This window comes from Lygodium microphyllum, chromosome 20 (genome assembly GCF_053477565.2).
Source record: "Lygodium microphyllum isolate KBCC chromosome 20, Lygodium_microphyllum_v1.1.10, whole genome shotgun sequence".
Lineage (NCBI taxonomy): Eukaryota > Viridiplantae > Streptophyta > Polypodiopsida > Schizaeales > Lygodiaceae > Lygodium > Lygodium microphyllum.
Genome location: NC_141154.1, coordinates 114,933,767 through 115,077,945, shown reverse-complemented (window position 1 = coordinate 115,077,945; position 144,179 = coordinate 114,933,767). Strand labels below are relative to the sequence as shown.

At 40.2% G+C, this 144,179-nt stretch overlaps 1 protein-coding gene across 7 annotated transcripts; it reads right to left on the bottom strand.

Moving 5' to 3' along the window:
- Positions 1-35,353: 35,353 nt before the first annotated feature.
- Positions 35,354-95,141, bottom strand: LOC148019281 (ethylene-responsive transcription factor-like protein At4g13040). Of its 7 annotated transcripts, none has more exons than XM_087660879.1 (8): positions 94,682-95,141; positions 93,804-93,937; positions 93,620-93,692; positions 93,294-93,439; positions 50,905-50,980; positions 37,275-37,458; positions 36,958-37,079; positions 35,354-36,862 (listed from the first exon to the last, which is right to left on the bottom strand). In XM_087660879.1, the coding sequence occupies exons 3-8, from the start codon at positions 93,657-93,659 to the stop codon at positions 36,786-36,788; spliced, it is 645 nt and encodes a 214-aa protein (XP_087517005.1). In that variant the 5' UTR covers positions 93,660-93,692; positions 93,804-93,937; positions 94,682-95,141; the 3' UTR covers positions 35,354-36,785. The 7 variants fall into 7 exon arrangements, with proteins under 7 accessions (XP_087517005.1, XP_087517007.1, XP_087517001.1 ...); XM_087660881.1 differs by having other exon boundaries at positions 35,356-36,862; positions 50,905-50,965; positions 93,620-93,717; positions 94,682-95,138; XM_087660875.1 differs by having other exon boundaries at positions 35,357-36,862; positions 93,620-93,717; positions 94,682-95,137.
- Positions 95,142-144,179: the final 49,038 nt, after the last annotated feature.

Genomic DNA, 144,179 nt, shown 5'->3' with positions numbered 1-144,179 from the left:
ATAGGTAGGCTTTCAATCTTGATAGAGATCGCTATTTTTCACTTTCCCTATAGTGAGTAGGAATGTCCTCCAAATGGGTTGAGTTTAGTGTTGGTAGGCTGCAATTGGGGTTGACCAATGAGGATCCAATGATTGTGTGTAAGGATATTATAGTCATTCCCTCATTATTGAGTGCATCAAAGACATGTGTCTTCTGGGAAATCACTAATATGTGCAGGTAGGCAGGTGCCATTGTTTCCTCACCCTCTTCCTCAATCTTAGTGATGGTGGCTATTCTTACATTTAAAGGGGGTTATAGCATTGGAGGCTCATGTGGGCAAGTGCGTTGGTATTGGTTGATTACTATACTCCTGGACATCATGCAAAGTGGTACTGATGGTGGGACCCTATTCTTTGGCGGCAACTGAGATGTGTGATTTTTTGGGACTCACCGACTATCCTAGAAACGTACTTATAATCCTCCTCTTCATCTGAGAATGGTAAATTGATGGTGGCTAGCACATGCATCCAATCCCGCTTGTCCTTAGGGCAAGGGATATACTTTGTTAGTGGCCCATAGGATTTGTTGACTTACGAGTCTCCTTTCAACATAGCAGAGGTGGCATCTAGGCGGACTAGAGTGGTCTTCCAAGTGTCCATCTCAATTCTTACAACCTCCGATCTATTTCCTAAGAATATGAGACCATTGCCCCAATCTTCTATCACTCATGCATTTTGCATCCAAAGTAGGCCTAGCAAGATGTCATAGTCCACTCCGTTCATGACTATGAAGTTCACTAAGAATTGGACTCCCGCTATCCTCAAGGGCTAGTCTTTTAGCACTCCAAACAGACTGACCTTCATTTTGTTAGCCAACGTGACATTAAACCTTGGGGTCTCCATAGGTGGGTTACCACAAGCCTGTAGGACTCCATGACTGAGTACACTAACTTTTGCCCCTATGTCTACAATTTTCTTTCTTGTAGCATCTCATAATGTGTTTACAGGCAAGACTACATGCATCTCCGTGCCTTCCCAAAAAGCATTTGCATGCAAAGACATAGGCACTGAGTTCAAGGTTAATCTTGGTATGTACGATACTGCATCATGGTTAGGCAAGTCGGTCATGCCAAGCTTGTCATGTCGTTCTACCCATTGCTTCAACCCTTGCCATAGCATCGGCAACTACCTAAGTAGCTCTCCCAAAGGTAGGGTCACAAGGGCTAATATCGACGTCATGAGCAAGTTGCCAACTACCTGCTTTTTGTTAGCCTCTACACTCTTTTCCAATGATCTTGGGTAGTCTACCTACTTGTGGCGCCTAAGCTCTATCTATGCGGTGTTACTTACATGGGGTGCGGATGCATCTCTTAATTTGAAACGGGTAGGCAAGATTGGTGTGCTCATACTAGAGAGCTCATCATTCTCATCTTCCATGATGGATTCTGCATCTTTTAGGTGCACTTTGGCTTCTCTCATCCACTCCTTGACCTTATAGACCACTTCTAATGAGTGCCTTGGATCAAGATATTCCCCAACCTTGGCATTTCCCTTTTCTATTGTCTTAGGAGCAAATGTATCTAGTTATGTGTCCGTGACTTGCTTCCCCTCTAGTAACGTGGTGCAGTATCTATCTTAAGCATAATCCCTATCTCATCCTATTTTTTCCTTCTTCTACAGCTTCTCTTTCCTATTGAAGCTACATCGAGGTTGCTAGGTCCTGGTAATGAGATACTAGCCTGCTTTACCTGTGCTCGAATCATGACATTCAGTGGAATTGGTGTGGCTTCACCATCAAGTGTTTCAACTCCAAACAATACCAATGGTACAAACAACACAATAACCAACCTAGTGGATGGTTTCTGCCTAGGGCACTCGACATTCAAGTATGTGATTCCACACTCATGGCATCTCGGGTCAACAGCCTTGTCTCAATTAGCTTGCTCCCTTTTAGCACATCTAGATGAGATGTGTCATGGGTGACTGCAAGTCTAGCATGCGATGGATTCTTGGTTCTATCATCCTAGATGTCTACCTCTTCCCCTCCCCAATGTCATCATTGGCACTAATCTAAAATCCATCAAGATGGAATTACCCTTATTGACATATGAGACGTAAGGATTTAGGTATGCTTTGTCCTTGTTTGGCTCCTCTACGTAATGTATTGGAGCATCACTCATCGGTGGATGGGTCACAATGGGTCCAGGTGGTCTAGGTATCCCTGTGGGGTTGATGTCCATCCTACGAATAGATGGCTTTGAATCATTGGGTGCTGGAGGAGCTAGTGGAGCTCCCTTTCCGTAATGTGGCGGTCTACTCCATAGGTAGTAAGGCTGATTTTATGGTTGGGGGTATGGCAACCACCTTGGTAATCGAAAATGCATTGCATCATGGCCAAACCTACTACAATTGGCACAAGGTTTAGATCTAGGATCTATGCACTTGGTCAGAAGGTGGTTTTCTCTACAATGTACACATAGCACATGAGGTCATGCATGGGCCTTCTCATCATCTTGATTTTATGCACTTTTTATGTTACTTGGTGGGAAGCATCATTAGCTATCAGGTCATGGTCATTTTGCCTTGGTTTTGGTGGTATTTTGGCTGTTTACAGCAGAAAACAATAAGTAGTTTTGTACTGTCTACACCATTTTGGACTACAATATGGCATCTTCTTCCACTTACAGTGCTATCTTCAACATCGTAAACTTGATGGTACAAATTATGCCTATTGAAAGAGCCAAGTTTGGCAGGTATTGGTGCAAAAATCTCGGATCAAGCCACTAAGGATGCATGGTGAGCAGCCTGAAACTATGACTGATGACAAATGGGATGAGCTTGATGAGTTATGCAAGTCCACCTTCATCTTATCTCTCACAGAACAAGTGCATTACAATGTGGTTCAGGAAGCACAGAGTGCTTGGGAGCTTTGGGATAAAATCAAGAACCTCTATGACAAGAAAAGTCGAGCAAGTCAGATCTATTGGCTGAAGTAACTTATGGACCTACGCATGAAGGAGAATATGACAATTTCTGCACATTTGAGCCAGTTCCATGCTATTCTCAAGAACTTGACTTCGCATGGCATTACCTTTAATGATGAGGTTACTCCATTGTTTTTGCTTGGGTCTCTGAGTGAGTCATGGGTGTATTCCGCACTTCCTTATGTACTCCTACTACTATTTTGAACTTGCCTGATAGAGAGTGCTCTTCTACAGGAAGAGATCAACCGTAAGAACTTGGATGCCTCTCATGTTGCATGCTTTGACTGTTAGAGACAGAGATGGTAATGGAAAGAATGACCATGGGTATGGACGTGGCAGAGCCTTGCAGAAGTCTAGGTCTAAGTCACATGGTAAGTCATGCAGTAAGTCTCGTGGAAGAAATGCTAATGTGACATGTCATCATTGCGGCAAGAACGGTCACATACGCCCATAGTGTCATGAGTTGCACAATGAGAAGCGCAAAGAGAAGGGAAAAGACAAAATACAAGAAAAGTCCTCTAATGGTAGCATGGTACCTATGAAATCTAGTGTGAAAATAGAGGAAATCAATGTCATGCAGACTGATGACTCCGATGGGGAGTAGATACTTGCAACTAGTTCTTGTGATGCTATGTCATTGACTGAGGCTCACTCTATGTATGCACAGTGCTAGCTTTTTTATTCTAGTGCTTCATTTCATGTTACACCATGCCGTGAATGGTTTCACTCATACCCCACTGTCTCTGGTCCAGTTCGCTTGGGTGATGACAAGTCACTTGCTATTGTTGGCATTCAAGATGTACGACTGCAGTTCTCTACTGGCAGTACTTTTCTGTTACACAATGTATGTCATGTACCTACACTCACACACAGTCTTATGTCTACAAGAGAGCAGCTTGATGATGCTAGATTTCATGTTTCATTTAGGAATTCTACCTGGAAGATCACCCATGGTAGACTTGTGCTTGCTAGAGGTACCAAGGCTAGCAGCCTCTATCCTCTTGTAGTTGATGGGTCCTTTGTTGATCATGTCTTGTCAGTTAGTTCCATCCCATATGTATCTATTTGGCATGCCCGTTTGGGCCATATGTCCTTGAAGGGAATGAAAATGCTTTTTGGTTTGCAGTACTTTTACCACCCCCCTTGACTATGCATGTTTTGATTTATGTGAGCATTGTCTTTATGGTAGACAGACTAGGAATGCGCATAAGAAGTCTTGTAGGACACACATGAGTGAGCCCTTGGCATTGGTGCATTCGGATGTTTGTGGGCCCATGCCCTGTCAATCTATGGGTGGTGCAAAGCATTTTGTGACATTCATTGACGATTTTTCACATAATGTCTGAGCATTTTTAAGCTTAAGTCAGATGTCTTGGCTGTGTTTCAAAGATGGCTTGCATTGGTTGAGAACCAAACTAGGCATAGGCTGAAATGCCTTAGGACTGACAATGAGGGAGAATATGTGTCACATGCCTTTGAGCAGCTATGTGATGAGAGGGGTACTAAGCGTCAGTTGACCGCCCCCTGTATCCCACCCCTAAATGGTTTTGCTGAGTGGATAAATAGAACCATTTAGGAGCATGTACGCAGTATGCTTAGCCATGCAAGCCTACCACATAGAGATTTTGGGCCAGCTAGTACAACTATGCATGTCATCAATAGATCACCTTCCAATGGTTTGGATTTCCAGGTTGTAGAGGAGGTATGGACTGGGAAACCTCTATCTTATATGTGCATCTACATGTCTTTGGATGTGAGGCATTCTACCATGTGCCCAAGGGCAAGCGGACTAAGTTAGATCCTAAGAGTGTCAAATTCATTTTCCTTGACTATGGAGATGTAGGCAAGATGGGTTACCCCGCCTCTGGGTTCCATACGCGTGGAAAGTCATCCACAGCCATGATGTAGTCTTCCATGAATACAAGATGCATAGGCAGCCCTGAGAAGGTGGTACAGATATCCAGGGTTATATTCCAGGAGGAGCCATCTGCTCTTGCTTGCATAGCCAGTTAGACACAGCCTGCAGTAGTAGTTGGTACACATGGCCCCACGGTGTTAGATAGGATGATAAACATGTAGCAAAACCTGCAGCGAAGCGTTGATCTACTAGAGCTAGATGTCAACCTGATCAAATTGATCCCTCGATGCACTATGTCTTGGTTACAGATGTAGGAGAGCCTCTCACCTATGATAAGGCTATGCGCAAGGGTGATAGTCACTCTTAGGAGAGGCTATGCAGTCTGAGATGGACTCCCTGCATAAGAATATGACTTGGGATTTGGTTGCATTGCCTAACAGCAAGAAGGTTTTACCATGCAAATGGGTGTACAACCTGAAAAGTACCCCTGGTATCCCAAGCCGACTTATAAGGCAAGACTTGCATCTAAGGGTTTTAAATAGGAGCATGGAGTTGACTTTGACAAAGTCTTTTTTCCTGTGGTCAAGATGAGCACCCTATGCTTGGTTTTGGCCTTAGTCACGCAGCTTGACGATATGTATTAGATGGATGTCAAGACTACATTCTTGCATGGGGATTTGCATGATGAGATATTCATAGAGCAACCTAAGGGCTTTGCAGAACCGGGCAAGGATCACCTAGTGTGCAAGTTGAAGAAAAGTCTTTATGGCTTGAAGCAGACACCTAGGGAATGGTATCATAAGTTTGATGCCTTTATGCAGTCACAAGGCTACAATAGGAGTGCTATGGATCCATGTCTTTACATGAAGAAAGCCCGTGATGGCTCATTGCTTATTTTGGTACTTTATGTGGATGATATGATGATAGTAAGGAAAGCTTATGATGAGTTGGATGCTCTTAAATCTCAGTTGAAGAAGAACTTTGAGATAAAGGATTTGTGACAGGCCTCTCACATTCTTGGTATGCCTATCAAGCACGACAAGCATCAAGGACTACTCTACATCTCATAGAGGGAGTACATTCACAAAGTCCTTGAGTGTTTTTGCATGCAGGATATGAAGCCTATTGGCTATCCATTACCTTCTTATGTGAAGGTCTCACAGGCCGATTGTATCCAAACAACAGATGAGTAGAGGGCCGAGGTTGCCAAGATCCCTTATGCATCAATCGTGGGCAGTTTTATGTATGCCATGATAGCCACTCGTCCAGATATTGCCTTTGTAATTGGTGTTATGGTGCTATATGGCTACACCTAGTAAGAAACATTGGGATGTCGTGAAGGGTATCATGAGATGCACAGCAGATATATGTATTTGCTATGGCAGCCAGGATACATGAGTTGTGGGGTACACAAACTCCGATTATGTAGGATATCCATTTAGTAGGAAGTCCACTTCTTCTAACTATGCATTCACCTATGCTTGAGGTATTGTCTCTTGGATGTCTAGGGTTCAGAAGTGTATGGCTCTCTCTACCATTGAGGCCAAGTATATTGCAGCCACTGAGGCTTGCAAGGAGACCATATGGTTGGGCCATTTGGTTCATGACCTTGGGATTGATTCTATACCTATGCTGCATTCAAATTCTATGAGTGCTATTCAGCTAGCCAAGAATCCAGTCTTCCATGCAAAGACCCACACACACACATTGAGGTGAGGTATCACTTCATACGTGGGGTCGTGGAGGACAAGTCTATTGACCTTGTCTCAAGATCTCCACTGACGAAAATCCTGCAGATCTACTCAAGAAAAGCCTCACTACTGCGCACTTTGCCTTTCTCAAGAAATTGATGGGCGTTGTACGAGATGACATTTTTCCTTATCTTATTGTATATGTGTACATTGTACTGTATTTTCTTTTTTCTTTTCACTCCTCATTGGGCCAAATTCGTCTTTAAGTGGGAGGTTGTTGGGGGTAAAGGCACCTCTGCCTAGCCGCCCATGTATTACTATATTGACAGTACTTGCCATTGCACACTATAGGTGGCAGGCGCTCGTCACCGTCACTTTATTCTTTATTCTTTTAGTGACAGTTTGAATAAAGGAAGGCCCAATCACACATTGTGACTATTGGAGTTTCCATTTGGTTGCTCTCTCTTTCTTGCTCTTGCTCTCCCCCCATAGCTCTTCCAAGCAAGCTTTGATCTTTTTCACCTTTCATATCGTTGACTAGTCTACCATGATGCTTCATCCCAAGTCAAGATCATCATTTTCTAAGTAGGCGTTGGTTCTTGACATATCACTAACTTCTTGAGCAATTAGGGCCTCGATCAAATTGATCAAGTGTCAGGTGGAGTTGTGTCCCTAATCGTGCCTATTGTTGTTGCTCCCCAATTGGCTTGATGATTCAAGTCTCTCAGTCTTCGATGGTTGGGGTCATTGGCCACTATTCAATGTCTAGGGTCTCCTCCTATTAGTGGGTTCATTTGTCTTATCTTATCTTGGGTGAGTTCCTTGTTATTTAAAGCAATCCTCAATGTTACGAGCACTCAAATCCTATTGATGTGCTCTTCAAGATGCACTGTGCGAAATTGGATTTTCGGCTTTCTTTTTTCTGTGTACATTAAATGTTTAATTGATGAAATGTGCAAATCCAATGAAAACAATATAGTGCAACATACACTTTTCTGATTCTTTCATGTGTTTAACAACCACTCTAGCTGGTCTATTCTGGTCTCTATAGCATCCTAAACATGTAGTCTAAGGGGTAGTAGGTTTGGTCGATTAGGCCAAGTCTCTATCAGGATACAAGGATGAGGATCAATGGTTGTAGTAATTTTTTGGACAATCAGATCTTAGCTCTTGAGTTAATTAGCTTTATTGTCCCTTTCATCCACCTTTGGGAATCCTATGGCTAGGGCTTGGCCTTTACAAGATCCAGTGAGGTTAGAGTTTGTCAAAATTTGATATTTTGTTTTTCATTCATTTTGCACGTTTTTTTGTTCGATTCCTAGAATCGACTATCCGATTTTGGTTATCCAATTCTGGAATGTCTAATTCTAACAATCCGATTCTGGGCTGCCAATTTTGGGCTATCCGATTCTGATTGTTGGATTCTAGGCTGTCTAATTCTGGCTATCCGATTCTGGAGTGTCCCATTCTGGGAATCGAATTACCTGACTGCGACGATGAAAACGCATGCAAATTCAATGAAAATTTGATGTATCACACTCAATGCTTGCTCCTATTCTCTAGCAAGCTCCAAAATCAAACAACAAGGTGTCAACAATCAAAACAACTCACCTATAGTCTCTGAATGTGCCCCGTCATAGGAATCAAAGCTCTCCTTGCCTTGTTTTTTCCTTGTTTGGAGCTGCAATTACAGTAGACACCATGCTATGTTTTTCTCTTTCTTTCTTTTTTCCTTATCTAAATGCATTCAAATCATAAGTAACAACGTATACTACTCCAATCTACTTCCTGAAATCCAAAAAACCAAAAAAATTACTTGCAAAAAGGAAATCGTATATCTCTTCAACTCCCTTGCTCCCTACCTATCTCAAGCAGTGGTTCCAGACAAACCCTACTTCAATGCTCAATTCAAAGTGCGCAAGCACTCAAAGCTTGAATTCGTTGGTTTTGACAATGGAAATAAAATGTTGGGAACTCACAGTTGACCACACTGAGACCCACAGACCGCTTATTGCTTCAACCATTTCAAGCCAAGTACAATGGGTACATCTCACATAGCCATACACGCTCTCACACCTATGAGTGTAGTGAGCTTGCCTCCATGCTTGATCGAGTTGCCTCCTCCCTCAAGAACTCCAGTAGCTCCATAATCCAAGGTGCAGGCTCAAGCAAGCTCGATCCTCAAGCTCCGAGCTCCATGCTTCATTGCCCCACACGAGACAAGAGAAGAGAAGAGAAGAAGAAAAAGAGAGGAGAAGATTGAGAACTTCTCCACCATGGTCCCTCACCCTTATGCACTCACTCCCTCTCTCAAGCACAAGCTCAAGCAAGCAAGAACAAGAACAAGAAGAGAAGAGGAGAGCTAGTTTTGGCCACACACAAGAATGAGCTTCTTCATTCACTTTTTACCTTTTATACAAATCCCTAGCCCTAATCCCCTTTGGGCACCCATCCTTTTTTACATGAATGGTCATCTTAGCCTAGGTCCTCTTTTCCTATTTCCTTCATATTTGCATTGTGCCTTCCACGTGCCTTCACCCATACCCGTCTACATTTGTAAATTATACAGGAGGGAGCCTAGCGCTCTTTTACAAGGATTTAGAATGTACTTTTATATTTAAAATACGCAATTTCCTCTTTTGCACTTGACTTGAATTTTTAAGTTTGTCCTTATGCTCTTGGCCTTTTCTCCCCCCATTCTTCAAGTGGGGCCATCTTTTTCTACTTTGCCTTGTGTCTTTTAACTTTTATTTTTGCTTTCTTTGCACTGGGGTTAACAAAGATTAAAATTAGAAATTTAGAAAGTAGCAAGGAAATTATACATCTAGCAACAAAAACAATGATGAGAGAAGTGAATAGTTGTTTGTTATGCAAAACTTTATGAATATTATGACTATTGATGATTCATAAAAGAATGATGTATAGTATGTAGACTTAGGGGCCTCTAGCCATATGGCTTCTCATGGAGAGTGGTTTAGAAAGATGTGTAGTCCATAGTCTTCACGCTATATGGAGACAATAAATGATACAACTCATCCCATTACTCATGTTGAAAATGTTAATTTGAGTATGCAGGATGGTAAAACTAAGTACTTGATTGATGTGTTGCATGTACCAAATATTTAAAAGAACTTGGTCTCTATTGGTTAGATGGTAGAATAGGGATTGTAGGGTCAGTTCACATACTATTGTTGTTATATAGAAGATCTAAAAAATGATTGCATATTGATTTATATAAGAAAAACATATTGGTAGATTGCTTAATCTTTATGTAATCTACCTAAAATGGATACTATTTATTTTCAGAAGCTTCAGGTGTTGTGGCTAATATTGAAATTTGGCATAAGAGAATTGGTCATGTGAATGTACAGCGGATAAAAGACGTGCAATCAAAATAGATTGTGGATTACTTGCCCAAGTTTAGGATTGATGGGATGCATAAAGCATATGAAGCATGTCAATTTAGAAAGCAAGCAAGACATGTATTTTCACATGAAAAAGCATACATGTAATAAGCCACTTGAATTTATATATTCTAATGTGTGGAATCTTATAAAGACTGTAACTTTGAGTGGTTGGCAAGTATTATGCTTCCTTCATTGATGATCATACTCACAAAGTATGGGTTTACTTTATGTGTAAGAGAAGTGAGATGTTCACTCACTTTAAAAGCTTTAAGGGTTTGGTTGAGAAGACAATGTTACATAAGACAAGTGAGATGTTCACTCACTTTAAAAGCTTTAAGGGTTTGGTTGAGAAGGAGACATTGTTTCATATTAAATGCCTAGGATAAGATGGAGGGGGAGAATATCTCTCCAATGAGTTTTTGATTTTTTACAGCAAAATGGTATACAGAGACAATATACATGTAGATATACTCTGTAGTAAAATGAAGTTACCGAGTAGAAAAACATGTACATTGCAGAGGTGGCTCATGCATTGGTATCACAAAGAAACTTGCCTCATTACTATTAGACTAAAGTAATTACTACTGCTATATACATGTTGAAGAGGACACCCACTTTTGTTGTACATGGTATGACGACACCCAAATCTATCCCATGTGAAAGTATTTGGATGTATTTTTAATATGCATGTTCCTAATGAATTGCCTAGCAAATTGGATCCCAAAGTAGAAAAATGTGTATTTGTGGGATATTTGCTTGAGTAGAAGGGATATAGATGTGATAACCTATTACACATGAGTTGAGAACTAGTAGGGATGTTATTTTTTATGAAATGAGTAGCATGTATAATAATGTGCAGAATGCACTTGGGACTGATGAGCATGGGAGTATGGCTATGCAAAAGATAATTCAGCACTCATAGACATTGATTGGACCGCAAGAGTCACCTAGTTATGATTCTATTTGATAGACCTTGGAGCGGTAGATTGAGATCACACATTACGCCACCAAGTACATCACAAATGTCAAGAAAATGTAAAGACAAAGTTGGGGATTCACATATTATGACAGATGTATCATCATGTTTCTCACATATTGATGTTCATTCAAATAGCTCTGAACAAAGCTTGCATGAGGAGTTTGGGATTCCTCTATTAAAACACTTGGTGCAAAAGACACAATAGGATGCTAAAGCACTTGGTAGTGATCTAGGTCCACATAGTTTGAGTAGAGTAAGAAAACCAATGCAATGATTAGCATATGATAGCTATGTAGCTCATCACTATGCATGCATGGCCAAGGTTGTGCAGAAGAACCCACTTATTTTGAGGATGCAGTGGGTAATGAGTATTGGAATCATGTTATGCATGAAGAAATGACTACAATTAAGAATTATGACACATGGTCGATGCCTTTACCTGAAGGCAAGAAAGATGTTAGTTGCAAATGGGTTTACAAGGTCAAGTATAAGTCAAATGGACCTTTTGAGTGCTATAAGGCATGATTGGTGGCCAAATAATATGCACAAACTCATGGTATCAATATTGAGGAGACTTTTACGTAAGTGGCTAAAGTGGTTGTTGTAAGGCTCACACAACACTGGCTACATCAAAGGGTTGGATCATGCATCAAATGGATGTAAAGAATGCCTTCTTGCAAGGGGAGTTACAGGAGGAAGTGAGGGTTTATGGTTGTCACAAAGGCAATATGTATGGGATATGTTGAAAAAGTATGGTATGGCTAATTCAAGCCTATTTTAATACCTTTGGATGTTAATGCTAAGCTTAGTGTAGATAAGGGTGATCTGATTAAGTATGTCACTATGTATTGGAAGATTGTAGGTAGCCTTATCTATTTGATTATCACTAGGCCAAACCTAGACTACATAGTTGGTTTGAAAAGTTAGTTTATGAAACTTCCATAGAAGCCACATTTGGATCCAATGCGGCGCACATTACACTATGTGAAGTCCACATTGGATTATGTCTTGTTTTATAGTATAGGTGTATCATTGGACTTGCATGGTTACACAAATGCAAATTGAGTTGGTAACATTTTAGATAGGGGATCTACATATGGTTTTATGCTTTGCTTTGGAAGTGCTACTATTACTTGGAGTAGTTTTTAAAAAAATGATAGTTGCCTTGTCTAGTACAGAGGTAGAGTATAGAGGTGCTACAATTGTAACATGTGAGGTAGCTTGGTTACATAAAGCTACTTAGTGATTTGGGGATGCAAGTGGACAAGAAGGTTATCCCCTACTATAATAACATTAGTAGCCTTCAATTGGTTAGAAACTTAGTGTATCATGCACAAACCAAACACATAGAGGTTCATTACCATTCTGTTCAGGAGTAGGTTCTAGCATGTGATATTAACTTGGTTCATGTTAGTAAAGAGGCCCCACAGAGAGGATCAAGCTGCTAACATTTTCACTAAGGCCTTGGGAGTTGAGAAGCTTCAATGCTTCAAGACTATGTTTGAGTTCATGAGCTCATGCTAAGCTCGAGGAGGAGTGTTGAGATGTCAAGCTCTACATGAGCCGACATCCACTACGCCTTGGTGATATGGCAAGATATTATTCACTGACTTATTAGGTGACCAACATGAGGATATGCTAGTGATTCTATAGTTGAACTACACCCCTCTAGTCCATCCTTGGTTATGGCACATTCATTGTGTCATCTCTTCTTTCCTTAATGGGTTCACACTTAGTGATCACATGTACATATGTCGTGGTACTTTCATATTATTATTTTATCATGTTGTAGACTTAGTTCTCATGTGCGGAAGAAGAAGAAAGAAAAAACAAGATTTTAGACCTATTACTCTATGTGCTCAAGTCTCCATTGCTTTTATATGTGCACTCTTGGTCTCTTCACATCTCTTCCCTCTTTTCCATTTTCAACCTTGCATGCAAAGTCATGACCTATTGACGAGAGGTATCAACTACCAAGGAAGGGCCACTCATAATATTAGTTGAATAATGTGCAATCAAAACCATCACCAAACCATACGGTATAGTGATATTATGACTTTATTTTCAATCTTTGCGACTTCTCACAAATTAGACTTGAAGAATTCTAAACCATTAAATATAGGAAGTCTTGAATAAAATAGTCTGAGGATCATAACATGACACTTTCCCAGGTTGATAGGGACTATAGCCATCCTTCACAGAAGTTACCATGCGAACGCAAGTCATGGGCCATAAGTCAAAATTGATCAAATGTATTTAAAACTTAGCAAAGCAAATAAGTGTCAAAGATTTAAGCTTTAAAGCTTTAGAAGAATAAGAAGAATAAGAGAAAAACCATTATGACAAGCCGCCCCCCCCCCCCCCCCCTTTCTTTTATCAAAAAAAAATGGTGCATGATGATCCCAATTTTGGAGTTCCTGATTGCTAAAGAAAAAATTTGAATTCTCCTCTTGTATTATAGCAGTTAACTCTAGCAATCTCCTCCTCTTCTCAGTTCAAGGAGAGACTTGGATTAAAGCAACATTATCTGAGAGCCATGTGAATCAATCATGGCATCTCAAGCAACCTCTATGGACCTCAAAGATCAAATCACCAGCATCAAATTGCATCTTAAAATCTTCTAGATTGCTGATTTGCCAAGATACCCTCAATAAAGAGCTCTTCTTCTTAGCCACAAGCCTTCTTCTTCAATTTAGCTATAAATACAAGGCATGAGGAGCCATTGGAGAGCAGTCCGAGCAAGAGAGGAGAGGCCCTTCTCAGAAGTATATTGCAAGAGGAAGTGGGGCAAGAGAAGTGTGAGGATGGGAATTCTCATCATGAAGACAAGTAGGATACTTTGCAAGCTCTTGGAATCAAATCCTCCATCCCTTCTACCCTACTTCCCTATGGAATCAAGACTCTTCTCGATTTTTCCTAAACTCCTAGTGATCAACAACCCTATCAATAAAATTCCCATCAATCCAATTGCGATGACCCCAAGCTCTCTTGCCAAAAATCGCCTCTACAATCTCGCGATTAAAGACCATGGCCCCATTAAGAAAGTTATGAAGGACGCAGAGGTAAGAGCTACCAATAACGCTGCAGACACAATCACTACAAATGGAATGATGAGTACTAGGGTTACAAACAAAGCTGTGAATACTATATTTTTATAATAAAGGTAGCTAGTAGGCCATCATCCCATGAATCGGCAACAAAAGCTGCATTCGTAAAATAGGATGTTTTTCATCTTTTAAAGAAATTCTTAACCGTAAATTCAAAGAGGTAACTTGGGTTTGTGCAAGACGAACCAAAGCAAGTACAAGGAAGATATTGTGTCCCTAAAAGACTTAATATTTTTTATTTATGTTGATCTAATCAAACCTATGATGGATAATCACGGACACTAATTCTTAGTATATAAAAGACCTTGAGATGGAATTGTCGAAGAATAATTTTTGTAATTAAACTAACCAAGATTTTTTTTATCACGAGCAAGGATCCACAAAACTCCAAGGGAGTTATTCTTAAAAATAGAATTGTTGTTTAGTCCAAACTAGATCCGAAGGAAGGGAAAATCCAATAAGACTATTGGAAGGTATTACCACTTACACTAAGTTTTTTCCTTGATATTATTATTTTTTTAAAGAAAATATTATCTTGGAAATTTAAAAAAATTGTATAATGCATTCAAATTAAAATGTTTGTGATTGCAAGTTGGGTACTAATCTTTCCTAAAATCATCAGGCTAAGAGATGGATGACTGAGTACAGATAGCCGACTAAGGCAGTATTCCGATGAGCACAGAATGCTGACCAAGGCAGTGTTCTTGATTGCGCTAGACCTCCCCAAGGCCAGTGTAAATAAAACCTACTCCAAGGGGTTTTCTCTTTTTTTTTCGTGTTAGTGAGTATCGACCAATCATGACGCAAAAAGTCTTGTCGTAGAGAATTCTAGTCATCAAGAGGAGGTGAGAATACTAGGGTACCCTGGTCATAAACTCCTTAGGCTCTTACAAATTGTCAACTATCCTTCAAATTTCAAATAATAACTTGGAAGTTCCAATACTAGTTAAGGAAGTGAACTTGGAAAGAATAATATCTTTAGGTTGATATCATTCTAGTTAGAACACAAAACATTGTAAAAAGTTATTTTTCTTAAAGAAATCTATTGAGAAGGGATTGCTTTACTCTATTTTTGTGTCATGAATTAAAGGCATGTAATGAATTTGTATCATGAGATAATTTAAAGAAGCTATTTTTACATGTTGAACCTAAAGTGGTAGGTAGTTAGGTAATTCAAAATACTCTCGAGAGAGAAGTGAGAGGATAGACCCCCAACGGATCGAGACCTATGGTTGGATGGTCTTGGTAAGTCAAGAGATTTCTCAAGAAGGAATAAAAATTGCATTTTTGATGGACCATTAGAAATTAGAAAGCGTGATTTGCATCATTTTAGAACCATGGTCAAAAGGGATCAAAGTGTCAAACTTCCCTTTGTTTCCCATCCTCTTTGAACCTAGTGCAACATAAGCCTGTTTAAGTCAACAATTTCTATAAGGGATGGAATCTTGAATGCCTGATAATAGTCAACCATTAGTAGTTGATTTGACCAAAAAGACTTGGGTCAATCCTCGTGGGAACAACCAGAACTTCCACTACAGGGGGTAGACTCAAGTGAGCCTAGTTAGCAAACTCTAAGGGTTTTCATCAAAATCCCAGACGGCGCTTTCTAGGACATCTCTTGATGGGCTACTAAGAACGTACCGCTATAAGGAAAGCTTAGGTAGGCACGTTACAGTTGGTATCAGAGCACACATTGATATAAGGCACGATGCAAGTAAATAAAACTAGTTATAATTATAGCATAAAATATATTTCCCTTAAGTATGTTGAAAATCTTCTCTTGTTAATATATGTTCTTGATTTCTGGCAGAAAAACAAACCTTATGAATGATTCTTGATTTTCCAAGTTATGTTTATGTCAACAATGCACTCCTCTAGTTTTAGCTAGAGAAACCAAATGGTGCAAATATTAGATCAGATATATAATCCCTCGCCCTTATATTACCAAAGACATGGATATTAAGCAGAGGGTATTATTATATTGATGCAAACCATTTTGCTTACCTCTAGAATAATTTAAAGAGGCTAAGATGGATGGAAACCATTAAGGTTGCCAAGATTTATCCCTTCTATGAGGCCAAAGTAAACTCAAACATGTTCATTAGAGGGCAACATGTCAAATTAAACTAGTAAATCTATGAGGACGTTACAAAGGTTATACCGACTGATCATGTCATGGTTGTAGGACGCTCCAATTGTTGCAACTACAAGAAAGATGGATTACCTGATCTTCCCCTAAAATATAGATTTCTGGATATCTATTCCTAGAATCCGAATTACTATGCGATGGATGTATCGTAATGCCATGCCTAGATTGTGGTAGAAAAACCTTTTCCAAGAATAATATGAGCTCCCAAACTACTCGAATAATGTATTCCCTTCCTATTGACATAAAGAATTATTTTTGTCCATCCATTTGTCTCCTTGATAATCAAAAATAGTGGAAAGATATTATCTTTTTTATGTGATTTTTTTTACTTAAAATTAAAACTCTCTCTTGAAGTGTGAACCATGATCATTATCACAAGGACAAGTAGTACATAATTTCCTTCCTAAATTAATGAGATAGATTAAGCAAGTAAACATCTTTTTTTTAAATATGGTTGGAGAGAAATTTGATCACAAAATTTCATAATTTCCCAAAACATCACCCCAAATCTTAATATTATAGAAGCTCAAGAGAAGAAATTTCTTCTCAAGCAGTACAAGCCACCGAAGTTTGATGGTAAAGGGAGGGACATTCCAACTGAAGCAAAAACATGGATAGAATCTATGGAAGACTATGTTACTACTACAAGGACTACACTGTCAAATCAAGCCATGATCGTCAAACTAAAACTCACAGGAGATACCTATCTTTGGTGGAAACAGTGGTGCAAGAACCAAAGAATGTCTGAAAGCACTATCACTTGAGACAAGATTAAGGACGGTGTGCATGGGAGATATCGTCTACCCACATATCAAGCCCAAAAGATAAACGAGTTCTTCAACCTAAAGCAGTTAAGCCTAAGCCCAGAAGCTTACTATTTCAAATTTGTAACATTTCTAAAATATGCACCTACGATGGATGTTTCACATCCAATATCCAAATTTTGCAATGGTCTAAATCTGCCCATGAATACGTGTCTTGAATCAATGAGACCATCTGATTTACAGGATGCATTGATTTGAGTAGCTCCAATAGTTTAGGATATCAAACAAAGGCCAAGAAATGTAAAAAATTGGAATAGAAATAGTCAAAATAAGGAAAACTTCCAAGGTTATGCAAAAAGAGCCCAAGGGCAGTACCAACCAAACAAGACGAAGAAAGTCAAATCAAATGCAGTGGAAAACTTTATACCCACAGGAAGGAGCAATGAGAGACCAAGGTGCTTCTATTTAAAGGAACCATGACATTTCAAGAGGCAGTGTCAATTTCACGGGCAAAGCCAAGATGCCAGGGGAAAGGTTGCTAGGATAAACCTAAAGGAGGTCAGTAGTAATGATAAAGATCCCACAACAGAATCCGATATGAAAAGAGCCAGAGAACACACCACTCTCAATAAGAAGCATTCAAATTTCCAATTCTTAGTAATTCAAATACCAATAAATTATCAAGGTAAAACCCTTTCAAATTTTAATCGACTGTGAAAGTACCCACTCTTTCGTATCACCAAAATGTGTGAAAACTTGCTAGGCATAAACACTACTCTTGCACCTAGATTGCTTGTCGAGTTAGCAAATGGCAAACAAGTTCTATCAACACAATAAACTAGCAAGGTTGAATTTAGCTTGGGTGGCAATTCTTCCAAAATGAACTTTTGAATTATGAACCTTAGGGCTTATGAATGTCTGCTATGTATGGATTGGTTAATTCCAAATAATGCCCATATCCATTGCGGAAAGGGCCAAATCACATTCCAAAACTCAAAGCGAGAACAAATAACCACCCAGGGAGAAGCAGGGAACCCTAAGGTTCAGCTAGCTAAAGCTTCCCGAATAGTAAAAGGGCTAAAGAAAGGATTATACGTCTATCTAATTAAACTCAACAAGGCCAAGCAAGATAGTGAAGCCAAGGATCAACCATCTTGGCCAAAATAATATGCAGATGTTTCTCCAGAAGACCTGATAGACCTTCCACCAACAATGGAAGTAGATCTCAAAATTCAGCTCATTCCAGGCGATGTCCCTGTCGCCAAACAGCCCTATTGAATGTCAATTCTTGAAGTCATTGAGCTAAAGGAACAACTCAATCAACTATTAGACTAGGGATACATCTGGCCAAGTAATTCACCATGGGGATCCGCGATACTATTTCAGAAAAAGAAATATGGAATACTCCACCTTTGTATTCATTACAGTGGATTAAACCAAGTGACAATGAAAAAGAAATACCCAATCCCCAGGATAAACAAGTTGCTTGACCGACTCTAGGAAGTAAAGGTCTTTTCAAATATCAATCTCAAATCAAGATATTATCAAATAAGAATTAGGGAGGAAGATATCCCTAAAACTGCTTTTAACACAAGGTATGGTCAGTATGAGTTTATTGTGATGTCATTTGGATTAACAAATGCTCCTTCCACCTTCAACAAGTTGATGCAAGACATTTTCTGACCCTACCTTGACGACTTTGTCCTTGTCTTCTTTGATAATATCTTAACATATCCCAAGAATGAAGAAGACCATGGACCACAGCTACAAATAGTTCTTGAAACAATGAGAGCCCACAAATTGTATGCTAAAAAGAAGATATGTGCCTTCTTCAATAAGCAGATTGAATATTTAGGATTCATAGTATCGGCAAATGGCATTTTAGTGGATCCTACCAAGGTCCAAGATGTACACGAAGTAGATTGAATATTTAGAATTTATAATATCGAAAAATGGCATTTCAATGGACCCTGCCAAGGTCCAAGATGTACAAGATTGGCCACTCCCAACAACGGTCAAGGAAGTGCAAAGCTTTCTAAGGCTAATAGGTTGGTATAGAGTCTTCATTAAAGACTATCCCTCAATTGCCACGCCTCTCACCAACCTTCTCAAAAAGCACGTCACCATTACATGGACGTCTACCAAACAATCTAGCTTTGAGAAGCTTAAGCAAAGTTTGGGAACCACCCCTATCTTAAGGCTACCTTACCTAAACAAAGAGTTTGAAGTCATAACTGACGCAAGCTCTCTTACTTTGGTTTGCATGCTTATGTAAGAAGGACATCCAATAGCCTACGCTTCTAGAAAATTAAAGATCCACGAAAGAAATTATACCACACATGATCTAGAATTACTTGCTATAATTCATGCCTTTAAATTATGGAGGCATTACTTGCTTGGTAATAGGTTTTCTCTAGTCCACTGATCATAAAATCCTAAAGTGGAATTTTACTCAACCGAATCTCAATATGAGACAATGTTGATGGATTGAGACCTTGCAAGAATTTGACTTTGAAATCAAGTATAGACTAGGCAAGGAGAATGTAATTGCAAATGCCCTAAGCTGTAAATCATTTCTTAATGCTCTAATCCTAAAGGAACCCTCTAGGGTTGGAACTCTTGCTACAAAGATTTTGATTCCTAGTAACCCTCTCATAGAAATGGCTAAAGAAGAGGCAGTAAAGTATCCAAGCTATCAAAGATTGTTAAGAAAAATTTCTGCCAAGGATTCAAATCCAAAACTCAAGACTAAGTATCAAGATTTTTCCATAAACGAGGAGCTTGCCTATTTCAGTCAAGACTACGTATTCCTACAAGTCAGGAACTCAAAAAGAAAATACTCTAGGAAGCTCACAATTCTCCATTTTCAGGTCATCCTGGTAATATTAAGACTCTTAATACAATCAGAAGAAGCTTCTATTGGGAAAGACTCAAGGGTGATGTACTCAAGTATGTCACCGAGTGCCTAAACTACTAATGAATTAAGGCCAAGCATGTCAAGTTGGATTACCCCCTATACAAGGAAAATATAATTCCATAATGGTAGTCATTGATATGCTAACAAAATTTACCCACCTTATTCCTGTAAAAACCAATTACAAGGCTTATAATATTGCCAGGCTTTTCATTAAGGAAATTTTTAGGTTACATGGATTACCCCAAATAATTATCAGTGACCACGATTCTCTCTTCACCTCAAACTTTTGGAAGAGTCTATTCGAAGCTCTAGGAACCCAGCTCTACTTTAGTACTACTTGCCATCCCTAAACCGATGGTCAAACAGATTGAGTCAACCAAGTTATTGAAGACATACTGAGAGCTTATTATAATAGGGAACCAAAATAGTGGATCCAATACCTACCCTTAGTTGAATTCACCTACAATGCATCATACCATCAAAGTATTCAAATGACTCCTTTTCATGCACTATATGGGCAAGATTGTCTCACACCATTAAATTTTTCCGATCCTCCCCTACGAGTAGAAGCATCTAGGCAAATGCTCGAAGAAATGGGTCAACAAGTGAAGACTATAAGGCAAGATATTCAAGCCGCCAAGGATCAATAGAAGGCATATGCTGACCAATGAAGGCAAGAATGCATTTTCAAAGAAGGTGAAGAAAAGTTCCTTATCTTTGGGGAAATTCAAGAAGCTAAGTACCAGGTATTGTGGGCCATGTAAGGTGCTAAAGTGTCTAGGACCAAGTGCCTACAAGCTACAACTCCCTAATAACTTGAAAGTACGTAATGTATTTCATATCAATCTATCGAAAGCATATGTTCCTAACCCAAACCATGTACTTAACGACCAACAAATTGTGATGCCAAGTCAAGCAGTCCTCGAACTTCAACCAGAAAAGATACTTGACATGCGGGAGAATACTCTAAGAAGAAAAACCGTTAGAGAGTATCTCGTCCAGTGGAAAGACTACCTTGAAGAGGATGCCACTTGATTTGACCAAAATTCACCATGTAACCGATATCCCCAGTTTCATTCGAGATGAGGATATCGCGATTCCTCTAAGGGGAAGAGGATATGATATTCTGAATTTATTCTCAATCTTCCCAATTTCTCACAAATTGGACTTCAAGAATTCTAAACCATTAAATAGAGGAAGTCTCAAGCAAAATAGTGCGAGCATCATAACACGACACTTTCCCGGGTTGATAAGGACTATAGCCATCCTTTATGGAAGTTACCACGCGAATGCGAGTCATGGGCCATAAGTCAAAATTGATCAAGCGCATTTAAAGCTTAGCAAATCAACAAGTCTCAAAGCTTTAAGCTTTTTAAAGCTTTAGAAGAATAAGAATAAGAAGAGGAAAATGATGATGACAGTCGCCGTCCCCCCTTTTTTTATCCAAAAAAAACAGTGCATGATGATTCCAATTTTGGAGTTTCTGATTGTTGAAGAAAAAGCTTGAATTCTCCTCTTTTATTATAGCCGTTAACTCTAGCAATCTCCCCCTCTTCTCAGTTCGATGAGAGGCTTGGATTAAACCAAGATCATCCAAGATCCAAGGGAATCAGTCATGGCATCTTTGGCAGCCTCTCTGGATATCAAAGATCGAATCACTAGCATCACATTGCATCTTGAAAGCTTCTAGATTGCTAATTTGCTAAGATACCATTCTTCAATTTAGCTATAAATACCAGGCATGACAAGCCATTGGGAAGCAATCCAAACAAGAGAGGAGATGCCCTTCTCAAAAGTATAGAGCAAGAGGGAGTGGGGCAAGAGAACCGCGAGGATGGGAATTCTCATCACTAAGATAAGGAGGATACTATGCGAGCTCTTGGAATCAAATCCTCCATAATTCCTTCTACCCTACTTCCCTATGGAATCAAGACTCTTCTCAATTTTTCCTAAACTCTTAGTGATCACCAACCGCCATCAATCCAATTGCGATGACCCCAAGCTCTCTTACTAAAAATCCTCTTTACGATCTCGTAATTAAAGACCATGGCCTCGAAAGAAGAAAGTTATGAAGGACACGGGGACAAGAGCTACCAATAACGTTGTAGACACAATCACTACAAACGGAATGACAAGTACTGGGGCTACAAACGAAGCTGCAAATGCCATCAACCAAGCACTCGTCATAGATTCCCATGTACTATATTTTTATGATAAAGGCAACTAGCATCCATTATTCCATGAATTGGCAACAAAAGTTGCATTCGTAAAATAGGATTTTTTTTCATCTTTTAAGGGAATTCTTAATGGCAAATTTCAAGAGATAACTTGGGTTTGTACAAGATGAACCAAAGTGAGAACAAGGAAGATATTGTGTCCCTAAAAGTTTTTTTTTACATTGATCTAACCAAACCTCTTATGGATAATCACGAATGCTAATTCTCAGTATATAAAAGACCTTGAGATGGAATTGTCGAAGAATAATTTTCGTAATTAAACTAACAAATATTTTTTTTTATCATGAGCAAGGATCCACAAAACTCTAAGTCAACCATTAGTAGTTAATTTGACCAAAAAGACTCAAGTCAATCCTCGTGGGAATGGTCGGAACTTCCACTACGAGGTAGACTCAAGTGAGCCTAGTTACCAAAATCGAGGGTTTTCATCAAAATCCTGGATGGCACTTTCTACAACATCTCTTAATGGGCTACTAAGAATGTACCGCTAAGGAAAGCTTAGGCAGGCACGTTAGAAGTATTATAATAAAGATCAATCAATATCAAATATAATGGTGCATTCAAAGTAGAATTTTCTTTGAGTAGGATTGTATGAGTGGTAGCTCTTCATCCCATAGGAGCTCTCCATAGCTGATAAAAATGCCCTTAGTAGCATGATCATCCAATTGCTTCTGTTGATTTGAAGATATGGGGCTATAAGAAAGGCATCCAACGATACAACATTGAGTGCAATTGGGTGCATCAATAGCGATAAGTTATTGAGAAATCTAAGTGTGTTAATGGCTATGAAAAGCATTGATACCCTTGGAGCATCAACATGTCACACATGTCTTTCGGTGATTTTTTCTACATCTAAAATGGTAAAGTTGTCACATTGTTTGATTATAAAATGAAGTGTTGTTTTCTCATGGATTAAATAAGATGGAATTATATAACTGCTGAGATTTTCTTGTCTATTCTAAATATTCTTTATTTTTATGCAATAAATATTCAAAAATAATAAAAATATTTTCAAAAATCATATAAATATATGAAAATATAAATAAATTAAAAATTAAAAATCATTAAATGTAAAATACATTAGTTTATATGATTATGATAGTATACATTATGAAAAATACCATTTTATTGCAAGAAAATGACGATTCAAACTAGGGGGATAGCCATGGTGCCATTAGTCACGTCTAAGTTAAGAAGGGATGCTATAAATCAATTCTTATATGCTAAAATGATTCATTTTCTAATGCATTATCATATTTAGGTTTGATAAGTGATATGTGTTTACCTAAGATGGTATGAGATAGAGGGCTCAATTCATCATGTAGATTTGCATACATACAAAAGAGAAAGGAATCCTTTCTATATACACACGCTTATTTTCCATAGATATTAGTTGTGCACATGTTAAGTTAATATCCATGCGTTTAAAGTGTTTCCTTGCATACATCATTGCATGACTATTGATTTCACTATGACAACTGAATATGTGAAGAGATACCAAACTATGATAGATTGGAGAATCTAGTTGAATAAAAGTGAGCTTGAGTGGATAAGAAGTGTTACAATCAATGAAAAATATACAAAAGCCAGCAATAACCAATGCGAACTAGTTAAGATCACTTATTTTAAGATGCCACAATACTTTGTCATAAGGAGCATAAGTGTACATTCATGTGGTGTATAGACATCGTGATGTGGGAAAAACTTGTACTTGGAGATCGAGACTAGGTACTTATTAGGGATTGAACTATAAACAAATTGTTCTAGATAGTATGAGGTTCTGTGGTCCTTTTTCTAGACATTCGTGGTTGCAAGGCTCTGGGGGGTTGGTATGTGAGGTCCAATAGTGTACAGAGTATAAGAGAGCTACTATCGGGCCCATTTTAGGTCCCGATAGGTAGTGCCTTGCCAAGAGTCCACTAGGATTCCTAATAGGGTCTAAACCCTGGTTGTAGAGTGTTTGTCTCTTAGTTCAGAAGGAAAGAGAGAGTTGCTTAGGCAAGAATAAGAGTGAAGGCTATAAATCTATCATATCAAGTAAGAGGAATATAACAAACGATTAAGGAGATGTGAAAAGATATTTTGCAAGTAATCTCTCGATCATACTAGTCTCACATCTCTTAAAGTTAGGGGTTTTACAATCCCTCATAGTAAGAAAAACCCCAATGCAGATAAGAGCATAAGTCTACTCCTAACACTAGTAGATAGCAGGGTAGTTTACTCCTTTAAGGACTAGTCTTAGTAGTGGATTAACTCAACTTCGTGGTGCCACTTAAATCCTATTCTCACATCTATAATGATGGCATAGTAGCCACCCTTGCTACTTGCTCAAGTGGTTCAAATTGTAGCAAGCATAATGGTGCTACCCATTCTAGGGTATCCGTTGCCTATATTTAATGGATGTCCAAATGAGGATGTGAAATCGCATATTAATGACCTCTAGAACTTCTCTAGAAGATTATGTTTAATTCCTAAGTGAATGAAGAAGCACATCATATGATGTGCTTCAATATGACATTAAAAGGGAATGTAACCCAATGGTACTATCGCCTTGTGGCCAATTTGAGTGCCAATATTGCAATGGTTTTATGCCACTTTTTATAGGGAATTCTCCACTAAAAAGGGTGGGAAATACTAGCTATGTCCTTAATGAGATTCTCTCAGAGCTTGATGAGAGTAAAAGCATATGCTCAAAAGTTACGTTGTTAGACGAGCGGTGATCGAGGACAAGTCTCACTCATAGCCCAATAGCGAAATGTTAAGGAGTGTTGGTTAGGAAATTGACCTTGTCAATGTTCAACACAAAATGAAAAATTTTCACAAATACAATTCTAGCAACACACAAACACAGGCAAACAACTATGCCTCTTGTAGCTAAAATCAAACACAAAGTAGAGCAATTGACAATCATGCAAACCAAATACTTGAGTCCAGAAGAACAAAACACAAACACTTTGTACCTCTTTGGGTTATTACAATTCTTCAAGCCTTCAACTTTCAAGTTCGCGTAAGCTCAATAAACACACACAAATGTCCATACACTTGTATGTATGGGACCCTTCTCTCCATCACACAAGAGAACATATTGGACTTCAAGGGAAGGGCACAGTCCTAAGCCTTCACAACACCCTTTTATATAGGTTTTTGCTCAACATGTTGTGTAGGATTTTTGAAAATCTTCCATGCTTTCCATAGAGCTCAAAGGCTTTAATCAATATAAACTGAAAAGCCTTAATAAAGGCTTAAAACAGAAAAGGATTTTTACGAAGCTTTTTCTTCGTTTGGGAATCGCCACCTTCGCTCCATTCGAGTCGAAAAGCTGTCGATCTTTGGTTCATGACGTCCGCAAGGAAGGAGAGAACCATAAACGCCTGCAGGCAAGAGTGATGCAATCCGTGTTATCCATCAACGATGCTGCTTCTTATTAGAATAGAAATGGCAGCCTTCGTCAAAACCTGTGCTTCCGTTCTTCTTCCACTCGGCACTTAAAAATTAGATCCACCTGTGCGGCCCTGATGCCTCCAGCCTTGTTCACACTGGGTTGTGTGTCTCTCAAAACACCACTAGCTATAGTATACTCTCTAGAGGATCACCTGTGGTCTTTATTGTTCTATCCAACATCAGCACAACCACCATGATCATAACCATCAAACTACTACAACCATCGTTGCTGGATATCTCCATTACTCAATAATATGAGGATGAGGACTCTTCTCATCAATGTCCACCTCAAAACAAACCAATCACCTTTGCTTCCATATATTTGTCTCTAGATGATGATCTTCAAGGTTCCAAATAACAAACTAGTACATTCTCCCAACATGCAATACATAAGCTTGTTGTTGACAAACCTCATATTAGTCAAGATACGACAACTATCTTGCCCACCAATTTACTTGCTTATCGTTACAACAATAGTAATGCTATTGTAATATTACAATAAGAGATCAAATTCATACTTGAATGGACTCTCTTCAATTCCTTGACTCCTTTAAAGCTCCCCAAGAATATGTCGATAGCCCCTCTCATAACCACAAATAACTTGATGCTTCCCACATCAAAAACATGAGACTCCCACCTAAAATATTGCTACAAAGCTACTCATGAGCAATATCATCTTGTTATCCTTTCTCCCCTCGAACCATGTTGATCAAACCCTTCCAGAAAACAAGATGCCTAGACCCCCCATATAAACACTGAAAGCATCTTCCATCTTTTCAATCACGGTGAGGTGACCACCATGTGAAAAACAAGAGAGAAATAAGATTACAAGTCAACTTAATCGTGACCATGAGACTCTCAATCACTAATACATTCAAGTGCAACATCAGATCCACCTGAAAACCCTCCTTAATTATGTGTAATCCTCTCCTTGAGTCTTCAAAAATTGTTTTCTTCATATGTACCTAATTTTTTTCGTGCAACATGTCCTAAAAAACATGCTTTAAAAAATGTATCTCGTGCTAAACCACTCATGATTTGAGAAAAGATGCAACTTTTGATCTATGGGATGCAAACAAACAAGCAACGCTGCCTTGAATGGACATGTAAAAAAATGGACGCACTAGAAAAATACTGCCTAGCTTAACTACAAGTACCCATGCATCATGCAAAATGCAAACACAATTCCTTTATTAGAATAAATCCTTAACCTCGCCTCTCATCACTCAGCAAGAAAAAAATATTCTACTACACTCCACCCACCCAAAATCTTACACTCACTCAATAAAATAACGGTCCTCAAGATGTTGACAAAGAACAATAACCTATCTCACAACTGGCAGCGTCCATCATGACCCTCGACTCACCCAACCACCTTTTCCACTCATCTAGAGATTCCTATTTGAGTGATGAATGTTCCAACCCTCATGCGTGCTAGAAATAGTGTGTGCTCAATGAAAGGTGCTCTCTCAAGAGTGCCTACAATTAAGATTTACTGCATATAGCTGCAATAGACCTCATGCCATGCTAGTTCTCAACGATGGTGTAAAACGTGCATCAACCCAACCTATGGCATGGAAGTAATTGAAAATTTTAGGAGACAACCCCCGAGTGCAATGTATTGGACAAGTGCAATGTGAAGTGCTCATGAACCCAAAATCCTCTTGATGTGCAAGAGACTCAATAAGAAATCATACATGTCTCAAGATGTTCAACAACTTCTAAAAAACTCTAGCTCCAACTTGTCTAACAAACTCCAATCTCGAGTTTTCTCACTCAAAAAACCAAACATAATGACAAAAGAAATTCGTAAGCTAAACAAACACAAAAAATCCAACTTCAAAATGACAAAACAAATAGTCACACAAACAACTAAGCTAACAAAAATACAACCTATCTATAGTTTTTCTAGGGATTTTCAATTTTGATGAAAATGCTTGATGACAACGCGAGATCTTTCGACTCTTAGATATAACTATCCCATCGCCTCCTACTATATCAAATTGTAGTTTGTCTTGAGAGGATTGGACTTTATAATCCAGCTTTACTTGAATAATACCAGTTTAATTATATTGACTCATCTCTAACTATAGTAGAGGGGATAGAGTCTAAAATTCAAGCTGCTTATGTGAGCAAGCCCTCGCAATTCTTGGAGTGGTCATAGATGTAGTGTTAACTAGCTATAATCCATTACCACCATTACAAGTAGCTCTATCGGTCACAATCAGGGGCCTTAAATCAAGGGTTTTTGCAAATAGTTGCCTCGAGGATGGCAAATGTTATCCTGATGATGCCTATGACATCTATGAGAAGTGGGAAAACTCTCATTGTGAACCAAGGGATTGTATACAAAGAATGAAACCTAATGTAAGGGTAGCTCTTGAGGCCATTGCTTATGAGTCTTCTATGTCTAATATCATAGAAGAAGCAAAATACATGCTAAAGCATTATGCATACATGATGGTCACATAGCAATAGCACTAGATCATAGTAGACGTAAATGTTCTTAAACATTAATAGAATTTGATTGGAACTAGAAAGCATTATGATGTAGGCCCATTGAGATTCAACATGTGGTGATCGGCATCTTCCATGCAATTGTCCACATATAAAGTGTGATATATGTGGAAAATCGGGGCTTTTAGCCAACACATGCTCCAGTAGAATAAGTTCACTCCAATAAGGTAGTCAATAACTTGGGCTAGTGGATCATTATGCAAATTATGGAAACACTCAAGGGAAGGGCCCTTAGCAGGTTGTGCAAAGGGTTAAAGCCACTCTTGAGGAGATGTCACCTGGTAGAGGTGCTTCCAATTGGTGAGAATGTTGCTTCTAATGGTGTTAGAGCAATTACTAGGTGTTCAAAAGTGAAAGAAGATCAAAAGGCTAACCCTAGTAAAAGCAAAGCTAATCCTAAAATTAGTAGTGTTGACAAGAAATTTGTGGATGTAAGAACCCATATAAGCCCTCTTAAACCTAATGGTGACCTTGAGGAGCCTATGTTTAAGGGTGATCACAAATCAAAAGCTAAGGAGTTTGTGATTAAGGCTAATCACTAATCAAAAGCTAAGGAGGCTAATAAGGCCATAACAAAACCAAAAGAGAGGATGGTTTGGAAAGGAAAGAAAGCTATAAAATGCTCTAAGTCAAGTCAAGCTAAATATCAATTTGCTACAATTAATTTTCAATTGTTACCAAATGTCCATAAGGAATTTAAGAAAGCCCTACAAATGAGCTATATTATGGAGCTTGTAGGTGTCAATCAAGCGGGTAGTAAATGGTGGGAGGATGTTGAGAAGCAATACCCTAGGATGCAAGTTTATGTCAATGGCATTATGATTAAATAGTGAATTGGTAGACATAGACTCATCCATGAATGTAATGAGCATGGATTTATTGGAGAGGCTAGGTCAGCTATTCAAAAATATGTTATCACTATTTTGAATATAGCTAATAACATTCTAATATAACCAAAATGAATGGTAACTCAAGTGCATGTAATGGTAGCTCACATTGCATTATTGATTTTCATGCAGTTTGATTTTTTAGTAGGCCAACCTTTCAATTGTTTCTTAGACAGTAATGGAACTTACACTCTGATTGTTTGGTGGACATCCCACTCGATCGATTAATCTTTAGGCATGGCTTAAAGAGTAAAATTTTAGATGCTTGTCTTGAGTGCCCATTGAATGAAACAACATTACCTCCCACTATAGAATGGGAGAGGCACTTGAGGGGACCTTTGTGATAAAAACCTCTAGTTCTAATGAATCTAATGAGGGAAAGTGTATCGTGTGTCTAAATGAGTCGATAGGGGGCAAAAGGCTGGATTCGTGATACCAATGTAGTAGAGTTAAATCTTGGGACTCCTAATGATCCTCGCCTATTTAAACTCACCACCATATTATTTGATTATAAGCGCAAGGACTATATGGAACTCCTATTGGAGTTTAGAGACATAGTTGCATGCAGTTGTGATGGATCCCCCCTATTATTCCTATTCAAATAAGGAAGCAACTCTATTATATAGAAGGTCAAATGAATGCCTTTTGAGCTAAGAGAGCTCACATTTGTGCTTAGGAAGAAAAGGAATAACTAAATCCACATGTATGTGAATTTTAAGGAGAGGAACAAGTAAAAAGTTACGGGCCACTATCATTTTCCCTTTCTCGGTCAAATTCTAGATTAGTTGGCAAGGCAAGAGGTATATTCTTTTATGGTCTGTTTCACGAACTATGACCAAATGTCCATAGTTAAAAAAGACAAGCTCAAATTGACGTTCATTATAGTATTTAGCACCTTTGTGTGCCATTTCATAGATTTTGATTTATATAATGCACCCTGATCCTAACAAGGGTGACCAATAAGACTTTTGTAGATATCTCCCCTAGGGAGTTATTTTTATAGATGATTGGGGGCCTGCAACAATCCACAAGTGATAAATAGCTCATTGTTTTGTGTAAGTGCTTTGTGCATTATTGTAGGTATTGTATAGCATTAAACCCTCTAAAGTGTGTATTTGATGTGTCTTATGGGTTATTGTTGGGTCATGTTGTGAGTGCAACTAGATTACTACTGATCCTTAAAAGATAGCTATCATTGTAGTTGTGAGCCCATCCATTAGCACTAGAGAGGTTCATAGCTTTGTCTCATCTGTGGAATATTATCATAGGTTCATTAATGCATCGATTGAGCATTCATTGCCTTCGATAATCTTTTATTGCACAATTATGTTTTTTAGTGGATTGAACTATGTAAGGTGGCATTTTGAGGATGTTAAGATGGAATTATCTAAAACACCAATGTTGAAAGCTGCTAAGAGAGGGGTGAATTTTTTCATGACTTTATGGATGTAACAATGCATAGCATCAATTTTTCTTAATGTGTGTCCCAAATTTGGATAGCACAACTATAATAACCTATTGCTTTTGCAAGCCAAAAGCTAGGTGCTTCAGAGCTTCATTATAGTTATTTAGAGAATGTCTACTTGGCTATGGTATTTGCCACTAAGAAGCTCAGGCATTATATCATGTATGAGAAGATAGTACTTTTCACAAAGCCATGGGGGTTACATCTATTGTTAAATAAGCTGTGATTCCCAAACCACCTAGCCAAGTGGTTAATATCTTTGTAGAAGTTTGATTATGAGATTCACAACAAGCCACCAAAATTGTAGGGGATTGTTAAATGTTTAGTAGATTTTATGGAGCCCTAAGGAAGAGTGGGCTGATATCAGTGATTGTGAGGATCTATGCAAGATTGATGCAGTCTCAATCCCATCATAGTATGCTTCTATTACATATTATTTATCCATAAGAAACCTGGCAAAGAATCTTTCTTAAGACTAAAAAGAGGAAGATTAAGCAACAAAAGCACTTCACTTTTCCTTGATATTGAGTGTCTATACAGAAGGGATGTGGATGAAATTTATAGTTAATGTGTGACGCCTATGGAGATGCTGTTCACTTTAGAAGAATGCTATGATTCAACATTTGGTGGTTATTTTGATGGATGGCATAGCGCCCATAAGGCTTTATGTGATGGTTATTGGTGGCAGACAAATGTCCAAGATACCTTTGAATATGTAAAGTGATAGGATATTTGCCAAAGACACAACACTAGGAAAAATAGTAAGTGGTTGCTTAACCCCATTTTGATGATATTACCCTTTGAAAAATGGGGCATTTATTTCATTGGACCCATGCAACCTTCATCCACAACATAGAAATGGTATATTATTACTTTACAAAGTTGTGTGAAGTCTATGTCACAGTGCGGGATAACGCCAATAAAACTACTAATTTCATTCTTGAGTAGATTATATGCTATTTTGGTCCACCCAAAGAGTTTGTATCTAATCATGGGAAGCACTTTCTAAATAATATTATAGAAGCTCTCAAAATCAAGCAATATAAAACTACACCTTATAGCCTTCAAGTGAATGGGTAGGTAGAGAGAACCAATAACTAGTGGAGATTCGGCCTAAGATTGCATCAAAAGGCAATCATGATTGAGATAAAAAGCTTTATGTGGTTGTTTGGGCATATAAAATAACTTTTAAATGAGCAACATGCCACATCCCATTCAAATTTTTTTACAAGAAGGAATGTGCCTTTCCTTTGGAGATTGAGCTGACTATGGCGAGGTTTGCATCGAATCATTCTTTAAGCGAGGAAAATGCATTGCAATAATGACTGATATTGATAGCACATCTTGATGAGATTACAATGTAGGTCTTGTTGTATCATGAGGTAGAGAAGAAGCATATGAAAGTGCTTTATGATATTGGAGCTAAGAAATATGCATTTTTCAAGGGTTAATTGATTCTCTACTATGATGCTTGCTAGGAATGATTTCTAGGCAAATTAACCCAAGTGGAATGATTCTTACAATATTGTATATATAGGGGAAAATGTCTCTACATCCTTTTTAGAAAATTTGCAAGGGATCGAGCTTAAGAACAAAGTAAATTTTAATAAACTTAAACCCTATTATGTATGGAGGGCTTATATGAAGGTTGGTGCCTTTGTAGGTGTCTCATGATCCAACATAAACTTGTAGAGAGTATGGATGCTATCAAATGGGACAATTATTCCATATCTTGATTATTGCATCTAGAGCAACATGATCACCAATGCAAAATTATTTGGTGAAGGGTTATCATCTCACTGAGTGGTTAGACAACTCCTTTATGTGGGATATTAAGGTCTATTACCACCATTGTCATAGGGTCCTTTCGAGCATCTCTATTGAGTTCAACAAGGAAGAATGTATTGTGCCTATTACACACCCTCTCTCTGGTTTAGATTTTGATTATCATAAGTATAAATAGGTTAATACATATAGTGTGGTGCATCAATGAAGAGTTGGTTTTACTATTGTATTTTGATGGAGCTTCTAGAGGACTAGGTAGGCATGAAAGTGTTGGGGTTACCATCAAAGACTCTGATCGTCAATTCATCATGAAAATGAGAGTTTATCTGGGTGTTGCTTTTACTAACAACGTGGCAGAATACAAGGCCCTATTAACGAGGCTAAATTTTTCCAAACATGGTGGTATTCACCAGTTGGGCTAGTGGAAGGTGACTCATAACTAGTGATGAATCTATTGAATGGGATCTACAATGTGCAAGATTCCATTTTGCATATGTACCATCATGTTGCTCTCGGCATACTTGAGACATTTGAGCTAGTGACTTGTCAGCTAATTCCTCTTTAGTAGAATCAATTTGTGAATTCCTTGGCTACATTGAAGATATACTTTTTAACTATGGCCCCAAGGGCCTTTTGAGATCATTTGATGGCATCATTAGCTGGGGGCTACTATGGGGATTACTAGCTAAAATGTCATCCTTTAGTCAATAATGGTTAGTATGGGTAATGAGTTAGGTAGCAATAGATCATCTTCTTATTATTTTGTGGTTGAAGAGGATTGTGCAATGTCATATCCATCGAACACCCCTTGCCATCTATGCAAAGGGGCTTGCCAATAATCTGATGCATCTAGTTTAGGGGCTCAATGGCCCGTCCCTTTGTCTAGGAATTGTACTTTAGGTGAGTCTTGTAGGGGTCAAAGGAATGTTTTCAGCATTGTATTGTTGAGTGTTGTGATTTCCATATATATTTCATTAAGCTAATAGCATCATTTCATTTCCTTCTTTTCGTGTGGGTGCTTTTAACCTATGGGTTGTTAGCTAGTTTTGTTATGCAAGTTAATTGATTTGCAATCAAGGAGTACGAGATGTAATGTGGATTCTTCTTAATGTAAGATGTCTCTATCACCTTGTCCTTGGTCCATCTATTTTTTTATGTTTGAGAGAAGGAGTAGAGATTATATGCAATTTATTATGTGGATCTAAAGTTAGGACTTAGGTTAGAGATTGAGTGGCCTTCCTGAGTGGAATGCCTTCATTATTTTCTTCTTTCTTAAGGGTGGTCATAAGTCGAACATGAATATCATTCTAGCTCCTTAATAGGCAATAGGTGGTAGCCTTTCTTATGTGAGGTAGCTAGCCTAGGTGTGAATTCTTAGTCAGGTTTCTATCATGATAATGTGGGTTAGGGGCCGGATTCTGAGTGTGGCCATAGGCTAAAATCAATTAAGAGTCCATCATGAAGAAAATAAAAATACAAGCACTAAAAGATACTCGTCATCTCGCAAGGGATTGGTAGGTTCATTGATTCAAGTCAAGCCTGGGGCTTATATCCTATCCTCATTGGGATAAGATCTAGCCATGGAGCATAAGGCAAAAAAAGAAGAAAATGAAAAATCTATATGTTGCCTTGCAAGGTTTTGGTAGATTCTTGGATGCGAAACTGGCCCCGAGCTAATGGCTTGATCTCCTAGGGACATGATAGCAAAATAAATGGCTAACAAACCATCCCCACTCAAAAACCAAAAAAGAGAAAATATATATTATGATGTTGGACTCAAAAATTAATAAAGGAAAATAAATGGGCTTAGTGTGTAACCCTTTGCACTAAATGGCCCTATGTGATAGGGAGCTAGCTTGGGTTTCTCCTAGTGTTATGATGCCTTATATGAGATTGGGTTGTCTCCTAGGTGCATGTTTGGATAGTCTAGAATGTCCTCTAAGTCAACTTAGGGTCACCATATAATGAGGACAGTTGTGAATTGCTATCCTTTTGGAAAGAACTCTCATTGTTGGTCTCAATCTTGGCTATTAGATCTATGGTTGTGGGGCTAAGTACTTAATCTTTTTCATTGTTTATAGCCCTATATTTTCTTGTCAATGTATTTTCACTCTTCATTTTGTTTTGGTAGGATATGATCGTGGATTTGACACACTAGGTCAGCCTATCCCATGGTTGCAAATGAGAGGAAATTTTAAAGTTGCATTGTGTGGGATTTCAAAGTGTTTTCGATAGATTCACAAGCCATTTAAAGCAATAAATACATATTTGAGGCTCAAATGTGGTCCATTTTGCAAGGTGGTCAATGCACAATACACGATGCATTTAAAGGCTGAAGTTAAGGTGGAGCACAAAGTCAACTTTGTGAGTGGTGGAGTACTAGCCATGAGTTTTTCATCAAATCTACACATTTGGGGTTGAATCTCATGTTAAAAAGCCTTAGTTGATGAGGAGAATGGTTCTAGGTAGCCAAGGGAAATTTTTGATTAATTTTTAAGTGTGAATGCCCAAATTTGAAGGGGCATAGACCAATATATAAAGGGGCATTATGAAAAATTGTGATGAGGGAAGAGAAGAAAAGGAATCAAGAAATGAGCGCTATCATGTTGCAATTGTCTTAATCATGCCGCACAAAACATGTACTACTTTTCACTTATGATATAAAAGAAATGGAGCCTCCTTATCATCCTATGATGAAGATTCGAGAAATCAGCATTTTATTCTCTCTCTCTCCACAAACTAGTCTTTCTCTCTTCTCCATAGCCATAAGCAATTGTTTATACAAGAGAAGGGGAATGGAAAATTGAGAGCGAGAGATGAGTGATAGGTGGAAAGAAAGCATTGAAGCATGAGGTGCAATGGATGCCCTCCAAGTACATTAGCATGTTGTGGGAGGTATTAATGGCCTTAGAGCAACATCGTCACAAGCGGGTTTTAGCAATTTTGGGTTTTACATCCAAAATGGTAATTTTGATGCAATCCTATTATTTTATGAGTTTTGTTGGTTTGTTCTAAGTATTGTGTATTTTTCGTGCAATAAATAGTATTTTAAAAAAAGATTATTCAACAACACAAGGATAGCTCTATGTCGTCTGTCCAATCTAAGTTAATAAGGAATGCAAAAATAAGTTTACTCGCTAAAATGATTCATTTTTAATACATTAGCATATTTAGGTCGAAAATGTGATGTGTGTTTATGTAAGGTAGTACAGGGCAGAGAGCTCAATGCCTTATGTATGTGGAACAATGAAGCATTGCGTAGATTTGGATACATATGATAGAGAAAGTACTACTTGCTACACACGTTGATTTTCCATAAATCTTAGTTGTGTACATGACATACACGTGTAATTGTCAATGAATCATGAGTAGAAGAAAGGAATTTTGGAAATGGAAATATGCGATACAAAATCTTCCATACAATATGCTATACTTCCTGGGTAATGCATTTTCCCTTTTCATGCAATCTCTTAAACCAGCAACCCCGTGTGTGATGTCCCACCTTGTTGCATGACTTGCAAAAGGGTTCTTGTGTGGTGGATCAACCAGATGAAGCTGAACGAATTGATTATTCAACGTTCGGTTTTATGAGGTGTCGGGTAAACTTGCCATGGCAATTGTTAAAAGAGGCCAGCCATAGAGAGGTTTAACGATGGGTTTTTCAACCTAGGAGGCTGACTATGAAGGGAATGTCCTTGTAGGATACTAGGACTCAATGCAGGATTGGTTAGGTTGCCGTGAGGGTAGCAAGGAGGCAAGTAAAAAGCATGGTTGGGGGGGCCAACTTCCAAGGCTACATCGCGTACCTTCATCAAAGGCTAAGTACTAAGGCGGGAGCCAGTAAATGCCTTGTCTAGTTTGCAAGTGCGTGTAGTTTTGTGCAAGCTACGCTACGCTATATATAGTTAATGCCCTCCCTGCCAGTACCCCAGTTGCCATCAAATTTGTCGCTCCGATAATGCAAGCGCCGCCATTGGACTATGCGACAGACAATGAGACCCAAGAACCCGCAACATGTCGAGAAAGCAAATCATCCCTGGGAAGAATGTCTGTAAGCTGTATATGATACTAAACCTGCTGATGAAGAATCGCTCTCTGACGAGCAATGTGACTCCACACTCCTGAAGCAAAACCAAAACTGAACGCATTTGCTCTCGTACAAAAAGGTCGGTCTGCCATCTCCTGGGAAAGTTCCAAGCTCTCTGAATAAATTAAATTGACTCCAGATGAATTAGCATTACCATTGCGTTGGAGATGGTGAATTATTACAGGCTTCTGAAGCTTGAAATAAGCACCATCACCCGTTGCACTGTTCTGTGGTCAAGGAAGCATAGAGTAGAATATACATGAGCTCTTTCATGAATTTCTAAACAAGTTAGTGCAGATTGAAACAAACCCGTGTACGCAAGACCAGCTTATCATTACAAGCACAGGGAGCACTCACTGTACACAGTGCTTCCAGTTTGGATCCATCTTTCTATGCACCAATTTTATGGGCACAAGCATGATGCTTACAACCCCAACACCAAATATGTTGAACGATTGATGGATAGAGAGCAGATCACATAATAATAATAATGCTGCTGCCGATGGTTTCAAAGCAGCTGGCACCTGATTGTTAAGGAGATGGTGTACTGTTCTCAAACCCTACTGCCTGTTTTCTTCTTAATCCAGCATCGATCTTCTTTTGCCTTTCTGCAATGACAAAAGATCGATCACAAATGTTATAGACAGCACAAAAGTCGCCTTGCTTTTGTAACAGTCAACATGAGTAAAAGAAGAGCTTGTACTTTTGTTAGCAATTGCATTTCTTGTCAAAGTAAGGAAGTCTTCCCACTGTATTCCTTGCAGCTCCTGCTTCTCCTCCTCAGAAAGCGCAAAGTTGGGCTCCCTCCCACACATATATGCCGCCCTTCATCAACAACATATCTCAGACAATTAGCACAAAAGATGCTTACTTAAGCTCATTAGATGTTGCATTGCTTCACAATTAGGCAAAGAACAAATCATTATGGCATCACTATCACACACGTTTCCTCGATGCTTCATGAACTTACAAATGCTACACTTCCTCACACACAATATTAGAAAATATAAAATACTTTACCGGTCATATAGATGAGCAGCCTCTTCCATTGAGGCAACTGTGCCTAAATGTATTTGTTTTTTATCAACCTTGATTGCAGCTTGCCACTTCATATTCTTGAAGTACACACCACGCAGCATACAAGATTCCTGGCTGTCAAGCTGTCTTCGTCTTTGTCGCTTTCTTCTTTTAAGCTCCCGTTCTGCTGAAGACCAATTTGAATAATCATACAGGGTAGAAACTAAAAGTAATTGTGTGTGTGTTAAAAGTTCAGAAACTGCAGAAGTAGAATCCTAAAGAACCAAAGAAAGTATTAACTTCACTTAAAATTTTCCTTGGATGTTGGGTGCTGGAGGTTATTTAATGCAGGGTGGGTGGTGACACGAGCACAGTAGGACAAAGAAGTTGTTTTAACCAGTCAATATATTGAAGTCACAATTTCAACACAAGATTCAGCTGCTTTGGAAACTATCCATCCTGCACGCTTGATCTGTGGGAACATTTGTGCAGTATTTAACAGTGAGAAAATGCTGTGTATCTCTCAATAGAAGCAACAAGACCAACCATTGCGAATGGTCTATCATGCAAGAGAGGCTTACTAATCGATGACGAGTTACAGACTTGATACATCAAAGCCACAAAAAGTCAATTAGTGACTACAACAGAGAATCAACACTTAGATTGCGTAAGATCATTTGTGGTGCAAGATATTGAAGCTCACAAAGTAGCCTTAATCATGTCTAATTTGAAAACAGACATCCTTCATGTAACTCTGACATGTCATACTGTAAAGATTGAAGCAAATAATAAGCTGCTTAAGACTTCTGGATGACTTGTCAAGCAAAGCTGAAATTGAAGCCCCAGCTTTTAATACTATTAAAGAAAAATGTAAAATTATTGCAAAGATACAAAAATAGCTGTGCGAAAATAGAGAACACAATGAGGCAGCTTAGCATCAATCTCTTTGATTTTCATGCAAGAGTTCAAAGAGTATGCATGCACATGGGATTGCAGACACAGGCTACTAACTCTAGAATTTGTTAAACACTTTTTAATCCAGCCCCTATCTAGCATCACCCTAGTATCTGCATTTGGTCGTTTGGAGAGCCTCGCACATCTAAGTATCATCATTCCCCATCTTGGCATCAGGTTTTGTACACAGGCGTCAGTTTCCACCTACTGGCATCAGCATCTATCTTTGCGTTTGGCAATCAGGAGGCATCTGGCATTTGTGTTTTGCATCCAAGCTCACTCTCGGCATCTGAGGACTGCAGTTCGCTCCAGCTGGTGATCATCTTCTTTATCTCCGATGGCAGCAAAGGATTGCGGTTCACTCCCTAGACAGCTGTCCTTCACCTTTCAATGATTACTTTGTTAGCCCACTACCCGGAGGACTGCGTTTCGCTCCCTTCACTATGTAGATTCCCCACAGGTGCTGCCACCTAATTCAGAAAGGACAATGTAGTTATCTTCTGAGCTTTGGCTCCGTTGTATCAACTTTTCTTCTCATAGCATGATTCACTGCACCATCACCGTGTTCTAGTGTTTCTAAAATTCTCTTCTCTCTGTGTTTGCTGTACACACATTGTGTTTCTCCCCGCAATCCCTACTGTCTCTCTGATCTCTTTGTCATTTTTTGACATGGTATCAAAGCCGCCTTCTATTAGTCATTTTCTTGACAACGTGCACAACTAAGCCTATATATTCTAGCCATATCACTCGAATCTCATGTATTATTATCAATCTATTTTTCAATTTGTGTGTACTTACAAGAGTTCTCTCTCTCTCTTTTCATAATGAGTAGTTATATTATATCAAATGACAGGAGGAGTACAAAAAGTCAAATCACTGTTAGGGTACAAAAAGTCAAGGCAAAGAAGCAAAAGAAATTGCCATATGCCAAGGAGCCAAATCCTCCCTAGGGAGAAGATCAACATGCTGAACAAGATCTAACTACCAATGTAAAAGACCCTTTATCTTGGCAATATGTCCTTGGACCGCCACAATGGAATCAAAGACAAAAGCATTCTATGTAAACCAATTATGCAAACAACCCCGAAATCGAGATTCTACACTTTGAAAGAGGAAACAAAAAGTCCACAAATGAGTACCCTCCAAAGAAAGACCATGCATGTGAACAAGGTCTTGTTCGCCAGCCTTCCATGAAAATTATTTTCCAACATGTCTTAGATTTATGCATGACTCTACAAAGGCCTAGCAACTCTATGGAGAGCTTGGCAACTCTTCAAAGAGCATTGCCCATCCACACCCATCACATCACCTCTTACATGGGAGCAATATGCTAGTCTCTACACAGTAGCAGGTCAATCTTCTCTCCCATATCCACCAGAGCCTTTGCCTAGAGACAACCACCTTCTTTATAGAGAGCAAAGTCCATAAGGCTATTGACAAACTCAACAAAGGTAAGGCACAAGACCATGATAGATCAGTAGCCGAGCACTTGATCCATGCTAGAGATTTGGTGGTAGAGTTACTAGCTTACATGCTTAACAAAGTCATGTGTGAATGTCTCCCCAAGAGCTAGAGCACAAACACCATTGTACTTATCCTCAAATCAAGAGGTTCCACTCTACCTAGTAACTATTAGACTATTATGGTTAGACACACATTAGTTAAGTTATCTGCCTCCATCCTTGAGCAAATGGGTGGAGATGTGGGGACTCAAAGCACAGGGACATGTTGGTTTTAGGAGAGGCTACTCCACATTAGATCGCATCCTCACACTCAAAGTGATCATAGGGGAGGGCAAGGCTCATGGTTGATGAATCTATTGCTTAGTTGTGGATTTGTACAAAGCCGATAGACTAATTGATACACCAATGCCGATAGACTAATTGATACACCAACTACACACTACAAGAGTGCCTAAGGTGCTTAGCTCGGAGATCCTGGCACTATATGAGAGACATTGGTAGAGTACAAACATCAAAGGGCCTTTCAGCTCTTGTTCATTCCACCATTGGGATGAAGCAGGGATGCCCCCTCTCTCTGACACTATTTGGTCTATACATTGATAGGGTTGTTGACTACATATCCAAGGGAGGCATAGAGGAGCTCTGCTAGCTAGCACTTGGATACCTCTCCTCGTGTATACAAATGATATTGTATTGATAACCAATTCACCACAGGGACTACAAAGACATTTGGATGCACTACTCTTATGCATTAGATAGTGGGCTCCCAATATAGCTTGATAAAACCAAGGTGATGGTGATTAACACTACACTGTAGTGGGTTAGGAGATCAACATCTAAACTCACATATGGACAAGGAGAGTTGGAGTATGTGGATTCATATACATAATTGGGAGTGCTATTCACAGGTCCCACTTTCTCTATGAGAGGCAGCAAATACCAAAGTGACCCGAGGATATGCAACAGTAGGAGGCTTAGAGAGGATGTGTTGATAGGGATAGGTTTAAGAAACTCAAATCAAGATGTGGCGCTTTGATACACTAGTCATGTTCACATTGCTTTACAAAGTATAGGTATGGGACCCCAGTCTATCACACATATGACGGATTGAGATCGATGGAGAGGCCACTTTTATCCATGATTTTCAAGATGATCAAATCCAAGGCCTCAGTACCACATGAGATCATTAGAGTTGTACTAGCAACCACACATGTAGTAGTGGAGGCCCTTATCTAATCGATCGTATATGTACATAGCCTATGGGATGTACCTAGACATAGATATGCCCAGTTATGCATAGTTGTCAGCTTGGTTTGAGTTACATGGCTTTAGCATGGATAGGCTATCCCCCTTCCAATACTCCCTTGATACATCATCCCTTACCTTGAGCTACTCAATGATTGGCAAGGTTATCAAGATGGATCTTATGCAGCTAGACATCAAGAAGACATGGTTGGCACCAATCCAGGAGCTAGGGACAAAGATGGCCTTCTAGATAGAGCATTTTCCCCACACTATGGATGATGGATTTATTTTCCACCCCAAATACATGAACACCCACCTCTCACATGGGATTAGATATTCAATTGGTCAGATGCATACCTCTTCATACCAGTTAGAGACTGAGATGGGCAAATACAAATCCATACTACTAGAAGAGTGCATACGCCAAATATGTCAACTAGAGCCAAAGATAGAGGAGTAGTATATTTACCAATGCCCAGCATACTGTAAGATCCAAGGCCCTTTCCACTGTCTATTCAAATATGAGTTTGGGCCACTATCTAGAGTCATGGATTTCGCTAACTAGCGATGCCTTGATCTCTTCTTCCTAGAGATACGATAGCTTCGGGACTCACTCCTCAAGAGTACAACAACTTTACGACACCAAGGCTCCACCTAGAGGCAGCTTATAGACATCCCCATGACATTGTATCAGCTAGAACTCTTTTATTTGCCAGCCAGAGTTTCCCTTATAGCTTTTAGTCTTCTTGTACTATTTATTACATTTTCATTTACTGCTTTTGTACCTACATATAGATGATTGTAACTCATGGTCTCATAGAGCATTTTGACCTTTTACGGATGTTAATATATCATTTCATTTCAGCTCTCTCGAATTCAACAGCACACACTCTCACAATGAACAAGTGAACAACAAGAGAGAAGTGCTAGGAGGTCACATTCACTATGTGAGAATGATGATGAAAGTACATCCTTGAGGTACTAAGTACCACACCCAATGATGCATATTCACACGGCCCAAAAAAAAACACCTTTCTTCAACCGGATGGTAAAAAGTGCATGTGGATAAGAAAGCATCCACACTAGAACTATGGAGGAACATAATAAATGTAACAAACCCCCCTTTAGTGAATGATATGAACACACACAAGGAATAGGCAGATCAATCCACAAATAGTATCAAGCCTAGAGCCTTGCAAAAGGCTTCAAACTTCTCTGTGGAGAGAGCTCTTCCAAGCACATTTGCCAAGGGGCAGCCAAGGCAGTAACACTACAAATGGTGGTCATATGACAAGTGGATGCAAGCATCTCATCATAGTCGATCCCATGTTGTTGGACATACCCTTTGGCAACAAGACATGCCTTGTAGCAATCAATGCTACCATCAAATTCGCCTTTTAATTTGTGAATCCACTTTGTGCCTCTAGCACACTTACTATTAGACAAGTCACATAACTCCCATGTGCCATTTATGATTTTTATGAATAGAGTCCATTTTTGATTGCATAGTTGCCATCCCATGCTCATCCTCTAAAGCATCATGTAAAGAGACAAGTTCCTCATTGCATGCAGTAGCTACAAGTGCCTACACAACCAAGTTATCCTGTGCATGGCAAATGGCTACTCTAGTTCTACCAGGAAGTGGAACGGACTGTTTGTTGTCCCATAATGTATTTAACAGCCATTTAGGGACTGTTTTAGCATCCCAAATAGCAGCCCTCTTATCAACCACTTCATCATCAGCAATGCCTTGATCAATGGGCTTAAAATCAGGATATTCTTCGGCATGTGTTTGCTACTGATTTTGTTGCTGTAATCCCTCAATACCTTGCTGAAATTGACAAAAGCATACTTTGCTGAAACAATGGTAACAAACTATCAAATATATCCATAGGCCCCACAATGGGCTGATTTTTATAGTCCATGAAGGGCTGACCAGCATGTTCAACGAATACAACATATCTACTCACAAAAAACTCGTTCATGGAGGGTTGGTACGAGCTACCGGTACCCTTTACTTTCTACATTGTAACCAAAGAAAATGCATTTGACAAGCTTGCCTCAAAATTTTTGTCTTCATGGTTGTGGCACCAAAGCATATGCCAAATTACGAAAGACAAGAATGTATAATACCACTCGTTTCTAGCCATTCCAAGCCTCATGAAGCATACATTCAGCCTCTGCTTTAGTGGGGCTACAATTTACAGAAATTTGGGGACAACTTCTTGTGTAAAAGCATACAACATGTGATGTCCATTAAAGTGTGATTCTTTCTTTCAACCATACCGTTTTGTTGAGGTGTGCAAGGCGTAGTGCATTGATGAGTAATACCCCTTTCAGCCAAATAAGAATTTAACTCTCGTGACATGTATTCCCCTCCTTGATCTGTATAGAGTGTAATCAACTTGTATCCATTGCCATTTTCAACCAAGGCCAAGAAGGTTTTAACGCATGTAAACACTTCCAACTTGTGCCTCAAAGCATATGCCCAAGAATGATGAGCCATGTCATCAATGATGGTAACAAAGTATAAGTATTCTTCGATCGATTTGACACACATGGGTCCACAAACATCACTATGCACAAGCTATAATTTCTAATCAACACGCATAGATCCACCTTTGGAAAATGAAGCACAATGCATTTTGCCAAGTACACAACTCTCACGTACATTATGAGTAGGTGCTTTCAACAAAGGGAGATCAAGCACCATATTTTTGGTTCTCAAGCGAAGCAAACTGCCATAATTAATATGACCAAACCAAGAATGTCATAACTCACTATCATCCATAATGGTGGTATCAACTTGTAATACATCCTCTGATGCTCTTCGCTAATATAAATCAAGCTAATAGAGGCCATTGTATAATGTATCAGCAACAATGAAGGCATCTCTTTCACTACAATCATAAACATTGCATCGATCCTTGTGAAATCCAACCACAAAACCAACACATGCAATGGCTAAAATTGAAAGCAAGTTTTTATTTATGCCAAGCATATACAAGACCTTTTGAAACATGATACTTCTCCATCTACTGAAATAGTCGAAATTTGTCCAATACCTTTAATTGCATACAAAGCATTATTTGCACATACAAGTGATACCATGGGTCCCCTTTTGTACATTTGCATATGATACAAACAAGCCAGTGAAAGAATGTTGTGTGCTTGGAAGCACCACTATCAAAATACCATGCACTGCTATTTTCAACCATTGATAAACCATGTGCATGTGAAGAAGGATCGTACAAACAATGGACAACAAAAGTATAAGACTGACCAATGTCCAACTTGCTAAATGTGCTATTGCATCCTTCACACTTGTTGAATTTTTAGCATTGTTTCCTCTTCTTACTTGCCATCCTTTTTCAGCATTTTTCAATAACATGCCCCTTTTGCGTGCAATAATTGCATCTCCTTTTCTTAGCACCCTCATGCTTGGTGCTTGAAGAGTCTGTGGAAGAAATTGTTTTGCCTTGACCCTTTGAGTTTGATGGCTGCCATGACTTTCCTTTATTCCTATGACTTGCTGCAAATGCATGATTTTCCATACTTAATGTTAAGAGCAATTTACTCATGATTGTTCCTTATAATAGCAATGATGCCAACACATTAAATGTATATGCCTCAGCATTTGGTTTTACAAGTGAAGTGAAGTGTAGAGGTAAAACTCACATAAGTATTAGGTAGGCCAACTAAGACTATAAAAAAAAGAGAGAGATCATGAATTATTTCATTAATATTTGCAAGCTGCTCCACTATGTCCTTGACATGTATAATATATACATCCATTGAATCACCCTCTATCATGTGATCCATCTCAAGCTGTTTGCATAAATAGGCTACATAAGCCTCATTGCACTTGATACAATGAAGCAAGTTTATCCCAAGAATCCTTGGCTGTTGTCCACGACCGAATATATGGAATAACCTATATTTTATAGGAGGGTATGACCCATTCCATCTCAACTGATCTACAGTGGGAGGTGCAGTAGGGGCTGAAGCAGAAGATTCACTAGTGACAATGGATGAACTAGATGAGCCTATAGCATTTTGTGTAGCCAGGCCTCTGAACCACATACATAACCCCAAAGGTGCTTGACAACTAAAACATGCTTCATTATGTATGCCAAATGGGGACGCGTGCAACTCATACCGAGACTAGAGACGAAGCAGTTTGGGCAATTTCACATTGGCGCCTATTGCCGCTGGAAATACCAATGATCAGGTCGGCCAACAAGCAAGGACCAACTGACGAAAAAAAATCAACTCGACTAGCGATGTGGCATAAGGTATCCAACAAGCAAGCAAGAATAGTAACGCAGCAACATGCAAGACAACCGGTGAGGAAAACAGCAACTGAGCTAGAGGTTTAATGGCGGCTCAGGCAATGTTAGCACCAACGGAGAGATATGGCTCTCATACCACTATTAATGTCACATCCACTATGTGAGAATCATTTGAAAGTACAATCCCTAAGGTATTAAGTACCATACCCCATTGATGGATATTTACACAAGAAAAAAAAAACATTCTCCAACTAGAAGGTTAAAAGTTCCTATGGATAAGGGAGTATTCACACCAAAACTTCAGAGAAACATGCTGAGTGTAACATGCTCTCTAAGCATTTATTAACAAAGCAAGGAGGTTTTATGATATAAACCTCCTCATAAAGATGCCATTCAAAAAATCAATATTCGCATCCGACTGATGCACACATCAATCCAAATGGGCAGCAAAAGCAATGACACTACGAATGGTAGTCATTCGTGAACTAGGTGCAAACGTCTCATCATAGTCAATCCCATGCTATTGGACATACTCTTTGGCAACAAGACGTGCCTTGTAGCGCAATCAATGCTATCATCAAATTTGCATTTCAATTCGTAAACTTGATGTGTGTCTATGGCCTACTTACCGTAAGGCAAGTTACATAACTTCCATGTGTCATTTTTATGAATAGATTCTATCTTTGACTACATAGCTGCCATCTAATTCTCATCATCTAAAGCATCATATAAAGAAATCGGTTCCTCATTGCATGCAATAGCTATAAGTGCCTATGCACAGCATGTGGCTGCTTTAGTTCTACTGGGAAATCAAACGGATTGTTTTTTGCTATCCCATAATGTATCCAACAGCCATCTAGGGACTATTTCAGCTTCCCCAACCAATAGAAGTCCTCTTATCAGCAACTTCATCGTTAGCAATCCCTTAATTAATGGGCTTCAAACCAGGCCGCTATTCAGCATGTGTTTGTTGATGATTTTGTTGCTATAAACCCTCAACAAGTTGCTAAAATTGACCAAATTTAGGTACATCTTGCTGAAACAATGGCAACAGGCTGTCAACATATTGACGGCCCCACATTGGACTAATTTTTGAAATCCATGAAGGGCTAACCAACATGTTTAGCAAATACCACATCCCTACTAATAAAAATCTTGTTTGTGGAGGACCGGTACAAACAGTACCCTTTACTTTTTGCACTATAACCAATGAAAATGTATTTGACGGCCTTGTCTTGCAATTTATGTCTTCATGCATATGTTAAACAACCAAAGAGAGGAATATGTGACACCACTAGCTTCCGTCCATTCCAAGTCTCATAAGGTGTACATTCATTCAATACTTTAGCGGGCTTACGATTTAGTAGATATATTGCACACATAATAGCACCAAGCCAAAAGTTTGAGGGCAGCTTATTGTGTGAAAGCATTAGTATGTCATCTCCATCAAAGTGTGATACTTTCTTTCAGCCATACCATTTTGTTGAGGTGTGTAAGGCATAATACATCGATGTGTAATGCCCCTTTCAACCAAAAAGGAGTTAAACTTCAATGACATGTATTTCCCCTCTCGATCTTTACGGAGTGTAATTACGAGGGGAGGGGGGGGGGGGGGGAGCGGCGGCAGCGGCGGCGGCACAATGTGCATCGTCATGTCTCGTGGAGACTCAAGAGTTAAGATGGGTATGGGAGCATGGGCTGACTGGCAGTTGTGAACAGAGCAGTGAGCAATAAAGGAAGGCTAGTCACTAAACAGTAAACAATGAATGTATTGTGGTGCAACAATTTGCAAAGGTGCTATTCATAATACATTATTCTTCACAAAGAGGGCCTATAAGTTGGTCATGCTTAGGTCCAAGATGAGTCCTTTGCAAGTCGAGGTTGCACGGGCATGTTACATAGGCAGTTCAGCCATGTTACGTAAGTTAGTGTCAACACCAAATTTGACCACGTCCCATCCCCATCACGTAACAAACAAGATACCCCATCCCATAACGCGTCCCCATCCTATCACATTGTGACATCACCTTTTGATCCGTCACTTCTGAATGTTACATGTCCTATTATGCAACTGTCATGGGGATGACGTCTCGACGTCGCGAAGGCCCACCCGTCCCATCCTTTACTTGTGACTATGAAGCATATGCCCAACAATGACAAATCATTTCATCAATGAAGGTAATAAAGTACAAGAACCTTTCAATGGATTTGACACACATGGATTCACAAACATCACTATGCACAAGCTATAATTTCTGATCAGCATGTATAGATCCATCTTTTGGAAACGAAGCACTATGCATTTTACCAAGTACACAACTCTTACATACATTATGAGTACTTGCTTTTAATAGAGGGAGATCAAGCACCATATTTTTGCTTCTTAAGCGAAGCAAACTACCATTAATTAAGATGACCAAACCTAGCATGCCATAACTCAATGTCGTCACATAATGATGGCATCAACATGTAAAGTATCCTTTGATACTCTCCTCTCATATATATCAAGCTGATATAGGCCATTGTACAAAGTGTCAGTGACAATAAGAGCATCTCTATCACTATAGTCATAGACTCTACATCAATCCATGTGGAATTTGACCACAAAACCAGCATATGCAATGGTTGAAACTCAGAGGAAGTTTTTTAATGCTAATCGCATTAAAAAACTTTTCAAGCATGATAGTTTTCCCATCTACTGCAACAATGGAAATTTGTTCAATGCCTTAGATTACAAACAAAGCATTATTTGCACATACAATTGATCCCCCCTTTTATATTTGCATATGATACAAACAAGTCACAAAAGGGTATTATGTGCTTGGAGGCACCACTGTCAAAATGCCATGTAGTGCTATTTTCAACCATTAATAAGCTATGTGCATGTGAAGAAGGATCATACACACAACCCACAACAAAAGTATAAGATTGACCAATGTCCAAACTTGCTAAATGTGATATTGTATCCTTCGCTCTTGTTGAATTTTCAATAACAACCATGCTTAATTGCTTTCTTTTTTCACTTGCAATCTTTTTTTTGCATTCCTCAATAATATGATATTTTTTCCTGCAATAATTGCATCTCTTTTTCTTAGCACCCTCATTCTTGGAGCGTGAAGAGTCTATGAAAGAAGTTAATTTGTCTTTTCCCTTTGAGTTTGATAGCTTCTATGACTTCCATTTGTTCTTATAGTTGGCTGCAAATGCTTGATTTTTCATACTTGTATTAGAGAAATTCACCCGTAATTGCTCTTCTTGCAATAACAATGACACTAATGTGGATGCATCAACATCTCCTTTTGCAAGTAAGCGAAGTGTAGTAGCGAAACTCTAACAAGTGTCATGTAGGCCAATCAAGACTATAGAAAGAAGAGAAGTAGAATTATCTCATCAATATTTACAAGCTGCTCAGTTATGTCCCTGACACGTGTAATGTAGACATCCACCGCATCACCCTCTGTCCTATGCTCCATCCTAAGCTATTTATGCAAAAAGGCTACATGAGCCTCATTGTGCACTTGACATAATAAAGCAAGTTTATCCCAAGCATCCTTAGCCATTGTGCACAACCGAATATATGCAATAACAAGAGTGCGATCAAAGCATGTGCCTAGGCACCTCATCTATCCCATCTCAATTGATCAACAATGGGATGTGCAGCAAGGGCTAGAGCAGAAGATCCACTGGTGAAAGTGGATGAACTAGATGAACTTACAGCATTTTGTGTAGCGAGGCCTACAAGCCTAACATCGAAAGTAGATACATATCCCGAAAGTTGTTTGGCGACCAAAACATATTTCATCATGTATGCCCACATAGGACAATTTGTGCCATCCAATTTATCAAAATCCCCAAACATGTTTAGCAAATCAATTTGGCCTACCATTACTTGCTACATACAACTGATTTTTCATGACTACTACTACAAAATGTGTCTTTGTAAGTGCAACAGCATGAAAAAGCAAAGAAAAGGCTAAAAAACTTACAATTTTGCACATAATTGATGATGTTGAACAAAAATTGGCAATTGAAAAAGGCTCCAATGTCCATGAATGTTGGTGTACAAGGTGTAATTGGCTTCAATGTCGATGGATTTGGACAAATTTCACAAAAGCCTCAAATTTATTTACTGAAATTTGGTAAAACTTGGGTTCAAAGATGAAAACCCCAAATTTTTGGCATGAAATTGGGCAATTTTTGGGCACCAAACACAAAATCCCCAAAATTTTGGTGCGATTTGGGATTTTTGGAAAAAGACCACAAGTTTTTTGGAGACATTGAGTGGAAATTAATGTCTACTGCAAAAATCCCCAATTTTTGTGCAAACAAGCTATGCATGAACAAGGCCTTGTGTAACCCAAAGGATGTCTGAGGATTAATAATCAATCTTATTTTTTTAATCCTAGAAGGTGTCGGGCTTTGAAAAACATGGCATAGGCTATCAACTAATAAGACAAGGACTGTCAGGGCTGAATTGACATGGCAAGAAACGTGAGTGACCCAGGTAGCATCAAACCTACAAGTAGGGGCTGCGATGATGCAGGCAATGACACATAGTAGGGCTGCGAGAATGCAGCCTGCAATACCATGCAACAGGGAAACTACATGGCAAGCAGATTGCATAAATAGGGCAGGTCAAGCTATATGGATAGGACAAGAAATCTTGAGCAAGAAGAAGCAATTTGTTCTCACAAAAGAAAACACGTGCATGAGTAGCAAACGCGAAGTTTAAGACTCAGTGGCAATTGAGGCAGCTGATAAGACGTATGGCTCTAATACCATTGCTAGGTTAGGATTCACCAGCACATACACACTCACAATGAACAAGTGAAGAGCAAGAGAGAAGAGATTGCCGAAAACTCACATTCACTATGGAGAATGATAATGAAAGTACAATCCCTAAGGTACTAAGTACCACACCCCCTAACAGGTGTTCACACATAGGAAAACCCTTCTCCAGCTGGAAGGTAAAAACTACCCGTGCATAAGGGAGCATTCACACTAGAACTATAGAGGAACACGATAAGTTTAACAGGCTGAAGATTGGGATGAGGTCAAGATCCTAGACAATGAAGAGATAGTAAATTACATTTTTGTTCTAGAGCACGAAATCGTACAAAGAAAGGTGTGCAGGGCCATTCCCTTCATTGTCATTGAGGATTCTTAAATCATGGTCAAAGGAAAGCATCTAGTCTTACAATAAACAACAATGCAAGAAAAGGTTGAGGTAATGAAGCAAACTAGATCCCTACAAGAAGCTAAGATATGGACTGCTAGGCAACATTTATTGAGGCCTCTTGCATATGATAATCAATCACTTGAACAAAAGTTGAAGGACTACAAAGAAGGTGCATAGTTAGTAAAGTTTGAGATAGATAGTAGTCCCAAAGACAGGTTAAAAGGCACTCTCATTTTTGCAACAGTTATATGCAACATTCTTTGATGGCAACTCTTAGAGTCTTCTAAAATTCGTAAGACAGCATCCTTTCTCAAACATAATGCTTTACACCAGTGGTTCTAGTTTACTGGATCAAGACATAGCTCGAAACAATTGGGTGAAGCTCATGCAAGCTACACTAAGGAAGGCAATTTTAGAGATTATACAGAAGCTAACACTGAGAAACAACAAAAAATGAAACCACCTAACATATGATCAAATAGTTGAGTAGAGGTATATACCTTGTACTGGAATTTTGAAATCCTTAGTGGAGCTACTTCCAGAATACGCAGAAGAGCCAACCTGATGATCCAAGCTCTAAAAAGGTAAAATTATGTCAACAAAACCTTCACAACATGCTGCTTCTACTAATATATGAGTTCATTTCGAGATCCTTATTGAGATTATAAAAGCTACGATGACTTAATTTTCCATCAAGGTAGAAATACAAATATATGTGATGTATTTAAAACTAGTACCCTCGTAAAGAAAAACCAAGAAACAATAATAAAAAGTTCAAAAACATGTACATTCATCCATGACAAGCAAGCTTTTTATTGTCTTTCTATACTACATAGAGTTAATCGTAGCTTCGTGTTCATTTGCATGCTTCAATTTAGGGACTCGCTATGACATGTGGAGGTACAAAAAATTATTATGAACTATCACTACAAGCGGTTGAGCTCTCGATTATGAATGTAGTGCTTTCAATTTTTTGCATATAGATAACCATTCATCCATAACAAGGAAGCTTTTTATTGTCTATCTATACTACATAGAGTTAATCTTAGATTAATGTTCATTTGCATTCTTCTATTTTGGGACTCGCTATGACATGTAGAGGTACAAAAAGTTCTTATGAACTATCAATTCAAGCAGTTGAGCTCTTGATTATGAATGTAATGCTTTCAGTTTTTTGCATATAGATAACAGCCTTGGAAGCGGCTTAGGCACCGATTATCATTAATAGCAAAACCTAGCCTTGCAAGGGGATTGGGTGCTGACTATGGATATCAGTCAAATGTATGTCTGTTTATGATGTACTATGTTCTTCAAACACGTTTTCTTCCATCCCTGATTGAAATTATCTTTCTGGTTGTTCTTGATTCTGAAATATGACAAATATGAATTACCAGTTTGAGTGCTTTTTTAAGTATTTTGGATAGATTTGAGATTTGATCATTTCACAGCCAAATTTTCAATTGTGAAAATAATTTGATGGCTTCCCTGCTTAAACACAAACCTTGTTATAAGTATGGATGGAATTTTTTTTCTGGTAGTCTTTATCTTTTAATTTTCAAAGAAGAATCCTTCTATTGTTTTAGCTAATTATTATACATGATTCAACCATTCGCTTAGCTAACTCAACTGTAGTGTGACAAGTAGCAGTTTTAAAGAAGTGGAGATCAATAAAAATATCCAACAACTGTGCTGAAATAAGAAAGAGCAACCTTTCAGTGAGCATAGAGAGAAACATTAACATGAAAGGATCAATGCAAAGAGCGCAAGATACATCATACTTGCAATGGGATCTTCAAATGTCTGGATATTCTATGAGGCTTATGCCTCCCAAGGCCTAAAGTGTAACAAAGACACATGTTACTATTCCAGAAGATAGTAGAAGAAAACCTTCCTCAATACCTATATCAGCGATAACAAGATCCACTAGCCATCACCATAGAAAGGAAGAAGTGACAGTGACAGTGTACCATCCCCACATAATTTTGATGTTCAAGAGGCCATATCTTTACATTGGAGTGATGGCATAAATCATGAACTTAAAATTGATAGCATGAAGGTCTCAAGTGTAAGGTACCTAAAATTGCCATTGAAAATATTATAATTGTTTGCCATATTTATGGCTACTAAATCAGTCCCAAAAATCAATTATTCAATTTGGTGACACTCAAGACTTTCTAATAGGACAACTGCTCAGAATGTTTTATAGAAGGGAAACTCAATTGCAATACCACTTGCATCCCTTGATCCTTCAGTCCGCAATGCCAGCTCTCCTCTATTGCTCTCTTCATCATTATCATCGCTCCCTCCAGTTGCAGCCTCGGCTGTCATCCATCTGCTCACTTCTGCCACCTGGTTGCTGGTGGTGCTGCCTTGCATCTAGAGCTATAGCCCTGCCATCTAAAGTTGCCACTTGCTGCATGTACATCACCTGGCAGCTGCATTTCTTCTTGCAAGTTGCCGCCGAGCTGCTCCTCCATCCTCTGGTGTTGTCCCCCACACTGCTCATTGTAGCCTGCATTTACATCTGCAGCACTCCTACCTGTTCTGTTCTGTAATCCTACTAGTACTGAAGCCTTCAAAGCCTGTCACCAAGCTGCACACAACTTCGTCTCATCATCCTCAGCCCTAGATATTGCTGCACTTTAACATGCTGCCTAGTGCCCTACTGTCTTTAGCCCTATGTAATCATCTATCCTTTGCTGACCTGCTGCATTTTTCAGTCCTCTCGTCTAAGTTGCTGCCAGAGTGGCCTATATCAGAGTTCTTCATTGACATTGGCGGTTTGTTGCACTCAGCATTCGTTCACAGAAGACAACACTCTTCTCAACCTACTCCGTGAGAGAGCTCAAAGAATGGTTGTTGGACAGCCTGGCCCTCTGCTCTTTGGGCACACTTGTTGTATCTCTACCCTCATTCATCATTCACCGTTCAATCATTAAAGCACTCCTTCATCTTCTTCGTTTGCATTCTTGTCGTTGTTCAAAAAGAATGTAACCTAATCATCATTTGACTTCAGTGAGCCATCAATATTCGGTCAATTTGACTTTCAAATCATCCCCTTCCTTAATGGAAAACCCCCACAAACTCAACAAGTAACCGTCAATATTTGGCCAACTTGACTTTCAAATCATCCCCTTCCTTAATGGAAAACCCCTGAAGCTCAAAGTCAAGATTTATACGCCTAGTGCAATCTCATTCCTGGTCAATGAGATGACTTCAACGCTCAGATGCAAGGTGAAAATATTATAACTGAGAGTGGAACTTGGAAGTACCCTTCCATAAACTCAACATTGGTTGTGGCATTGTGGGCTCTCCATTGACGGATTTGCTTAGGGTGAGCTAATCAAGGGTCCAACATAGGCTCTACACCAACGATGCGGTCCCAAAGGCATTGAGATTCAAGCCCTTGTTGCATGAAGTTCAATGAAGTGGTGAAATTTGACCCGTTGAAATGAATCTTATCCATGAAGGCATTCTTGGCCGTAGCAACAAAAGTGGTAGTATTGTAAGAAGGATAATGTGGGTAGAGGGGATAGGGTGGATAGGATGGGGGAGTAGGGTACACTAGGAAATTTATCCCAAAATGCCCACCATGCATACGGGAAGTGTGCATAGTGGATCCAAATGTGGGCATGGCATAGTGACCGAACGAGTAGCCCATGGAGGAGAGAGAGACACACCTGGATTAAAAGATGGAAATCCTTGTGTAGGAGTGACCCGTGGAGTATGTGACAATGCACCATAACCACAGGATAGAAATCCCTATGTCCAAAAGATGAAAGTAATGTGAAGGGGAGTGACCAAGGGTAGTGAGGGGGATACTAATCACAATCGTCCCAAGGTGAAAAGAAGTGCTCACTTGGTGGGTATGTGAAAGGCATAGTGTTAAAGGGTGATATTCCTCCTAACAATGTACCATGGCGTAAGGAGGTAGTGAAGTGAGTGTAGGTAGAATATGGTGTGGAGAAAGAGAGAGTGCTAGGTATTGAGATAGAAGATCCAACTCCTAGCATGCTAGATGCACAAGCGAAGTGCAATCCGAGGTACAAAGATGGAAGATCCAACTCCTAGCATGCTAGATGGTGGGATGGGAGGGATTTAAGAATATTAATTTACATACACAAATGAAACAGAAGATGTAGATATACCTAATGAAGAATGTTTGCTTCAAGAGCTCCCTCTATTTAAGTTTATATACTAAAAATCATTCGGATCTTGCATACCAAAAGGATAAACAAGAGAGGGTTTTGATTCGTACAACTCAAAGGACACCTACAAACCTAAGACTAGACCTAGCTAAGATGAAGAAGATGGATCGCTAGTCATCCCAAATGCCGTATGTTCTCCATAATCAAGGAGGTGATTAGTCTCACCAACCAATCTGGATGTAGTAGCAAAGCTGCTAGGAGGGATGTAAACTCAACTATACATGATGTGCAAGTACTCTTTAAGCTCATCCTTTATCATGTAACTAAAATGTGGAACAAGAGAGAGAAAGAAGATGAAAGTGAAGGTGTCATCTTCCTCACCAAGGCCATAATGCCTCATTAGGGCATCCAATGATGGAGAAGCTTGATAAGACATCATGAAAACTCCAGAAGGAGTCTCAGACATTATGAATTAATTAGGTTCGTATACCTTGCACAAAACCAAGCCTCAGCAATATCTGTAGGATACTCTTTACAAGAGTACCAACTCAGATACCATGTGAAGATATGCTAGGGTTTGCACTGAGGGAACACGAACAATACGATCACAATTGAAACACAGACTCAAATAGTGACGTCCAAAACCCAAACCCTAAACGCAAAATTCAAACCTCAAACACAAAAACAAACACAAACAAAGAAAGAAATAGAAAAACTCTAAAGCGAATGAATGATGTAAATGAAATGTAAGTGTGTACAAAATGCTCAAGGGCAAAGCTAAAGTGTGTCAAAGTGTAATATCCACCGAAGATGGTTCCCAAGTGCTGAAACCACTAGTCGAAACTATCAAAGCGTGGGAAAGTGCAAAACACTGATCATCAAGGCAATAGGGAGCCACACGACAACAACAAGAGGTGTTTGATGATGAAGGGAGCCGCAAATCTGTAAAACATAGCAACTGATGGAGTGTCGAATGTTCTATCAGGGCTTGTGCTGCAAAATACGGCCTGTCTAATGCTGAGTAAATTCTTGGGCAGAAGGGCGGCCTCCCTGATCAACAAACGCAGCAGTTTTGAGGGCTGAATAGTGTCGTTAGCAACTGGGACTAATGGACCACAGCGATGGACACATCAACACAGGCTAATGATAACATGGCAGCTGTTTGGAGGGGCTAGATAGCAACAAGAAGAAGGCCGGTGGCTGAAAACTGCACATGGAAGTGAGAAACTTGCACAAGGATGGGGCTGAATGGTGGGCAACTTGTCTATTTACACATGTGGAAGGATCCTCCCAGCTTAGGGTTTTGCATGTGGGACACAAAAACTCTTTAGACCACTTCCCATTTGATGGTAGTTTTGGAAAATTTGCATGTTTTGGGGCTGTTTTTAAGAGCTATTCAATATGAAATGAATTTTTAGCTCAACTCCTCTCACTCTTTCCTCTTCCCCGCACCCCCTCTCTCTTCGAGCATCAATCTATCAAGCCTTTCCCACCCCCTCTCCCTCGCTCTTCCTCTTTCAAGTTTCCCCCAACCCTCTCCCTCTCTCTTAAGAGTCAAGCCTCTCACTCTCCCTCACTCCCAAGCCTCTCTCTCTCTCTCTCTCTCTATTCCCTACATCGGCATCATGACACATGAGAACCATGAGGCCTTCAATTTGCATGCCATCCATGTAGAGGACACAAAGAAGTCCAACTCCCACCATTGGACGTGCAAGTATTGCGGAAAGTGCTACACAAGTGGTACGACCCAACTGCTCCAACATCCTGATAGAGATTTAGTCATCCCCTGGACTAGTATTATCAAAGGCTACAATTGTACAATTAGTTCTCTCCGGCACAATTACACATTTCTTGTCAATTTTTTAGCATTATCATATCGCTAATTTTTTGGCATTATTTTATGTACAATCAGCCATTTTTGGAAGCTGATCGGCCAGATTTAGTTGGCCGACCAGGTCATTTTGATGGCTATTCTGCTGCTATTCATATTCAGCGGTCTGTCAGCCCACACTTAGTTGGGTTTTCAGGTGTTGAGAGAGATCGGCCCAAGGAGATACTTTGACAACCCATTTGCATATCTACCTTCTTCATTTCAGTAATCATTGACTGCAGATTTCTGTGTTCTACTGTCTCTTTTCTCTCTACCTCTTCTCTCGTGTTCATAGTCTTTCCCTCTTGTCCATACACTTCTACATTCGCTGCACTCTGACATAGTATCAGAGCAGCACAGAAGGGCTGATTGATCGTGAACAAACCTAACTAGGGGATTTCTTCGCGACAAAAGTTTGCATTTTCGACATTCAAAGGCTGAGGCGAACAAGTGAAACATAGGAAAAGAGTGAAGTTGTTGTTTTTTGCAAGTTTTTGCTGTTGGTGAAAGAGAAAAGGCTGTGTTTACAATCCTTTGGAGCAAATTTTGAAGACAAGCAGAGGAAGCCCTAGCAAGCACCGTGTGCAAAGTCAAAGGGGGCTGCCCTTGGTTTTGTGCAGGTTATTTAAGTAACAATGTCTTTCAAGTTCAACACGGAGTTTCAGGCTGTTATGGATTGTAAGGTCTTCGTGTTACCAACTCTTCCTTCAAATCATAAGCTCCATGAGGAGAATTGATTTGGCGGAGCTCATGACCAAGGCTATAGACTATTCTACAACTTGTGATGCCTCGAGCTTTCTACAAATGATAAAGTTGAGTTGCTTAAGGACAAGCACATAGGGACAAAATTGAATGCAAACATCCGCTCTTTTCTCTCTCTCTTGCACTCCAACTCTTATTGATCACATTAAGCACTGACCGTGACTCACGAGATATGGTTGGATTTGGATTAAGGGGATGACCATTATGAAGCAAGTGTCTCTAGAGGTTCAAATGTGGACTTTGAGTCCCAACATGTCTTCTTCTATGTGGGAGCATGTCAATAAGCTTCAACAATTGCAAATGCAGATCCAAAACACAAGCAAGGTGATTACCTCAAAGAGTATGGTGATAACTCTTCTTTCACAGTTATTGCCCCAATGAAATGTATTTTATTCCGCCTTGATTGCTTCAGGGTGGACAAAAACCCTTAAATGAAAGAAGTTGATTCTGATGGTCTTGGACCAAGAGAAACAACTCAAAGGTGAGAACGCTCCCAAACCAAAGTCTTTCACTAATCAATCTTCCCAACAGAAAGGGAACAACAAGAAGAAGGACGAGAAGTCCAAGCAAGATAAAGCCAAGGAGGTCTACTTGCCACATTTATGGCAAGACAAGTCATTGGAAGAAGGATTGCCCTAATAAGGACAAGAAGGACACCAAGAAAGACAAGACTACTAAGGACTAACGATGTTGACCCCACACTCTCGTTAGTGGATACTGGCACTTACCACCATATGACTCCTCCTTTAGATGGTATTACCCGTATGCATCCGATAAATACACAAAATCTCATAGGTGACAATTCTTCAATCCTGATCAAAGGCAAAGGTGATATGCAAATGGGTGGTGGCCACACATCAAAGGTTCTCTATGTATTGGTTCAAGGTATTATCTTCTTTCAGTGAACAAGATTTGTGCTCCTAGCCTTACAATAGAGTTTAATAAGGACTCTTTTTGAATTCTTGATGGAGTTTCTCAATAGGTCCTTTGCACAGGTCATGAGAAGAATGGAATAAGATGCAAACTTCATCAGCCTTTTCTTCTCTTTTTCTTTCTTCTCAGATTCAAACTAAGCTCTAGCATACTCAGTTTGGTCGCCTAAACTATGTGTACCTTTGAAAGGTAGCTCATGGTCAACTTGTGCGTGGATTGCCAAAGATTGGGGTAAGCCACCCACCATGTGTATCTTGCATTCGTGGTAAATAACATAGAGATGCTATTCCCAACAAGGCTTCACCAAGGGCTAAGGAGCCCTTGGAGCTTGTTTTGATGAACTTATGTGGGCCAACAAGGACAAAGTCTCTTAAGGAGGGTCTCTATTTTATGCTAATTGTTGATGGTTTTAGCAAGATGACATAGGCATACTTCTTAGAGTTAAAGTCAGAAGCATTCTCACATTTTAAGGATTGGTTAACTATTGAGGAGAACAAGAGACCTTGTGTTTCAACTAAGGGGGAGAATTTGTCTCCCATGAGCAACTCATTTTTTTTAAGATCATGGCAAACACCAGGAGTTTGCCAATACAAGTACACCTCAAGAGAATGGCATACATTGGACCACAACAATCACAATGTGATCAAGACGGCATAGTTGGTATGACACCTTTTGAGATTTACTTTGGTCAAAAGCCAGATGTTTCTCATTTCAAGGTATTTGGGTATGATGTTTAAGTTTACATCTCGAAGAAAAAGAGAGATAAGTTTAAGCCAACTTTTAAAAGACAGGTCTTCATGGGTTATAGCTCACAGCCCCAAGGATTTAAGATTTATGATCCAGTTTCACAAGAGGTATACATGAGTTGAGATATTTCCATTCATGGAGTTTCCAGTTGCAAAGGGGAGTGTTGAGCATCCTATCCTTGGAGATCCAAGTGATAGTTGGACACCTACTCCAATGTCTTGGGAGCCTCTTGCTATTGAGGCCCCACCCACGATCGAGGAGGAGATTGCTTCACCCACCCAATTCACTTGCTTCACCGGCACCAATGGACAATCCTAAGACTTCAGCAAAGGCAGTATGACAAGGGGAGTGCTAACCTCCTCGTCATTGGGCACATGATACACACTATGATTTAGGGATTGAGTGAGACCCTGAGGAGTAGCAATTGCACTATGGCCCATGGCACTCTCAAAGGAACCAAGGACGCTCCACTGAGCTTGTTTGTACTAACTATTGTTTGATGTCTCGTGCGATGTAGCATAGAGATCCCACCTTCATGAAAGAGACTTTGCAATCACAGCATTGGAAGAAGGCTATGAAGCACAAGTTTGATGCAATTGAGCGGAATGGCACTTGGAATCTTGTGCCTTAGCCCACTCATAGAAAGGTGATTAGAGTCAAATGGGTCTTCAAGACTAAGTATCATACTAATGGCACTCTAGATAAGCACAAGGTGCAGCTCATTGCAAAGGACTTCACACAGCAACCAAGGGTGCATTTCTATGACACCATTGCACATACAACTCGAATGGCTACCATTAGGGCCGTTCTTGCCTTAGATAGCCATAGGAGATGGCTAGTTTATTAGCTTGATGTGAATTCTACTTTCCTTAATGGAGAATTGAAGGAGAAGATCTATGATGAGCAATCTTCTGGTTTTTTCTCATCCAATGGCAAGGTCTACAAGTTGAAGAAGGCCCTTTAAATTGATTGAATCATCGATATGGCTCCTTAACACTTGAATTGATTTCTGCTTTCCTGTAGGATTGTTTGCAAGGTTCATAAGTAAGCCCAAGCTTGTTCATTTAGAAGCTACTATGGGGATTTTGCAATTCCTGAGGGAAACCCCTAATCTTAGTATTCATTAGCAAGCAGATGTTGTTGATTCAGCTTTGGTTCTTTCAAGCTCAAGGTTGCATTCCGTCCATACAACGTAGTTCATTCAATCTAGTTGGACATATACGACCCATCCAGTCTTTGTCCCCTTTTTTTTGGGGGGGGGGGGGGGGGGGGCGGGGAGGGGTATTTTAAAGAAATGTGGTATTTTTCTTAAACCTTTTTCTCTTTATCCTCATTGATTGCTACTTGTATCTCACTTACTGTTATGGAAGCACTAGACTATGCTCAAGAGACTAGACTAGATACAAGATTTGTTACAAGAATTCTAATTACAAGATAATCCCACATAGGGGCACAAGGTACAATGATAACAAGTTACAAAAAATCCCACAACCCTGAACTGTAGGTATAGACAACACGACTCGATAGGATATGAAGGATCCTCAACCCGGGACCGTAGATACGGATACAAGATATCAAAATTACACGATCTCCCTCGACGGGGATGAACAAAAAACAAGACACTACTAGACAAGTTCTCGTACTAAGAGATTAAAAGGTGACAAGACAACAAGGGTGTAACGGAAAACCAGACAAAACTAGATACCACGACTAGACAAGAACTAGAATTGGAACTCGAATTTACTTGGAGGTCTCGACTCCTTGAGCTCCCAAGATCAGCACTAGCAAGACTAAGGAGCTCTATGGCGAGCCCCTCCTTTCATAGGTTTTGGAGGGCGGCTAAAGATCTTCTAAAATGTTCCATGAAGACACATCATCGATGATACAAATGATGACATGGCATATCATTTAGAAAGTGTATGATGACATCACCAATGATGCAAGCGATAACATGGCATATCTTCTAGAAGGTTCTATGATGACATGGCAAGGGTAGGTTCGCATGGTTGTCTCGACGATGTCCTGTTAAGGGTGTGTTCATATGGGGTGTGGATTCATATGGCACAAGCAAGAATTAATCCATACACTTGATCATGGCATGTCCGTGGCACTTACCACCTTCTCTTCTACCTCTCTCTTACAAGCTCCTCTACTCCTCTCTCGGATCTCCTCCATCCACTTCTCTCTACCTTTACATCCTTCTCTTTCTCTTGTGTCTCATTTCCCTAGGTGCTCTATTTCTATTTCCTCTTTCTTTGTCTCCTCTACTTTCCCTTCCCCTACCTCTACCTGTATCTCTATATTCTTTACCTCTATCGCAATGCCTAAGCCTTTTCATGAAGCCTTCGCATTTCACACAACCTAGCTGGAGTCTTAGCCTTTAGTTTCTTTTTGTATCTGCTCTTTTTTTGTGCTTGCCACTTGGTACTTGTGACTTCCCATACCATGATCCATCGTTGCAAATAGCTTCTTCTTTCAATCCATTGTATATGTTTTCAATCTTATAAATGAAACTGGATCTTAAAAATTACTTGTGACTAGTCTTGGATTTACATTTTGTCTCAACCTCTCATCGTGTTCATGACTCATTGTTGAAACTTGAAGCAATGATATTTGGGATTTGTAAATTGTAATAGTATTGGATGGACAAAGCCTTGTGACACTCTATGTCATGGGTAGCCACTCTCATATTAAAACAAGTAATATTTATTAGCCTAACCCTTAATTCTCTATGTATTTTTAACTAACCATACGAAACACCAAATTTTATCTGTATACGTTTGGTACCATACTAAGTGCACAGACTAAACGGATCAAATGGATCATACCTAACTATTGTGTTAAGGCTAAACGAATTCAAATTGAGCCAAAGATGTTGACCAAGTTATACCAATGGAGGTCAACGACAGAATATTGCTTTACTTTGGGTGCAAGTGTTGTCTCGTGGAGTAGCAACAAGCAGTCCACAATTGCCCTTTCTTCTACGAAGGCAAGAGCATAGAGCAGCATCCTTTACCACATGTGAGACAGTGTGGCTTCGGAGGTTACTCGAAGAGCTTGGCTGCCCACAAACAGGTCCTACGATACTTCATTGCGACAATGAGAGTTGCATTGCCTTGGCACGGAACCCTGTGTTTCATGCTAGATCGAAGCACATTAAGATACAGTACCATTTCATTTGGGAGAAGATCTTAGATGAGACCATTGATATGGTCTACTACAAGACAAAGGACAATTTAGTAAATTTGTTTATGAAGGTGCTTCCTCAGGTCATTCTTTGATAGCACTCTAAATCCTTGAGCCTTATGTCTCATCTAAGATCCAAGAGGGGTGTTTGAGATTTAGTCATCCCCTAGACTAGCATTGTCAAGCTAAAGTTGTCCAATTAGTTCTCTCAAGCACAATTTCGCATTTCTTGTCAATTTTTGGGCATTTTCAGCAATCATCAAGAGCAAGCACTTTTTTCCAAGCAAGTCAAACAATTGTGGACAGGCGGCATCGCCACGCGGCACAACAAATGAGATCACTGATTTTTTGGCATTATTTTATGTGTCGTCGACTAGTTATGGCAGATGGTCGGTCAAATTTAGCTGGCCAACCTGGTCATTTCAATGGCTATTCTACTGTTATTTATATTCAGCAGTCTATCAGCCCACACACTCACTTGTGTTTTCATGTGTTGAGATAGATCAGCTCGAGGAGATACTTTGACAGCCCATTTGGATATCTGCCTTCTTCATTTCAGCATTCATTGACAGCAAATTTCTGCAATCTACTATCTATTTTCTCTCTTCCTCTTCTCTCATGTTCATTGTCTCTCAATCTTGTCCATAAGTTTCCGCATTCACTACACTCTAACACATCTTTCCAAGATAGGGCAAGTTGCTCCATGCAAGGAAATCCCTCAAAATATCCCAAACAAGATTCTCAACAAGATAAGAGGGACACTCATTGGAGGAGTGGCCTATTGGCACATGAGGAAAGCTCGAATGTAGACATATCTTTAACCGATGCGGCTAAGGCCTCCACCATTCATGGTGCCAGATCCACATCTACATCCGGCTCTAGCAAAAGACAGAGTGGAGGCTCAAGCAGCGCCAAAGAGGCAATCATCTCTCTCTCAAGCTTTTGGTCATGTACATGGATCAATTGCCTTTCCTAGACGAAGGCAACGACTTGCCAACATTGAGATTGCATGCACTATAATTGAGTGTAATCTTACACTCAATGTCCCAAAGCAAGCGCAATGGAAGGTGGTAAAAGTCGTTGCCAATGTGAGTCCATGAGAAGGATGGACCAGTGTCACCTATAATGACGTAAGGACTAAGAAGATTGATGAAGAGGAGAGGATTGATAGATCCCTTGATCCTATTTGTGCCACATGGACAAAATATGGTTGCTTCATTCTCATTGACAAATGAAGTGATCATGAGAAATAGGGCATTATCAACATACTCGTTTCATGTCCACTTGGCACATATTTTTTGCGGGCCATAGACACTAGCAAAGGGGGAAGAAAAGCAACAAGTACATTCATCTACTGCCACATTCAACAAGCTATCATTGAGATATACATTGTCTTTTTAAAGTTGTTCCTCTCATAATTTTGAGTTTCATATTATAATTTAATGATCACGATTCATGGAGACTCTCTCTCTCTCTCTCTCTCTCTCTCTCTCTCTCTCTCTCTCAGCCAACCCTACTGACACTATCAACCTAGCAGAGACAGAGCCACCCCGCCAGACACCTTACAGGCCACACCGTGGAGTCACATTGGATAGAGCCCTTCCCTTCGTCGAGCACAACGACCCCGTCTACCAAGACCACATCCGAGAAGGCCACACCACAATCGGATTAGAGCCATTATCACAAGACACCGAAGACTCACCACCAAGCATATCAGCAAAGCAACTAGGGACCGCACCATAGCTAAGATCATGTGCAGATCTTGAGATCCGCTACAGCCCATAGTCTCCACCACACTTTTGTACATGGTTCTATCAGATCCGGTTCTCCTTTCCTTTCCTCTTCTTTTCTATCGATGGAACAACACTACACATGGTTCAACCCTAGTATAGTCCCATCATATAGTTATTTTCAGTATTGTTTCATAGGCCACCCACTTATTTGTAATGTTATCTTTACCTTACCGATGAGATGACATTAGACATGGATGTACTCTAGATTTTGTCTCATAGGCCACATTGGCCTTATGTAGACATTAATATATATTTCTTTCTTTCTTTCTCTCTCTCCTTGCTGTTTGGATTGTACATTGACAAGATCTCCGACTATATGCAGAGATGGGGTGGTATAGCTTGGCTAGGGTACTAATACCAATTTTGTTATATGCTGATGATATGGTACTTATCTCCAATTCACCAGAGGGACTACAACGGCATCTGGATGCATTGCATGTGTTCTGTGAAGAGAAAGGTCTCAAGGTTTATCTCGGAAAGACTAAAATCATGGTCTTTAACACCTTAATAGCTTGCGTGACACGCTCAAAGCATTACTTTATGTATGACGGCCAACTATGGAAATGGTTAGACAATATGTATACCTCAGGGTCACTTTCAAGGGCCACAGTTTTCATGGAAGCAGAGTTCAAAGGCTAGGCTTGCACGGGCATATGCAGCTTTGGATACTCTAGAGTGGCAATGTGCACACATACAATTTCAAGAGCCTCATACCAAATTGTGGCTTTTTGACACTTTAGTTAAGCCCACACTGCTCTATGGGGCAGCCATTTGGGGCCCAAGCCTTTATCATACTAGACGGATGCCACTTATGGACTGTAATGGACCGGAAGCACAACATTATGATGACTGGGAACACATGGAAAGACCGCTAGTCATGATGATAGCACATATGATAAGGGCAAAAGCCTCAGTACCACAGGAGATCAGGGCAGAATTAGGGGCTGCACCCATGGTAGTTGAGGAATTATTCCAAGCAATTACTTTCCTTCAGAGGATATGGCAGCTCCCTAAAGACCGATATCCTAGACTAGCGCTAGAGTCTTCAAGATAGCCTTGCAGCAGAGGGAGATAGACAGTGTTGGTATGCACACATGAGCAAGTGCTTGAATTTGCATGGCATGAGTATAGATAGTCTACCACCGTTTGATTATAGCCTCAACTGCCCTACTTTGAGCCTGAGTCGTCCAGAGCTGAATAGTGTGATCAGGGCAGACATCACTAAAGTGGAGATAGAAAGGACTTGGTCCAAACCCCCTTTCCCATTAGGCATGAAAACGGCACAATACCAAAGTCACTTCTTGCAACTTTCTCATGATGGTTTCATAGTGAGGCCTAGATACATGGATGCTTAACTGTCCCACGGACTCCGACTTGCTATTGGTCAGATCCGCACCTCATCGCATCAGCTGATGATTGAGACAAGTCGATGGAGCCATATTGCAACCGATGAGGATGTGCCAGCTTTGTGGATGGGAACCAGAGATGGAGGAGCACTACATTTGTAGATGCACTATATACTATGATATCTGAGACCGCTATCATTGCCTCTCTAAGGAAGGCTTTGGACCACTAAGACGGGTGATGGACTATGAGGACCAAAGATGTCTGGGCCTTTTCTTGCTGGAGCTCCAACGACGCGGAGCATTATTGTTACAGGATAGGAGGCGACCCCAACATCATCCATCCCTCAAGAGAGCAGTTATAGACTACTTCAGCATAGCTGAACCCCCAGCCACGACCACCCCAGACACTACATCTCCTGCTGATAGGCATTGCCGAGATACAACATCACGAGGCATCACAATTGATAGATCTACAATGCTACGCAAAGCGCAACGCCCTAGAGTACCTACACGGCAACATAGGAGTGCCCATATGCACCACATTCGCATCACGATTGCTCGCTACAGAGGAAGATTGGCGCAATGACTCAATTGGAGGTAGCTTGCAGAGTCTTGGTGGATTCCATAGACTGAGGGGGAGATACCCTACACTATTGATCTTTTTAAACTTAGGTCTTTTTCCAACATTTTCAATTTTTTCAGTTTCCATACATTGCATTACAATATACCATGTAAACTTACACATAAATTTTATCTCTTCTTATCTAATGAGAGATGATGATACCAGTTGTATTGGTTACGGTCTCATAGGCCACTTTGGCTTGTTAGAGACATTTATAGATCTTTCTTTCTTTCTTTCTCTTGCACAGCATTGCATTGTGGTTTTAGGTGGGCCCCTCAAATGTGGTGCAAGTTGTTACCAACAATGCATCCAATTGTTAGCACATGGACCATTTGCTTGAGGCCAAGTTTCCAATGATTGAGTGGACTCCATGCGCAAGTCATTATTTTGACTTGCTCATGGAAGATATCGGAAAGCTCAAGTGGGTGAAGAGGGTAGTGCATAAAGCTATAGCAATTGTCACCTTCTTCATGGTAAAGGCAAAGGTACTTGTGATGTATCGCAAGCATAGCACACTTGAGTTGAAGACTCAATTTGCTTGCATGTGATTATTGTTGGAGTGCCTTTATGAGGTGCAGTCCTCCCCGCCCTATGCTGAACAATTGTGTCCACTCTATGGAATGAGTGGGATGAGCACAAGACAGAAGGTCAAAGCCATGCAATGCTTATGCCTCAATGAGAAATTTTTGCAAAAATTCCATGCCATTGTAATTGTTGTGACTCCCTTTGTATACATGAGTGATTGCAAGGGGTCCACTATGGGCCTTCTCGTTCACTTCTTTAGAGTGGCATTGATGGAAGTGCAAGCTTGCACGGTGATTGTAGAGAGACAATGTGCACACATTCTAAAGATAGCAAAGAGGAAATGGGCATGGATACATAAGCCCATCCATGGTTTTGCAGCATTGGTACATCCAACCTAAAAGTTGTCGATAGTCGTGGATAAATCATGATTCATAAATTTAAAATGACAACTCAAGTTTTAATTTGTTATTTTCAACTTTATACTTTACAATTTAATATTTGCAATCTTATGTGCATTGAGTAGATGAATATTGAGACACTCAAGTTGACAGGCGACACTCTTCAAAGTGTATATCAGGAGATTAACAATGAGAAGAACTTGATCTTTGAGGAGCTCTATCGAGAGTTCATAGCAACAGAAAATCGTGACACTCGTAAGCAGTGTGCTCATGGGCAAGAAGTTCAAGTAGGTAGCAATTGGGATGTGGTCATTTGACACCCTCAAACATCGATAAGGGGTGGTTCAAGTGGTTTGCAAACACGTGAGGCGAAACTTTAATGGCTCTCAATTAAAGATTCAATCACCCCCTAGACAGACATAGGCAATAGTTGGCACTCTTAGGCATAGTTATGCATTTTTTGGATATAGGTTGAGCAATTCCATGCAATCATAAATTGGTTTTGAGCATTTTCCGGCAATTGAGCAAGCCACACATGCTACATAGGATGCCATGTGGCATGTGCATTTATTGTGCAGCATTTTTATTATTGTTTTATTGCTGCGATTCAATATGCAGCTGTATGTTAGTTTTAACTAGCCAACCTAATCACTTTTTATGATTATTTTATTGCCCATTTATAGGCTGGCCAGCCTCCAATCATCTTCACTTGTTTTTCACATGGAGAGAGAGATTGTCCGACGAAGATATACTTTATAGCCCTTATATCTACCTTCTTCATTTCAATGTTCATTCACTACAAATTTCTGTGTTCTAATGTCTCTTTCTCTCTCTCTTCTCTCCATGTTCATTTTCTTTCAGTCTAATCATACGCTTCCACATTCCCTACACTCTAACATGGTATCAAAGTAGCATTAAAGGGGTGATTGATCATGGGTAGACCAAAATCGGCTCCATATCACCTTTGCCTTTGATAGGGACCAAAGAGCTATCACCAAATGAGAATTTGCCCATGCATTGGATGCATATGGGCAATGCCATCTATAGAAGGAGTCATGTGGCAATAAGCACCACTATCCACAATCCACTCATGAGGCTATGGGGCCATCATCACTGCATTAGAGGCCTTCAAAGGAGTATCCTCAATCACCTCCAAATGGAGAAAGGCGGCCAATGAAGGAACAAACACCACTCTTGAACCCTTTGTAGTTTTCTCCTCTTTGGTATCCTTCTTGCCCTTGTCGGGACAATCCTTCTTCCAATGACCTATCTTGCCACAAACATGATAAACAGACTCCTTGGCTTTATCTTGTTTGGTCTTCTCATTCTTCTTCTTTTTGTTCTTTCCCTTCTATTGAGAAGACCATCTTATCAACACCTCCAACTTAAGAGCATTCTGACCTTTGAGTTGTTCCCCCTAATCCAAGATCATCGGAACCAACTCCTCCCACTTAAGGGTATTTGTCCAGCCTAAAGCAACCAAGGCGGAATAGAATGCACTAAACCAGGGTGGTAACTGTGAGAGAATAGTTATTGCCATGTCCTCTCAGATAATTAACTTTCCTACATTTCAAACCTGCATCTGCAATTACCAAAGCTTATTGACATCATTATTCTGCAGGTTACTTGTACTACGCACTCACCACAATCAGTTGCTCTATCAAATGGACATCAAAAGCACCTTTCTAAACAGCTACTTGAAGGAGGAACTCTATGTGGAGCAAGTTCCTGGATTTTCTCTTGCAAATCGTAAAGATAGGGTCTTTCATTTGAGAAAAGCAATTTACAAGCTGAAACAAGCACCACAATCCTGGTTCCATAGGATAAATGAGTTCCTTCGAACTCGTGGGTACCATTCTACCCCATATGACCCAAATTTGTCTATGAAATTCACTTTAAAAGGGGTCAACTACATCCTCCTTTATGTTGATTATTTCTTTATCATAGGCTTAAATTCTACTACCATAGCATATATAAAGACCCAACTTAGCACTACTTTTGAGATGGTTGATCTCAGTTGGATGTCTTACTTTTCTGGACATGGAGGCAATTCAATCTAGGAATACTATTTTTGTCTCATAGCAGAAGTATGCCCTTTAGTAGTTTTTCATGGATCAACTATGGCCTGTGTCCACTCCTCCTGATCTTACTATGAAACTTTCGAAGTATCCCTAAGGTCAACCCTTCAATGAGCATATTTATAGATGTATAGTAGGAAAACTCCTCTGTTTGATTCATACTAGGCCAGATTTAGCTTGCTTTGCTTCTTTCCTTAGTCAATATTTCAATGCACCTAAAATGTCACATTGGATTGGTTGTGTGTGACCTAAAATATGTTCAGTGTATCTATTCTTTTGGACTCACTTATGGCCATGGTTTGATTTTATAAGGATACACTAATTAACGAGGCAAGAGACTCCAACACCTACCATCTCATAAGAGGTACATCTTCTCCCTTGGCACGACTTCCATTTCATCACCAAGCCGTAAGATGAAGACAGTGGCTACTTCCATGACCAAGGCAAAGTACAAGACTTTGTCTAATGGCACCACAAAGGCTATCTACTTGAGGAGCTTGCTAACAACACTTCATTTTCCATGTGACATTCAAACAGTGAGCTTTTGCAACAACTAGAGTACTATAGCACTAGCCAATAAACCTACCATTAGTCCGTGGACAAAGCATATTGAAGTGCATTACCACTTCACAAGAGATAAGGTTGAGCTAGACACTATGGCCTAGAGTTTGTGCCTTCATTAGACAATTTTGCAAATCTCTTGACCAAGCCAGTCAATCACTCGATTCTTAAATACTCGCTATCTCGAATCAATGTGCTAGACCACCGAGCAACCAACAAGCACAATTTATCCAATGCCTTGGCCTCTCTAGGATGACCCTTTGGGCTCACTTGGTAAGATAACCATCACCTCTATAGCCTTGGTAGGTCACTGGGCAACAGACGAGCATCCTTTGCCCAATGCCCTCCTTGGCTACTTTGGGGTATAACACCTTTAGGTAAATAAAACATGCGCTTAAGCTTTCTCAATAATCCCTTCCTAGTTCGAGTTTTGGCCTTGAGAGAGGTTGTTGAGCTAAAAAATACATTATAAATTTATTAGCTATCAATTACAACCCCAAAACTGAATTATTACCAAAGTTTCATTAAACAATGTTCATTCCTAGAGAGTGTTTGTGCCCCATAAGCCAAACCGTAATTTGGGGGGATCTACACTTCCGTGAATCCATAACTAGACAAGCTGCCCACCACTCAGGCCTAATCCTGTTGTGTAGATTGTTGACGCCTATCTCTACTATCCACACCCCATTCACTGAGGATACATCAACTTGAGCTGCTGTCTACTGCTGTTCTACACCTGGCGCCTGCTATCCAGCCCTTTGTACCTGATCTGGCAACTAATATCAATCTGCTGCGCATATTGCCAACTCATCAGCTGCTACATGCGTTTGTATCTGATCAGCTGTCACCAGCCGGCCACATCATCAGCTAACCCTGCATTTGCTGTTTCTGCCCTGCAACGTCAGCCTGCAGCCTGCAACTATGTCCTAAGATCCATCAAAGTACGATACACTCTCCAACTCATACTCTCTACCCCAGTCCTAGAGACATGGGAGTTTGGGGGTTAGTATTCACCTTTTCATAGTGTGTTCACTGCATTGAGCATTGTATTTATTCAATATTCATAATTTTTCTTTTGTGTTCATTGTTTTTGAGTTACCCTAACTCTAACTGGGTTCATTATTAGTCAGTGCTTTGTCGTATGATTGTGTTTGTTATCTATAGAGACGAGTATTTCTTTACACTCCTCACCCTTCTTGTCCCCTTCTCCTTCCCCTTCAAAGACATCAGTCCCTCATGTATCTTATGTGTTTCACACCCACTACAAGAGGGCAGTTTGGGCCATCGTGAGCACTCCGCATCCTTGTATCCTTCATAAAATCACCCTTAGACCTTGTGGGGAGGGGAATCGGTATGTCTCATTCAATGCCAATTGTAGAGGGCATCCTATATGGGGTTGATGGATCTCCAAATCTCTTTCGCCCGGGAGGAACAAGCGGCAATGGCAAAGAAATAAACATTCCAAAGTTTGATAGCACAAGCAAGATGGAAAGCTTATGTATGTGAGAGTCTGCAACCGCCGACAAAAGAGAAATGCCGAGAGAGAAAATGCAAAAGTACATAAGCAAACCACTAATCTAAAAATTAATACAAGGTCATACACAATCAACCCTTGCATGATTTGGAGGTGTATCAATGACGACATCGGACTCATGGCAAAAGATATATCTAAGGAAGATCTAGCTGAGTGATGATGCCTAGAATGATGATCAGATTTGAATGTGTGAGGCATGGACTCGGCAACTATAACCAGCAAACAAGCCAACCCAATGCTGATGATATCCTCAACTAGTTGATGGCATAAGTGGTGAATGCACCCACTCATCGTAAGTGTGCAATGCGAATAGAGTCGAGTGGACTAGTGAAAAATGCACCCTAATCCCACCTAATGTGCCTAAAATGAAGAAGACTAACACACAAGAACAAAGAATAGACTAAGATAGTGATAGAGCTCCCAAAGTCCTTGTTTGACTCAAACTTTGGCTCACAAATAGAATGTACATAGAGGAAGACAAAGTACATATTTGCTAACATGCACTCTCAAATCTTAGGTGTGCCAAAGGAGAGAGAAACTGAAAATCCAATGGAAGATCACACCATGTACATGTCGATGAAGTCAATCAATGTAGATGCCTAGCCAAGTAGCATGACCCCCTCTCCAGATGAGAACCCTCTTTTAGGCATGGCTAAAATAAGCGAATGGGAATTGAGAGGCATAGAAGTCATCATAACAAATGATTTAATCAAGGATGGATGAGCAAAGTCCCTAGTCCGAGTAGAAGACAATAGCATGAAGCTATTGAAAAACGCACCTTCCATGTATTATTTGCACTAGGACGAATGTAAGGATACTTTTTCCAGCAATTCTCCTTAGGATGCAAGGTCTTCCCACAATCTAGACACTTGGGCCCCCTTTGCACTTATTCTCTTTGTCAACATCAAAGTCAAAGGACAACTCCATACTCCAATTTAGCATTCTTTCCTTTTTTCTTTATCTTTTTCTATCCTTTCCCCAACAATGTGCTTGTTGCCACAAAGATTTGGGTAACAAATCCTGCTTCCCCTCATATTGTCTCCTGATGTTGCACATCCTATTCCAAAACCATGGGGACTCACTCCTCCCTTCAAACAAAGCCATGAACTCTAGAGATGAGAAGACTTGTATGAAACACATCATATTTTGATGATAGAAGATATGACAACAAAGTCTTCTGAACTAACATGTTTACCTAGGGATGCAAGCTCATTCCAAATCTCCTCCATCTCCCCAATGTGATCATTCATGGTCAAGGAATTTGCGACGACAGAAAGCTGTTGTAGCTGGTAGACAGTGTCATTTCTTGGACAGTCGGCCAGTCGGACAGCAGAGCAGTACGGCCAAAGTGAATGCCACGTCATCAGGGCAGACAGGTGCCACGTGGCACAGGTACAGTCAGACTGCAGTTCTGTGCAGTCGGCCAGTTTTTCTGCAGTCCGCTGCATTAAATGCAGCCAAACTAGTGCTGGGAATTCCTATTTTTTCAGCTATTTATAGCCGGTTTTGTGGCACACTCCAGCATTCATTATTTCAGATTCTGATCTTGAGATCTGTTGGCTGAGACAGACTGTGCTTGGGCTGACAAAGATTGAGGTCATCAAGTCGGAGACATATGCAAATATTTCCTCTGCCCCCTTGTGTATTTCTGCACTCTTATACAGCATACTACACCGCAGATTTTCTGCGTTTACACTGTCTCCTTTTCTCTCTCTCTCTCTCTCTTCTCTCTATGTTCACTCTCTCTCAATCTTTGTCCTACACTTCCACATCGCTGCACTCTGACATGGTATCAGAGCGGTGAAGATGGACTGACTGAGGGCTGAACCTATCTGAAGAGGAGATTTCAGAGCGACACAAGGCTGCGTTTCCAGGATTCGAGGGCGAGCGGGAGGGCTACACATCGGATCAAGGCTGAAGCGAGCGTGGGCATGCGGGAAAGGAGTCTAATCCGTGAATTTGCTGCAGGTTATTGCTGTTCGAAGGGGAGGAAGGCTGCGTTTAAGGCCTTCCATTGCAGATTTTAACTTTTCATCGCCTCTGGTGGGTGAAGAAGGTTTGGGCAGCGGAGGGACCAGCCCTAGAAGGCTGCATTTTCACAATCAAAGGGGGCTGATTTTGCGTTCGTGAAGGTATTGCAGGTTAACGTGTCTATAGAGACTAATTTGGAGTTCCAAGAGATCATGGACAGGAAGGTGCCTGTCCTACCAACTCTTCCATCAAATCAAAAGCTTAATGGTGATAATTATCACATCTAGCGGGTGATGATGTTGGCCATTTTGGAGTCTTATGATTTGGCAGAACTTGTGATGGAGGAGATTAACAGGCCCTCGATGAGGAATGAGTCCAAACTCTCTTCCAATGCTCGTACGGAGTTGACCAAGGCCCAATCTCATTGGGACAAACTGAATGCCAGGATTCGATCTTTTCTGTTTCTGTCTTGCACCACAGCCGTGATAGCTCACATCGAGCACTTCACGGTGGCTCGTCAGATATGGCTGGAGCTCCACCAAATGTACAACCGGATGGCCCTGATGAAGAGGGTTTCTTTGGAGGTGCAGATGCGGACTTTGTCCGTGAATAAGTCTTCTTCGCTTCAGAAACACATCAACAAGCTTCGGCAACTTTAGATGCAGGTTCAAAATGCGAGAAAGCCTATTTCCTCCGAAGACATGGCGATCACTTTACTATCCCAGTTGCTGTCACGATTCGGTACGTTTTATTCCACACTTATTGCTTCAGGGCGGGAGTCGACTCTTCGATGAGAAGAGTTGGTTCCTATGGTCTTGGACCAGGAGAAACAATTGAAGGAACAGAATGCTTCCAAATCGGAGGCATTGGTTGGTCACGCCTCTCAGAAGAAGGGGAAGGACCAAAAGAGGAAGAAGGAGAACAACAAATCCAAGAAGGACAAGGAGAAGGAATCGACTTGCCATATTTGTGGAAAGACCGGTCACTGGAAGAAGGATTGCCCTGACAAAGACAAGAAGGATACCAAGAAGAAGGACACGAAGGACTCTAGAGCGGTAGCTACACCCTCATCAGCTGCTTTTCTACATTTAGTAGTCATTGAGGACTCTACACCGAAGACTTCTGATGCTGCGATAACAGCTCCCCAGGCCCAAGAGTGAATTGTGGACAGTGGTGCCTCACGGCATATGACTCCTTCCGTTGGTGTTGCCCATTTGCAACCTTCGCGTGGGCGGATTCTCATTAGAGACAGCTCTTCTATGTCTATTGCTACACGGGGTGAAATGCAGCTTATTCCAGATGGACGTGGTGGTACCCACACCTCTGAGGTGTTGCATGTGCCAGGATTGGGATATCATTTACTTTCGGTTCATAAGATTTGTGCTCTTGGCCTCTTGGAGGAGTTTGACAGTGATACTATTCGAGTCCTTGATCGTGGATCGAGGAAGGTTCTCTCTGCAGGGTACGAGGAGAATGGCGTCTACAAATTGAAGTCTTCTTCAGCTCTTACTTCTCTTCTTACTTCTCAAACACAGTTCGAGCTATGGCATGCTCGGTTTGGCCACTTGAACTACGAGTACCTTCAGAAGGCGTCACAAGGGTCGTTTGTCCCAAGCTTGCCGGACATAATGGCGAGCCATCAGCCATGTGTCTCCTGCATTCATGGAAAACTGCATCGAGATGCGATTCCCAACAAAGCTTCTAGATGGTCTACTTCACCCATGGAGCTTGTATCTATGGATCTTTGTGGCCCGATAAGGACCGAGTCCCTAAAGGGAAGCTTGTACTTCATGTTGATCGTAGATGACTACAGCAAGAAGACATGGGCCTATTTCTTGACTTTGAAGTCGGAGGCTTTCTCTCATTTCAAAGATTGGCTTCTCTTTGAGGAGAACCGTTCTGGCCGGCGATTGAAGACCTTGTGTTCAAACAAGGGAGGTGAATTTATATCTAATGAGTTTGCTAGTTTTTGTGCAAATAGGGGCATTCACTAGGAGTTTACTAACACCAACACTCCCCAAGAGAATGGAATCTTGGAGCGGAAGAACCAAAGTGTGATCAAGATGGCACGCACCATGATGGAGCACCAACAAACACCTCAGTTTCTGTGGGCCGAGGCAGTGGCTATCATAGTTCACATCCTTAATCGATCTCCCACTTCGGCCGTAGACAAGATGACACCTTTTAAGGCTTACTTCGGGACTAACCCTAATGTCTCTTATTTCAGGAGCTTTGGATGTGACGCTTATGTGCACATTCCGAAGACACAGCGTGATAAGTTCGAGGCGGCTTCCCGACGACAGGTTTATGTTGGCTATAGCTCCCAATCCCAAGGTTATCGTTTGTTTAATCCCATCAAGCGGGATGTCTACACAAGCCGAGATGTGCGGTTCGTGGAAGTTCCGGCCACAGAGGGGGGTGAGGAGCACCCCGTGCTTGGAGATTCAAGGGAGAGTTGGGCTCCGGAGACAATTCCTTTGGAGCCAGAGCCTCTTTAATGGAGATTCTTCTTCTGATTCAGAGTCTTCTCTTCCACCGGCCACCCCCGAGGAGCTTCCGCAAGTGGATGTTCCTAAGTCTTCAGCAGATGGAGAGCGATGGGGAGAGGTTTGTCCTCCTCCTCGTTGGGCACGTGACACACTCTGAGATTCAAGGATCGAGGGGGTCCCTGAGGAATGGGAACCGCAGGATGGACCGCGGAGGTCATGGAGGAACCAGGCACATTCTTCGAAGCTTGTATACTCCAACTATTGTTTGCTGACCCGTGTTATGCAAGATTGAGAGCCCACTTCAATGAAGGAGGCTTTGCAATCTGATCATTGGCGGAAGGCCATGGAAGCCAAGTTGGCAGCTATTGAGAGGAATGGCACTTGGTCTCTTGTGCCTCGTCCCTCTCACAAGAAGGTGATCGATGTCAAGTGGGTCTTCAAGACCAAGTATCTTAGCGATGGTTCTTTGGACAAGCACAAGGCTCGCCTTGTTGCTAAAGGTTTTGCTCAGCGCCCAGGCATTGATTTCTATGATACTTTTGCCCCCACTGCTCGTATGGCGACTATTCAAGTTGTTCTTGCCTTGGCTGGCCATAGGAGATGGCCTGTTTATCAATTGGATGTGAGGTCAGCCTTTCTTAATGGTGACTTGCAGGAGGAGATCTATGTTGAGCAGCCTCCTGGCTTTGGATCCTCGGATGGGAAAGTTTACAGGTTGAAGAAGGCCTTGTATGGCCTCAAGCAGGCTCCGCGTGCATGAAACGAGAAGATTGACTCATTTCTTCAGTTGAAGTTGGGATATCGGCGCTCTACGGCCGATCCGCAGCTTTATGTACACACTTCCGAGGTTGGTCGTGTGTTGTTTGTGTTGTATGTTGATGATTTGATTTTCACAGGGGATCGTGCACAGAAGGTCCGAGAGACCAAGACAGCTTTACATCAGGCATTCGAGATGACGGATTTGGGGCTTCTTCATTTCTTCTTGGGTCACGAGATTTATCAGTCTCAGAGGGGGATTTTCATCTCTCAACAGAGGTACATTCAAGAGCTCTTGGTGACTTTTGAGATGAAGACTTGTCGGCCTATTACTACTCCTATGGATCCGAATTGGAAGGCCACTTCACACTCAGATTCTCCCGTGATGGATGCTTCCCGCTACCGTCAGTTGATTGAATCCTTGATTTGGCTTCTCAACACTTGTGTTGATCTTTGTTTTGCTGTGGGTCCTTTGGCAAGGTTCATGACAAAACCCAAACAGGTGCATTGGCAAGCTGCCCTGAGGATTCTTCGGTATTTGAGGGGGACCTCTGACTTAGGGATTTCTTATCCCGCAGGTACAAATGCTTCAGATCTGGTTCTTGCCAGTTGGAGTGACTCGGATTGGACTCGCAATGTGGACCACCGACAATCTACTACAGGCTATTGTTTTACCTTGGGTACACATGTTATCTCTTGGAGTAGCAAGAAGCAGCCCACGATAGTCCTTTCTTCTACTGAGGCTGAGTATCAAGCTACGTCTTCCACCACATGTGAGGTTGTTGGAGAAGCTTGGCTGCCCTCAACCTCATCCTACTCTTGTGCGGTGCAACAATGAGAGTTGCATTGCCGTGGTACGGAATCCCGTATTCCATGCCCGGACGAAGCACATTGAGATCCAGTATCACTTCATTCGGGAGAAGCTTCTGCATGGGACCATTGATGTGGAGTATTGCAAGACGGAGAATAATCTCGAAGGCGCTTCCCCAGGCTCTTCTTCGCCAGCATTCCAAATCCCTCAGTCTTTTGACCCGTCCAAGATCTGAGAGGGTGTAAGACAGTGTCATTTCCCGGATAATCGGCCAGTCGGACAGCAGAGCAGTACGGCCAGAGTGGATGCCACATCAGCAAGGCAGACAAGTGCCACGTGGCACAGGTACAGTCGGACTACAGTTCTATACAGTCAGCCAGTTTTTCTGCAGTCGGCTGCATTACCTGGTGCTGGGAATTCTTATTTTTTCGGCTATTTATAGCCGGTTTTGTGGCACACTCCAGCATTCATTATTTCAAATTCTGATCTTGAAATCTGTTGGTTGAGACAGACTGTGCTCGGGCTAATGGAGATCGAGGTCATCAAGTCAGAGACATACGCAAATATTTCCCCTGACCCCTTGTGTATTTCTGCATTTACACTCTCCTTTTCTCTCTCTCTTCTCTCTGTGTTCACTCTCTCTCTGTCTTTGTTCTACGCTTCCGCATCGTTGCACTCTGACACTAGCTTCATCGACGGTAATTCAATGGTCAAATGAATCTAGATTTCAAGAGCTTGTCTAGCTCTTCCCTAGCATGATGTGTATATCTAGCATTCATTGGATATAAAATCTTCACTTTACCACTATTGCTTTAGGATTCATCGAAATAGTGCAAGTGAGGATGTATGGCAAGACTCCTCTCAAGTCCACATAGCTCCAAACAAACACATCTTGGAACTCCTTGGGCAAGTCGATTAGACTAGCTTCATCCGCCTTAGTAAGATCCTCAACCACACATATGTAAGTTTGGGTGTCTCATCCTCCCCTACGATGTTGGCTTCCTTCACTTCAACTTGTTCCTCAATGGGTTCATTACCTTTGCTTTGTCATTCAACACCAAGCATAACGATAACTCAATCTCCCTTCTTGAACCTTGTGAATAGCTTGGAGAGATCTTAGGGTTTCTTTTATCTTCCTACCTCAAAGTCTTTGTCCTTGCATTTTTGGACTCCTTTCTACTTAGATGAGTGGGTAAATTTCTTTTTGTCCTCCTAGCATTGGAAGGTTGAGGCATTTCTTGATCACTATTGATGCTCTTATGGCATCTCTAAGGAGTCACTTTTTGGGTCCTTGCCCTTTCCAATTGCATGGATTTCCAAGGGCTGGAATGAGATCCTTGGGTTTAAACCTATATGTTTGTGCTCTATGACCTTTAGGTAGCTGAGCCATTCTAGCTCAAACTTGATCTCAACTAGCCAATGTTCATCAACAATCCTGTGTTTAAGGCTTGTGGATCTACTAGGATTTGCTCTGTTGTTCGACAATTTGTGTCTTAATTGGTTTGACCTATAATCAAAATCTTCATCATTTTCTCCTTCTAACTCTTCTCCCTCGGTGTCACTCTCCTCATCTTAGTCTTCTTCTTTCCTAAGGCTAGCTGCTAAGTCATTATGACAATGAAAGAGCACTCAGGGCAGCTTGGTCCACTTCCAGTGAGGATTTTAAATAGTTTATCATATAGTAGAAAATTAGCTTCTAGATTGTTCTTAAACAACCACTATCATTGACTTCGTATCTTCTCCATTTTATCTATTGCACTTTGAGAACCTCTCACCCTAGGCTGTTTGGATGACTCTAGATTTAATACTAGAATTAAAAGGATTACTTCATTTGTCTCTAGGGAGTGCACAGCAAGTTCTTCTAATTCCTCATTACTTACTCTATCATAAGCTACTTTGTACTCTTCCTCCACAATGAATGGCAAGTCTAGGCTAGCAAGGATATGCATCCAATGTTGCTAATCCTCTAGACAAGGGATGTACTTGTTGAGTGGTCTATGTTCAAGTGGACAATTAGTATCTTCTCCTCATGCTAGAGATGACATCTAGATCCGCATGTATCATTTTCCACCTTTCCATATCTATTCTCACTCCATCCACCTTGTTTCCAAAGAAAACTAAACCATTTTGCCCCAATTTAAACAAAGGTCAAGTGACCAAATGTCATAGTCAACTCCCTTCATGACCACAAAGTTGACTAGGAATGGGATTCCACTTATCTTGGCTGATCAATCCTTGAGAACTCCCATCAAGTGTGTTAAGAAAGCAAGTCGTTTAATACATCCCTACTTCATTCCTATTCTGGTTTCCATTTATAGCCCCAAAAAGGCTTTATTTGGATCATTATTTAGTGTGAAGGCACCACCCGACAGACTTCAATGGGCGCCACTCGAGAGAGTTGGGGTACCACTCAAGATAGTCTGTGCCTATAAATATGGCACTAACTGCTCTCATTCTTCATCCACGCATTCATTCCTTCTGATACTCTGTCACTCTTTTCCATATTCTCCTCTCCTTTCTCCATCCTCTCCATTGCCATTCACACCCCGCAAGGAGGATATTACAGTTATAGCTTCTGCATCCATCTCCACTTGGTGTTTTCCGGCCTATATCATATGGCATCATCCCCTCCTCGCCTCAAGTCATCATCAAGCTGCATTTGCAACAAGTTCAAGCTGTTTACAGCAAATTACACCTTCTTTATCAATCCTATATCATACCTACATTGTTGTGTTTTCTTCACCCCTAAAAGGTTGCCCGTTAGTCGCTTGTCTACAACCACTTACAAGAGAGATCTCCATCAAATATCCTTGCGTTTTCTTCCCCAGCTGACTGCCCAGAAGTCACCTTGATAGCAGCCATCATCTCATAGAGCTTTCAGCATATCCTTCATCTTTGACAGCTGGAGGACTGCATTTTGCTCCCTCTACAGCTGGCTATTCTTTTCCTCACCATTCAGCATTACCTTCAATATTCTACTGCCGGAGGATTGCATTTCACTTGGGCTTCAGCTTGTTGTATCAACTTGATTCACTTAACATGTTTCAATAATTCATTCTTCTTCTTCTTCTCCTTCTGTGTTTTTTGAGTTTCTCTTCTCTTCAAGTATTTGCCATGCACACTCTTTGTTCCCCCCACAAACCCTACTATCTCTCTAGTTTGCTTTCATAGCAGTCATTCCAAAATGCTTTCAAAGCTAGAGGCACTCAAAGAGCCAAGAAGATCCTCTGATTCAAAGAAGGCAAGAACAAGTTGCAGGAGTGACAACTTATACTGATTCACCCCCCTATTTCTGTTGCATCATCGGGAGTTATTCTTATCTTCTTCTCCCTCCCACTCTCCCTTTTACAAGTTGATACTAGTGTTATAGCTTCTCCTAACGGACAGTACACTAGATGCTTCTACTACAGCAAGAACGCTCATACCACCAAAGATTGTTGGCACCTTTGCTCCCCGCATCACAAGCATATATGCATCTACCACCAAGCACTCCTTGTGCCACATCTCCCTTCTAGGCCATAGAGACAGTTCTACATTGGCTATCAAAGTATTACGCTCAAGGCAATAAGAAGCATCCAATGCGCTCTTAAGTTCTTATGAGCAAAAGGAGAATCATCAAGCATCACAACCTCCTCGAGACCGCCACAACTGCCATTGTGGTTTCCCCCACCTATTTTCAGGTCCAATGGCTTCATGACCACGGCCTGCAATTCTGCAATTTGCTCCACCGAGAGGCATTGATTGTTGGATACCATCATCTCGTTAGTCTGCTTCTTTAAGAGACAAAGGCTGTTCAACTCCTTCCACTCCTTCAGTCCGCAGTCCACTTCATTGAGAGACTGAGACTATTGTCCATCCCTGGCTCCTCAAGAGCAGGGTAGTCAAGTACGATCTGTTTGATCTATCCAATCTTTGCACTTAGTACAGTACCAAAGGTATACACAAAAATGTCAAACAAAATCCAGTGTTTCATACAATCATTAAAAAACACACAGAAAATTAGCGTTCGGCTAGTAAATATTACTTGTTTTAACATGAGAGTAGCTATACCCATGACATAGAGTGTCACAAGGCATTATCCATCCAATACTATCACAATTTACAAACCACAAATGTCTTTGCTTCAATTTTCACCAATAAGTCATGAACATGATGAGAGGTTGAGACAAAATGTAAATCCAAGACTCTAGTCACAAGTAATTTCCAAGATCCAATTTCATTTATAAGATTGAAAACATGTAGAATGGATTTTTTTTAAAAGCTAGTTGCAATGATGGATCATGACTCATTGATCATGGTATAGCAAGTCACAAGTACCAAGTGGCAAGTACAAAAAGTAGTAGATACGAAAAGGAACTAAAGACTAAGACTCAAGGTGAGCTATGTGAAATATGGAGGCTTCATGAAGAGGCTTAGGCATTGTGATAGAGATAAAGAATATAGAGATACAAGTAGGGGCAAGGAAAGGGAAAGGGGAAGGGGAAAGGAAAGAAGAGAAGGTAAAGAAAGACAAAATACAAATAGGGCTACATATAGGGGAATGAGATTCGAGAAAGAGGAGGATGTAAAGATAGAGAGAAGAGGATGGAGAAGATCTGAGAAAGAAGAGAGGAGCTTGTAAGAGAGTTAGAAGAGAAGATAGTACATGAAATACAAGTAGAGGTCGGTGAGGATAAAGAGAAAAAGCCTAAAGCAAAAAACCACCTTTCTTTCAACACCCTCCCCCAAAAAAAGGGACAAAAATTGGATGGATCGTACATGTTTGATCGGACTAGATGGATCCATCCTTTGACATAATGCAGCCCTACTCAAGGGCTTCTTATTTCCTCACCTCCCTTATCTTGCTCCACTGACAATGACTCCAATGCGAGCATCGAGGAGATCCTGTGCGATACCTCCCTCTTCTACTCGGGTCTGAGACGCTACCTCCACAGGCCATCTAGCCTCTATTCCATTGAAGCCCCAAATACCTTCTTCGGCACCACCAACAGCATTTCCTTTGTATTTGAATGTTTCAAAGGCCATGATCCATGAGTTTCTCGATTCCCTCTCTCTCAAAGGGGGATTCAAATGGGGATTCAAAGGGGGATCCCATTCTTTGGACTTCTGAGGGGATCCTCTCTCATTCTACAATTCTTCACCCCCCTTATCGAAAACCCTTGGGGTTGTTGATATCTCTACGCCACATTAGCCATTTCATCCTCCATTTCCTCATCTACTTAAACATCCTCATTTACCATTCACACCCATGATCTATAGGTACTTTTTAGTTTGGGGCTTTGGATGTTTCAATGGCTCAACCTGCACATACCTTCCAACATGGAGTCACAGAGCTTGTGGCTTCTCTCCCAAGTCCCAAGGTTGAGTTTCGAGTTCTATCAACTCATCATGTCTACTATTCTTCACTATATGTAAAGTTACAAATCAAACATTGGGCTCCCCAACTTGATCTTCTTCTCTCTCACACTACTCTTTTTCCCTCCCTTTTGGGTTTGAGAGGTGGTGTTGAGAAACCAAGTCTATGCCTATAAATATGGCACTGACTTCCCTCATTCTTCATCCCATACATTCATTCTATCTAACACTATCACTCTCTTCCATATTCTTCTCTCCTTTCTCCATCCTCTCCACTGCCGTTCACACCCTACAAGGAGGACAGTACGGTTCATGGCTTTTGCATCCATCTCCACTTGGCATTTTGCCACCTACATCATTTGGCATCAGCCCTCCACACTTGACATCATCATCAAGCTTTGTTTGCAGCAAATTCAAGCCATCTACAACAGGTTACACCCTCTTTATCAGCCCTACATCCAGTACTTGCGTTTTTGTGTTTTCTTCCCTCCTGAAGGGTTGGGCAGTTGTTACCTATCTACAGCCACTTACATGAGAGATCTTCATCAAATATTCTTGCATTTTCTTCTCTAGCTGGCTGCCCAGTAATCGCGCCTTGATAGCAGCCATCATCTCATAGAGATTTCAGTATATCCTTTATCTCTGACCGCTCTTGAGGACTACGTTTTGCTCCCTCTACAACCAATTGTCCTTTTACTCACCATTCAGCATACCTTCAATATCCTACTGCCAAAGAACTATGTTTTGCTCCATTCACTTTGCAAATTCCCTACAAGTATTACCGCCTGATTCAAACAAGACAGTGCAATTATCTTCAAAGCTTCAACTCCGTTGTATCAGCTTGATTCACTTAGCATGATTCAATGATTCATCATTCACCTTCTTCTTCTTCTTCTTCTTCTTCTTCTTCTTCTTCTTCTTCTATGTTTTCTGAGTTTCCCTTCACTCTTAGTGTTTGCCATACACACTCTTTGCTTCACCCTACAAACCCTATTGTCTCTCTCATTTGCTTTCACAATAGTCATCACATTTCGACAAAGTGAACAATGAACTTTAAAACCATCAGCCACTATTAGATTGAAATTTACTCTCAATAGGTGGATTTCCTCGAGCTTAGATTACGAAGTGATTTACAATGATATTAACTCTAACTCCCAAGTACATGATTCCTCTCCTTCTTGTGACTCCAAGGGCTTCAACTAGAAGGATGTCCCATCACTCACACACAACTCCCTCCCAAGAAGGCATTCACATCTAGAGCTCCCAAGGATCGGGTTGAAGTTAAGTCATGGATTATACTAAGGTGAGGCTCCTAAAGAGCAACTTTAGTTGGCTCTACTTTGACTGCTACAATCCACGCTTTAAAGGTTTTGCAAAGGATTTAAAATTTCCCTTTTAGCAACATGCCTAAAGTATTGTATCATTTTTCGAGGCCAAGGTGTCGAGCTAAAAATGCATTAGCTTCTTTACAATAGATATATGAACTAAACCTCTTAATTAAGAAGAAAATCGTTCCTAGGGTGTCTATGTCCCATAAGCACAAATCCTATTGGAGGATCCAAACTTTCCATAAATAGCCATACTATTCTCCATCCAGTCTCAATCTCATTTTGCAGCTTGTAGGTGCCTTCTCTCTACTGTCCACATGCCCTACATGGAGATGTCAAAGTGCAGCGGTGCGGAAGCGTAAGACTAAAAGAGAGAGAACACAAAGAGAGGAGAGAGAAAGACAGTGGAAGACGAAGATCTGCTGTATAAAGTGTGCTGTATACAAAGATATGCAGATATATACACGGGCGCAGTGCGCTGGACTGCATGTCTCCACCTCAACGATGCAACCTGCTGTTCACCTCGAAGTCCGCTGCAGTCTACAAGATCTCCTGTCTGAAATCTGCGAACAGAGACAGAATCTGCACGTATCTCCAGCTTGGAACCTGCGTACAGAAGTGTGTAGGGAGACTGCTGAAAACTCGGCTATAAATAGCCAAAAACTGGGCGCAAAATAACTGCAGGTACTGAATCAGGTCGGACTGCCACGTGGCAGTCCGACTGGCTGCAGTCCGACTAGCTCTGATCGCTAACACCCCCTCTCAGAGCCTGGGCGGGGCAAAAGCCTGAGGGATCGGGCATGTCTCCGAAGTAGAGCCTGGGGAAGTACCTTGGTAAACAAATCTGCAAGATTGTCCTCCGTCTTGCAGTACTCCACAGTGATTGTCTCATCCAGAAGCTTCTCTCTAATGAAGTGGTACTGGATCTCTATGTGCTTCGTCCAGGCATGGAAAACAGGATTCCGTGCCAAGGCAATGCAACTCTCATTGTCGCATTGCAGCAAAGTAGGACGAGTCTGGGGGCAGCCAAGCTCCTCCAACAATCTCCGAAGCCACACAGCCTCACATGTGGTGGAAGACGCGGCCCGATACTCCGCCTCAGTAGACGAAAGGGCTACCGTGGGCTGCTTCTTGCTACTCCATGAGATAACACCTGCACCCAAGGTAAAACAGTAACCTGTTGTAGACCGCCTTTGGTCCACATCACCAGCCCAATCCGAGTCGCTCCAACCTGCAAGTACAAGATCTGAACCACCTGTACCTGCTGGATAATGAATCCCTAAATCAGATGTCCCCCTCAAATACCGAAGTATCCTCTGGGCAGCTTGCCAATGCACCGTCTGAGGTTCACTCATGAACCCCGCCAAGAGCCCAACAGCAAAACAAAGATCAACACGAGTGTTGAGGAGCCAAATCAATGATCCAATCAACTGACGATAGCGGGAAGCATCCGCCATGGGAGAAGCTGAATGGGAAGTGGCCTTCCAGTTCGGATCCATAGGAGTAGAAATGGTCCGACAATCCTCCATCGCAAAAGAAACCAAGAGCTCATTTACATATCTCTGCTGAGAGATGAAGATCCCCCTCTGAGACTGATAAATCTCATGGCCCAAGAAGAAATGAAGTAGACCCAAGTCCGTCATCTCAAATGTCCGATGTAAAGCTGCCTTTGTCTCTTTGACCTTCTGTGCATGATCACCTGTGACAATCAAATCATCAGCATACAACACAAAAAGCACACAACCAGCCTCGGAAGTGTGTACATAAAGCTGCGGATCGGCCTTGGAACTCCGATATCCATCAGCGGAAGATTCTGGGATATCCACCGGTGGTAACTCCTCGGGGGTGACCGGTGAAACAGTAGACTATGTATCAGAAACAGAAACAGAATCAGAATCAAAAGGCGCGGGCTCCAAAGGGACTGTCGCGGGAACCCAACTCTCCCCTGGATCTCCAAGAACGGGATGCTCCTCACCCGCTGCTATGGCAGGAACCTCCACGAACCGCACATCTTGACTGGTGTACACATCCCGCTTGACGGGATCATACAAACGATAGCCTTGGGATTGAAAGCTGTAGCCAACAAACACCTATCTTCGAGAAGCTACTTCAAATTTATCACGATGGGCCTTGGGAATGTGAACATAGACATCACACCCAAAAACCCTAAAATAAGAAACATCGGGCTTAGTCCCAAAGTAAGCCTCAAAAGGTGTCATCCCATCAACGGCCGAAGTGGGGGATCGGTTAAGGATGTGGACTGCAGTAGCCGTAGCCTCGGCCCACAGAAACTGAGGTGTCTGTCGGTGCTCCATCATGATGCGTGCCATCTCGATCACACTTCGGTTCTTCCGTTCAAGAATGCCATTTTCTTGAGGAGTGTTGGTATTAGCAAACTCCTGGTGAATACCTTTATCTGCACAAAAACGAGCAAACTCATTAAAAACAAATTCACCACCCTTGTCGGATCGCAAGGTCTTCAATCTCTGACCTGATCGGTTCTCCTCAAAGAGAAGCCAATCCTTGAAGTGGGAGAAAGCTTCTAACTTCAATGCCAAGAAATAGGCCCATGTCATCCTGTTGTAGTCATCTACGATCAACATGAAGTACGAGCTCCCTCTCAAGGACTCGTTCCTCATAGGGCCACAAAGATCCGTAGATACAAGCTCCATCGGTGAAGTAGACCGCCGCGAAGCTTTGTTGGGAATTGCATCCCTATGCTGTTTCCCACAAATGTAGGAGACGCATGGCTGCTGGCTCACCACTATGTCCGGCAACCCTCAAACAAGCTGTCCACGTGACGCCCTCCAAAGATAATCATAGTTAAGGTGACCAAATCGAGCATGCCATAGCTCTGACTGTGTCTGAGAGGTGAGAAGAAGAGTAGAGAGGGCGGTAGAAGACTTCAATTTGTAGATGTCGTTCTTCTCGTATCCTGATGAGAGAACCTTCCGTGACCCACGATCAAGGACTCGCACCGAATCACTATCAAACTCCACTATAAGTCTAAGGGAACAAATCTTATGAACTGATAGTAGATGATACCCTAAACCTAGTAGATGCAAGACCTCTGAGATATGGGTACCACCACGTCCATCTGGAATAAGCTGCATCTCACCCCGTCCTGCAATAGACACCGAAGAGCTATCTCCAATGAGAATTTGCCCACGCAAAGGTCGCAACTGGGCAACACCATCTGATGAAGGAGTCATGTGCTGGGAGGCACCACTGTCAACGATTCACCCTCGAGCCTGGGGAGATGTCATCGCAACATCAGAAGCATTCGGTATAGAGTCCTCAATAACAGCTAGATGAAGAAACGCAGCTGATGAGGGTGCAGCCACCGCTCCAGAATCCTTCGTGTCCTTCTTATTGGTGTTCTTCTGTTCTTTGTCAGGGCAATCCTTATTCCAATGGCCGGTCTTTCCACAAATATGGCATGTGGATTCTTTGTCCTTATCCTTGTCCTTCTTTGACTTGTTATCCCCCTTCTTCTTCTTTTGGTCCTTCCCCTTCTTCTGAGAGGCTTGACATGTGAGTGCCTCCGACTTGGAAGCATTCTGTCCCTTCAGTTGTTCCTCTTGGTCCAAGACCATAGAAACCAACTCTTCCCACCGAAGAGTGGACTCACGCCCCGAAGCAATAAGGGCGGAGTAGAAAGCACCGAATCGTGGCGGCAACTGGGACAAGAGTGTGATCGCCATGTCTTCGGAGAAAATCGGCTTCCCCGCATTCTGAACCTGTATCTAAAGCTGTCTAAGCTTGTTGATGTGCTCCCGCAACGAAGAAGACTTGTTCACGGATGAGGTCCGCATCTGCACCTCCAAAGAAACCCGCTTCATAAGGGTCATCCGGTTATACATCTGATCAAGCTCCAGTCATATCTCCCGAGCCACCGTCAAATGCTCGATGTGAGCTATCACGGCTGTAGTACAAGACAAAAAAAGAAAGGAACGAATCCGGGCATTCAGTTTGTCCCAGTGAGACTGTGCCTCGGCCAACTCCGCACGAGCATCAAAAGAGAGTTTGGACTCATCTCTCACCGAGGGCCGGTCGATCTCCTCCTATACAAGCTCCGCCAAATCGTAGGACTCAAGGATGGCCAACATCATCACACGCCAGATGCGGTAATTGTCGCCATCGAGCTTTTGATCTGCGGGAAGAGCCGGTAAGACAGGCACCTTCCGGTCCATGATCGTTTGGAACTCCAAGTCAATCTCTGTAGACATCTTCACCTATAATGCCTTTACAAACGCAAAAGCAACCCCCTCTAACTGTGAAAACGCAGCCTGCTAGGGCTCTTCCATGTCCCGAAACTTCTTCAGCCGCCGGAGGTGATGAAAAAGCAAAACCTGCACTTGAAAGCTGAAAACTCAAACTTCCTCCTCGTCAAACAGCAGTAAACACAAGCAAATCCACCATCGGGACTCCTTTCCCGCGCGCCCACGCTCGCTTCAGCCTTGTTCCGAGGGGCAACCCTCCTGCTCGCCCTCGAACACTGGAAACACAGCCTTGTGTCGCGATGGAAACTCCTCTTCAGGTTGGTTCTTCACTCAGTCAGCCCTTCTACACTACTTTGATACCATGTCAGAGTGCAGCGGTGCGGGAGCGTAAGACTGAAAGAGAGAGAATGCAAAGAGAGGAGAGAGAAAGAGAAAGTGGAAGACGAAGATCTGCTGTATAAAGTGTGCTGTATACAAAGATATGCAGATATATACACAGGCGCAGTGCGCTAGACTGCGTGTCTCCACCTCGATGATGCAACCTGCTGTTCACCTCGAAGTCCGCTGCAGTCTGCACGATCTCCTGTCTGAAATCTGCGAACAGAGACAGAATCTGCACGTATCTCCAGCCTGGAACCTGCGTACAGAAGTGTGTAGGCAGACTGCTGAAAACTCGGCTATAAATAGCCAAAAACTGGGCACAAAATAACTGCAGGTCGGCTGCATTTTAAATGCAGCCGACTGTACTGAAGCAGGTCAGACTGCCACGAGGCAGTCCGACTGGCTGCAGTCCGACTGGCTCTGATCGCTAACAGGAGAATATCTCAACCGGAACTATCTACCATCGTTGTCTATCATTTGGCACCTATTGTCCAACCTTTTGCTGCTATTTAGGACTGTGTACCAGCTGGCTGTCCAGCCAGGCGACTGCTGCTAGAGATTATTATAGCCTGTGTTTGCTGTCTGCTGATCATCTAGAGCTGCCACACAATCTTCGCAACTGCTGCCCTATGCTGATTTCAGTAAAATTACTACATTTTGCAGTCCCTGCTCTGCCACCCAACCCCTAGTCAACTCCAAAAAAATTGTGTTCTGCTGATCAACCCATTTGTATAGCTACTATGTCCTCAGCCTAATCCGTGTTTGCAATTTCTGCACACTCTGCTGTCTAGCTATCACTAATCCAGCCTTCACAAGCCATGTTTGCTACTACTGGACGCATCCGGAGGCTGTCTGCTGCATCTTAGGATTTGGCACTGTACAATACACATCTTGCTCATACTCTCTACCCTGGTCCTTGAGACATAGGAATCAGGGGGTCATTTTTCACCTTGCATATTATGTCTACAGCATTGAGCATTGTACTTATTCTTTCATTACCTTTTGTGTTTATTATCTCTGTGTTAACCCTAACCCTATCTATCTTTCTTTCTGAATCTATGCATTTGCTATATGATTGTGTTTGTACTCTGCAAATGAGCATTTCTTTACAAGGGTTGCAATGATGCTAGGATCAACTTCCTTGAACTGAAAACTCGTGATCCTCTCAATTCCATGGCTTTGCCCTTGGGAAGGTATTGTAGGAACTTCCTCTAAATTAGGTTGAACAAATGTAGGTCTCCCAAAGGTGTTTACGTGAGTTGAAAATCATGCCTAGTGCACTTGTTCCTCCTCTTGCCTCTCAATCTTCAAGCTCTTGTTGAGCATCTGTGTAGGAACTTCCTCTAAATTAGGCTGAACAAATGTAGGTCTCCCAAAGATGTTTACATGAGTTGAAAATCATGCCTAGTGCACTTGTTCCTCCTCTTGCCTCTCAATCTTCAAGCTCTTGTTGAGCATCTGTGAACCACTCCTTGGCCTTATTGACCACTTTAAGTTGATGAACTAGATCTAGATATGCACCTATTTTGGAGTACTTTACTTTGGGGTGGTATTATAGCACTTTCTATGCTAGAAATGACTACCCCTACAAGTAACATAGTGGCCCTATCACTTTCTAAAGCAACCTTCATTGCAATGTGCATCTTTCTTTCTTCAACTTTTCTATCACCAATCCGTTTGTTATTGAGCCTACAGGAATGTTAATACCTTCATTCCTACTATGTGCACTTGTGATGACATCAACTAGGATTGGCTTGCGTGTCCTTGTCATTGCTCATTTCTACTTTGAAAAAACTCGAAGGTACTAATGGTATGATTGCCTTGCTTGTACTTGCTTTCTATTTCCGACAATCTTGATACACTTGAGTGATGCTAACACTCATTGTATAATTAATCGGTCTTATTCTCTTAGATTGGCTCCTACTTTAGAAGATAAATGCCCAAATTGACTGCAGTGCGAACATTCAACTAATTCTCTAAGCTACATCAATCCTTGCAGCCACCTCCTAACATCATCACTCGAATTGACTTATAGTCCATAAGGACTATGTTATCCTCTTTGCCATAAGAGATGTTAGGATTCATGAATTCTTTGTCTTCCAGTGGTTTCTTGATGTAATGTACTAGAGAGTCACTTGGGAGATGAGATGATTGAACCTAGAGACCTAGGAATCCCTAGAGAATTAATGTATGCTCAAGGTGCAATTGGTCTACCGTCTTTACTCAGGTGGAGCTAACCAATTGCTATGGTCTCCCATAGAAAGGTCCTCCATTTTGTTGATAAACAACATTGACGTAGGGAACAAGGTATAGTAGCCATCTGGGGGCTCTAAAAAGAGGCCATAATTAGAACGTGTACAATTAGGACTTGAGTATTCTAATGGTAGGTGATCTCCATCAATGTGAATGCACTGGACGTTTTGCCCATAAGGCTAGGGTTACTCGGAGCATTCACGAGTTTTTAAAGCTTTTATTGCTACTACTTAGGGTAGCTATGATATCTTGGATTATCCTATAATCCAAGCTATATGTGCTTGGCAAGAGATCTTGTGATCCCACGTCTCACTCATCCCTACTAGTCTCTTTGTGTAGATTGATAGTATGGCCTTATCAAGGACACCATTTATGTTAAACCTATCTAGAACTAATTTGCTAGCCATGGCCACCTATATCTTCTCGTTTTTCTAATCCCTTCAATAAATACTTTGGTCATGGATTTAGCATTGGATCTTTTTGCTAGTGGGATTCTCTTGTATAGACTCCACACCTTCAAGACATAGTCTCCCCTTCTTGGGATAATTTAGTTGTGTAGATGTGCTGTTCACATGTGGGATTAATTTGAATGTGAGTCAGTGTGGGTGACAAACAACCCTAGCTGGGACAATGGGGCACACTGACAGAAGTTGTGGTGAACAAGTACCAATGGGTAATTGGGACCAAAGTAACTACAAAACGTTTCACCTCAAAATGTTTCACCACTAAAACGTTGCATTTCACTCCGAAACGTTTCACCTTTGGCCAAGTTCCAAGCAAAACACCAAGTGAAACAGTTAAATAATACGTGTGACATAGGTTTCTTTATAAACAATGGGTTCCAACTTATGTATTTATACCATGCAAATCCTTTTATGTCAATAAATGATGACTTTTTTTGGGTGCAAGAAAAAACACTCGGAGCATTTCCCATTTCAATGAAACGTTTTAGGCATTTTAGGCGTTTCGCATTTCAGTTCCAATGAAACATGTTTCGAGGTTACCATGATTGGGACAAATCTTGGGCGGGGACATTACTGAATAGCCCCTCAGGAATGACTTTGAGCGTCAAAGAGGGTAGAGAATTAAATTATTAAATATCTTGGAGTGAGGTCTATGGAAGCTCCAACACTTTCAAGAAAATTGAGGCTGCGCATTCAAGTATGCAAGGCTGAGTATTTTTCAATTTAGATATAATATTTTGTTTTAGAGGCTTAGTTTGCATGGGCAAGTTTGCCACTTGGCACTTACGCATGAACAAAGCCGGGAGGCTGGAAACAACAGTTATGCACATTTCTAGAGAGATTGACAAAGCTGAATCCCAATTTGCTGCAGGCCACCCGATTTTGATGCACAATCTGGCCAGAAGACAGCATTTGGGGACCCAGCAACCACACATGAACTGATTTGAAGTCTCATCTAGAGAGGAGCTGACAATTGTAGCTACACAGTCTGGGGAAAGCTGTTGGAGGTTCCATTGATGTAGGTAATAGCTGTTGAGCACTGTTTGTGGGCAGCAAACACAGAAATTTTGCTCCCCAACTACTTCTCACACTACGTTTAATCTAGTGATGAAGATTGATGCTTGGAGCCCCAATTGGACCTAAAGCATTGATGTTGGGATTATGCCGATCCTGGGCCTATAAACAAAGATTAAGGCATGCATGGCTACATTGGGATGCTGCACGTATGCATTGCATGAAGGTTGTGTAAATATATACTTGGGTTTGCACTGAGAAAACACAGAATGTGCAAACATGACTAAAACACAATTAACTCAAGACAGAAAATCAAAACAAAGAAGAATAAACCCTGACAAAACTGGCACAAAGCATCAACCATCTAATTCTTCCACTTATGTATGTTTCTCAATCTCAAAGTTTAATTGAGATAGAGTGTTTAGAACTAGAGCTAGACTCAAAGCATCAGCAATCCAATTCTCATTCATATGTATATTACTTAATCTCAAATTTGATTGGAACTAAAAGTGTGACCACGTTGTGTCTAAACATAGTGCAATCCATGATGGTCAATCCCTCTTGGATTCCTGCCCAATGGAATAATGAGACCGCTTTGCAAAGGGCAAGGAACCTAGTCATATGTCAAATACTGGATTTCCAATCCCTTACACCAAATGCAACTAGATGCTGTGGCAACCCTACACCTCCACTCACATCACAAATAACCCAAAAGGCTAATTCAACTCGAGCACTTGAGCTATGGATGGGAAGAGATGTGCATTTGGCTTTTAATGAGAGTGCAAGCCATCCACAGGCCTATACTATCCAATGGTGATAAGTCAAAATCTATAAAACTATTTACATCAGCACCTAGAAGGAAGATCTTGAGCCTTGCTGTAATAATCATGACTCAAATCTATACGACTTTTTCTATAAGCACCTTGCACCTAGGTTAGAATCTTACTTCTCATTGAGGAATAGATTAATTAGGTGAAAGTAGAGGATATCCTGATTTTCATTTCTGAATAGACCCTTTGCAAGTGGTGTCTTCCAAGGGAAATCCACAGTTTGGGGACAGGGAAGTGCACACTTTGGAGACAGGTTATTCCATGATTGAAGGATTGCAACCAACACCAATGTTATTTGCTCAAAGGCTATAAGTTAATTAGTTTGCAAATTTGAGAGTGCAGCAAAGTGCACAACCCATAAAACTACAGCCTTAACTCCTGGTTCTTTGAAAGTTGAAAGATGTAACAGAGAACTTTGAAGCCTGGATGGCCAATTAAGGTGATAGAAATCCAAACAACCCTGCTTTTTTATTCTAGACACAACTGATTTATCTAATGATTGATGCATTACCGGTTTTACTTCCACGTTGTACTCCTCTGCTTCAGCATAATCTTTTTGTAAGCTTGAGCCTCCCACAGCCTGATCCATTGGCTGCAAAACCTGGTGTTGCTCACTGTGACTGAATCTTGAAATTTGATTGAGAAGCTTATGCTTTTCTGCAGAACCAAAAAAACATGACCAAATGCATAAGCTCTGATGATAGCTTCTTGCAGATTAAGCTAACATTAATCTTGGATCTGTGAAGCTTTTGCAGACATTGACTGGGACTTCAAAGTGTCATTCCAGAATGCCCCTAGCAATGCTTTGGCTTTAAACTCAAATGAAGTCAATCTTACCAAAGATGGCCAGATGCCGCCGCTTTCGAATGCTCACCATTGTTGGAAATGCTTGGTCCCTTAACTTGTGGAACTGCTTTCAATAGCTCGTCAAACCACTGTCTCCGATTGAACAGAGGGATTAAGCAGAATGACAACCTTAGAATTATGCTTAACCTGTCTCCAAATTTAAATGCGCCCTTACCACTTCTGACCAGATGACCAAACAAGTGACAGGACTAAGAACTCAAAAATTGATTTGATCCGTCCTTGGAGGCTACGTTCTCGCTCAACTCAATAAAATAACTGGCCAACCCCCAAATCCCAGACCTTCTTTATCTGGCATACAGAACAAGAACAATCTATCAGTCCACAGGCACACAAGGGCAGACAAAAATTCGAAACACTTTGCAAGTTCTTCTAAGTATCTGTTATCAATCATGCACCACTATGACGAAAAAGTCCTTTCCACTTGACACATCAGCCACTGTTGCAGAGCCTAAAGCGTGAAGGCAGCTGCTGCCAACATAGGTACAAACGCACAGCAGTTTTATGCAACAGCTTTTGATCTGTGTGGCTCACGTGCCATGATGGGCAGCTGAGAATTTATGTCCCTAAGGAATTGGGTCTCCCAGAGGGGGTCAACCCAAAGCAGAATAAACTGGCAGAAGCAGAGGTTGACGGTAGATATATTAGCCTCTGCAAACCTCAAGGCATGCGCTGAGCTACCATGGTTGGGAGATGGGTGCATGAGAAACCAACTGATTCAAAGGAGAGAGAAGGTAGATATCCATGGGGAAAGAGATGGCAAGGAGTGAGAAGGTGGCTATGGGGTGGCAGCACAGGGGAATCGGAAAGGATTGGAGGCTCTGTACCGGAGCTGGGAGGAGATTACTGAAAAGGTGGTGGGGTGGCCACCTTTCCCTGAGAGGGTTGACCACAGGGAGGCCAGCACAGGGGTGGTGGGTGGGGTATGAAACAGGGTGAGAGAGACAGACAGACAGGCAGGCAGGCAGGCAGAAACACACACAGACACAGAGAGACAGAGAGACGGAGTGGGAGGGAGGGAGGGAGGGAGATTACCCTGTTTCTCGAGGTAGGTTTGACCTGATCTGATTCGCATGCGTGCTAATATAATTAGATCTTCACCAAATTTCAGCTCGCCAACCTCTCTCTGCGTATACAGCTCGCCGAAAAAAAAAAGGGGAGAAAAAAAGGCAGTCGACCAAAAAACGCCACCCCCTGTTTCGTAAGGCAGCCCCTAAGTGGAATCTTGTGTGTGTATGTAAAGCATGTAGACTGTAGCGAGCTATCACTTAAGTCCTCCTTCTGCCTCCTTTGCTTCTTCTTCTTATGGTGATGATGATGATGCAGCACCAGACGGGCCTGGGTGGCTGTGCAGAGAAACCAGCTATGCGACTCTTCCACCTTTTTTTTCCTTTCTTACCACCTCGTCATCGACCCTTTTGTCGCCGTCCCCACGATCACCTAGGAGCCTCTAGGTAGGGGCAAACTTGTGATAACTCCACGAGGGTCTCTCGAGAGAGTCTCTCTCTCTCGCATAGCATATCCAACTGCCCAATGTAAGCCTTTCCTCGAGTACCCATGGAGCATGTCCGCAACGTAAACCTTTTCTCGATCTAATAAGGTTGATTACGTACCAAATGATAGACATCTACTCTTGACCAATCAAAACGCTTGTAAGTCTTTTACAAACTCGAGAGAACATGACATGTTTACGGGCTAAATGACTTGACTCCCCACTTCCCACTTTGTAAGGTGACAAACAAGGGTGCATTGTTTATATTTGCAATTGATCAAAAATTTATATGTTATTAAATTTCACTTTTTGGCAAAATGTGTCCATTTGGGGTATAAGGGTATTGGAGTTCATGCCCAATTTCAAAAATTGCATATCCATAATCTCATGGTGTTCGTCACTTGATGTGTACCAAGCTAAGATATGCACGAGTGCCCATGGAGTGTATACAAGTGCCCAATGTTACCTTAACCACATTAGTGAAATAGCCTAATGGCACTCAATGTGACAACATTGGCCCAAATGTTCAAACAACTTGAGCTAAGGTAGAGGGCCCAATAAGGTGATGGCTCTCAAAAGCAAAATGTACCACGCCCTAATTTAGTGATAGTTTTACACAAAATATGCATCTTTTTCAACCACTCATTCTTATATCTTACGTGTAAGCTTTATTGTCCCTTAACCCTACAGTAGTTCAAGTAGATACATAAATGCGCAATTAACCTAAGGAATCGAGCACAAATAGAGTGGTTAGTTGTTATAGCATTCATGGCAATTGATTGGTTTGAAAAATAGCTTCCTTGGAATGCCAAATTGGCAGTGTAAGGTCTAAACATGCAAGTTTGGATAGTTGCAAGTCTAGCCATGTGTTCATTTTTCCATTTTTTTCTTATTATTTGTAGATTCAAGGATTTTGGATGCCTATTCATGGTTTCTCAAAGCTTGCTCTACAAGGTTATGCTGATTTTGTGCTTGATGATGCAATTGCAATTATTTGACTACATTTTTTGTTTATATAATATTTATGGTCATTTATATAATAATAAATTACAAATTTGTAGGATGCTTGCCAAAAATATTTGGAACTCATCTCATCTAGTTATTGAGAAGCTAGGTACTTGAAAGCTCAACCCTACAAACTTTCTCATGGATAAAGATAATGCAAATATGTGATAGAAGAAGAGAAGGAACCATCATGCACAATATAGGGAGACTTGGAAGACTAGGAGTAAACAATCTCGCAAAATTATATATCAGTTGTCCAATCCAATGATGATGATTAATAGTATATGATTGGCCATATTCAAGATACAACCTTGTTGAAGGAGCCATAGGATAGTTTAGAGAGTCTCTATGGCACAAACATAAAGAAAAAAAGATTTAGCTCGAGCAAAAGCTAAATAATCTAAAGCAAAAAAACATAATGGTTATTGTATACATATTGAAGATGAAGAATATTGTAGAGATAGTTCCATCTATTAAAGAACCATAGGGATGGTGATAGCCTAGGCCCACTACATCCACATCAATGTCCATGCAACCAATTTTGATAGTTAAACAAAACCCTTCATTGTGGAATTCTATTTAAGATAGTGGGTGGAAGGAGGGGTTAGAAATTACCCATAAATGGCCCAATATATTAACTACAATGGTGAAGGAGGATGCAAGTCAAGCAGAAGCACAATGTGCCAAAATCAAGTCCGGAAGGCTTATATTTTTTAGATTACACTATATCATGTTAGGCATTATCATCCCTTATATGCAATCAAGACATAATTGCATTATCTCTTACAATTGCACATCTAGTTTGTAACATTATCTGAGAGCCAAGTTATCATGGGAATAGTTAGGAAGGCCATAATTGTAGGAGGTTATATGTAGTGATCTATCATTCAATTACAACTAGGACCATAAAATGCATGCATGCATTAGAAAGGGACTAGTCAAGAGCCTAAAAGGTGGAATGGGTGCCTAACAAAAGGGAACCCTAAATCCTAAGGCCCTATCTATAAATGTTAAAAAGTAAATGGAAGAGCCTATTCAAGCAATTACAAGCTTGAGGGTCTTCTTCTTCATCTTCTTTTGCAAAACATGACAATAAGTGAAAGTGAGAATGTGAGAGAGTGTGTGAGAGAGGAAGTTGAGAGAGTGAAACTCTCATCTTCTCTTACCATTCTTCTCTTCTATTCAATGGTGAAAGGCTTGAGAGTGAGTGAGTGAGTGAGTGAGTGTGTGTGTGTGTGTGTGTGTGTGTGTGTGTGTGTGTGTGTGTGTGTGTGTGTGTGTGTGTGTGTGTGTGTGTGTGTGTGTGTGAGTGTGAAACAAGGAGTGGAGAATCTCTTCTACATCTCCTTCTTCTCTCTAAGCTTGCATTGTGTGGCCATCGTCGAGCCTTCATTAGGGTATGGTGGTAGGAAGGTGGGCATACTAGAAGCTCCAATTGTTTCTTTCTTAATTGCTTGGGAGAGTGAGAGGAGAGTAGATAGCTATAAGAATGGGTGTACACCAATGTGTGAAAAAGGTAGTTGAGTTTAGGAGCATTGAAGCTCCTAAATCAATAAGAGTTTTGTCCTCGTCCAACATGCCATGTGTGTAGCTTGCTCCATTTTCCAGGACCTAGATGGAATTAATTGCTTTAGGATGCTCGCATCCCTGCCGAGTAGTGGAATAGGAGGGCTATAAATTGAGATTGGGATTTTGAGGTGAGGCATTGTTCTTGGGCTAGCCTAAAACCTATGCAATTAGGCTACGATAAAGTAGCAGATGGGAATTGTAAGAAAATGGTGATGATTCAAGCTTCATAGTCAAGAAAAATAATTTGGTAAAAAGTTTATATATATATATATATATATATATAACACCTATCAAATTATCGTAGTAGAAAATAGGAAGGTGCTATAGTAAATCAATTGTGCTTCATATTGATCTATGTTGTGAAACTATTGAACACACTAGAGAAAATGATTAGAACAACCAAGCAAAAAAGAAGAGGCCAAAACAACTCTCTGGATAGAGCACCCTGCAGGCACTTGAGTGCATTTAAGGATAGGAAGAGGAAAGACAAGCAAGACTAAGGCAAGTGTCACTTGAGCATGGATCAAATAAGAGAGGAAAAGAAGGTGCTACACCACTCAAGAGTAAGGAGAAAAAGGAAGAGTAAGAGTAAATCAATCGCTACCTCCACATTCGAGCAAAGAAAGGAAGGAAGTTGGAGAACCTTCCTTACATAAGGCTTGAGCAACATAAGAAGGGGGGAAAAAGAATGGGGGACTTTGAAAAACAAGGGGCATGCACTAGAGTGAATAAATATTTTAAAGCTAGATCTTAAAGGTACACCCACAATAAAATCATGAACTTGATAGGACATGTTTGCCTCATCACAAAGTTGATTGATTTAGAAAAGGAATCAAGGCCATTTAATATGTGATCAATGCCATCCAAATGAGCCAAATCAAGTCTAGAGGAAGGGTCTTGAGCAAGGGAGAAGAATTGAAACTAGCCTCAAGAGCAAGGCCAACTCGAGTGCCCATGATTATTGGAATGAAAATTTAGATTGACAACCCCATCTAAAGATGTATCTCAACTCAACTTAATTGTTGACAATCGAGTTAGCAATTGATTATGCCTTGACTCTCAATTCACCACTCAAAAACAAATGATCACCATGAGCCCACAATAATTACCACACCCCACTCAATGTTCAAGGGCCAAACACTCACCATTGGACACTCGAGTGCACATGTATGCACTGAATAGTAGTCCCCCAAGCCTAATGTTGTAGAGAGGGAGGGATATGAAAATATCTTAGTGGACTTCTTGAGCTAGTAGGACAGTGGAGAGAAAGAAAGAGAAAAGCATATTGTGCCAAGAAGGGGAAGGGATTTGCAATCCTGCCATTGCGTGCTTGGACTAGTTGCCTTGCAACAATACTCACCACCACCAACAAAGTGAGGATATTGAACCAACGCTTGAGGAGAAGAGGAGGTGTGAGATTGCCAACACAGGGAAAGTAGGTGCTCCCTTCAACAGCTAAATGAAAAGCCCACTACACATCTACTTTATGTTTTGGAACATCAAACCCTATTCTCTTGACCATGCTTAGGGTCCTCAAAAGCACTCATCCATAAAAGGGCAACTTCTAAGCATGCTACAACTCAGTTGCTTTCTCTCCCCATAATTAATTGTTAATGGCATGACTTGAAAGTAATAATGTTAACATCTGGCCCATTAATGCAATTGACTTAGATAATTGCTTGACTACCATCATCATGCAATGCTTGAACTTTGATCAAGTTCTTATTTAACTCCATGACTTGATCTCAAACTAAGTGGTACTTGATTCAAAGCACTTGATGAGCCACAACATTTGAATCAAGCCATCAATCACCCTCACTCAATAGTGCTCCCTCATCTCTTGCATTACCCAATTTAAGAGTTGACATCCCACTTAATAGCACCTCACAATTAAGAGTCAACAGTCCCACTTAATGGCACTTCACAACTTAAGAGTCAACAAGCCCACTTAATAGCATCTCACAATTAAATGACATTCAACTTGGCTTGCATCAATAACCTCACTCAACAACAAAAGGGATTTCAAGAGTACGGGCGAGTACAAAAAAGAACAAGAGAAAACTAGAGTGCAATAAACTTGAATGTGAATAAAATAAACTTGAGTATAAGTGGCTCAAAAGTGGCTATGGACTCGAGTATAAGTGGCTCAAGAGTGGTTGTGGACTCAAGTGTGATTGGTTCAATAATTAGCCCCCAACCCCTCTTAGTACTGGATTGTACCCAAAATGGATCAAGGAGATGTAGGGCTCCAATACAATGTGTGAGTGCAAAATCCTTGAAGGAAAGGTTAAGCAACTAGACTAGAGTTTTGCCGTAAAAAACACCTAGATCAGCACTCCACTTGTAGAAATGGGCAATGGAGCAACTAGTAGTGGTCCAATTGGAACCAGAACAATAGGATGAAACATTGTAGTCCAAAAACTGGAGGCCACCAATGATCTCAATGATGAAGAGCTTGTGCCACTAGCATATTTCAAAGTCACATTAATGGCCAAATGAGAGAATGTAATTGACATTCTCATTAACAAAGTAATGGACTATAATGTCTTCACTTACAAGGCTTGGATTGATATTGGATAGCTGGATCTTATGCCCATAAATGATGTAATCTATCCTTACATAGAATCCCCATGTTCCTTCTTAGGTAAGTGAAAATTTCTTACGGTCATCGAGATTAAAAGCCTACCAACTGTGTTCTCAAGCATAAGAATGTGAGGAAGGAAGTCTTGCAAGTATGCAACTCAATGTGTTGTCCCTTACACGGCACAATCAATGCACTCAACATTGCCAAGTTTTAGAATAATCATTGTTTTTAGTTTTGGTGATTGTGCTACTCCTAAGGGAAGGCCAAGAGTCCAACCTTTAAATTCAACACTAGCCCTAGTGAGGAAAGCAAGGGAGTACTTGAAGAGTTGCTCAAGACATAAGGATAAAAGCAAAAATTGATTAGCATAACTCCCTCTAAGGTAGATAACATGAGCAACGCTACAAAGAGCACATGAACAACCTCCAAGTGAATCCAAGCCAACCACAAAAAGTTCAAGTGAATGAAGGAGGCAACTCCAAGTGTACCATATGCAAATGAAATTGGAGAGTTAGCATAAAGTAATGATGCATCCTCAAAGCTCTCCTAAGTGCTCAAGGGTACCATGCTAGAAACCAATGGTTATGGTTGCCTAAGCCACTCGTTGGGCAACCTCCATTGTGATCGATGCTAAGACTCCAATGTGTTCACAATAGAAGAGACCTAGACCTAGATGAAGGCCTAAGACAAATGCTAAGCCAACGTAGGAACCAAGGTCACCCAAGTTAGATGATGAAAAATAGATCATTTTCTATCAACAAAAGACTTTGGAACCTGACAATGTCTGATGAGTAGTTGCCTTAAGTTGTTGTCAACTTACAAGAGGAACCAACAATGCTTGAGAAGCCATCTTTGCAAAGGAAAGGTTCTTAGGAAACCATAATTCCTAGACAATTCTTGTTAGTATGTCTAAAGAGCCGAACCTAGTCTATTGAAGGAAAATCATGAGACCCACAACTCTAGGGCTCAACAACATGAATTTATTGATCTGCTAGTAATGACCAAGGCTTTGAGAGAACCATCCTTACAAGCAAAAGAGCCCAAATTGTTGAATGCCCGCCTTAGTAGCCAATCCAACCTAGGTAAACCAACCATGGAGATGATGACAAAATTAGATGTTGACAAGCAATGGGTTAAATATTGATGCCAGGAGGCATATTCCACGGTGGATTCCATGAGGTTTCGCGGTGGATTCCGTAAAATTATATTTATTTCCGGGGCTCATACACAAGGTGGATTCCTTGTGCGAAAAGTCGATGGTGACGCCTGTCCTTTTCGGGCGTCTTGTTAATTTAATATGCAAGTGGGTGATTCCGCAAAATACATATTTAAATTAATAGACGTTTATGAGTTTAGAGTGCGCACTCACAATAAATTAAGGTTAGGTTTGAGTTCTAACCAATTTATTTATTTTGTAGCTGAAGACTGCTAGGTATTCACTTTTATTGGTTTAATTTTATTATTTTCTAACAATTGTGAATGCTTCAGTTGATGTGTAGAGCAGGCAATGGTGGCATTGGGAAGCACTGGGCGATAGCGTGTATTCAAGTTATTTAGAAGAAATTATCATTTTTTATGGGAGCGCATCTTAGGCATGGCACCAATATTTATTTTGACCTACTTATTTATTGAAGCGCCTGACATTTATTTATTACTTTGTATGCGCGTGGACGCACGATTTAAATATTTATTATTGGACATTGTATTTGGGCATAGCCCGACTCTTTGGGCGCCCAATAGCTTTAATTCTTTAGTGGGACAAAAGCAAACACAAAAGCTAAAGCGTGCTAATTGTAAATTGGCCTATTTTTTTAGCTTGGAGATGAATAATATATAAAATACATGCTTTCTGGAGTGCTCACATAAGGCATGGGGGGAGATTATATCCAATTAGTCTTTTGCTTCATGTTGTGCAAGTCTTTTCTCTTGTTTTTTGTGCAAAAATAGAGTTCTTTTGTTCTTGGGGACCTTCTGGCGCTCACTACGCATGCATATACAGCATCAAATCTGTGCATTAGTGGTATCAGAGCGAAGCTGAGATCGAGGGCTTCAAATCGCTTACCATCTCACGTGAAGGCAGGGTTCCTGGAACGATCGAGCTCTACAGTCAGTCTCGTGGCAATCTGTCAATACCAGCGTGTTCCTGATAGTGAAGAACCCCCTGCTACGCTATTGGATCGCGAAGGACTTGCCTCTACAGGCGGAGGACCATGCGGAAAGCTTCTTTATCAACACGTTTTTTTTTCCAAGACCAGAGAAGCAGATAAGTCAAATTCATAAAGTTTCATTTGAAAGCTTAATAAGCTTTCTAAAAAAGCATATCTTCAACAAATTTCGACATCCGTGGCGGCAGGACATACTGCCTATCGTTGATGTCGTTTAAAACATATCGTCGTCCTGGTTTTTAAAAAAACGATTAAGTTAAAGCTTTAAGCTTTAAGCTTACTAAAGCTCCAAGTCTACTAAGTCACAAAGGTCAAAATCTTAAGATTCAACCTCTCCCATAGCGACTGTTCGTATATAGTTAGTCTTGGGTGGGTTTTTACTTCCATTGAAGCCCTTGTTCACATCTGTGGACTGACAGAGCCAAATTTCAGCACAAACAGATTGCTATACGTAGTCTTCACGCACGAATTATCTTCTTGGAAGACGACCGTGATATCAAATTCCGCATCCGCAAAGAAGAAATACTACAAAAAACCTTTTTTTTTTTTAAGAAATGGAAATAAGCCTTGTAAACCCAACTTTGAGCTACACTCATCCTGCTAACAAGATTTCGAGTATGTGAGGTCTTTTGGAATTTTGCAGGATGTCCGATCAAACCATGGAAGATTTAATGGCTGAAGGTGACCTACCCGAACCAACGATGGAGCAAAAACTGGATTTGATTATGATGCAACTTCAAGAGGAACGAAGAGCATGTCAAACTTTGCAAGCTCAATTGGCCAATCTTTGCAACGATCTACCGCGGACCAAGATGGACCGCAATCTGAAGATCTTATATGATGTACGATCGATGCAACAGTTGAAGCACAATCTATTTGGAAAGAAACAAATATAAGTAAAAGAAATTTCAAATTTTGTACTTTCAATGGGTCACGCGATGGAAAGACTGTACTTGCTTTTATCAGTCGATTTGATGATTATTTCCATGAAGAATAGTATGCTGAGAAAGGCAAAATTAAGTGTGTCACTAATCATCTAGTGGACAGAGCATCCCTATGGTGGACTGTTGTTTGCAAGAGCATTGATTGTCCTTTTACTTGGGAGACTTTCCAAAAGAAATTGTGCAGAATTTCCTTCCACCCCAATTCCATGAAAAAGCAATCAAACAATGGGATCTTCTGCAACAGAGGGATCGTGAGCCTATTTCACAATATACCGAGTGTTTTTGGAATGCTTTATTGCAACTTTGAATGCTCGAAGATGTACTTGAGGCAACCCATAAACGCAAGTTTATGTCTGGCTTACTTGGACCTTTTTATGCGGAGGTCAACATGTTCAAGCCAACGACTCTCGAAGATGCAATTTCCTTGGCCCATGACACTGAAGACAAAATTCGAGGACGAGAGAAGCGACCATAACAATTTCAAACTAATTATAACTTTGGTTCAAAACAATTCAATTCGAATTTTTGAAGATTCAATCAAAACTATTTCCTTCCATCTTCATTCCGTAAATCTTGGACACGACCCCCTGCTTTACCATCAAACACAAATCCAAACCCTAAGCCATCTTTCCAGCAAAATTCCAACATTCCTAAACTTCCCGCTATTACCAATAATGTGTCTAAAGCCAAACCCATAGTCTGTTACACATGTCATCAACCTGGACATCTAACGGCGAATTGTCAATCCAAAAAGCCAAATGTACACATCAATTATTTAGGAGCGACAGAAGATGAAGAACATGAAGAAATGCCAGATTTCACGGAAGACGATGACGATATTAGTACTACTTCAGATTCTTTACCAGGTATGCCAAATCCTCATTCTTTATTAACGACGAAATGTCTTGTACATGGTAAAGAAAAGACTCTTTTACATTATGATGGGAGCACATATGACTTTATTTTTGCAAAATTGGTCAAATAATTGAATTTACATATTGTTTTTACACATTATTGCATCAAGCTGCATTCCTAAACACTAGATACAATGGAACACAAGAAGTGCATGACTTAGAAATTAAAATTGGTGATTATGTTGAACGTAGAAATTTCTTAGTTGTGCCTTTGCAATCTAGTGACATTATCTTAGGAATGCCTTGGCGTCATCAGTACAATCCTAATATAGATTATTCCACTCATTCAATTAAGCTTCATTCTAATGGGAAACAAATCACATTGCATGGTATGCGCACTTTCGATAATTTTCCATTACTTAGTCATACATAGACTAAACGTGCATTACGAAAATGTAGCAAATCCTATTTAATATGGGTGAATGAAATTGAAGTTAAAGAAAATCAAATGCATCTTAAGCACGCACAATTTCTTCCACAATTTCAAGATTATTTTGCTGTTGACTTACCACCTGGATTACCACCTATATGTTCCAAAGATCACAAAATAGACTTAATTCCTGGATCACAACCACCATGTAAAGCACTATATAGATATAACCAAATTGAACAGAAAGAAATTCAAGCCCAAGTTGAAGAATTGTTAACCCGAGGACTCATTAGACCTAATAGTTCTCCATTTGGTACACTTGTCCTATTAGTGAAGAAGAAAAACAATACCTATCATATGTGCATTGATTATCGTGCCCTAAATAAGATCACTGTTAAGAATAGATATTCGATTCCTAGGGTAGATGATCTTATGGATAAGCTACAAGGATCGGTAATATTTAGCAAGATAGATCTTAAATCTAGATACTATCAAGTAAGATTGGACACATCCGATATATTCAAAACTGCATTTAGAACACAATTTGGACACTATGAATTCCTTGTTATGCCTTTTGGTTTAACTAATGCACCAGCCACATTCAGTCTTATGATGAATCACATATTTTTGAAGCATCATCATTGTGTCATTGTTTTCTTTAATGACATATTGGTTTTCAGTAAGAATGAGAATGAGCATTATGAACATTTATCTTTGGTTTTTAAATTATTAAAAGAGAATCAATTATATGCTAATTCGAAAAAGAGTGAATTTTTCCAAACACAAATTGAATACCTAGGACATGTTGTTTCATCTGAAGGTATTAAAGTTCACCCTAAAAAGATAGAAGCAATTTTAAAGTGACCGATATCTAAAAATGTGCACGAATTATGTTCTTTCTTAGGTCTTGCTACCTTTTACAGAAAATTTGTGAGAAATTTTTCATTGCTTGCATTACCTTTGACAAAATTATTAAAGAAAGGCATTGTGTATCATTGGTCTGACAATCAACAAAAGTCCTTTGATTTATTGAAACATGCTTCAACTCATACTCCTGTATTGCAATTACCTGACTTCAATAGACCATTTTTCCAAGTAGTCACTGATGCTAGTGGATTTGGAATAGGAGCAGTCCTTATGCAATATTCTTATCCCATAGCCTACTCTAGTTGTAAACTTAAACCCTTTGAACTTAAGTATTCTACCTAAGATAAGGAATTGCTAGCTATAGTACAAGCTTTACGTCAATGGAAACACTATTTAATGGGATCTGAATTCATGATAAAATTTGACCAACAAAGCATTAAACATCTCCTTAGTCAACCACAAATATTTGATCGACACATTAAATGGGTCGCTTTTATTCAAAGTTTTCATCCACTCATACAATATCAACCCGAAAAAGAGAATGTTGTTGCAGATAGTTTAAGTAGAAGACTGACTATACATAATATTTATGCGATATCTTTTGACTCTTTTCTCCCTATGAAAGATACTTATGACTAAGACCCTAGTTTTCAAGCTAATTGGAATAAATTAGTTGCAAATAACTCGATTCTTGTTGATTCATTGTCTTACACTGATAGATTTATGTTTTATGAAAAAAGATTATATGTAAGTGTTCCATTTTGATCATTTGTTTTATACGAAATTCATTGACCCCCATACCAAGGCCATAGAGGAATTATTTCTACTTTGCACACACTGATTGAAGATTTTTATTAGTCACACATGGAATCTGATGTATCTACCTTCGTATCTGAATACTTAATTTGCCAAAGAGTTAAACGACACCATGGTAAACAATATGGTTTATTAATGCCTTTACCAATTCCAGAACGACCATGGAAACAGATCTCAATGGATTTTATCACTGGTTTGCCTAACACTAAAGCTAATCATGACATGATTTGGACTATTATCGATAGGTTTGGCAAATAAGCATATTTCATTCCATGCAAGGAAACGTTAAATGCATCTCAAGCTGCTCAATTGTTCTTGAAAACTATTTTCACTAATCATGGTTTGCCAAAAGTTATTATTTCTGACCGTGATTCTAGATTCTGCAATAATTTTTGGATTACTTTGTTTGCTAATTTAGGAACAAAGATTGATTTTTCATCTGTATTTCATCCTGAAACAAATGGACAAATTGAAGCTAATAACAATACCATTTTAGATTTTTTGCGTGTATACATAATTTTAAAACCACAAACATGGGATGCACATTTACATTTACTTCAGTTTGCATACAATAACACACCACATACAGCTACACAGAAAGCACCATTTGAAATTATTTATGGATATATATTACCTACACCTGTTACATCATTGTCAAATAAAGTTCAAGCTGCTGTGTTGATATTGCTAACATGCATGCTACCATTTTTTATGAAGTTAAAGATATGATTGCCAAAGCCCATCAATCATACACAAAACAAGCCAACAAGAAAAGAAAAGCTATGAGTCTCAAAGTTGATGATTATGTTTGGTTACGAATTGAAAAGAGAAGATTACAAAGTGTTGAGAAACACCCTGTTGTAAAGTTAGCTCCTCGATTTTATAGACCTTTCAAGATCATTCACAAAATCAATGACAATGCATTTAAACTAGAATTATCATAACATTGGAAAATCCACAACACTTTTCATATCAGTTTATTACGACCTTTTAGAGGCCAATTACCTGTACACCCTATCTATGAAAGCCCTCATTTACTAGAAGCAGAAACTAAAATCCTTCAGCCTAAAACTATTCTAGATACTAACTTTATGACCACTAGAACTAACCGTAGATATTCTAGATATCTGGTTAAGTTTAAAAATCATCTTGTTGAAGAGGCCCAATGGATGCACGCTTGAGATCTGAGTGCTTATCCCTCACAGCTGGCTCCACATTGAGCTAATAGTAATTGAGGATAATTACTAACCCACCCCGGGGGTATGATGCCAGGAGGCATATTCCACGATGGATCCCGTGAGGTTTTGTAGTGGATTTCGTAAAAGTATATTTATTGCCGGGGCTCATACACAAGGTGGATTCCTTGTGCGAAAAGTCGATGGGGACGCCTGTCCTTTTCGGACGTCTTGTTAATTTAATGTGCAAGTGGGTGATTCCATAGCGGGTGATTCCGCAAAATACATATTTAAATTAATAGACGTTTATGAGTTTAGAGTGCGCACTCGTAATAAATTAAGGTTAGGATTGAGTTCTAACCAATTTATTTATTTTGTCGCTGAAGACTGCTAGGTATTCACTTTTATCGGTTTAATTTTATTATTTTCTAACAATTGTGAATGCTTCAGTTAATGTATAGAGCAGGCAACGGTGGCATTGGGAAGCACTAGGCAATAGCATGTATTTAAGTTATTTAGAAGAAATTATCATTTTTTATGGGCACGCATCTTAGGCGTGGCGCCAATATTTATTTTGATGAGCTTATTTATTGAAGCGCGTGATATTTATTTATTATTTTGTATGCACATGGGCGCACGATTTAAATATTTGTTATTGGACATTGTATTTGGGCACAACCCGACTCTTTGAACGCCCAATAGCTTTAATTCTTTAGTGGGACAAAAGCAAACACAAAAGCTAAAGCGTGCTAATTGTAAATTGGGCTATTTTTTGAGCTTGGAGATGAATAATATATAAAATACACGCTTTGTGGAGCGCTCACACAAGGCATGGGGGAGATTGTACCCAATTAGTCTTTTGCTTCATGTCGTGCAAGTCTTCTCTCTTGTTTTTTGTGCAAAAGTAGAGTTCTTTTGTTCTTGGCAACCTTCCGGTGCTCACTACGCACTCATACAACATCCGATATGTGCACCAAATATTGCTAATTTGATCTAGCATCCTAAGTCGCCTAAGTCCACATACTTGCCAACTAAAAATGAAGAAGAAATGCAACAATAGTCCCATGTCATTTCCCCATCTTATAAAACATATAGCAATATCAAAAATCCAACAAGGGGGATCAAGAATCTCTCACAAACATAGCATGAGCCCTGTAGCCCCAGAGACACTTCCAAGTAAGCCAAGGATCCATATGTACAATTATCCTTGAATGCAAATTTCCACTAAAGCCACAGTCACAACTTCCAAACCAAAAGTATAACCCTAACAACAATAGCACTTGGATGTTGCTTAAAGGATATAGCCGAAACCCAAATCTCAAAACTCTAAAGCTACAAGATCCTTGACCTAGAAACAACTCAAGTAGTTGCCCTCAAGTACCTATGCTACTAGGTCCACTAACCCTATAACTACTACTTCCAAATCTAGAGTGTAATCCCAATAGTTTGTACCCTCTAGCTATGACTGACTTGGTAAACTTTGCCCAAGACCAAACCCTTAACACCTTTAACAAAATGGAATACAAGTGCTAACACTGGAAGCATCATTAATTTAGCTCTTATAAAGAAGGGCTCCTCTTGACTGGAATCTTTTGCACATACATGAATTGTTCATAAGATCCATCATGGACATTGCACAACAAACAACTCAAGAGGGAATCAAGCCATAATTCAACGAACTTGAGAGCTTAATGATATGATTAAGTCCCTTGCTTATGCTTATGTCCAAGCCAACATAGGTATTTTGCCAAAGGGGCATCGAGTTGCTTTTAATGTCTCCAATAACATGGGAATTGCATGAATACATCTACATAGAAGACCCAAGAATCATGGATGAATACTTACAGATCATCCCTCATTACATAGCCAAGCATCTCTAGATCATTCCATCCTTCCATACAGAGCTTATCCCATAGCGAGCAACCATGTACTATAGACTAATTGTACATAATGTGTGTCAAATAAACATAGATAAGACTATAATGAAGACGAGAGAGCAAGTGCACAAACAATAAGCAGCAACAACAAAAAAGCTTATTACCTAGGGAGGTAGTCAATTTCAATGTGATTGCACCCCCAAGCTAGGCCTTAAGTAGAGGCTCAAGGGATGGCCAAGTTCTAGTCCACTCATGTCTAAGTGCGTGATCCAAATCGATGATCCTCGAGTAGGAATGTGAACCGCATTTGAGTCCTTGATTAAGGTATTGAGGCCAATTAGGCTTAAATCATACCCGAGTCCCCCCTAGGCTTGAATCATCACACTCGAATCATCACTTGAGTTGAGCCAGAGGAAGGATCAACGAGCAGCTTGATGAGCACAAACTCAAACAATCCACATGATGATGGCTTCCGTCTCATTGATCGAAGTCAAGGCCATTAAATTACGCTCTATTAATGATAACCTCATGTGATTCAACCCCCCAAAAGCAACACTATTGGATGCCCCACTTTTTTAGAATGCGCGCCTCAATCGTGCTCTCTCAATCCACACATAATCTTGACAAGCAACCCACGTATAAAATAAGTTAGATGGAAGTGTGAGCACAAGCTTTTTGCCAACACAAGCCTTTTGTTGACGCGAGCCTTTTGCAAACACGGGCGTTAGAGCAACAACCGCCATGGCTGAAGCCGCAACCGCGCGCTTGCGTGCCGATATCCTCACCAGCGAAAGGAGCTCCGCGCCCTTAAGGTCATGAACTCCCTGCCATCATCCATGCCGAGGGGCCATCTGACTGCTGAGGTGTTTTGAAACCCACTACCTCCTCGTCCATACCGCCATCCTTGTCAAGGAAGTGCAAAGGCGGGAAAACGCCTTCGGCACTGATGATGTGAGCAGGGCTGTAGACGAGGTGGCAAGCACGATGTGTAGGCAACCAAGAGATTAACATGATCACTAAAGATGACGGCGAGGAAGTCGAAGCTACTCCTCTCAACAAATGAGCTTTAGTTATGGGCCAATCACCCTCTCCATACGCTCCCGAACACTTCGTGATACACATTAACCCTTTGCTCGATTGCCCAACTAGCGTGATCAAGAACTCGAGGTAAAGATGACCCCCTTGGTTTTGACCAGCGAAGCCTAGCAAGCCCTAGTACTCAAGTTGCACATGTGCAGTTTCCCAATTGATCAAGTCACAAGCTAAGCATGCACTCAAATATTGCTTAACTTGATTACACCATAAACAAGCAAATCATGAGTGGTAGGCTTTGAGATACAAAGGAACTATGTAGGGTATACACAAGCATAGGCTAACCCATTCCACAATTGAAAACACTCAATTGGATTCTTGCGCTAACCTTGAGTTTAAAAAAAGGGTCACACAAGCCACATCGACATCTCTCATGCAAATAAGAGATGTGTATAACTCATGGGGTTCTTAATCCAACCCAAATCCTTTTGGCTTAATGAGCCCTCAAGTTTTTCTCAGGTGCTACTCCCCTGTACACAAATAAATAAATTGTCACATTATTGTATAGGAATGATTACCTAACAAAAAAACCATGCACACCTTGAGAAACCATCCCTAAAGTGCTTGGAAGCACTACAATCCTTTTGAGCAAGGGAGGAAATGAGCTGTGAATGAGTGTACATGTAATAAGGGCACATCTAATATGGTCAAATTCTAATCCACAAGTCAAACTTATTGATTTTTTGAGGTAGAGTCAACAGCATGTGCTCTCAAGCTTTGTTAAGTGGATGCATGGCAAATAAGTGACAAGTAGTGCGCTCAAGTCTAAGGGAGGTACTAGTAGACTAGCCAGGCAAACCACCCTTAAAAGAGCTTGAGAGTATGAAACTATTGAAGACATTGAAACATGTAGGAGCGTTTGCTACCCTTGAGGAACCATCAACATTGAGCCCCTAAATTCTTCACAACAAATATGCCTTAACCTCTAGCTTAAGAACCTCTACTTTCCCAAGGGGCATATTAATTGCTCCAAGAACACAAATCACCATCATAGTCAAGGTTCTTAATCAACATCACCGTCTCTAGTAGTGATCAAGCTTGCGCTTCAACTTATTGTGATTAGTATCCAACACATATGTGCTCCAATCCATGACAATTTGATGAGCCGAGCCATTCTTGTGATCAGCCTCTCCATCTTCAATATTCTTCATTCGCTTTTGTAAAATTGGAAGCCTCATAGTGTGGCACTTATATATTAATCAAAAAAAAGGGAAGGAAAAAATATGAATATGTATGCATGATCACTGCACTACACCTAGGGATCCTCAAGCAAGATATGTTTGGTGGCCTTGATTGATTAGCTCCATCCCTAGTCCGGTAGCCCTTCTTCCCCTTTTCCCCCACATTTGCCCAAGGCCCAAGAAGGGCAAGATAACCTAGGGAGCTTGACTTACCTACGATTAGACATATCTCCCTTAGTCACTTGCAAGCGTGCATGCGCACATGTGCGCACACTCACTCACACACACACACACACACTCTCTCTCTCTCTCTCTCTCTCTCTCTCTCGCTCATCTCAATGCCATCAACTCAACAATAAAAGCAAGGTGGGGAAGGAATTCAATAAAAAAATCAATTATTATAATTGTGCCTGCATTAGTGACCATGGAAGACCTTACTCTACCTCGACAACCAATCATCCAATGGTGTCCCCATGTGATTTCATTCAAGTTATCTTTCCTTGACAATGGCAATTCTTCCAACTCTAAGCTTCATCAACCAAATCATTGTGAAGAACCAACGGAGCTTCTTCTAACTACATACTTATTTAAGTATGCATATGCACTCCCCTAAGTACTCGCACAAAAACCTATGCATAGGTCATTAGGTGTGGACATTACTCTAGGCTTGTTTGGAGTTTGACACATCTCCCAAACCATCAAAATATGCCTTGTACATGAAAAAGAAGACCAGTACTTCCTCTACGAAAAGAGTGTACGAAATGTTTTCTATTGCAGGTATAAAAGACCATGATGACTCATGAGCCATCACCTACTCATCAACAATGACTCGTCCACCTATTACAACCCACAATCCCATTCTCATACAAGTTTTATTCAACCTAAGGGAGCCACTAGTCAATGTATCATCAATCAATGTGCACAAGCTCTTCAACAACTTCATCACTGCCAATACTTTCAACCACCAATCACCATGTACTAAGTAGCATTCCCCATCAATAAAAATACTACCACTCCTCTGAGGTCAAGATCTTGACTTCCTAAGGATTTCATATCTCTTGGTGCATACTGAAGCATGCTATAATATACGACACAAGTTCCGTGGGACTAGCACTTATCTAGGACAAGGGTACTATTAACGATAATGGAAAAATAGATGCGAGTCAAGTGGAAATACTATATACAACACAAGTTCCATGGGACTACCGTGTGTCTAGGACAAGGGTACTATTAATGACAATGGTAAAAATAGATGTGAGTCAAGTGGAAATGCAATGTGCCAAAATCATGCGAGGAAGGATTTTATATTTTGGATTGTACTATTTATTTTAGGCAATACCATTCTCCATATGCCATTGGGATGCACTTACCTCTTATGATTGCACATCTATTTTGTAACACTATTTGAGAGCCAAGCTTGCTCTCTGACAAACTATAAAATGTTTTTTAAAATAGGTAGGAAGACTAATGGCCATAAGAGATCGTGGATGGTGATATTCCATTCATTTATGGTGGGATCGATCCAATTATCATAAATTGTATGCATGTATTGTGGATAGTGATCTTCCATTCATTTATGGTGGGATTGATTCAATTATCATAAAGTGTATGTATGTATTAGGAAGGGATTGGTTATGACCCTAAAAAGTGAACTAAGGCATTGACTTATGGAGGGAATTCTAAATCCTAAAGCACACATACAAACCTAAAAATTGAATTGGTTGTTTACAAAGTTGGGAGTCTCATTCTTCATCTTCTTGCTTCTATCCATCTTCTTGTGCAAAATTTGAGAGTGAGAGAGAGTGCGAGTGTGAGTGAGGAACTTAGGGGAATGATGGTCTCATCTTCTCTTCCCTTTATTCTCTTCATCCCATTCAATGGTGAGAGGATTGAGAGTGAGAATGTATTTGGGGGAGAGAGAGAGAGATATTGGGTCTGGAGAAGCTGAAGCTTCTCCATCTTCTCCTCACTCATGGAGCACTTGAGAAGTGAGTCAGTGGCAAAGGAGTAAAGAAAATGGATGAAGGGAGCATTGCTTGGGTCATATGGCCATCATAGAGCCTTTGCCAGGGTTCAATGGTAAGAAGATATGTCTACTACCAAGCTTTGATTATTGCTTTCTTACTCGCTTGAGGGAGCAAGAGGAGAGTAGATTGCCATGAGAATGGAGTGTGAGCCACCATGTGAGAAGGTGGTTGAGTGCAAGGGCATTGAATCTTCTGAAATGGTAGGATTTCTATCTAAGTCCAGTATGCTATATATGTAGCTTGACACAATACTAACCTTTTCAACAAAGAATACGCTTTTTTTATGATGCAATTGTAGGATGATCATGGATGAGGCACCTAGCCCTAGCTAAGCTAGAGGAGATAACAATTAGTAGTAATTATTGTGACCACCTCTTAGTGAGCACCATTGTTTGGTCCTAGGATGCATGAACTTAGATAGTGTCAGGGCACTCTCCAATTCTGCCTCACAACAAAATGTCAAGGCCTCAAACCCAAACGATCGACCTAAGGGACCTTACATTTCTCTTGTCTTCCTAGATGACAATTTAACACCTATTCTAAATAGACTACTTCACAACCTCTCAAGGACAAAAGTAACTAACATCGCACTTGGTTTATAAAGTCGCTAGTAATATTTTAACCTTCCATGGCCTTAAGGGCTAATACTCAACTACACATTGTTCCCCTAAAATAATGTCAACTTTAGCCCTAAAATAATCCTAAGGATAGGGTCATCAGGGCCATCGTGCACTTGCTTTCCACCCAATGCCCCTATCATCTTAAGTTTTCTAATTAAGAGTCCTACCATGCTTTGAGCATACATAAAGAGACCTTCTTTGGTTAGCCTATTACATAAGATTTGTTAAAAGTCCTTCAAGCATGGAAAAAAAAAGAATCATTTCAAAAATTGTTTTTTTAAAAATAACATTATGGGGCTTGTAAAGCTTGTACCTTTTCCAACAGACATCCAATTCCTAGCTACCACAACCTTTCTTAGGCTCCCATGTCCTGTTTGGAATAAATTTCTAGCCATTGGATACCACAGCCCTTTTTCTGTTCCATTCTATCCTTATCTAACATTAGGCCTTTTGATACCTATACATCAAGATTGTGGGTATATTCTCTAGACTCCACCTTACGATCACCCATGGGGATGACCTACATAAGCAAAGTTCCACTGTTTTCCATGCCACCATAGGAGGAAACCTTCCTTCATGGATGATCTCTTGAGTTATGTACCAATCTCAATTCTCTAGGTAGCTATTCTTTTGGCTTAGGGTGATGGAGCCTAGATGAAGACCTCAAACAAGTGTGACATGGAATTATATATATCTAGTTAAAGTTCATACACTTCATGGTAACTTTTTCAACACAACTAACAACCAATGACAACCACAACAAGGTACAAAATAGTCCTTTCAAGATAGTCTATATCATGTACACTCTATAATCTCAATTGCTCCTCTTTGAGGGTTTAAGTTGCCCTTGAGCAAAATCTTATAATTAGTCCTTAATGACATCTCTTTTCTCTTCAATTAGTAAGATAAATCCTTGAGTTTACCAACAAACATTAAAGTTTATTTTCAAAGGTTTCTCTTTCATCCTCTTCAATACTACTATCCTCTTTGGTGCCAATCTTACACCACGTGTGACTTAAGCTAGTGGTTGATCCCCTTTATTACTCCGATGATACCCTTGAGGGATTACTATGATACTACACTTATGATTGGCAATGAAGATGATAACAATGATGATGATGATGTGTAATCTCAAGATGAGGTGATGATGATGACACTAAAGGTGATGAATGCAGAAATGATTCTTCTCCCTCTCTCTCCTTCTTTATAATATTTCTCTTCTCTCTCTTTCTACTACGATCATCCCCCCTCTTTTGTAAGAGATTTATTCATCCTTTGGACAAGCATTGATAGTTTACTATTGTACAGTTAGTACTCTCAAGCATAATTATAGATTTCGTATGTCTAGGTCGAACATTTTTATCTAATCTCTAGGTCATTTTCATTATATTTGGGCAATTGAGCAAGTCAAATATCTACACAGGATGCCACATAAAAGTTCATGTTTTTTTGGTAGCATTATTATGATTATTTAATTCAAAAAATGCATTTGTGTAATATTTGACCAGTTTTAAATTGGTTGACTTGATTCAATTTTCTTATTTTTACTCGTTGACCTAATCAAAATTTCCTGTTTATTTGGCCTATTTATAGGTTGGCATATCTCGATCATTTTTCACTTGGTTTTTAGGTGGAGAGAGAGATCAGATCATGGAGATCCATTCAATAACGCATGCACACATTTGTGTTCTACATTTTAGCATTCATTTGCTGCATATTTTTGCTTTCCATTGCCTTTTTTCTCTCTCCCTCTTCTCCCATGTTCATTTTTTTTCAATTTGGTCATATGCTCTCACATTGCTACACGCTAACATGGTATTAGAGACACTAGAAGGGCTAATTGATCATGGACAGATCTAAAAGGGAGATTTTAGCACTAGAAAAGTTTGCATTTTTAGTGTTTGAGGGCAAGCATGAAGGCTATGCATCAACATAAGGTTAAGATGAACATGTGAAGTATGGGAAAGCAATAAAGTTGCAATATTTTGTAGGTTGTTTCATTCATGAAGGAGGAAAGACTACATTTTCAGCCTTTTGAAGTAAATTTTGATTTTTTATTATCTCTACAAGTTGAAACAAGTTTGGGACGTGAGTGGAGGAAGCCCCTAGCAAACTAAATTTCCAAAGTTAAAGGGGGTGCCCTTGTTTTTGTGCAGGCTATTCAAGTGACAACGTCTTTTGAGATCAATATGTAGTTTTAGGCAATTATGGACCCTAAGATCCCTATGTTATCGACTCTTCCTTTACATCAATAGCTTGATGAGAGAATTATTGCATCTGGGAGGTAATGGTGCTTGCCATCCTAGAGTCTTATGCTTTGGCGAAGCTCATGATCATTGCCATCAAACATCCTATAGGCTGTTATGTCTCCAAGCTTTCTATTGATGAGAAAGCTAAGTTCATGAAGGTATAGGCACATTGGAATAAATGAATGCTCACCTCCACTCTTCCTATTTCTTTCTTACACTCTTGTTGTGAGAGCTCACATCTAGCATTTGATTTGTTGCTTAAGAGATATGGCTAGATTTAGACCAATTGTAAAATCGGAAGACCATGATGAAACAAGAGTCTTTGGAGGTACAAATATGGATATTGAGCCTATCCAAGTGCACTTCCATGTGGAACCATGTCAATAAGTTTCAACAATTGTAGATGTAGGTCTAGAACTCAAGGAAAGTGATTAACTCTCAAAGGACATAGTGATAACTCTTCTTACATAGTTACCGCTCCAATTTAGTGCATTCTATTCTACCTTGATTGCTTTAGGGTGGATAGATACTCTTAGACAAGAGAAGTTGGTTCCAATAGTCTTGGATTAGGAGGAACAACTCAAAGGTCAGAATGTTCCCAAGTCGAAGGCATTGACATGACAATCTTCCCAACAAAAGAAGAAGAAGAAGAAGAAGAAGAAGAAGAAGAAGAAGAAGAAGAAGAAGAAGAAGAAGAAGAAGAAGAAGAAGAAGAAGAAGAAGAAGAAGAAGAAGAAGAAGAAGAAGAAGAAGAAGAAGAAGAAGAAGAAGAAGAAGAAGAAGAAGAAGAAGAAGAAGAAGAAGAAGAAGAAGAAGAAGAAGAAGAAGAAGAAGAAGAAGAAGAAGAAGAAGCATGATAAAATGAACCAAGATAAATCTAAGAGCCTATTTGCCTCATCTATGGCAAGACATGTCATTGGAAGAAAAATTACTTCGAGAAAGACTATAAGGCTACCAAGAAGGAGCAAACTACAAAGGAATCAGGAGCGAAGGCTACTCCTTCATTGGCCACCTTTCTCCATTTGGAGGTGATCAAGGATGCTCCTATGATGGCCTCTAATGCAACAATGATAGCCCCCCAACCTCACAAGTGAATTGTGGATAGTGGCACTTCCTATCACATGACTCCTTCTATAGACAATCCTGCTCATATGCATATGATGCATGAGAAAATTCTCAAATGGTGAAAGTTATTTGATCCTTATCAAAGGCAAAGGTGATATGCAACCAATAGGCAAAGTTCTCTATGTGTCAGATTTAGGTTATCATGTGCTTTCAATGAGTAAGATTTGTGCTCTTACCTTATGGTTGAGTTTGATAAGGACTACTTCTGAGTTCTTGATGGAGATTCTCGATAGGTTCTTTGTGCACATCATGAGGAGAATGAAGTCTATAAGATATAGACTTTCGTAGCCTTCACTTCTATTCTTCTCTCTTCATAGACTTAGAACAAGTTATGGCATACTCAATTTGGCCACGTCAACTATGAGTATCTTCAGAAGGTAGCTCGTGATTAGCTTATGCAAAGATAGCTAGAGATTGAGGTGAGCCACCTGCCATGTGTAGCTTGCATTTGTGGTAAGTAACATAGATATTTGATTCTTAGAAAGGTTTCTCGTAGGGCTAAGAAGCCCTTAGAAACAATGGGACAAGCTTGAGTCAGCTTCCAAAAGATGAGTGTTCATGGGTTAGGGCTCATAGTCCCAAGGATATAGGCTTTGTGGTCTCGTTTCATGGGAGGTATAGCTCATAGTCCTAGGGATATATGCTTTATGGTCCTTGTTTCATGGGAGGTACACACAAGTCGAGATGCTTAGTTTGTGGAGTTTCTAATTGCAAGGGGGGTGTTTACCTTCTTGTACTCAAAGATCTCGGAGATAGTTGGGCACTTTAGCTAGTGCATTTGAAGCCTATGCTTCTTGAGGCTCCCTCATTAGTCGAGGAGGACATTGCTTCACCACTAGATTCACTTGTTGAGATGACACTAGTTGATGCTGCAAAGACTTTGGTAGAGTTAGAGTAGTGAGGGGAGTTTTGGTATGCTCCTCATTGGGCATGTTATGCACTCTATGATGCATGGATTAAGGGAGTTCCTAAGGAGTGGTAGTAGCAAGGTGGCCTGTGATGATCTCGAAGGAACTAGACACACTTTGCTGAGCTCGTTTGTACTAACTATTGTTTGATATATTGTGCCATATAGGATAGGGAGCCCACCTCTATAAAGATGCAATTGAGCAAAATGGCACTTCAGACCTTGTGCCTTGGCCCATCCATCAAAAGGTGATTGGAGTCAAGTGGGCCTTTAAGACCAAGTTACATAGTGATGGCACTCTGGATAAGTATAAGGCACAACTCATTGCAAAAGGATTTGTGCAACACTTAGGAATGGATTTCCATGATACCTTCACACCTACAACTTTGATGGCTACCACTCAGGCTGTACTTGCCTTAGCCAACTATATGAGATGGATGGTCTATTAGCTTGATGTGATGTCTTCATTGCTACACAAAGGGATTAGAAAATGAGCATTCCCTTAGCCTAAAACTAGAGATGTCCTTGCTATGTTCTTTGATGCTCATCATTAGCATAGAACATGTTGATCACAGTGTAGAACTCTATAACTACCTCATTGTTGCTCATAAATCTAGGCCCCAATACTTAGGATCTAACAGTCTGCAACACTATACGATCAAGGATTTGGGACTCATTTTTAGGCCTTATAAGAATTGATATATCATTACCCTATTTAAAAAGGGGACCCATGGGTAACTATATCCATTGTTCCTCAAAATTATATGGTTTAATATATCACTGGAAAGGTCCCAATAAGAGGATTCTAATGCAGTAATCTCTAACAAATTTGGAGTTCATATGCTCAAGTTATGGCCTCTTGACCAAAAAGTAACCTCAAAAGTTTTGTAAAACAATAGCATTACCCTCATTTTTCCTTATGGAAATTTCCCTAGAATCTCAAAGTGCTTAAAAGGCCCAAAAGTGAGTCCAATTTTTCCATGATGGACTATAAACCAACTCATTTAAACATATTTCAAAAACACCTTTCTTTGAGATGCCTTAACCAATTTTTCTCAGGGCTTTACAATGTACTCTTTAACCTCCTCACAAAACTCTAAACTCTATTGCATAGTCCATTATGCTATCCATAGTTTTCTCATGTTTGCCACCCTTCGACCATGCTTTGTACATCATACTTGATGGGCATCACTACATAATATGCATCAACCACTAACTCCCACCACTTATCCTTGTCTAGACAACTAGAATGCAACTTAATAGCCTTATCCCTCAACTAACACACTTTACCTAGCCTTCAAGTCATACATATCCATGCATGAGAATATCTACATTACAACACCCTTACTTCGAAGTAAGGACTCCAAAGTATAAAAGTGGGTGCAAAATTATGCCTCTACAAGAAGCTTTAGCATGCATGACATTTGGAGCCCACACAACTTTTCTTGAGAAAAAACTTGACAACTCTCATGCAATCATCAATAATGCTAGTAAACCAAGCTATATCATGTATTTCATATTAGTCTTTCAATACTAAACTAAGAGAGTGAGTATTGCAACCACTATAACTAATATTTGGATATTACTCTTCTATAACTCTAGCTACATTTTTATAGTTCTTTGCATTACCCATAACAACTTGCACCACATGAGGATGCCCTACCTTTCAATAGTTTTGCATAAAATATTTGCAATGTACTCTCCTTATTTAATTTTTATCATGCTATCTGTGGCTTTTAAGAGCATCACCCCCTTAGTGAAACCAAAATGATATTTATTAATGGTTACTCTTAAACATTGGACCAACCATTTGATACAATAATGTATTCAATCAGGGCCAACTTTCATAGAACCTTTTGACCTAATCCTCTCACCTCTGAGTGGCACTTATCAAGAACATTATATTGTATTGTGAGTGATAAGATGGCATGGAAGAGCTAGCCTTAAACTCCATGCGAGATAGAGAGAGATGTATCAGAGTGCAGTGAATGTGAAAGTATACGACTGGGCTGAAAGAAAATGAACACAAGAGAAGAGGGTGAGAGAAAAGAGATAATAGAACATAAAAATTTGTAGTAGATGAATGTTGAAATAGAGAAGGCAAATGTATATACAAGCTATCAAATATATCTCCTCGAGCCAATCTCTCTCTCCACCAAAAAACCAAGTGAAAAACGACAAGGGTAGGCTAGCCTATAAATAGGCCAAAAGAATAGGAAAATATGATTAGGTTGACTATTATAAATATGATCCACTACTTTATGAATGTAGTTGCTAAATAAAATAACCATAATAATGATACAAAAAAAAAAAGATTGGCATGTGGCATCCTACGTCGCTTTTTTGGCACGTCTAACTACCCGGATATACTATAATGATCTAAAGACTATATAGAACTATCTAACCTAAAAATAGAAAATGTGTAACTATGCCCAATAATACTAACTGTACAATAGTATACTATATGTGCATGTCTAGGGGATGCTTAAATCTTTAACACCTCCTCTCAAATCCTGGATGGGCATAAGGCTCAATAATCTAGAGCATTGTCAAAGAGCAGTTTGAGAAAGAGCCTTTGTAAATAAATCTACTAGGTTCTCCTCCATCTTGCTATACACCACATCAATGGTCTCATCCTAAATCTTCTCGTCAATGAAATGGTAATGTATCTCAATGTTCTTCGACCTTGTATGGAAGAAAAGTTTCCATGCCAAAGTGATGCAATTCTTATTGTTGCAATGTAGTGTAGTAGGGCATGTTTGAGGATAGCCAAGCTTGCACTATCTCACATGTGGTAGAAGATGCCACTCGATACTCCACCTCTATACATGATAGGGAAATAGTGGGTTGCTTCTTGCTACTCCAAGAGATCACTTACACCCAAAGTGAAGCAATATCCTATTTTTGACCTCCTATGGTCAACATCTCTAAACATAGTCTAAATCCATCGATCCCAATAGAACCAAGGAAGAATTTATTATATCTGATGGATAATAAATACCTAGGTTTAGGGTCCCCCTTAGAAGCTCCAAAATCCTCATATCAACCTGCTAGTTAACCAGCTTCATTTCACTCATGAACCTTGCAACCAAACCTATAGGAAACCACAGACCAATCTAAGTATTAAGGAGCCATATCAATGAACCAGCTTCATTTCACTCATGAACCTTGCAACCAAACCTGTAGGAAAACACAGACCAATCTAAGTATTAAGGAGCCATATCAATGGCTTGATCAACTACCTACACTGGGTAGCATCTGTCTGCCAATGAATCTGCATAGGCCTGGCCTTCCAATTCAAACCCATGGGAGTAGAAATAGCCTTACAACCCTCCATCTAAAATGTAGTCAAAATCTCATGTACATATCACTGTTGGTAGATGAAAATCCCCCTTGGAGTCAACCAAATCTTGTGACCTAGAAATAAGTGAAGAAAGTCCATATCCCTTTTCTTGAACATCTCGTGTATTGTCTCCTTTGTTTGCTTGAACTTCTAGGCATGTCACCTATCAAAATGAGATCATCCACATAAAGCACAAATAATGCATGCCCTCCAACTAAGGTGTGGACATATAATTGGGAATTAGTAGATTAATGTTGGAACCCTAGTTTCCCTTAGAGAAGAGTCTACCTTCTCATTCCAAGAATGTGAAGCGTGTTTGAGGCTATAAACAACCTTCTTCAACTTGTGAACTTTGCCATGGGATGAGGAGAAGGCATACCTTGAGTCACGTAGAATACTTGTGTAGGGTCCGGAGGCATTGGGATTTACTGATAGAGCCCCCCTGGCACCCAAGCGTCCTCCTACGCCAAGTAATGACCTCTCGCAGCGGGTTCGGTCCACATTCTCGGCGTGGATTCATAACCCCCTTGGTTAGGGTTGGGCGGTTCATGGGGGTAGCTAGTGCCATCTTTCCTTAATTATCCCATTAGGAAATCATCCATAGCTGTAGCAACCAGCCTAATAACATTTACTAGGGAAAACATCCCTTTTGTTCCCATGGCAATTTATCCTTACAGTTCCTGCCATGAAAATATAATCACTTGGATATTCATCCAAAACCGCATCAAGCAATCACCTTGCTTATGATCCACAAATCCTTAGTACGATTCTCTCCTCTTATCAACACAACCAGTCGATATTCACTTGGAGATACCCTTTTCAAACAACCAAGCATGGCTTGGGTCAACAATCCATTTAGAGTTAGGTCATCGGCTTCTATTAAGCTAGGAATGTATCCATTTGTGATAGTCTACAGCAAGATCGATAAAACAATTCGCAGGCAATCATACTTGACCTCTTAACTTCTTTTGAAGCTCTCTTCCCCCTGGGCGTTTCCTTGTGGTAACTTAGTCCTAAGTCAAAGTATTGACTGGTCAACCCATGCAACAGACAAGCCTTATTCGCAACCCATCCACGAGCCTTTTATTCTTCTAGTTCTTTACTTATCTCTCTCTAACCAAGTAAAGTTAACACACTTGGCAACGCAAGACTTTTCACCTAGGCCTTCAAGATATAGTCTAGATGCATGCATCCCTTCCATCTTTCCTAGTGCGATACTATGCAAAATTCTCCAATCAAACTTACCCATCATGCTGGGGGCGCCTGCTGGAGGCCACGGGGGGGTTGTTTTTGTGAGAGTGCGCAACGGAAGAAGAACACGAACATAGAGGAGGAGAGAGAGAAAGCAGGGAGTGAAGGAAGAAAATCTGCACTGATTGTAATGAATGCTAAATACAAAACTGTGGACTGATCAGTCCCTGCACGCAGCCCGAAGTGCCAGTGAGGGCACCAGATCAGGCTGATGATGACGGCAGCACCGAAGACGGAGGAAGATGACGGAGTCGGAGTGTGCACCTGCCAAAGAAGGAGGGAAGATGATAATACAACTGACTGGCAAGTGGGAAATGGCTATAAATAGCCAAAAAACCCAAAAACTGGCCGACCTGAAATTTGAGGCCATAAATATGTCCGACCAGCATTTAATGCTGATCCAACCAACATTTAATGCTAGTAAAATGCCAGGAATGCTCAGAAAAATCACGGAAAGGGTGGACAATGTCTGGCAGGTGAGGCAGGCTGAAGAATGCAGAAATTGCCTTAGGAAATGCACATAAAATCCTGACTGGAGGAGAAAATGCATTGAAATGCAATAAACTGAGTGCTCTAGAATGAGCTACCTCCTCCATCAAAACAAGTGATAGACAAGTCAGAGCTCCTAAAGTCCTCGTCTGACTCAGACTGAGGCTCACAGGCAGGAGATGACAAGGCATGACAAACATGAGTGCTAACAGTTTTTGAGCCAGGGGAGGGGGAGGAGGCTACGTTGTCCAGACGGAGGGGGAGTGTCTAGGATGACGGGGGGCCGTGCTGCAGTCGGAGGGGGGAGGGTTTTTTGTTGATGTAGCAGGGGGGCTGCTTTATATGGTGGAGGGGGAGGTGGTAATGGGGGGGGGGGGGGAGACGGCGCCACCCCCCACTTGGGGGGCTGCATGCCCCCTTCTTATTACTACTCTCTCTCTCTCTCTCTCTCTCTCCGCCATGCACACGGCAGGGGGAGAGAGAGGGAGAGTAAAAAAATTTGCCTTAAATTAAAAAAAACCTTTAGGGGGGGTTCTTATGGGGGAAGGCACCATGGGGGGGGGGATATTACAAGTATCTTGGACTCTTTTATCCCAAGGGGAGATAATTACCACCAAATTTACATGCTTTTTTAGATTTTGACTAGGCTAGTTGCTATCATACTCTTGTATTTACAAGTGGTTTTTACTTTATGCTTGGCAGCTCATTCATATTGTGGTTGAGCAAGAAGTAGCCCATTATGGCTACTTCTAGTTATGAAGATGAGTATATGGAAGCTTTCAAAAGTTAATTGAGTGGGTTTGGCTCATATGTCTCTTAGCAGATTTGGCCATTGGGGACTATCATCTAACACCACCATTTTCATTGACAATCAAAGCACATTGGCAATTCCATAAAGTTAGAGCACATTGGCACATTGATAGTTATCTACCATCACCATCTTCATTGACAATCAAAGCACTTTGGTAGTTCCACAAAATCCAATGTTCCATACATTTACTCATCACATTGAGGTGCATTATCATTATGTCAAGGAGAGCCTCTCGACAAAAGAGTTTGAATTGTCCTATGTATCAATATAGAATAACCTTGGAAATCTTTCACAAAGGCTTTGCCTCATGAGAACTTCAAAGCTTAGTGCTTAGTCTCCTTTATGGATGGATCTAGTCCATGGGCATGACACTTTCATACTACATATGTGCTAGTTCTTGTTTATCAAAATATACTTAGGGGGGATTTGCTACTATATTTTGGAAGTGATGTATGCGAATACACTTAGGATTGTTGAGGCACTTTTTCCCCTAGCCTTGTATATATGCCTATTCATTTTTATGACATATATGGTCTTGTAAATCTTCTCCATTGATACCTCTCAATAATTTTTGAGTTGTGCTCTCTCAAGTTTCTTCTTCTCCAAGTTGTGTGCTTGCATTCTTGCAACCCTAAATCCAATATCTTCTTTTTCTTTAGAGCTTCATCCATGTTTCTTCAAAGCATAAGAGAGTGAGAGACTTGTAATGTTGAAAGATATGGTTATGAGTAACTTCTTAAATTAATGCAAGTGCAAACACAAATAAAAATTACTTTAGCATTCCAATTACCTTGACATTTCTTACTTCTTCCAATCCAATTTGCATGCCAATCCTTTTCCAATAGAGCATATAAACACATAAAGAGGACAATATCAATAATAAGACAAAAGGCAAAGGTCTATCACATTGAAAAAGACTTCTTAATCCCTTATAGTTAGCATTTCAATCACCTTCGTAGCTTTCTTATTTTCTTTAATCCAATTGACATGGCAAGCCTCTTCCAGTAAAGCATGCAAATATTCAAAAAAAGTAAAAGCAATAGTAACAAAGAAAGAAAAAGGCCAATAACAATGAAAACAACTTCTAAAACCATAACAATTTTTATATTCAAATTATCTTTCAACCTTCTTGCTTTTTTCAATTAGGTTGAATAAATTGCTTCTTCCAATACGGCATACGAATACATAACATGACTAAGGCTTTTAAAACCCTTAACAATGTGAATAATGATGTGGACAAACATAGAGAAGGAGAAATGTCAAAAGAAGAAAGATAATGAAAAAAATAAATTAGTAACCAAAACAACAAAAGAATATGTAGAACCTAGAAAAGTGAAAATATTGAAAAAGTTTAAGTTAAAAAATTAAACATACTTAGAACTTGAAAAATGGACATCTAGAGGTTGTAATAAAATTTCTTAGATAATGTGATATTATTTTTAAGGTATTGGTCAAAATCTTTGGGAATGAGATTATTAAACATGAAAATAAAGGAAAGTGAGAGATGCCATCATTATTTAATAATAATTTAAGCTTAATATTTAAAAAATAAAAAAATTAATAATGTATCTTTATTCTACTATTTTTATTTAGTTAAAATATGATTAATCATTAATCCAAATCCTTATAGAGTTTGTTTGGCCTCAAAATTAGCCATATGATAGTCTTATCTTTACAACCCTTCTTTTTCTATTGAACCTCCCTTAAAACAAATAGCGGATAAAAGTCTTGGACTCTATAAAAACTTTTTCATCCTCATTCACTCCCTTAAAGCTCTAGAATTCCTCTAGGAAGTGTAACGTGTTTGACAAGATAGCATATTGTGCATTGAATGTTGTATTGAAGAATTTTTTGAAGCAACTAATTTGTCCAGATTTGCAAAAGAAAAAAACTAACACTTTTCAATTGGAATTTCCTCTCCACTAATAGTTCCTTCTCCAATATTATTATTCATTGTGCTAGGTTCTTTTAAGGATTTTGCATCGAATCCAAGATTTCTTTATACACCTATGTCATCAATTATCTAGAGAAAACAATAATTAAATGAGTGAAGCTCATGATATTGAAAAACAAGATTCTTATGGAAATTACTATGAAAATAATATGATTTTATAATTATTTATTTGCCACATAATCACAACTAGTGTTAAAAGTAGCACTTGCATATAACAAGTCACAATTATATGGCATAAATAGACAATGAAAATCCATATATAAATAAATGTAAAATTAGTGGGGTGCTAGTGTAAGAAGGAAGACCAATGACCTACACTTCAAGGAAACTAAAACCCTACGAGAAAGCTATGTTACTCATGACCTTGAACTATTCATAGTGATCCATTCCATGAAATCATTGAGACATTATCTATTAGAAGAAGGTTTACTTTAGTACCAGATTAAGTCCTAGTTGGGTTTTTACCCAACTAGGACTTAATAATTTGAACAAGGTAAAGGAAATGGATAGAGACACTCTAGATTTGGAAATCAAATATCATTTAGGAAAGGACAAAGCTATTGTTGAAGCCTTAATCTAGAAAGCTTTTCTAAATAATATTGTTGAGGTTCAAAGCTTAAGAACCATGTCCGTAATTGATAATTGTATCCTTGAGCTTGTACTTCAAGCTACTTCTCTACACAAGGAATATGAGGAACTAATGACTAAAGTACTTCAAGATGAAAGTTCTAATAAGGAAAGAGCCAAGATTAAGGATTATCAGGCAAGCAATGGATGTTTGTATTACCAATATCATCTTTGTGTTTCAAAAGGACATGATGTAAAGGCTAAGACCTTATGGGAGCTTTATGATAGCTCAATTGCTAGTGGACATCCATAATATTCAAAAGGACATGATGTAAAGGCTAAGATCTTATGGGAGCCTCATGATAGCCCAAGTGCTAGTGGACATCCATGATATTCAAAAACTCTCAAGGTGGTTTGTAAAAGCTATAATTAGATAGGATTGAAAAGGGATGTGGTAAGATGTGTAACCCAATGCTTGACTTGTCAAAGGGTTAAGGCCTTGTACCCTTCTTGGGGAGAATTTTGAGTATGTCTTGTTGGATTACTACACTTTTTGAGAAGGTGTGCTCATGTTCTTCTCATGTGGTTCTCCATGGGGGATGAGCTTGACCTTTGGTCCTCAGTTATTCTTCAATTAATCGCATCCCAAGCTTATGAAATCATTTCAAATGTCATTTCTAAGTAACCAAAGCAATTGGCTATCGAGAGATTAGCTTTTTTACCTAACGAGTTTGACATTGGGTAGATGGAATGTTGTATATTATGAGACTTGAGGCTAGCTAGTAATTCTGGCTTTGGTCAACCTTATTATGGATGAATGGCCATCCTAGAAGTCGTCAACTTGCATGTTAGCCTCATGGGAATTTTGGGGGCCTATGTTAGGCAAGAGGATTGTGGGTTTGAGCTTTTGGATCATAGGTGCTAGGATGAACTCTATAAGGAAACTTAGAGGTTGGGTTGTACCTTGCTTAGGTGGACATGAGTATGGATGTTTGAAGGTATAAGAGATCTTATTCTACTTGGGTGGAGTCGGAGTTGGCTTGGGTCTATATGCCCACACTGCCTATGGAGGCCATTTTGTGTCTACTAGGGTCCATGTTGACTTGGTCGAAATGATATGTTTGCATGATATTCTATGTTATTTATGTGGGACATTGGCTATATGCCTTAGGGAATTTGAGGGATTCACTTGGGTATCTAGTATTTCTTGACATGAATGGCATTGAAATGTCTTATTCCCTCCTCTTCGAGGTCTTCTACTTCCAAATTCCTAGTTTGGCCATGCATGTCACATGCCAATAAAATTTAGTTTTTGCTTGGTGGACCTTGAGTGAATATAGGAGAACCAAGTCCCTCTTGTCAAAATTTTTTTATTGCACATGTCTGTCAAACCATATTTTGTGGTGAGCTTTCTCAATTGTTAATGCATGAGTGACCAATAGCTTGTCCATATAAGGCATTCCAAGTTAGCCAATAGTCTAAGAAGTGGAGGATTGACTTCATGGGGCCCATCAATCTTATAGGCTAGTACTTGCAAGTATGAATACATCATTGTTACTAGGGATTATATAAAAAAGTGGGTTAAGGAAAGAGTCATATAAAAGAATGATGCTAGGACCATATTCAAGTTCTTGGGCAAACAAGTTATATCTTAATTTAACTATCCCATTGAGATTGTTAATGATAGAGGGACAAACTTCATTAATGAAGTTGTAAAGTACTTGCTCTCTATGTTCCTTATTCATTATAAGTCAACGCTTACTATCCATAGGAAAATGGTTGGGCCAAGTCAACTAACAAGATCCTAATCATTGTGTCGACCAAGATAGTGTCTGCATCATGATCCAATTAGGACAAAAAATGTATGGTATAAATATGGGTCTAATGAGCTACACATATACAACTCCATGAGTCAAATACCTTTTAGGTTGATGTGTGGCATAGATGTCATCATGCCTATCGTGTTCCTTATTCCTAGTCTATGCATAGCAATCAAGGAATGCTTCATAAATTATGCAACATCCTTGAATAGGATCAACCAGTAGAGCATCTTTTGGGATGTGATTCTGGCATCGAAGTATTCTCTTGTTATTTTCCATGTGCTTCTCACAACATCTCTTCAAATTCATCTGTTGTACAATTTTCTTGCTATTAATTGATAAGGCTTAGTCTTTATATAGAGGCACGCGAAGTGAGTCTTTTCTATCATGCAGTTAGGAAATCCATGCTCTAGTATGTCTTCAACGCCTCTTGTTGCATTGTAATGAATGAGGCTAAGAGGAGAGAGGAGAATGAGCAAAAGAGAGAGGAAGAAGAAGAGAGAGATAGACTAGAAGAGGAGAGAGAAAGATAAGAAGGAAGTGAGAAGGAGGAAGGAAGCCATGGAAACTAAAGGAGAAGGTGAAGAGTCAATCCTTGATTATGTTTGGATAACCTAAAAATTGGGTCTTTTATACCTTATATAACCTAGTCATTGTGATTGGGTATTTAACCCCTAGTTCTCTTGTATCCCACTTGTTACATTCTATTCTGACCCTAAAAATTTTTGCCCTAAAAAATAGAATATAACTGGAGGGACTTGACAAAGTTGCTAAGAAGAGGGAGTGTAGGTACTACTCTGATCCACATCAAAATGAAAAGATTGGGTGAAGATTGGATAGCATGATGTCCACTATAAGCATGTTGAGATAAATCTATTATAACTTTTGATGGGCTACTCCAAATAAGGTATGCCGCTACATGTCAAAATAGAGCTTATGGTAAGCACTTTTAGTCCATGTAGGAAGCACATGGCTATAATTAATGCGGGTACAAAATTGTTCTAAAATAGTATGCAAATTTTGCATACAATGTGGGGTCTAAACATGATGTATGCAACTAGCCATTGGGTCTCTTGGAGGGTTGGGCACTAGAAGGCTTATTCAAGGGGTAGGCCTTGCCATTTAATGAGGTACTCCTTGATGGATCAAGATCTCAAGTGTTTATCTCACTAGCCAATGATTGCCTTAGGGATATATTGAATGATTCCTTTTTTGTGTATGGGAGGTAGTTCTTCCATATAGTCCACTAAGGTGCTATTGAAAGGCCTCAACTGGATAACATGAAACACATCGTGCATCTTGGTGGGGGGGAGTCCTAATCGGTAAGCCAAGTCACCAACTCTCTTGAGGATCTAGTAGGGGCCATGAAACGGTGGGCTAGCTTGTTACTATTGCCCTACTTGAGAGTGAAGTAATGTGATTTAGGCACTTTCAAGAGGACCAACTCATCCTCTTGGAATTCCAAATGCCTTTTTTCTCATCAGCATAAAGCTTCATGTGGTCTTATGCCTTCTAAAGATTCACTTTGCATTGCTGAAGCAGGGCCTACATGTGCTCTAACTTCTCTTTACTCTGGGAGCTGATCTTATTATTGAAAAAGATTGTGGGGAGGGGAACCTTATACTCATATAATGCCTCAAAAGGAAAAACCCCAATGCTAGAATGGGTGGAGTTACTATATGCAAATTCAACAAAGTGGAGCCACATATCCCAAGTGTGTTATACATCATGGCAAAAGTGCCATAGGTAGGTCTCAAGTCATTTATTTACCCTTTCGGTGCCCATAGATGTGAAAATTGTTTGCCAAAAGCTACTCATAAACTTGGCATTCCGATCATGCATATGTCTTGGGTAACCTATGCAAGGAACATGATTGGAGATGAATAAGATGAGAAACTTAGTTCAATAAACCCCATGTCAAGTAACACTTTAACTTTGCAAATTCTTCACGTTCACACCACTTAGAGAGTTTATAAGGTGGCTTGTTCACTAGCTTGGAATGGTGCTCTAGATAAATTGGATGGTCCACTTGCCTCTTGGGGGGGAAGGGTTGTAGGCATTTGAAATAAATCATTATACTCCTTAAGTAAAGCCTTCAAGGTTGAATTCTTAGATACTTTGAAGGGTTGATCTAAATTTTCCATATTCAAGTGTAAGACAAAGGTCTATGAGCATTTCTTAAACTCCCTTTTGAGTTTCTTTACTGTAATTAGTCAAAAATCAACATTATCATGAACTCCCTCTAAGTGGATGAGATTTTCATGCATCATAAACTCATGTAGAGCTAGGAGAAGTCCACAACAATTTTATCCAAATATTTTAGCCAACTCACAATCCAAGACAACATTAATTGGGGTCTATGTCTAATGCAATTAGATCAACTGATGCTACATAATTTTTAGCCAAGCATAGGGGAATTTTGGAGCATACATGTGTGTTGATTTCCTCTTCACCATTTGCTACATAAACTTTTAGGTTTGCTATAATTCCATAGCAATGCATTTCAACTGACCAATTGTTGCTGATTTATTGAAAAATTTGTATGTACTACCACTACCCACAAGGATAAATATATGCTTTCCATTAATATTGCCTTGAATGCATAGAGTGTTGGGGCTCCTAGAGCAGTCCATGCATCCATGGAGATGGAGCAAAGAGATGTGGTAGTCGAGTGGGGTGTAGTAGGGGTAATCAAATCAAGAGCATGAGATGGAAAACCATCTGGGTCAAAGGAAAACCCATTCTCCAGATCATGAAATTGCTCCTAGTCCAAATCATCAGCATACTCCTCATTTTTAGCACGTAATTTCTCGTCATCTTTATTCCAATCTTCCATTATATACATGATATAACCTTTGATCTTAGCTATCTTATAAGGGCATTTTGAGGCATAGTCGACCATGTACTTATCACCACATTAAAAATGTAGGCCTTTTTCTTTCCGCTCTTTCACAAGATCTAAGGAGATGAACTTTTCACCACTTGGATCATTCAAGAGACTGATGCAATTTGGGGTCTATTTTTAGCATATTTATTGTCACCATTAGAGCCAAATGCTATCCCAAAAGTGTCTTGTTTTTTTTCAACATGAAAGGGGGGTGGGTAAGTAGGTATTTTAGGGTTGCTACTAGGCATGGGTTTGTTTCTAGAAACACCCCCATATGGGGCTGACCTCAATGGGGTGCGGGGCTATCCATAACCTTGTTGAAAATTTCCATTTTTACGATGTTGTCTTGTATATCTTTTAGACAATTCAATTGCATCAAATAAAGTGGAAGGCCTTTGAGCCATTATATCAATCGAGAAGCTAGGCTCTAATCCATAGATACACTTGTGCAATTTTGTATCATCACTAGCAGTCTCAATATATATGGTTAAGTTGATTACCTAACTTGTATACTCTTGTATTGTGAGATTATGGTGGACAACCTAATACCATCATCTTGCTAACTTCTCTTTTTCCACTAGGGATATAAAGACCTAAACTAGATGCATCTTAAAGTCTTCCCAATTAATGAGCCAATGATTCTTATGACTGATGTAGCACCACCATGTGTGGGCAAAGTCCTCATAGATGGAGAGAAGCAAAAATAATTTTCTAATCATCAGTGCATGGGTAAATATTGAAGTAGAACTCTAATTTCAATTTCCATTCTTCCAAGTTCGATGGGATGGTGATTGCCCATTGTACTTAGTAAGAATGATCTTGTCACAGAGTTTATTGGGGCCTTGTTGCCTATGATAGCCTTGTTGTCCATGGATACCATGTTACCCATACATACCATACTATCCATACATACTATGTTGTGCATTGAAACCATGGTACCTATTATTGCCATGCTAGCCATTAATACCATGCTATCCATGATAGGGCTGAGCCAAATAAGGCCCATTTAGCTCCTGGGGAGAGTGGGTGAGATTCGACCAGTGTGGGGCAGGGGTATTACAAGGGGATTGGTTGCATGGATGATGGGAGAGCTCAAGAGAGGCTCATCCTAACTATGCAAAAGCTCACCAATCTTGAATGTGGAAGGAGAAGGGATACCCTTAGTACCAAGAATATCGTATGGGCCGTGAAGCAGGTCTAATGGTGGAGGCCATTGTGATTCACGCTTGGACTCGCTTGCTTTGTCTTGTGTTGAGGTGGTGGCCAACTAGGCTATAAGGGTAGTGAGGTGTTCCAAGTTTTGTTGAGTTCGAGAGTTAGAAAGGGCCATTTGTTTAATTGTAAGATCTATTTTTGAGAGCATTTGACAATGATTGACAATCATTTCATTGTGTCTTTCCATGTGGTGAATCGCTGCTGACAAAGGGTGAGCATGCTATAAGGGTCCATATCGAGTACTTTCTCTTACATCTCACCATTAAAATATTGTGTCAAACATCATTCATTGAGGCTATAGAGTCCCTAATCCCCCTCTGGACTCCTCATGGGCCTTTTGCTTTGCCTTTCTATCCTGCCATTTGAGTGCAGTTTACAAGACCCACTGTTAGTAGAATGGGCATAACTTCTAGTAGAAAACTATGATCGAGGAGATTTTTTATTCAAATCAAATGAGTGAAGATGGGCTATAAAATATTTGTGATAAGCAATGATCAAAGAATTCTGCAATTGGATCTTTATACCTATCTTGTGACCTCAGTGCAGAAAAATGGCCATATCTTTTAGACCATAGATTTGAGTGGGGTTATTTTTTACTCAAATTGAAGGGAACAAAGCCTCTTCAAGACGAGTTAGGGTTCACTCCCAAATGCAATATAGAATTTACTATAGTAATCTTTCTGTGATTTTCCTGAGAGTACCTATGACTAAAACAATATCTATGCCAATATAGAATTTACTATAGCTCTTGTTAAGGATGTTTTTTACTCAAACCAAAGGGGGAAAGCCCTCTTCAAGATGAGCTAGGATTCACTCCCAAATGGAATATAGAATTTACTATAGTGAGCTTTCTATGACTGTTCACGAGTACCTATGACTAAAAGACTATCCTAATTCCAACATGCATTGTATGAGTGGCTCATGGGTTGAGGAGCCTAAGCATCATAGTAACCAACATCCTAAGCATATTGAGCATGATCCCAAGTACATGTAATCATCAATTTGCTATGCCATCATTGAATAAGGAAGCCTTAGTGTCATACATCTTGCATTGATTGCTTACATATCAAGTGTCATACATGGATGTCTTGATCATTGAAAGTGTGTCAAATCAAGGGGTATCTGATTGGGAATAGGGTGACTATGGAGTTTACTTGTACCATACAAGTATCAATCTCTAGATCACCGAGAGGTGGGCAAAGTTTCCCCTAGGCCAGATTGTGCACCCCTTCAAGATCTTAAGTGGTAAAGGAGGGTCATCTCTCTTTTGGCTTACCACCTTGCTTGGCATTGGCCTTTTTCCTCAGTTGGAGCATACATGGTAGATATTTTTAATTATGCAACTAGCATGAGATGTATTAAAAAATAGACATTGGTCCTTTTTATGAGATGCAAGGATTGAACAAGAGCTTGGATAGGGCTTACCTTGGCAATCAAGTGACTCACTGGCTCTATCACTTACCCTTTTATAATGGCTTATTATCCACTTGGAATCAATTCAACACACACATGATCAGATAAGTGTTAGAGTCAACAATAATCAATGAAGAAGAGTTAGCATGATGCATTGGAAAGCAATTGGGGAGCAACTAGGCTACTAATTCCATGTGGGAAGCATGCATTTAATAAAGGACTCTTAACATGGGTAGTATGCATCCTGAATCTCTCCAATAAAAGGACTAAGCTCAACAAGTGGAGTACGTGTTGGCATTTGTCCTCAAGACATGGACCATCATTCTAGCTTAGAGTACAACCCACAATTTTATGCTTGGCTCATGAAAAAGTAAAAGCATCACACCCATGTGCTTAATGCCCTTAACCCTTCATCCTCCAATCATAGGAAGGATTCACATCATTCCCAAGGGAGAAGGGGTAAGGTGGAAAAGTAAGGTGGAAAAGAAAGGGGCATGGTAGGAAATAAAACCTCATAGAAACACAAATAATAAAAGCACAGAAAGGAAAAGAAAAAAAAGAAAACTTTAAAATCGAAACCTCAAAGTAAAAAGATGGATAAAGAGACTTTGCACTTAAGAAGAATATTTAGGAAATACTTGCTTGGAATTTACGTATTGTTGAAGCAAAAATTTCCATTCTATCTTTGAAGTCCCTTTGTTTCATTGCGTAAAGCTGCAGTCTTTTTACCTTCATGTTGGAAAATGGCCTTGCAAGTAAAGTAATAGAAGTTGTTGCATCTTGGCAGGAACCCAAAATGGCAACACAACTTCCATTCTCGAAACAAGAGTGTGTACCAGTTGGTTGTTGAGACAAGAGTCTTCAACCAATTGAAGTACCATACCATCGGCAACCTAAGAGAATTAATAAATACTAAAGATGTGGTGAAGAGGATGATTGACCTATACAACCTTCACAAATACGTGGAAAAAGCTAGCCAATAAATCAACCACAACAGATGCACAAAGTTCTTGAGAACCCTTAATGCAAGCAAGGGTAGTGGCACAATGATTCTCAGGTGAGGAGGTTCTCCCAGGAAGGTTGAAGTTGCACTAAGGCCAGAACTGGTAGAGAAAGCATTAGGGCTGGAAAATGTCCAAGAAAAAAGAGAGAAGAGGGACATCTATAGCATGTTGAAGATGACAAAGGCAAGGGTGCACACTAATGATGGAATCAATTTAGTGGACATTCTTGACGCTACTGTCTAGTTGCAAGCAAAAATAGTGCATGCACTCTCCTCTAGCCATAGGTACAATGTGCTTATGACAAGAATCCAAGTGCCTATGCTTGAAAGCATCATAGCAAATAGCCCTAGGTGAAGTCAATTTCAATCCTTATGTTTGGAGGACCATTGAGACTTCAGCCAAGGCACTAGCATCTAGCCAAAAACTAGCAAGGGATCCAGTCACTGGTTGCCACCTCCGAATCTAATTGCAGAATGCCTACATCCAAAGCATTGACTATAGGGTTTGGCAGAGTGCTCACCGCTATTATCTAAGAGGTAGTGGGAGAGGTGGAAGGTGAAGAGGAAGTGGGGGAGACCCTTGAGGGATAACCAATCCATGAGCAAGATCAGTCAAGTGAAAGAAGGATGAGCGAGGGCAGAGAACAAGGGATGCCATCTAGTCGAGGAGGGTCAAAGAAGCTATAGATTAAGATTCCGCGAAAGAAGTGAGAGGAAACCAAGGAGAGGATGACGAGAAAAGAAAAGGTTGAGTTGCAAAAGGCACAAGAAGAGTCAAAAATGGCCAAAGAAGAGAGGGTTAGGAAATTAGAAGAAGAAATAGAAAGACTACGCAAGAAAGAGGAAGAAGACACTATGAAAGCTATTCACATGTCAATAGAACATCATGTGAGGGAGGAGGAGTTAGCCACCATGAGCCCACTAATAGACAAAGAACCAAGCACTAGTGCACATGCAGTAGAGATTGAGCAAGGAAAAGGCAAGGGCTTGCTACATACGATCCCACCAATTCTCATGGCCCCAACTGCAACTATAACAACCACCCAATGCACTACAAACACAGTAAACGAAAGTAATCTAATGGCTTGGATGCAATATCTGGTGAGTTGAGTGCAAGAAATAGCCCCAGCCTCAAGTGGAGGAGCTCCAATGGTGGAAATGAAGAGATCAACTATTGCAGATGCTGAATCACAACAATATCCTAAGAAGCAAAAAGTAGAGGCATCAATAACATTGATACCTATAACAATAACCACCATTGATGAGGTATGACGAGTATGTCAAGGAGCTTCTTGCGCACTTACAAAAAGCAAAGGAAGAAAAGAAGGCAACTGTGGCTAAGGTTGGAGACTGAAAAGGAAGCATTGGTAGCATTCTAGTTGGAGAGGACGCGCCAAGTAGTAGGGTATCAAAAGGAGATACGTGAGTTGAAGGAAGAACTCAAGGCCAAGGAAGAAAAAGACAATTGGAAAGAAAGGTTCAAGGAAGAAAGACATGATAGATTATAGGGCTACAAAGAGAGTATAAGCTCCTTATTGTGCAACTAGAGGAATTAAGAGAGTAGTTGAAAAGGATAGAGCTGGCAATAGATAGACTTGAAGTAGAAGATGCCTCAAAAGCTCATGAAGAGGAAAAGCAATGCAAAGAAATGGGGGAAATGGAGAATAAGTTGTTGTCGGTGTTGGAAGAGCAAGAAAGGTTGAAAGGTGAGATGAAGCACTTGGAAGAGGAGAAAGAAAAGGCGACCCAAATATGGAAAGAGCTGGAGCTAAGAATGGTGGCTTTAGCCCAAAGACGAAACGAAAGTCTAGAAGAAATGAAGCAAAGAGCCAAAGAATGGGTAGCTAAGAGCGAGGAAAGAGTGAAGGACTTAGTAACCTGTCTAGCCCATGTAGAAAGCAAGAGACTGCTAGAGCAGAGAGCAAGGTAGAGGCCATGGAGACAAGAATGGTGGGGCAGCAATGCACTTTCCTCAACACCATTCTACATATTACACAAATAAAAGGGGAGGAGGCCACGGAAGTTTTGAAGAAGAAGTTAGAGATTGCATGCAGAGCTATGAGGCATGGCTTGTGTGCCCAAATGCAAGAAGTAGAAACCAATCCAAGCTAGCAACAACAAAGAGAATACTTGCTAAGGGTAGGTTTAATAGTTCAAGAAGTAGAATTGCTAGGGTATAAGGAGGAACAAGTCCCACAAGACCCCATCATCGACCCACATGGCAAGCCTTCAACTACTCGAGAAGTTATCAATAGCTGTCTCCATAAGTGCCATGGGATTGGCACTCAACTAGGAGGGGAATAATGGTAACCCCTATGCAAGACATAGAAAAAGAAAGCAAAAGAAAATAAAAAAAATAAAAAAAAAGGTGGCCTGATGGAAGGAATAAGAGGAGAAAAGGCCAAGAGTACAAGGGAAGCCTTTAAAGCTCAAGGCAAATGCAAAAGGAGAAAGGCACATTGTAAAATGTAAAAGTGCCCCAAAATTTTTGTAAAAGAGCACCAAGCTCCCTCCTGTGCAATTTGTAACGTGTAGACGTGCATGGGTGAAAGGCCAATGTAAGCATAAGGGAATAGGAAAAGAGGACCTAGGCAAGATGGCCCGTCATGTAAAAAAGGGGAATGAGTGTCCGAAAGGAATTAGGGCATATATAAATGCCAAAAAGTGAATAAAGAAGCTCATTATTGGTGTGTGTCAAAAAGTGGCTCTTCTCTTCTTCTCTTCTTTTTCTTGCTTGTGCTTATTAAGAGAGTGAGTGAAGGAGTGTGAGAGAGTGGGGGATTGTGGTGGAGAAGTTCTCCATCTTTTCCTCTCTTCTTCTTCTTCCCTTCTTCTTCTCATCTCTTGTCTTGCACTGCTATTTAGCATGGAGCTTGAAGGTGGAGGATTGAGGTTGCTTGAGCTCACATATTGAATCATTAAGCTACCGGAAAGTTCGAGAGAGAAGTGTACTCGATCAGGCATGGAGGTAAGCTCACTACACTCTTAGGGTAGAGAATGCGCACAACTATGTGAGAGGTAGCCTTAGTATTCAACTCAAAACGCTTGAGCAATAAGTGGCCCATGGGTCTTGGCGATCGAGCAAAAGCTCCCATAGTAGGATAGTTCACTAGAGGAAGCTCATTGCTCAACAACATATAGTTCTAAGTCAACTTATTTCTATCACATGTGTGCTAAAGGTAAGTTGGTTTGCCTATTTATCGATATAAAACATTTGTGAGGCAATCAAGAAAATCAAAAGCAATACCAATGCCATATAGATGCACCAAGTATTAGTAAAAAATGATTAGGTGAAATGCACAACCAACCAATAAGAATATCTATGCACTATAAACATATAATCTTGTCATTTGTATTACTAAGATATATTTAATCTGTATCACCCATACTATGATTTTAATCAATTTAGACAACCTTGCCTTGAATTAGTCACATACATCAAGAGTAGTACAAGTCAACCTGACAAATTAATATTTTTTAGAGCAGGCCACTTGATCAATTATGAACAGTTTTAATATCAATGAGGAACTAGATCCATGATCTGCAATACATCAAAAGTGATTATTTATGCATAAGATTATATGTCACATATGTCCTGCATACATCCCATCTTGTTTTGCATATTCATCATCATTATTCAATCATTAGCATGATAAGTACAAGTAAATTTGTACTACTAAAGATGCTTGTGTCATCAACTCATTTGAAATAGTTTTGTATTCATACCTATATCTAGATATGCAACCAAATATGCACTCAATAGTTATTTCTTAACCATAAACCAAGATCCATATAGAATTTCAAACCATATTCTAGTATGATGAATCAAATTCTAAAGAGCACAACAATTATAAATTGAGATAGTTTAATACTCAAAATCCCATATACCTTTCACAGGTGACCCATGCCCCATATATATTTTTGCTAGAGCAGCAGATCCATGACTATTTAGGTTTTCTACCAATGGCTTTGTAATACAGAATTAGAGAGGTTTAAAGTCATGCAAGTATGAGACTATGCTAAAAATTTTACCAAGGATAGTCATATAAAAAATTATATCATAAAACGTACATCATATTACTATATTGATTCCCACACTTGAGAGCTTGATCTAGAAGGTACCACCGCCATGCTAGGATTTGCCCACAAACTCGAGAGAGTTCAAACTAATGTAGTTAGCAACAAAGAGGAAGGATGTCGAATGAAGACAAGCTCGAGTTTCCACATATTGATACTGTGAGATACCCTGCATATGCATGAACATTTTAACATGATGGAAATTTTATTCAAATTCAGAGAATTCCCCACCAATGGGGGCAAGAGAGAGAATAAAGCATCTAGATTAGTTTCAATGTTCATGCTTTGTAGATCTTATGGTGAGAGAGAGAGAGAGAGAGAGATGCTGTGTGTGTGTGTGTGTGTGTGTGTGTGTGTGTGTGTGTGTGTGTGTGTGTGTGTGTGTGTGTGTGTGTGTGTGTGTGTGTGTGTGTGTGTGTGTGTGTGTGTGTGTGTGTGTGTGTGTGTGTGTGTGTGTGTGTGTGTGTGTGTGTGTGTGTGTGTGTGTGTGTGTGAAGGCATCTTTTCTCTTGTGTGTTTCTCTTAGGGTGCTTCTACACTTCCTTCCAACATTTAACTCTCTTTTCTTTTGCCCATAGTAGGGTGCTAAATAAAGATCCAAAAGATTGAAATTTTTGTGTTTTTAAAAGTTTGTGAGTTATTTCTAAGGTTCTTTTCTCTTTGTAATCTTTCTAAAACTTATTCTTCAACCAAAAAACAATCAAAGCCTCAAAAGCATTAAATCAATCTCTTCTAAGTCCATTCTTTTTAAACTCTATCATGCCTTGTCTTGGAGTTCAAGCTCCTATTCCATTTCAAACTATATACTCCTATTCTATTTTAGGGTACACCCTCCTATTCTGTTGCATGATGGAGAGAATGTATGCCATAATGGTTAATTCCATGATATCTTGGAAATGAAACCAAAATATTGTCACCTTCACAAGCTTAATGAGGGACTTGATAGAACTCTTTTTCTTTCAAGAACTTCAATGGCAATGGCTATGACTATCTCTCATACCCATTCCCTCTCTCTCTCTCTCTCTCTCTCTCTCTCTCTCTCTCTCTCTCTCTCTCTCTCTCTCTCTCTCTCTCTCTCTCTCTCTCTCTCTCTCTCTCTCTCTCTCTCTCTCTCTCAATTCCACAAGAACTAGAATTCTCAATGGATGTAGAGCTACAAATTCACCTGTTTACCTTTATGTGAACACCATGACTCAAAGGCTTATAAGCGGCTCCATGATTCAAGTAGTGCTCCTTGATCTCCACAATTGCCAATCTGATCTATGAGTGCTACACTATCAAGAGGAAATGTAGAGAGGAAGAGAGATAACCCAACCTCTCCTCTACCCTACCTCTCATCCAAAAGGAAGGGGAAGAAGAAAAGAATGCAAAGCGAGAGAGGAGCATTACTCTTCGAATCCCCCACTCCCCTTATTCTCACACTCTCACTCTCCTTTCCTCAAGATGATACACAAGAAGATAGAATGGAAGCAAGGAGAAGAAAAGACCTCTCAAGTTTATGCATACACAAGAATGAGCTTGTCCATTTACTTTCCCATTTTTATACATGGAGTTGGGTTGGGAACCCCACCCCTTTTTTCAAATATTGGCCAATCCTTCTTATCCTATGCATATAACTTTAGATAAATTTGGACACGTTACACATGGAGTTAGGTTGGAAAACCTTCTCCTTGATTTTGGCTATTGGCAAGTCCTTCTTACCCTATGTGGTCAATCCTTTATAACATTTAAATATTTTACATCAATGCCAAATGAGAGGTGAAACTTCAAAGCCAATCCATTGCTACATTGTGTTGTTCCAACTCAATAATGCTAACTTAAAGTATTGACTGGTCAACCCAGGCAATGAACAAGCCTTATTTGCAACCCATCCACGAGCCTTTTATTCTTCCATTTCTTTACTCATCTCTCTCTAACCAAGTAAAGTTAACACACTTGGCAATGCAAGACTTTTCACCTAGGCCTTCAGGATACAGTCTAGATGCATGCGTCCCTTCCATCTCTCCTAGTGCGGTACTATGTAGAATTCTCCAATCAAACTTACCCATCATGCACATGGTGCGTTTAATATATCAGCACATCCTAAACGACCTTTAACTCTCTTCATACCTGGCAATGAATACTTATTCCTAATGCACCGGATCTCATGTGACTTGCGTATATGAAAGTCTAGGTTTCTATCCATCGGTGCAATTGCATCCTATGAACGGAAACTAACATTTCTTGTGTTTAATTTTTATGCAAATGCAAATCGTGATTTTTATTGGTTAATTTAAGCATTGCTATATGTGAAGGTCTATCATTTTATGCAAAAATTTATGAAAATCTTATCATTTCATGTGCATCAATCCATGCAGAATCCATTCTATTTGTCCATTTGACTCCCATGCAATCATCGTGTATTTGCAATATTTCATGCAACAATATTTCATGTACTAGGCTAGTCAATATTTCATGCGACTCATGACACTTGACTTTTCATAAACATGCACTTTAAGTATGGAAGAAAAACCATAAACAATAAGCAATAAGAATAGTGGGAGGGTTAGAGGACACCCTTTTCGAGTGGGTAGTCAATGTCGTCTTGCTAGGTGTCACAAGCCATCCACGAACTTCCAGTCTCATGCGTCCGTGTAACCCTGAGTGTCCTTGATTTCTCGATGGCCACAAATGAGTCTTCCTACTTGGCCTTCTAATTTCTCTTCAAGTTCTCTCGTTCTCACCTTCTTCTTCTTCTCCTCCTCTCTCTCCCTCTTCTTCTCCTTCTCTCTCCCTCTTCTCAACTTCTTCTTCTCCTCCTCCTCTCTCTCCCTCTTCTTCTCCTTCTCTCTCTCCCTTCCTCCTCTTCTTCTTCTTCTACTCTTTTTCTCCTTCTTTTTCTTTCCTCTTCTTCTTCTCCTTCTTCTTTCTCTTCTCTCTTCTTCTTCTTCTTCTCTTCTTCTCCTCCTCTCTCTCTCTTCTTCCTCTTCTTCTCCTCTCTCTCCCTCTTCTTCCCCTTCTCTCTCTCCTTTCTTCTTCTTCTCCTCTCTCTCCCTCTTCTTCTTCTCCTTCACGGCCAGGGGGGCGGCGCCTGCTGGAGGCCACGGGGGGTTGTTTTCGAGCCAAGGGAGGGGGAGGAGGCTGCGCTGTCCAGACGGAGGGGGGTGTCCAGGATGATGGGGGGCATGCTGCAATCGGAGGGGGGGAGGGGTTTTTGCTGCCGTAGCAGGGGGCCGCCTTATATGGTGGAGGGGGAGGTGGGTATGGGGGGGAAGACGGCACCACCCCCCACCTGGGGGGCTACATGCCCCCCTCTTATTACTACTCTCTCTCTCTCTCTCTCTCTCTCTCTCTCTCTCTCTCTCTCTCTCTCTCTCTCTCTCTCTCTCTCTCTCTCTCTCCCCGCCATGTACATGGCAGGGGGAGAGAGAGGGAGAGTAAAAAAATTTTGCCTTAAATTTAAAAAAACCTTTAGGGGGGGTTCTTATGGGGGAAGGTACAGAGGGGGGGGGGGTAATATTACAGTATTGAGTACCCCTCAAGTAGCAAAACATTTGCTTTACACTTGCCAATGCTCAGTGCTTATGCTATGCATAAACTTGCTCATCTGGAAGATTGCAAATTGAATGTGATGCCTTGTAATGTCCATATAAATCAAGCATCCAATAGCCTGGTGATAGAGGAAGATATCAAAACAATCTCCAACATTATAAAGGTTCAACTTCAAACTCGTCTCCACAGGAGTAGCAACATGCTTGCAGTCTTCAAGACCAAATCTCTACAATAATATCTCAATATACTTTGCTTGACACAAAGGAACACCTCCATTACATTGCTTAAATTGAACGCCCAAATAATGATCCAATAGACCCAAATTCAACATATCAAAAGCTGAAATCAACTCAGCCTTAAATTCAACAATATGTGTCTCATTATGACTATGAACAACATATCATAAACATAAACCATCATAATGAGAGGCACATGATCCTCATGTCTAACATATAATGTGCTCTTATTGAGATTATTTTAAAAACCATCTATAGCCAAGTATGCATGTATCTTCTCATACCAAGCATGAGTTGCTTGCTTCATACCATACAAAACCTTTTTCAATTTGCACACTTTGTTTTCTTGCCCCTTTTGCACAAAACTATGAGGCTTAAAGACATATAGTTCCTCATGTAAACCACCATTCTAAAATGTAGCTTTGATGTCTAATTAATGTACATTCCAACCATTATGAGCTGCTAACATACAAATACTATGAATAGTTGTGACACAATAAGTGGGAATAAATGCCTCATCAAAATCAATGCCCTTTATTGAGCATAACCCTTTGCCACAAGTCAAGCTTTGTAGCAATCAATATTACTATCTCACTTGTGATTTAATTTGTAAATCTAATTGGTATCAATGGCCTTATTGCCATGAAGCAAAACACATAAGAACCAAGTACCATTTTTAAAAATAGCATTATACTTAGATTGCATAGCAGCCATCCAATTTTTAATAATAGTATCATACTCATATTGCATAGCAACCATCTAATTTTTTATAATAGTTTCATGCTCAAATTGCATAGCAACCATCTCTTTTTAAAAAAATGTTGTGCCTCTTCAAAAGTCATAGGCTCACTCTCATCACACAAACTAGAAATAGCAAATGCATAGCAATGGGACACATAAGAAGCATTGTCAAAGCCCAAATGAGTATGACTAGATAATAATATATCCAAGTTACTA

Excerpts from the sequence above, each read along its gene's own strand:
- LOC148019281 (XM_087660879.1), bottom strand. The coding sequence starts at position 93,659 with ATGGTGAGCATTCGAAAGCGGCGGCATCTGGCCATCTTTG. Across the intron at positions 37,080-37,274 it reads GCTGCTCATCTATATGACCG|GGCGGCATATATGTGTGGGA; the intron begins GTAAAGTATTTT and ends TTGTTGATGAAG. Across the intron at positions 36,863-36,957 it reads AAATGCAATTGCTAACAAAA|AAAGGCAAAAGAAGATCGAT; the intron begins GTACAAGCTCTT and ends TTGTCATTGCAG.